Below are 144,179 nucleotides of genomic sequence, written 5' to 3'. Positions count from 1 at the left end.
GAGTCACAGAGGTTGGCATCAGCACCTGTTTGTCCTCTGTTGGGCAACGGTCCATGGTGCTGGACGTGGAGACATTTGTGGCATCATCCAGCACCTTTCTTAATTTGCTTTCGTATGGCTTCATTGCAGGGGATGTGGCATGCAAATGGTGGATGGAGCTCCAACAAGTTGGAATTGTCTCAGCTACTCACGTCCCCGCAATGCTGCTCCTACTGATTTTACCACATACAAACCCAATGTGGCTTGTTGTATTTCACTGTCCCAGACGTCATTCCCATAGGAGTTATCTTTTCTCCAGTATAAGTTCTCAGTTGGATATCTGCAGGCTTCAGTTCAGTATCTTTGAAATGCCGTTCAAACTCGTTTTGTGGAATGACTGAAACTGCTGAGTCAGTGTCTGATTCCATTTTAATTAATTTGCTGTTCACTTCTGGCGTAAGCCACATTTTTTGTCTATTGCTAACTTGCACACTGTCAATCTCCAGGCTAGCCAGTCCTGTGTCGCTCTCATTGTTATCTGATTTTTCATCATCAATGTGCAGATTAGTGCTCTTTTTGAAACTGCAACCTGCTTTTTCTCTTTCTTGAGCAGTCCATTTATTTTTGTCTGCCCGACATATTCTTGAAGTGCTTTTTCTGCAAGTTTTGCCTTTAAATCTGCATTTGTTTGTATATGTGAGACAACGGTAAAACAACGTGTTTGGCCAGGCCGGTTTCTGTTTAGACAATGCTATTTTGTTCACGTTCATTTTCATTCCTGACTGCAACTCAATTTCATCGCTGTCTGTGGTTTCCAGTGAAACAGCAATTTCAACTGCTCTTTTGAACGTAAGTTGTGCTTCATTTAGGAGCCATTTTTGAATGCTTTCATTTAAGATTCCATAAATAAACGATCTTTAAGCCCATCACTGAACTGACAGTGTTTGGACAATCTCTTCAATTCAGGCATGTATGCTGAAATGGGTTCCCCTTCTTTTTGATTCCCCTTATGAAACCTAAAGCATTCTGCAATCAACTATGGCATGGGTTCAAAATGTTCCTGCATCACTTTTACAATAGCAGCAAAGCTCGTTTCTGCTGGATTAGTTGGAGCAGTTAAATTTTGAAGCAAACTGTGTGCCTTTAAACCGAATGAACTCAGCAAAATTGGCACTCGCTTCTCATTGGTTATTTCATTTGCTTCAAAATACTGCTCCAATAGCTCAGTATACATAAGTTAATTACCCGTTGTCTAATCAAACTCATCAATATTTCCAATGTAGCCAGCCATTTCTGATATTTTAATGATTATTATCATCAGGTACTCACTCTTTATAAGCCCGTGAATTCTTCTGTTTTCTGACTTTTGGAAAAAAAAACCTCGATCGTGCCTTCCCTTCAGAAGAGCAGGTGCTGCTCTGTTCTACCATTCCTCGCTAAGTTTTTTTTTAGTTCAAACATCTCACTCCACATCAACATCATGGCCGGTAGCCATGTCAGGTTCACTTTAAAAATACCTCATCACCAATGTTCCATTTTGTAACTTCAAAGCATTAAATTAATTCAAATGAAGACGCAGAGAGTCCAAAAATACGGGTGCAACTTCAAGTTTACTTCGAGGAAGGTGCACACTTATCACATGATGATGCATGCAATTAACATATTCTTACATATAACCCATAATGAATAATTTAAACAAAAAAGAATGCTCAATCTAACAATATATAAATAAATACAAGATTACTCAAACAGTACTGAAATATTAAATACACAACAGGAAGGACCCAATGTTTGGACAATTTAAGTGACCAGCTAGATTGAAAAGTTCACGGTGTTGGGACAGGAGGCGAGGTTCGGCTCACCACTCCGCGATGTTTACTCGGCTCTGTGCTGAACTGAGGCCGTGGCTTCATGTTTGTGCATGGATTCGCCGTCGTAAACTTCAGTTCTGAATGTTACTGTTTGCATGATTTGTTTCTTTTTCTCTCTGCGCACTGGGTGTTTCTTTTTTTTTAATGGGTTCTTTTGGGTTTCTTTGCTTTGTGGCTGCCTGTAAGGAGACGAATCTCAAGGCTGTATTTAGTATACATACTTGGATAATAAATGTGTTTTGAACTTCCCTATCTGCTCCTCTATCTCCTGCTACCTATTGGGAGGCCAATCGCATAGTCCCATCACAGAGGTTGCTTCTTACTTGTTCCTGAGCCCTACCCGTATTGCCTCAGTGGATGAGCCCTCCAGGAGGTCCTTCCAGAGACTGGCTCCACTGGCTGCAGAATCTGGAACTAAGTCTGAGAGTTTACTAATCACAGTTTATTCACACGCTCCTTTCAAAAATATTAAAGAACCCCTTTGTTGCCTGTCACTGAATGCACAGATAGCTTCCTGGGCAGCAGGTGAACAAATATTGAAAGGGAGGAGGATGTTTGTGTGAGTAATGAAAGGTGTACAGCTGGACTGACGTTTCATCTGCCTGGATTTAACGCTCGCCTGCGTCACTGGCGTCTCGTTGAAGCAGTGATAAGGACCACTTCTCCATCGCTGGTTACGCTGTGTACACTGGGCTTTGTGGATAATCTGCAATTATGACATTTCCAGATACTTAATCAGACAGGGCTGTGATACTACACAATGTGTTGTTGCCATCCGGATGAAGGTTCAGACAAATGAAGGAGTTTGGCCGAAAATATCAATAGTTCATTCCCCTCCATGGATGCTGCCTGTCCCACTGAATCCCTGCAGTCTTCCGTGCGTCGATGCAGGTTTGGTTAGACTTCAGCAGCTTAAAGTCATCAACAACAGTGGGAAAAATGTACATCAGCTTTCATGACTTCAGGACCCACCACATGGCCAGTTAAATATTTGCCCGGTCTCTATGCTTTTGGACCGTAGGAAACATAACACACAATTTGTGTAGGGTCATGTTTCATAAACAGCAAAGAGGTCAGGACAAAATGACCCTTCAAAGGATAAGCTTTGTCAAGACATCAAAGAAAATAACATCACTGTGCTTCAAAAGGGCTCGGTCGGATCTGAGTGAGCAAATATGGCCTCAGACAAAAGAAAGCACCTTTGGATAGTGCACCTCTCCAAAATGTACTTCCAACAGTTCAATGGTTCCATTTAATGTCAGAGAATGTATACAATGTCAGTTAAGTTAATGGCTCCATCTGTCTAAGTAGACAATGGATGCGCCCGGTTCTCCGGGGTGCAGACCTGGGCAATGAATATGGAGATCCTGGGCTGCCCAGACATCAAGATCCCCCTCTCTGCCTCGCGGATGTGGTCCAAAGGAATGCCAAGCAGTACATTTGGCATCAGCTTGGCTGCAGGAGCTGCCGGGAGGTGACGTGATACTCCTTAGCCTTCTCTTCTCCCGAAGGTACCCACAAGGCAGTGGGATTGGTAACCCTGGATAGGGGCCCATACCGGGTACTGTCAGCCGGAGCCAGCTGAGCCCAGGACTCGTGTAAGGCAGGATCATCACGCCCTGTAGTAGTGACATATGGAGCCACTACCCACTACCCAGTAGAACCTGAAATTCTTGCTCTTCACAGACATCCACGAAAACAGGAGGCTGCCCCAAAGAATGAGTGACAGCAAAAATATTAGAAGCCCAAAGCTCCCGCTACTTCCCCTTCCCACGCACAAGCAACGACCCTCTCCTTCCCCAACTTAATTCAGCAAAGATCATCAACACTCTCCACCACCAGGCAAGCAATAGCAAACCGCCCAAGAGAGACCATGGTCTGCAGTACAATAAAAACTCATCGTTCGCCCCAACAATTGGACATACTCTCTCTCTAATAAAGGGACAGAAGGGTGTTGCTCAGCGAGACGGGAGCTTTCGGTGTAAACTTCCGTACTCAAATCCAGGATTTGGTGTGAGCACTGAGACACACCCTTAATGGGAGGCAGGGTAGCCTCGCGGCTAGCATGGCGCTTTACGGTACCAGCGACCCCGGGTTCAATTCTCGCCGCTGCCTCTGAGGAGTTTGTACGTTCTCCCTGCGGCCGCCTGGGTTTCCTCTGGGTGCTCCGGTTTCCTCCCATAGTCCAACCATGTACCGGTTGGAAGGCTAACTGGTCATTGTAAGCTGTCCTGTGATTAGGCGAGGGTTAAATCGGGGGGTTTCTGGCCAGCACGGCTCAAAGGGCCAGAGGGTCCTGTTCCGCGCTGAATCTCAATAAATAAATGGAATACGCAATACACGATTGGGGAATTGAGGCTTCCTGTTCATCAGCAGGTGTAGCCTCGATAATGAGTGTGAGTTTAATTGTTCTCACCCTTCTTTCCCTTTGTTTCCTCACCATCCCATACTTTGTTCCTAGTTTCACCATTCCCCGGTATTATCTTTCATTGCTGGTGTTCTGTGGATGGGGGCCACGAGTCACCTCACAGCGAGGGTGAAGCTTCCTTGAAGCTTATCAAGCACCTCAAGCAATGATTTGAGATGTTGAATTTGTAATCCATGGAGAACCAGTTTAATCTAAACTGAAAGAATATTTAGAATCTTAAAACTGTATCTAGGCTCTTAGTTCTATCAGCAAGCATGCTTTAAGAATCATGGAGCAGATGACTTGGAAACAGATTCTTCAACCTGATGAGACCATCTAATCCAACACTAATCCCAATTTATTCTCCCCAGAATCAGGTTTGTTATCACCGGCATGTGACGTGAAATCTGTTAACTCAGCAGCAGCAGTTCAATGCAATATGTAATCTAGCAGAGAGGAAAATAATAATAATAAATTAATAATAATAAATAAACAAGTAAATCAATTATATATATTGAATAGATTTTTTAAATGTGCAAAAACAGAAATACTATATATTTAAAAAATAAAATAATAAATAAGTAGATCAATTATAGTATATGTATATTGAATAGATTAAAAACCGTACAAAAAAAATAGAAATAATATATATTTAAAAAAGTGAGGTAGTGTCCAACGGTTCAATGTCCATTTAGGAATCAGATGGCAGAGGGGAAGAAGCTGTTCCTGAATCACTGAATGTGTGCCTTCAGGCTTCTGTACCTCCTACCTGATGGTAACAGTGAGAAAAGGGCATGCCCTGGGTGCTGGGGGTCCTTAATAATGGACACTGCCTTTCTGAGACACCACTCCCTGAAGATGTCCTGGATACTTTGTAGGCTAGCGCCCGAGATGGAGCTGACTAGATTTACAACCCTCTGCAGCTTCATTCGTTCCTGTGCAGTAGCCCCTCCAAACCAGACAGTGATGCAGCCTGTCAGAATGCTCTCCATGGTACAACTATAGAAGCTTTTGAGTGTATTTGTTGACATGCCAAATCTCTTCAAACTCCTAATGAAGAATAGCCGCTGTCTTGGCTTCTTTATCACTACATCGATATGTTGGGAGCAGGTTAGATCCTCAGAGACCTTGACACCCAGGAACTTGAAGCTGCTCACTCTCTCCACTTCTGATCCCTCTATGAGGATTGGTATGTGTTCCTTCATCGTACCCTTCCTGAAGTCCACAATCAGCTCTTTCATCTTACTGACGTTGAGTGCCAGGTTGTTGCTGCGGCACCATTCCACTAGTTGGCATATCTCACTCCTGTACGCCCTCTCGTCACCACCTGAGATTCTACCACCAATGGTTGTATCCTTAGTAAATTTATAGATGGTACTTGAGCTATGCCTAGCCACCCATAGTCCCAGATTGTACCACTCTTCCACATTCACGAGAGGAGTTACTGTGGCCAATTACAAGGTTAAAGGTTCATTTTATTGTCAAAGTATGCATATACAATCAGCTCTGATACTTGTCTTCTCCAGATAGCCATGAAATACAGAAAAACTATGGTTGTAGAAAGAAAATACATCAAAACTCACAAACCCTGGAAAAACTCCCCCTCCCTCACAGAGGGAAAAAAACAGCAACAATAACATCAAATCCCAACCCCTCCCTCTCACGCAAAAACACCAACAAGAACGTTAGACCCCAAAAACATCCCCAAACCCTCCCTCACACAAAAACTAACATATCGCCCACCCGCCAATCGACCAACCCATGGGTGTTTGGAATTAAAACAACCACCCCATACATGTTTGGAACATGGGAGGAGATGCAAGTGCGTAGAAGGTCTCTGGAACTGTGAAGTAGAGGTGCTGCTAATTGTGCCCACTACACTTTGCTGAGATACAGGAGGAAAGGAAATGCTTGTGCAGGGGGGGTCCGGTAACAAGTTCTGTGCCTGTGACAAAATGATTCTCTCAAAGCAGCTCCAGCACCGAGGACACCTTCGAGGAACGATGCCTCACAAAGGCCGCATCCACCTTTAAAGATGCCCATCACCCAGGACATGCCCCTTTCTCATTGTTACATCAAGGAGGGGGAACAGGAGCCTAAAGACACACACTCAATGATTTAGGAACAGCTTCTTCCCCACCGCCATCAGATTTCTGAATGGACAATGAAACACTACCTCACTATTTTTTTCTCGCTCTCTTTTCGCACTGTTATTTAATTTATTAAATATTTCTTGTTTGATCGATAGTTATTTTTATGATGTATTTCAATGAACTGCTGCCACAAAACAACAAATTTCACAACATATGCCAGAGATATACTTGATTCCGATTCTGAGGATCTACTAAGCAGAGGAGTTGGCAGACACTGCCATCTAGTGGTGAGCATAGTGGTGAACACTTAGGTTCGGAGCACGAGTCTTGACTGTAAGTGACATTCCTGTCTCGGTAACAGCCAGATGAAGTAGAGTGAGGTGTCTGAGGATGCCCAGGATCTATACACTGAAAATGAGTCAGTCCCAACTGGTGCTACGGGGAAAGGGAGGAAAAGGATATATCTAAACAAACTTCTTTCCTTTCTGACAGAAGCTGGCAACCAAACTGAATCCACCTCGTTTTAGAGTAAATTTTGTAACAGATCTAATCAGCCCCATCATCCAATGAGACCTTTCTCATCTCTGTGTTCTCCCTCTTGGTTCCATTTGATACCTTCCCTATCATAGACCATCAGACCGTATGGCACAGAAGCAGAATTAGGCCATTCAGCCCATCGAGTCTGATCAGGCCATTCCATCATGGCTGATGTATTAACCCTCTCAACCCCATTCCACTGCCTTCTCCCCATAATCTTTGATGACCTGACTAATCAACAACATGTCAAACTCCACTCTAAATATACCCGATGGTTTTGCCTCCACAGCTGTCTGTGGCAATGAATTCCATAGTGGCACCACCCTCTGACTAAAAAAATTCCTCCTCATCCTTCTATCCCGAGTGCCCGCTGATCCTAGACTCCCCCACTACTGGAAGCATCCCCTCCATGTCTACTCTAACTAAGTCTTCCAATATTAGATGGGTTCCAATGACATTCCCCCCTCCTCATTCTTCTAAGCTCCAGCGAGTACAGACCCAGTGCCATCAAATGCTCCTCATATGTTAACCCTTTCATTCCCAGGATCATTCTCGTGAACCTCCTCTGGATCCTCTTCAATCCCAGCACATCCTTTCTCAGACAAGAGACCCAAAACTGCACACAATTCTCCAAGAGTGGTCTGGCCAATGCCTTGGACAGCTTTTATATTCTAGTCCTCTTAAAATAAAGGTTTGCATTGTATTTGCCTTCCTTACCACCGACTCAACCTTCAGGGAATCTTCCACAAGAACTCCCAAATAATCTACGCCTTTATTCCTTCGACCAAAGTGCATGACCATACACTTTCCTACTCTATGTTTCATCTGGGACTTCTCTGCCCATTCTCCTAATCTGCCCACGTCCTTCTGCAGACTCCCTGCTTCCTCAATACTGCCTCACCCTCCACCTATCTTCGTATCATCCTCAAACTGAACCACAAAGCCATCACTTCCATCTTCCAGATCATTGACATACAATGAGCAAAGAAGCGGTCCCAACACCAACCCCCTGTGGAACTTCACTAGTCAACCGGCAGCCAAACAGAAACGGCCCCTTTGATTCCCACTCCTCGCCTCCTGCCAGTCAGCCAGTCTTCTACTCATGTTAGTACTTTTCCTGTAATGCCATGGGCTAACATAGATCAATCCAAGTTATGACTCGGCCTTTGGAGGTGAAAACTTCAGATTTGCATTGACCTTTGACTGAAAAAAGGATGTGCAAGAGTTTCGGTCAAGACGGCACCTGCGTACAACGTTCCTTCGGTCGACATCTTCTGGATGGATCTCAAAGCCAGATATTTCACTTCTTTTATGTCTTTTACGTTTGCTTTCTGTCTTGGATGTGATTCTGGAACTGCTGGAGCTTGTGATTTGCTGCTTGGGCATCATTTGGGTGTGCCAGCGTTCAGCAGTCTCTGAGAGGATTCTGGGAATCTGAGGCAGCGTGTGAAAACCTCGTGGTGTGCAGGCTATGGGACAGGGCACAAGCTAAGGTTTGACTCCATTTCACCAATAAAAGCTTCTATTATAACAACGAGGGAGATTGAAACATCGAGGGGAATGCAGAAACTGAGAACCGGCTACCTGCCTTTTGATCACTGAGGATGTCCCTGCTGCGCTAACAGAAATGGGAAAGCCTGCCACTGTGCCTGGAGAATGTTGCCCAGGTCTTCTGCGTTTTGGATGTGGACTTGGGACTATAGACTTTTTTTGATCTTATAGTTTTTCTAGCATTCTGTGTTTTTGCTCGATCTTTTTGTGCTGAATAGGAGGATTTAGGGGTTGTAGTGCCTGTTCCGGGTTTTTGTGCGGGGACGAGGGATTTTGGGGTTGATGGTCATGCTGCCATTCTCTTCTTTCTTGGTTTCATGGCTATCTGGAGAAGAAGAATTTCAGAGTTGTATAATTTTTTTTCATATATAATTTTTATTAAGCTTTCACACTGATTACATGGAATAACAATATCTACCCACCCCCCTCCCCTTAACCCCTCCCCCCGATATATACCCCTACCTAAAAGAAAGAAAGAAAGATTGCCTGGATATTGGAAGGTCTCCACATGCTCCATGGGATTCAAAATAAATTTAATATATTTATTTGTTACTTTCCCCAAAAGACCAACATCTTTATCATCAGAGCACCTAAATATGCCAACCTATCTTTTATAAATAAGGGCACCAAATATTCAAAAATGTATCATATTTATCTCTTAAATTATAAGTAATTTTTTCGAGTGGAATACAACTAAAAATTTCATTATTCCAACGATCCATACTTAAATATGAATCCGATTTCCACGTAACTGCTATAGCCTTCTTGGCTACTGCCAATGCAATTTTTATAAATACTTTCTGGTAATTATTCAATTTAAGTTTCGATTTTATCCCTTCAATGTCACCTAATAAAAGTAATATAGTGTTATGTGGAAGTTGAGTTCCAGTAATTTTTTCCAATAAAACTCTTAAATTTATCCAAAAAGGTTGAATTTTGGAACAGGACCAAGTAGAATGTAAAAAAGTACCAATTTCTTGATTACACCGAAAGCATTGATCAGATAAGTTTGAATTTAATCTATTTATTTTTTGCGGTGTAATATATAATTGGTGTAAAAAATTATATTGTACTAATCTAAGTCGAACATTTATTGTATTTGTCATACTGTCAAGACATAGTCTTGACCAATTTGTTTCATCAATATTAATACCCAAATCCGTTTCCCATTTTTGTCTTGACTTGTGAGTTCCTTGTTTAAGTGTCTGTTTTTGAATCAAATTATACATAAAAGAAATAATTTTTAAAATTTTTCCTTTTTGAATTAAAATTTCAATTTCATTAGGTTTCAGCAAAAACATTGTTTGACCCAGTTTGTCTCTTAAATAAGCCGTTAATTGAAGGTAACAAAAGAAAGTGTTATTTGATATTTTATATTTATTCTTTAATTGTTCAAATGACATCAATATACCTCGTTCACAACAGTCTCCTATAGATCTAATCCCTTTTTGGTACCAATTATATAAAAGTTGATTATCCATTGTAAAAGGAATAAGTCTGTTTTGGAACAAAGGTCTCCTTACTAATAAAGATTTCTTTATTTCATCATCAACATTTATCTTATTCCATAGATCAATCAAATGTTTTAATATAGGAGATTCTTTCCTTTTCTGTAGACATTAGATTCCTATTTATATATAAAATCTTCGGGTGTATTTCCTCCTATCTTATCTAATTCTATTTTTCTTTCTTTCTTCAAAAAAAGATGCAATAAATCCAAGTTGATTTGCTTTATAATTATTCTTAAAATTTGGAAGTTGTAACCCTCCTAACTCAAATTTCCATGTCAATTTTTCCAGTGATATTCTTGATATCTTACCTTTCCAAAGAAATATCCTCACACATTTATTTAACTCTTGAAAAAATTTCTGTGGCAGTTGTATTGGTAGTGTTTGAAATAAATACTGTAATCTAGGAAATACATTCATTTTTACAGCATTCACTCTACCCACTAATGTTATTGGTAATATCATCCATTTGTCAAGATTTTCTTGCATTTTTTTCAATAGTGGTAAATAATTAAGTTTACATAAATTCTTTATATCATTATCAAGTCTTATACCTAAATACTTTATACCATTTATTGGCCATTTAAATTGGGTTGCTAATCGACATTAACTATAGTCCCCTTTAGTAAGAAGTAAGATTTCACTTTTATCCCAATTTATTTTATACCCTGATACTTTTCCATATTCATCCAGTCTAGAAGATAGTTTACGTAACGAACACAGTGGGTTTGTTAAGTAAATTAAAACATCATCAGCAAAAAGATTAATTTTATATTCCTCCTGATTAACTCTAAAACCCTTAATATCTGAATCAATTCTAATTAGTTCTGCTAATGGCTCTATCGCCAGTACAAATAAAGCAGGTGATAATGGGCAACCTTGTCTAGTTGACCTTTTTAACTGGAATGGTGCTGAAATTTGACTACTTGTCACTACTTTAGCGTTAGGATTAGTGTTTAAAGTTTTAATCCAGTTTATAAAAGGTACTCCTAACTCATATTTTTCTAATACTTTAAATAAAAAATCCCATTCCAATCTATCAAATGCTTTTTCTGCATCCAAGGCTACTACTATACTCATCTTCTTCCTTTTGTGTGCCAAATGAATTATACTGAGTAACCGAGTTACATTATCTGCCAATTGTCTATTTTTAATAAATCCTGTTTGATCCATATGTATTAATTTTGGTAAATATTTAGATAATCTACTTGATAAAATTTTTGCTATTATTTTATAATCCGTGCACAACAAAGAAATAGGCCTGTATGATGCTGGTTTTAAAGGATCTCTATCTTTTTTTGGCAATACTACTACAATCGCTTTCAAGAACGATTCTGGAAGTTTATGTGTGTTTTCCGCTTGACGTATTAACTCCATAAAAGGAGAAATTAATAAATCTTTAAATTTTTTATAAAATTCAGGCGGAAAACCATCCTCTCCTGGAGATTTATTACTTTGATGTGATCCTAAAGCTTCTTCAACCTCTTTTAATGTAAAAGGCATATCTAATCCCTTCTGTTCTTCCAAATTCAATTTTGGAAGAGTTATTTGTGATAAAAATCTTTCTGTCTCATTAACATTGTTTTGTGATTCCGATTGATATAATTCAGAATAGAAACTTTTGAAAGTTTCATTAATTTCTAAAGGTTTATAAGTAATTTTATTTGCACTTGTTCTAATTGCATTTATCATTTTGGAAGCTTGTTCTGTTTTCAACTGCCAAGCAAGAATTTTGTGTGATCTCTCACCTAACTCATAATACAAACAACAGGAATTCTGCAGATGCTGGAAATTCAAGCAACACACATCAAAGTTGCTGGTGAACGCAGCAGGCCAGGCAGCATCTATAGGAAGAGGCGCAGTCGACGTTTCAGGCCGAGATCCTTCGTCAGGACTAACTGAAGGAAGAGTGAGTAAGGGATTTGAAAGCTGGAGGGGGAGGGGGAGATGCAAAATGATAGGAGAAGACAGGAGGGGGAGGGATAGAGCCGAGAGCTGGACAGGTGATAGGCAAAAGGGGATACGAGAGGATCATGGGACAGGAGGTCCGGGAAGAAAGACAAGGGGGGGGGTGACCCAGAGGATGGGCAAGAGGTATATTCAGAGGGACAGAGGGAGAAAAAGGAGAGTGAGAGAAAGAATGTGTGCATAAAAAGGAGTAACAGATGGGGTACGAGGGAGAGGTGGGGCCTAGCGGAAGTTAGAGAAGTCAATGTTCATGCCATCAGGTTGGAGGCTACCCATACGGAATATAAGGTGTTGTTCCTCCAACCTGAGTGTGGCTTCATCTTTACAGTAGAGGAGGCCGTGGATAGACATGTCAGAATGGGAATGGGATGTGGAATTAAAATGTGTGGCCACTGGGAGATCCTGCTTTCTCTGGCGGACAGAGCGTAGATGTTCAGCGAAGCGGTCTCCCAGTCTGCGTCGGGTCTCACCAATATATAAAAGGCCACATCGGGAGCACCGGACGCAGTATATCACCCCAGTCGACTCACAGGTGAAGTGATGCCTCACCTGGAAGGACTGTTTGGGGCCCTGAATGGTGGTAAGGGAGGAAGTGTAAGGGCATGTGTAGCACTTGTTCCGCTTACACGGATAAGTGCCAGGAGGGAGATCAGTGGGGAGGGATGGGGGGGACGAATGGACAAGGGAGTTGTGTAGGGAGCGATCCCTGCGGAATGCAGAGGGGGGGGAGGGAAAGATATGCTTAGTGGTGGGATCCCGTTGGAGGTGGCGGAAGTTACGGAGAATAATATGTTGGACCCGGAGGCTGGTGGGGTGGTAGGTGAGGACCAGGGGAACCCTATTCCTAGTGGGGTGGTGGGAGGATGGAGTGAGAGCAGATGTACGTGAAATGGGGGAGATGCGTTTAAGAGCAGAGTTGATAGTGGAGGAAGGGAAGCCCCTTTCTTTAAAAAATGAAGACATCTCCCTCGTCCTAGAATGAAAAGCCTCATCCTGAGAGCAGATACGGCGGAGACGGAGGAATTGCGAGAAGGGGATAGCGTTTTTGCAAGAGACAGGGTGAGAAGAGGAATAGTCCAGATAGCTGTGAGAGTCAGTAGGCTTATAGTAGACATCAGTGGATAAGCTGTCTCCAGAGACAGAGACAGAAAGATCTAGAAAGGGGAGGGAGGTGTCGGAAATGGACCAGGTAAACTTGAGGGCAGGGTGAAAGTTGGAGGCAAAGTTAATAAAGTCAACGAGTTCTGCATGCGTGCAGGAAGCAGCGCCAATGCAGTCGTCGATGTAGCGAAGGAAAAGTGGGGGACAGATACCAGAATAGGCACGGAACATAGATTGTTCCACAAACCCAACAAAAAGGCAGGCATAGCTAGGACCCATACGGGTGCCCATAGCTACACCTTTAGTTTGGAGGAAGTGGGAGGAGCAAAAGGAGAAATTATTAAGAGTAAGGACTAATTCCGCTAGACGGAGCAGAGTGGTGGTAGAGGGGAACTGATTAGGTCTGGAATCCAAAAAGAAGCGTAGAGCTTTGAGACCTTCCTGATGGGGGATGGAAGTATATAGGGACTGGACATTCTCTTCGTTTTTCTTCTATCATATGTCTTTGAGATTCTTTTTCTAATTTTGTAATCTTTTTTTCCAATTGATCTATATTCCTTCTTAATTTTAGACATATAGCTTATTATCTGACCCCTCAAATATCCTTTCATCGCATCCCATAATACAAATTTATCATCAACTGAATGAGTTTGTATCAAAAAAAAGATCTGTTTTTTCATAAAATCACAAAAATCTTGACGTTTTAATAATATTGAATTAAATCTCCATCTATAAGTCGCTTCTTCAGAGTTGTATACTTTGATAACAAATGAAACTTTGAATAAGCGTTTGAGAAACTGCTTCTCCGACAGAACTACTAAAGGACAATGTCTAATTTTAAAGTTCTAGTTACTCATCATCGGAGGGAATTTTCTGTACATTTTAAATAACTTGATCAGATTCGCCTCTCAGTGACTCAGGATTGTTTATTGTTATTCATCAGTAATCAAGTGTTTTCATCAAGTGTAAAGGAGGTTGTTACTCCAGATCCAAAGTAGCATAAAAAAATATAATGAACACAATAAATATAAATAAATCGGATTTGTTTATATACAGAGGTGTGCAAGCAGCCTTCAGGAGGATGAATTCGTGAAAAGCATCTGGCCCAGATGGGGTAACTGGCCAAGTACTAAAATCCTGTACTGATCTACTGACAGCCAGATCAGAGGCATTCAAGTCTGCTGACCAAGAAAGTTACAAGAGGTCCAGGTACGATCTCCAGAAAGCTTTCTCACGGGCAAAGTGACAATTCCGTACTAAACTCCAGGCTGTAAAAATAGGGGACAAGCTCTCCTCTACAATCACTCTGAGCACCAGTGCCCCACAAGGCTGTGTACTCAGCCCCCTCCTGTACTCACTGTACACCCATGATTGTGTAGCCAAGTTTCCATCAAACTCAATATATAAGTTTGCTGATGACACAACAATTGTAGGCCATATCTCGGGCAATGATGAGTTTGAGTACAGAGAGGAAATTAAGAACCTGGTGGCATGGTGCAAAGACAATAACCTATCTCTCAATGTCAGCAAGATGAAGGAATTGGTTGTTGACTTCAGAAGGAGTAGTGGACCGCACGACCCAATTTACATTGGTGGTGCGCAAGTGGTCAAAAGCTTTAAGTTCCTCGGGGTCAATATCACAAATGACCTGACTTGGTCCAACCAAGCAGAGTTCACTGCCAAGAAGGCCCACCAGCGCCTTTACTTCCTGAGAAAACTAAAGAAATTTGGCCTGTCCCTAAAACCCCCACTAATTATCATAGATGCACCGTAGAAAGCATTCTTCTAGGGTGCATCACAACCTGGTATGGAAGTTGTCCTGTCCAAGACCAGAAGAAGCTGCAGAAGATCATGAACACAGCGCAGCACATTACACAAACCAATCTTCCGTCCTTGGACTCACTTTACACCACATGCTGTCGGAGCAGCGCTGCCAGGATAATCAAGGACACGACCCACCCAGCCAACACACTTTTCGTTCCTCTTTCCTCCGGGAGAAGGCTCAGGAGCTTGAAGACTCGTACGGCCAGATTTGGGAACAACTTCTTTCCAACTGTGATAAGACTGCTGAATGGATCCTGACCTGGATCTGGGCCGTACCCTCCAAATATCCGGACCTGCCTCTCGGTTTTTTTGCACTACCTTACTTTCCCTTTTCTATTTCTATTTATGACTTATAATTTAAATTTTTAATATTTACTATCGATTTGTAATCCAGGGAGCGCGAAGCGCAGAATCAAATATCGCTGTGATGATTGTACGCTCTAGTATCAATTGTTTGGCGACAATAAAGTAAACATGAATCAATGAAGGATTTCATTGTGCAAGGGCTTGAATGCTGTCTCCCTTTACAAAGTGAAACCAAGCAACATAGGTGACAACAGGCTTTGCTTCCACATGAGCTCAATGCCTTCTATGCTCGCTTTGGCCGTCAAAACGTGGAGAAACCGTCTCGAACTCGCACAGCCCCAGTGACCCTGTGATTTCAGTCTCTGAGGCTGACATGAGAGCATCCCTCAGGAGGGTAAACCCACAGAAAGCATCCAGCCCAGATGGGGTACCCGGCTGACCACCAAAGACCTGTGCTGATCAACTGGCTAGAGTGCTCACCAGTATCTTTAACTTCTCATTTCACAGTCTGAGGTACCCACCTGCTTTAAGCAGGCTTCAGTTATACCGTTGCCTAAGAAGATCGTGCTGATCTACCTCAATGACTATCGCCCAGTGGCACTGACACCCACACTGATGAAGTGTTTTGAGAGGTTGGTGATGAAACATCAACTCCTGCCTGAGAAGCGACTTGGATCCACACCAATTTGCCGACTGGAACAACAGGTCTTCACTCAACCCTGGAAAAACTGGACAGCAAAGATGCATACATCAGGATGCTCTTTATTGACTACAGCTCAGCATTCAATACCATCATCCCCTCAAAACTAATCAATAAGCTTCAAGACCTGGGCCTCACTACCTCCTTGTTCAATTGGATCCTGGATTTCCTCACTTGCTGACCCCAGTCAGTTTGGATTGGCAACAACATCTCCTCCACGATCTCCATCAGCACAGGTGCACCACAAGGCCGTGTGCTCAGTCCCCTGATCTACTCACTTTATGCCTATGACTGTTAGGGTAAGCACAGATCCAATGCCATATCTAAGTTTGTTACAGACATCACTGCTGTAGGCCGAATCAAAGGTGGTGATGAATCAGGGTATCAGAGAGGGATTGTAAATCTGGCTGAGTGGTGTCATAACGACAACTACTCATTCAGCATCAGCAAGACCAAGGAGATGATCATTGAGTTCAGGAGGAGGAAACCAGAGGTCCATGAGCCAGTCCTCATTGGGGGATCAGAGGTGGAGAGGATCAGCAACTATAAATTCCTCGGTGTTATAATTTCAAAGGACTTGTCCTGGGCCCAGCACATAAGTGTGGTTATGAAGAGAGCACAGCAACGCCTTGACTTAGGAGTTTGTGAAGATTCAGCGTGCCATCTAAAACGTTGACGAACTTCTATAGATGTGTGGTGGAGAGTATATTGACTGGCTGCATCACAGTCTGCTATGGAAACACCAATGTCCTTCAGTGGAAAATCCTCCAAAAAGTAGAGAATACGGCCCAGTTCATCACGGGTAAAGCCCTCCCAACCATTGAGCACATCTACACAAAGTACTGTCACAGGAAAGCAGCATCTATCATCAGGGACCCACCACCACCCAGGACATGCTCTCTTCTCACTGCTGCCATCAGGAAGAAGCTGCAGAAGCCTCAGGACTCACCACACCAGGTTCAGGAACTGTTATTACCTCTCAACCATTAGATTCTTAAACCAAAGGGGGTAACTTCATTCAACTTCACTCGCCCCACCACTGAAATGTTCCCACAACCTGTTTCAAGGACCCTTCATCTCATGTTCTCGATATCTATTGCTTATTTATTATCACTGTTTCTTTTTTTTGTATTTGCGCAGTTTGTTGTCTTTTGCACACACTGGTTGAATGCCCAGGTTGGTGTAGTGATTCTGTTATGGTTATTATTCTATGGATTTATTGAGTATGCCCGCAGGAAAATGAATCTCAGGGTTGTATACATATTTCAATAAAGAATTTACTTTGAATTTTGATTACCTGCACACGAGTGTGTGCAGATTCAGAGCTCCACATGCAGAACTATTTACACGTGACTTTAATCTACGTCACCTGAGCCACGGCGCCAGTCAGGTCGGACCCGTACCTCACCGGTTCAGGTCCGGAACTAAAATTCTGCGTCAAATGTGCCCGGACGCCTGAGAGGCGGTGACACGGAGCGCGTTGGCGGGGTTTTACTCCACATCCGGCTGGCGTCGGAGCAGGCCGGCATTTCCGTTGGAGCCGTGTTCTGACCGGAAGTACACTGCGCGCCGCGGGGGAGGAGGTGAGAGGTTGTTTACGTCGGGGGCGGGAGGGCCTCCGCCCGAGAATTCCGGGGCCGGGCGTTCGTCAGCGGGCTCAGGCCGGATCGGCGCCTCCTCAATCCCGGGGGGCGGGGGCGTGGGGGGTGGGGTGCAGAGGTCGGGTCCCGGAGCGGGACACCGGGCTGCCGCCTCCTCGCCCAACCCCGGATCCGGCTCTTCCCAACGAGAGGCTCTGACGGGCCGGGGATGCGGGGGAAGGCGGCCTGTTCCCGCGGTGGCCCACGGCAACCCCCCTGTCTCGCAGCGGGAAGGGGGCCAGTGAGCGGCTGCAGGCAATGCACCGTCCGATAAAGATCCGCAGAGAGAGAACTGGAGAAGATGGCATCGCCGTGCATCCGCGTCCAGAACGGACAGATTGTTCAGTGTCTCTCCAGAGACGATAACTGGAGTTCGTGCATTCATTGAACATAAAACAGAAAACAAATCCAGCACAGTGTGGGCACTTCGGTCCACGATGTTGTACCGACCAATCTCAACCTACTCTATGCTCAGACCATAACACTTATTTTCCTTGCATCTAAATATATAAATGTCTGTATTCTATCAGCCTCCACCAGCGCCGTGGCAGTGTATTCCAGACACCCACTACTCTCTGTGTATAAAGATATATACCTCTGACATCTCCCCTAAACTTTCCTCCACTCATCTTAAACGGATGTCCTCTGGAGTTGGCAATTGTTGCCTGGGGAGGGGGGGGGTGAAGGGCACTGGCTGTTACCTCTGTCCGTGCCCCTCATCATCTTATGCACCCCTATCAAGTCGCCTCTCCTCATCCTTCACCCCAAAGAGAAAAACCCTAGCTCGCTCAACCTTTCCTCCTACATGATGGTCTGTAATCCAGGCAGCAACCTGGTGAATACACTCAGCACTGTTGCTAAACCTTCCACCTGCTTCCAGTGATGAGGATTCAGAGGAGATTTATGACGATTTAAGCTCGAGCATTTCTCTTTAGAAATGAGGTAAGCAGAATTGAACACGATACTCTAATTGTGGTCTGACCAGAACCTTGCAGTTCTCTAACTCAATCCCCCTGACTAATGAGGGCTAACACTCCACAGACTATTCCCAATGTGTTCTGTTTTATTGAATATATCCAGGATGTGTTTAATTTAACACAACAGTACCTTAAAACGGTATGGAGGATGAAAAACAGGAGATGCATTGGGAGAAATATTTTCTAAATGCATCAAGTTCCTTGTCTGCAGTTCTGGAGATCTCACCATACAGTCTGGTCAAATAATATATCAGAAAATGTAGATTATCAACATACGGAAAGTGTGCTTAATGTATTAATTTTCATGTAATGTGACATTTGTAGATTGGTTTATCAGTGTCACTTGCCACAATGGCATTTTAAGTAAAAGTGCTGAGATATGAACATTCTACATTTTATTTTTCTAAACTCTGTTGATTTAAATAAATCAAGACAACTTCTGTTTGTTAAAAAAAACTTTAAACTGGCTTTTTTAAGACCATTCTGTACAGTGGTGAGAACAAATTTCTTCACACAGAGGATGGTGAATCTTTGAAATTCCACGTGACATAGGAGCAGAATTCAGCCCATCGAGTTTGCTGCACCTTTCAATCTTGGCTGATACATTTTCCCTCTCAACCCAATTCTCCTGCCTTCTCTAGAGAGGTAGTTGCACCCAAGGTGCAGCCTGTGGCCATCCCCCTCAACAACAGGTACAGTGTACCACTTTGGGTACTGTTGAGGATGTCTTAGCAGAGGAAAGACACAGCAGTCAGGTCTCTGGCACTGAGTGGCTTAGAAGGGAGGGGTGGGGTTGGGGGAAGCGCTGAGCTGTGGTGATCGGGGATTTGTTAGTTAGGGGAACAGAGAGGAGGTTCTGTGGACGAGAACAAGATATCTGGATGGTGTCCTCAGCATTCTAAAGTGGGAGGGTGAGCAGCCAGAGGTCGTGGTCCATATAGGTACCGATGACATTCATTGGAAGAGTGACGAGGTTCAGCAAAGCGAGTTCAGGGAGTTAGGTGCTGAGTTAAAGGACAGGGGTGTGATCTCAGGATTGCTACCCGTGCCACGTGCCAGTGAAACCAGAACTTGGAAGATCACACAGTTTAACACACGGCTAAGGAGTTGGTACAGGAGGGAGGGTGTCAGATTTTTGGATCATTAAGCTCTGTTCCAGGGGAGCTAGACCCTGTACAGAAGAGATGGTTTGCACATGAGCTGAAGGGGGACTAATATCCTAGCAGGAAGGTTTGATAGTGCTGCTTGTGGGGACTAATGTCCTGAGTTACTTATATTTCAATGCAAGAAGTGTAGAAAAGGTAAATGAGCTCAGGGCATGGATTAGCACTTGGAATTATGACATAGCCATTAGTGAGACTTGGTTGAAGGAGGGACAACTCCAGGGTTCCATTAGTTTAGACATGATAGAGCAAGTGTGATTAAATAGGGAGGGGTGGCATTACTAGTCAGTAAAAAAAGAAGCCATAGCAGTGCTCAGTCAGAACACACTGGAGAACTCATCTAGTGAGGCTTTATGGGTGGAACTGAGGAAGAAGGAAGGTATGACCAAGTTAATGGGGCTGTACTACAGACCAACTAACAGTCCCCTGGATTTAGAGGAACAAGTTTGTAGTTGACAGAGGTATACAAAATTATGAGTGGTATCGATAGGGTAAATGCAAGCAGGCTTTCCCACTGAGGTTGGATGAGCGTGGAACAAGCTGCCAGCGCCAGTGATGGATGCAATTTCATTTCAACTTTTAAGAGAAATTGGATAGCTTGGTGAATGGGAGGGGCATGGAGGGCTATGGTCTGGTGCAGGTCAAGGGGCCTGATTCTGCGCAGTAGTTTTGTATGATTCCCTGTAACCTTTGACTCCCTTGTTAATCAAGATGCTATGAGCCTCCACAGCCATCTGTGACGATGAATCCCACAGATTCACCACCCTCTGGCTAAAGAAATTCCTTCTCCTCTCTATTCTAAAGGGATGTCCTATTCTGAGGTGGTGCCTTCTGGTCATAGACTCGCCCACTAATGAAAACATACACTCTATTTCGACCTTTGAGTATTCGGTACATTTCAATGAGGTTTCCCCTTCATTCTTCTGAACTCCAGCAAGTACAGGCTCAGAGGCAATAAATGTTAACCCTTTCATTTCTGGGATCATTCTTGTAAACCTCTGCTGGGCTCTTTCCAATGTCAGCACATCCTTCCTTGGATATGGGAGGCAAAACTGCTCAGAGTACTCCAAGTGTGGTCTGACCAGTGCCTTATAAAGTCTCAGCATTACATTCTTGCTTTAATGTTCTTGTCCTCTTGAAATGAATACTAACATTGCATTTGCTTTCCTTACTAATGGCTCAACCTGCAAGTTAACCTTTAGGGAATCCTTTACAAGGACTCTCAAGCCCCTTTGTAGCTCCAATTTTTGAATTTGCTCCAGTTTAGAAAATATTCTATGTCTTTATTCCTTGCAAAATGCATGACCAGACATTTACGTACATCTGCCACTTCTTTGCCCATTCGCCTAATCTGTCTAAGTCCTTCTGCAGACTCCCTGCTTCCTCAGCTCTACCTTCCCTTCCACCTGTCTTTGTATCTTCCTCAAACGTGGCCACAAAGCCATCAATTCCATCATCTAAATCAGTAACATATAATATGAAAAGTAGTGGACCCAACACTGACCCCTGTGAAACTCCACTAGTCACCAGTAGCCAACCAGAAAAGGCTCCCTTTATTTCCTCACTTTGCATCGTTCAGTCAGCCAGTCTGTCCATGCTGGTATCTTTCCTGTAATATCAGGGTCTCTTAGCAGTCTTACCTTCTGAAAATACAAGTAAATAGCATCTATTGACTCTCCTTTGTCTATCCTGCCTGCTATTTCCTCAAAGAATTCCAATAGATTTGTGAGGCAATGTTTCCTCTTAAGGAAACTATTGCCAGCTTCAGCCTATTGTATTGTGTGCCTCCAAGTACTCCAAAACCTCATCCTAAATCATGATCTCAAAAATTTTGCCAACCATTAAAGTCAGGTTAATTGGTCTATAATTTCCTGTTTTTTGCCTCCCTCCCTTCTTAAGGAATGGAGCATTTGAAATTTTCCAGTCCTCTGGAACCATTCCAGAATCTAGTGATTCTTGAATGATCACTACTAATGCCTCCACATTGAACTACCTCATTCAGAACTCTTGGTCTATAAAAGAATGCAGGGGGATCTCACTGAAACCTACCGAATGTTATAAGGACTAGATGGTGTGGATGTGGAGAGGATGTTTCCTATGATGGGGGTATCCAAAACTAGAGGGTAGAGCCTCAAAATTGAGGGGCGTCCCTTTAGACCAGAGGTAAGGAGGGTTTTGTTTTAGCCAGAGAGTAGTGAATCTGTGGAATGCTGTACCACAGACTGCAGTGGAGGCCAAGTCCGTGCATATATTTAAGGCAGAAGTTGATAGTTTCCTGATCAGTCAGGGCGTCAAAGGATATGGTGAGAAGGCAGGCTATTCTGGACTGGGTTTTGAGCAATGAGGAAGGGTTAATTAGCGATCTTGTCGTGAGAGGCCCCTTGGGTAAGAGTGACCATAATATGGTGGAATTCTTCATTAAGATGGAGAGTGACATAGTTAATTCAGAAACAAAGGTTCTGAACTTAAAGAGGGGTAACTTTGAAGGTATGACACGTGAATTAGCTAAGATAGACTGGCAAATGACACTTAAAGGATTGACGGTGGATATGCAATGGCAAGCATTTAAAGGTTGCATGGATGAACTACAACAATTGTTCATCCCAGTTTGGCAAAAGAATAAATCAAGGAAGGTAGTGCACCCGTGGCTGACAAGAGAAATTAGGGATAGTATCAATTCCAAAGAAGAAGCATACAAATTAGCCAGAGAAAGTGGCTCACCTGAGGACTGGGAGAAATTCAGAGTTCAGCAGAGGAGGACAAAGGGCTTAATTAGGAAGGGGAAAAAAGATTATGAGAGAAAACTGGCCGGGAACATAAAAACAGACTGTAAAAGCTTTTATAGATATGTAAAAAGGAAAAGACTGGTAAAGACAAATGTAGGTCCCCTGCAGACAGAAACAGGTGAATTGATTATGGGGAGCAAGAACATGGCAGACCAATTGAATAATTACTTTGGTTCTGTCTTCACTAAGGAGGACATAAATAATCTTCCAGAAATAGTAAGGGACAGAGGGTCCAGTGAGATGGAGGAACTGAGTGAAATACATGTTAGTAGGGAAGTGGTGTTAGGTAAATTGAAGGGATTGAAGGCAGATAAATTCCCAGGGCCAGATGGTCTGCATCCCAGAGTGCTTAAGGAAGTAGCCCAAGAAATAGTGGATGCATTAGTGATAATTTTTCAAAACTCGTTAGATTCTGGACTAGTTCCTGAGGATTGGAGGGTGGCTAATGCAACCCCACTTTTTAAAAAAGGAGGGAGAGAGAAACCGGGGAATTATAGACCGGTTAGCCTAACGGTGGTGGGGAAACTGCTGGAGTCAGTTATCGAGGATGTGATAACAGCACATTTGGAAAGCGGTGAAATGATCGGACAAAGTCAGCATGGATTTGTGAAAGGAAAATCATGTCTGACGAATCTCATAGAATTTTTTGAGGATGTAACTAGTAGAGTGCATAGGGGAGAACCAGTGGATGTGGTATATTTGGATTTTGAAAAGGCTTTTGACAAGGTCCCACACAGGAGATTAGTGTGCAAACTTAAAGTACACGGTATTGGGGGTAAGGTATTGGTGTGGGTGGAGAATTGGTTAGCAGACAGGAAGCAAAGAGTGGGAATAAACGGGACCTTTTCAGAATGGCAGGCGGTGACTAGTGGGGTACCGCAAGGCTCAGTGCTGGGACCCCAGTTGTTTACAATATATATTAATGACTTGGATGAGGGAATTAAATGCAGCATCTCCAAGTTTGCGGATGACACGAAGCTGGGTGGCAGTGTTAGCAGTGAGGAGGATGCTAAGAGGATGCAGGGTGACTTGGATAGGTTGGGTGAGTGGGCAAACTCATGGCAGATGCAATTTAATGTGGATAAATGTGAAGTTATCCACTTTGGTGGCAAAAATAGGAAAACAGATTATTATCTGAATGGTGGCCGATTAGGAAAAGGGGAGGTGCAACGAGACCTGGGTGTCATTATACACCAGTCATTGAAAGTGGGCATGCAGGTACAGCAGGCGGTGAAAAAGGCGAACGGTATGCTGGCATTTATAGCGAGAGGATTCGAGTACAGGAGCAGGGAGGTACTACTGCAGTTGTACAAGGCCTTGGTGAGACCACACCTGGAGTATTGTGTGCAGTTTTGGTCCCCTAATCTGAGGAAAGACATCTTTGCCATAGAGGGAGTACAAAGAAGGTTCACCAGATTGATTCCTGGGATGGCAGGACTTTCATATGAAGAAAGACTGGATGAACTGGGCTTGTACTCGTTGGAATTTAGAAGATTGAGGGGGGATCTGATTGAAACGTATAAGATCCTAAAGGGATTGGACAGGCTAGATGCAGGAAGATTGTTCCCGATGTTGGGGAAGTCCAGAACGAGGGGTCACAGTTTGAGGATAGAGGGGAAGCCTTTTAGGACCGAGATTAGGAAAAACTTCTTCACACAGAGAGTGGTGAATCTGTGGAATTCTCTGCCACAGGAAACTGTTGAGGCCAGTTCATTGGCTATGTTTAAGAGGGAGTTAGATATGGCCCTTGTGGCTACAGGGGTCAGGGGGTATGGAGGGAAGGCTGGGGCGGGGTTCTGAGTTGGATGATCAGCCATGATCATAATAAATGGCGGTGCAGGCTCGAAGGGCCGAATGGCCTACTCCTGCACCTATTTTCTATGTTTCTATGTATGGGGTTGAGTGGGATCTGGGATCGGCACTGGTAGAACAGACTCAATGGGCTGAATGGCCTAATTCTGCTCCTATGTTTTATGATCTCTTACCCCATCTGGTCCACATGACTTATCTCCCTTCAGGCAATTTGCTATTCAAAAGGCCTGTTATAATTCGATACACAACAGGGCTGTTGTGGCTTTTTCGCTTAGTATATTGGAGACAGGTGTTTAAATATTAAGGATTTCTAAAGGATATGGGTTATACAGAAAGGTATTCTCAAGGTAGAAGATGAGTCATGAACCTATCCAAAAGTGGAGCAGGGGCCAAATGGTCTCCTAGCTCTATTTGTTTTTCAGTGATCTATTCATCTAAAATAGTGTCTGTAAACACTTTGATAAACCGCTACATTTTGCAGAGTTGTTCAGCTGATAAATTGAGACATTGATGTAATTATATCCTTGTACATTACTGTGTCCTCTACTTGTTACACTGCTTTGGCCACAAAAACAGAATAATGTTTTCTTTTTCCCAGATTAAATATGAGTTTCTGATTCCAACTCAAAAGAAGATATCATGGAAGATCCTTCAGAAATCATCCAGAAACTGCAACTTGCAGGCAAAAACAGGACCGAACAAGAGGAATATTACCAAATTATGAAAGTCCCTATTGGGGAGGTTCTAAAAAAGATTCTGGAGGACTTGTCAACTGAAAATCTAAGGGGTGATAAAGGATTAGTTGTGGATAATGTAAAGGATTTGCTTTTACATGCTGATCCTCTCTGGCTTCTCAACAATTATTGTCAAAGTGAAACTGTGAGTATTGTTCAAATGTACGTGGACCTGGCTGTGGTTTTGACCCAGTACTCAGCATTGCCGCAGTGTGAGTCCGACGTTGGGGAGCTGCCTGACAGTGCCTATTCCACAGTACCTGGGAGGGCCCACAGCGTGGCGGAGGTGTTTCAGATTCTCCTCAGTAAACTGTCAGTAAGGCCGATGCAAGCGACATCCAGCTCTGCTGGAGTTCCGCCCAGCTCTGTTTTGAATGGCATCTCCCCACACCTGGTCATTTTCTGCGCCACACACTGCCAAGAGATGCCATGGACCAACGCAGCGTCTCGGCTGGCTGCAGATGAGCTGCTGGCCGCCACAGTGCAGGCATCCAGCTGCAAGACTCTTGTGGAGCTCCTGTGTGGGTCGCAGGAGGATGGCGGGGGAGCTCTGGGAGCTGTGCTGCATCTGATGAAGCCACAAATGAGCAAGTGAGTCCATTTTACGTACATCATCGAGTGGTCAGCGGTCTCTGATAAACTGTATCTCCTCTCAGCTGGTAGGTAATTCACCCATCTACAGGTAGTTGCCGGCGAGGTGAGAGATTCAGTGTTGTATCTCCATGGCATTATTGCCAGAGCTTGTACTGCTGGCAGGAACTGCACACACCCCTCTTCCCCAGCTGCTGGATCTCACCTACGGGTGTGTCATGTCACTGCACTCTTCTTTGCTTTTTTCATTTTTTTTAAACGGGAGTGCTAGTAACTGTTTTGTGTGTGTGTGCAAATTTCTACAGAAACACCTGGAAGTTGAATCCAGCCACAAAACACGTATTTCGGTGGCTGCTGCAGAGGGTGAGGAGGCCTTGGCTGGCTGAGCACCTGGACACAGTGCTGCCCCCATCCCTCCTCTTCTCAGACGACTACAGGACAGAGAATAAGATTCTGGGTGTGAGGTGTCTCCAGCACGTCATTGACAATGTGGTACGTGGAGGCCAGAGACTGGGGCTCGAATGGGAGTTGCGAGAAGGGGTGGGGGGCGTTGCAGAGGAGTCTGAGAGAAAAGAAATTCTGTGGAAGGTGAGACATGGCAGCATCAAGTGCCACACTGTCTTCCAGGTATTAAACTGAAGCTCCTGTCAGCCTGTGTTCTGCGATCGAATCTGATAATGATTCATACAGCAGAGTTCTACTCGTACTCCTGCCGGGGTTCGTACTCACAGTCTGTGGGACCTTCTGCAAACTCTTTATCTGCAGTGCAGTGACTGCAATTGGATGTGGAGCATTGGATTGTATTAAAATGCTTCACAAATGTGTTATTTTAAACCTAACTGGAGGATTGTCTCTTACTTCAACATTGATACTCAAATCACCTACTTGCTGCCTGACATTAAATGAGAAATGCAGTTGGCTTACACTTGGTTGGATAAGGGTGGCTAGTTGTTCCAATGGACAGTAATCATGAGTTACTACTGGAGAGAGAGGGACGGTGGATTACAATGGACGTTGTTGGGCCCTGTAGCTTTCTTGCTCGTATTTCATTCTATTTTGAAAGTGTGCCTGTACACCTAACAGTTTTTGTGTTCTCTTTCAGCCTGCTGCAGAGCTCTTGCAGTATAACCGAGCGCAGGTGGTGTACCATGCTCTCTTCACTCACCTGTACACTCCCGAAGCCTCTCTCATTCAGGTGAATAAAGTCCCTTCTGAACACTATCCCCCTTGTAATGGCCTGAATAGGACATTCGTTCAACCTGGTCTGTCCTACCTCCCAAGAAAAATGATCGCATCAGACCCTGTAGTCCATCCTCCCTCTTCTGTCTATCATCTCCCAATTTTCTCTCTTGCCACTTAGCTGCACTCGGGAGTAATTTGCAGTGACTGATTAACCTAATGTGGGAGGAAGTAGACCATCCAGGGGGACACGCAGGAGGTCACAAGGAGAACACGCAAGCACCACTTAGGACAGCAGCGTCAGGATCGATTCCAGATCCCTGAGCGTTAATTGTGGCATCACCCTCACATTGACGTGGTAGCCTCATGAATTGCAAACTCCTCTAATATCCAGATACAAAACCGATTTTGGAGGCCGTTTTGCCCATCAAGTCAATGCTAGCTCTCAGAACAATCCAATCAATCTATTACTCCCACTTTTTTTTAAACCTGTCTCGTACCTTTCAAAACTGCTCATCAAGTCTGCCCTATTCTACCACACAGTGGTAATTTATTGTAATTCCCCTACCAGCTAGCAGGTATTTGGGACATAGCAGGAAACACATGCAATCACAGGGCAAACTCACACACTGATCAGGACTGACTGTGTCACTGGAGCTTGGGGCAGTAGCACTGTCTCCTGTATCACTTCACCCCTCATTGTGCCTGCCTACTTACCTACAGTCTTTGTCAGGCAGAGCGACTGAAAGTGGAGTCTTACCTGTTATAGCAGTCCAGTCAGTTGCCACTCTTTTAGGTACATCTGCTCATTAATGTGAGTATCTCATCAGCCAATCATATTCAAAGTAAATTTATTATTGAAGTACGTATAATGTCACTATGTACAAGATTCATTTTCTTGCGGGCATACTCAGTAAATACAAGGAAACACGGTAGAATCAATGGAAAAAAAACAAGACAGACCCTACTGTGCAAAAGCCAAAAAGAGGAAAAAAAAATTAAGTAATATATAGAGAACATGAGATGAGTGCCTGAAAGTGAGTCCGAAGGTTATAGATGAGTGAAGTATAGATAGGCCTGATGGTTGAGGGGTAATAATTGTTCCTGAACCTGGTGGTGTGGGTCCTGAGGCTCCTGTACCTCCTTCTTGATAGCAGCAGCGAGAAGAGAGCATGGCCTGGATGGTGGGAGTCCTTGATGATGGACGCTGTTTTCCTAATGTTGGGAACTATCAGTGAAGATGATCCTGTCTCCACCATTTTCTCCTGCCAGACCTGATAATTGCTGAACTTGTATACAGCCTTGGTGAAAATGCACTTCAAATATGTTCTTCCGTTGAGGATATACCTTCTGTCTATGCAACAAAGATTCGCCAAAATGGGTCCCAGGAGTGCACACTTGACCAATTGGGAGATCAGACTCTTGCAGAACTCAGCAGGGTTTAGAACCAGTGGTCACAATCTCAAAAAGCTCATCATTTTGGACAGATAAGGTTTTTTTTCTAAGGGGTGATGGAAGAAAATGAAGTGCAGGTAAATAGGCAGTTGTCTTGATAAATGGCAGGGTCACTGAGAATGAACTAACAGCTCAGTTGCCAGGAGTAGACTGTAGCTTAGCTGATGGCTCTTAAAATAAACCCAAATCTGATACTGACCTTCCTGTATGCAATGCGTTTGAGCAACATATTCCCCACCTCTTGTCCAAAATCAGACCTCCTGCATGAGAACGTAGCAGCCTGGAACCTTAATTCTGCTTCTCGCAGTCATCGTTGCTGAGCCTTCCAGCGTTTCCTCGTTTTTCATTGGAGCTTGTACATCAACCTCGACAATTCTACCCCCTTCACCCCCACCCAGAGAATATGAGGCGAACCGTAACTAATCCCTTCTCTGTTTTAGACTGTGCTATCCTGTTTACTCGACCTTCTCCCAGTCATAGAGAAACCACACGTCACCCGAGGACAACAGAGGGCAAATCACTATGACAAAGTATTCTGCCTGATACTTACCCATATGGAGGTTGAAGACAAGATCCCTCTTCGAAGAGTATATGCCAAGCACCTGCCTGTCTTCATTGAAAGGTCAGACTGTTGTTTATTGTCAAAATTAGCGTTTGGGTTCAATGTTCCCTCCAATTTGTAATGACCAGTGTGCGCAAAAATCTTGTGCTCTGCGATTTCTTTACCTAGTGACTACAAGATGTGCGTACTGAATCTTTAAATGGAAGCAAACCTGAAGCTGTTCTAAGGATAATAAACTACCAAGTCCAGATTGTTGTTCATTGTTTAAAAGAAATCCAGTTATACAATTAAGGCTATGGTTACCTTATAAGGTAACTGGAGAATACACCCTAACAGGTGTATGTAACAAGTAATGTATTATATGAACTGCAACACACATAAAAGTTGCTGGTGAACGCAGCAGGCCAGGCAGCATCTCTAGGAAGAGGTGCAGTCGACGTTTCAGGCCAAGACCCTTCGTCATGACTAACTGAAGGAAGAGTGAGTAAGGGATTTGAAAGTTGGAGGGGGAGATCCAAAATGATAGGAGAAGTCAGGAGGGAGAGGGATGGAGCCAAGAGCTGGACAGGTGATAGGCAAAAGGGGATACGAGAGGATCATGGGACAGGAGGCCTAGGGAGAAAGACAAGGGGGGGGGACCCAGAGGATGGGCAAGGGGTATATTCAGAGGGACAGAGGGAGAAAAAGGAGAGTGAGAGAAAGAATGTGTGTATAAAAATGAGTAACAGATGGGGTACGAGGGGGAGGTGGGGCATTAGCGGAAGTTAGAGAAGTCGATGTTCATGCCATCAGGTTGGAGGCTACCCAGACGGAATATAAGGTGTTGTTCCTCCAACCTGAGTGTGGCTTCATCTTTACAGTAGAGGAGGCCGTGGATAGACATGTCAGAATGGGAATGGGATGTGGAATTAAAATGTGTGGCCACTGGGAGATCCTGCTTTCTCTGGCGGACAGAGCGTAGGTGTTCAGCAAAACGATCTCCCAGTCTGCGTCGGGTCGCGCCAATATATAAAAGGCCACATCGGGAGCACCGGACGCAGTATATCAGCCCAGCCGACTCACAGGTGAAGTGATGCCTCACCTGGAAGGACTGTTTGGGGCCCTGAATGGTGGTAAGGGAGGAAGTGTAAGGGCATGTGTAGCACTTGTTCCGCTTACACGGATAAGTGCCAGGAGGGAGATCAGTGGGGAGGGATGGAGGGGACGAATGGACAAAGGAGTTGTGTAGGGAGCGATCCCTGCGGAATGCAGAGAGAGGGGGGGAGGGAAAGATGTGCTTAGTGGTGAGATCCCGTTGGAGGTGGCGGAAGTTACGGAGAATAATATGTTGGTGGGATCCCGTTGGAAGTGGCTATTATACGAACTAGTTCTTTTGCGTTTCATGCCCTTTGGTTTCTTGGAATTCAACATAGTGAATCAATGATTTCTTCATCCAATCAGTATAAATAAGCCAGTTCTAAAATCTGCAGAGAAATCATCACAAAGGCTGTGTTGTCAACACCGTCCGCATCCGAAACCGGAAAGGGAAATGTGACTGTTTACAGTTGTGAAATATACTTAATGTACCAGAGGGTGACAACCTTTTGTGCGCAGTTTAAATTCCTTTGTGCGCTAGCAGCAGAAGATGTGTGCATGCGAGAGGGAACATTGTTTGGGTTGCAGACCCTATGGAGTTCACATCCATATGGAAACCCACCTGTCTCCACCCCAAATCCTGATTACCAGAAGCTTCACAGATGATTCTGACCTGTGGACATCAGAGGCTTAATACAACACTTATTACCTGGTGATCTTATTGCAAAATGTAGGCTTTGCTGGTAAGTGGAGAAACTAGAAAGCTGGGCTCATCCCTCAACAAAACAGCCACTACAAAAACTGTTCCAAATAACTCAGGAGAGACCGGGGAAAACCAATAACTCCTTGAAATTCCTCATTACAAAAATCACAGATACCACTAGGAATTTCTTTTCTCCTAATATAACCTAAAGAAACAAATGTGTTGTAGTTTTAAAATCATTACCATGCACTAATAAGCAATGTTTAAATTCCCTAAAAGGAAATGCTAACTAAGCAAACTTAATTGAAAGTTAAAAGCAGCAATCCTGTTTGAAATTGCCACTTGACAGAAGAGGTCTGGAAACCGTTCACATTTTTTATACAATGATTGGTTTTTCATTGTATACTTTTATACAGATATTTTATTTTTAGAAAAATGAGTAATCTGGAGCCAATCTTGTGAATACATGGATCACAAGACAGCAAGTCGCTGTATGAAAAGGGCTGTGTGCATATGGAATGCAGACACCTCTTGCTATCTCCATCACTCTGTGAAGTGAGACCAACAGGATATGCATCACTAAACCCTGATTTGCTTTTGTTGCCAGGCTCGGTATTCTGGTTGTTCGGCACTTGAAACGGTTACAAAGGGTGATTCTTGGATATCTGGAGGTGTACGATGGACCTGAGGAAACAGCGAGGCTCTGTGTTCTGCAGGCATTCCAGAGCATGATCCAACAGGCTTGGCCCAGGTACCACTATAACTAAGGAGAATCCACAACATTAGGGTAGATTCAAGACTGTTAGTTGTTACCAATCTTTCCTTTTTTTTTGATATTCAACAGGATGTCCATGAGGCTGGAGGTTTTGCTTAAATCCTTACTTAAATTCATATATGACGTGGCAACTGATCAGAGCCCAACTCCACCGCGGGTGAGGGAGGAACTGTTACACGATGCCACCCAATGCTTGATTCTGCTCAATCGCTGTTGTGAACGCAAAGTGACGGTAAGGTTGTGCCCACTGATCACCCAGCACTTGGGAGGTGGCAGGGTGGAGTCTTAACTAAAATTTCCTGAACTAATGCTTCAAAACATTTACTGTTATCCCTTCTACACTCATCTGTGCCTCAGTTGGACCATTCTGTCTGATTCAGAAAGTTGCAGTTCAAGTTCTACTCTAAGTCTGGGCACCAAAATTAAGTTAGATACCGCAGCAGAATACCTGGGGGAAGTGCTGTCTTTCAGAATCAGAACTTTGTGAAGTGTATTTTGTAGCAGTACCGTACAAAGGCAAATTACAAAATAGTACAAAAAAAAGGAATAATGAGGTGGTGTTCAGAAATCTTTAAATAATGTCCATCAGCCCCCTCAAGTGAATGTAAAAGAAGTTCATGACATCACAAATGCAGTTTTTTTTAATTACAACACTAATAAAACCACTTCTCATAAATGAAATCTTTTACCAAATACATTTTTATTCAAAGATAATTACTGCATTCTTAGCAAAATACTTTAAAATTGAAATAACTGCATTGGTTTCAGAGCCAGGGATCTAGTTTGCTGACGTGTCTTTATAACAATTACCAACAAAACTCTGCATTCCTTAGTTTCCAGAGGCCAATGAAAACTGTGCTAGAGCTGTCAGTTCCTCCACCATATTCAAAGCAGGTTTCAAGAAAGCTTAGATCAGAGTTCTTACACTCCAAAGGATAGCTAAGATGCTACTTGATTTTACCAGGCAACCTGTACCTGAGCCAGTGCCGCAGGGATAATGGTCCTTTCTCTCGTTTGTGCTCTTCAGGTTCTCCTGGAAGGAGTGCGGCAGAATTGTGAAAATGTGACCGTGCTGGAGTGTCTGCAGCGGGTTCAGCAAGACATGTAACAATTGTTGCAAATGTATCTGTACAGGACTGTAATAAACAGGCAAAACTTTGTGGTCATTGTCCAGCTCATTCAAATACTGGAAATACTCACTTCTGCCTCAGTGTCGGCACTCGTTCTCAAATGACGTAACAGGCTAGCGTACAAAAACTTCCACACTCGGATACTAAAACAGGTGATTACTGCTTGGTCAAACAGGTAAAAGCTTTGACAAGTCATTCCAGAACTTAATTGGGCAGATGAAGGCATAACCAACAAAAGGGTAGAGCAAACAGAACAGGAGTGCAGTGATCTCGGCATTCTGAGGGCTGTGGTTTTCAGGCAGACAAAACAAGCCAGACTGCTGAGAAACTCCAGTGTGAATATTGGTGGAACCATAAGACAGTCTCTTCAGGCCCTGTGCTTGGAAAGCATTGTTAATTCATGGAACTTAACATGGATGCTGAATACTGAAAAAGTTTCCTACCTCCCGATGTAATTGCACTACATAAGAGCTTAAGAAATAGCAGTGGGAGTAGGCCATCTCCACCATTCAATAAGATCATGGCTGATCTGACCATGGACTCGTTTCCACCTACCCATAACCCTTAATTCCCCTACTATTCAAAAATCTATCCCACTTTGCCTGAAATATATTGACTTGAGGTAGACTCCACTGCTTCATTGGGCAAAAAATTCCACAGATGCACCACTCTTTGGGAAAAGCAGTTCTTCCTCATCTCCATCCTAAATTTACTCCCCCCCACCCCAAAGCTTCAGGCTATGTCCCCCATTTTTAGTCTAACCTACATGTGGAAACAACTTTCCTGCCTCTATCTTATCTAATCCTTTCATAATTTTATATGTTTCTATAAGATCTCTTCATCCTTCTGAATTCTAGCAAATACAGTTCCAGACGCCTCAAATCTCTCCTCCGTCTAACCCCCACATCTCTGGAATCAACCTGGTGCACTTCCAAATCATTATATCCTTCCTCAAGTAAGGAGACCAGAACTGTACACAGTACCCCAGATGCAGCCTCACCAGTACCCTGTACAGTTGCAGCATAACCTCCCTGCTCTTAAGTTCAATCCCTCTATCAATGAAAGCCAACATTCCATTTGCCGCCTTGACAGCCTGCTGCACCTGCAAACCAAACTTTTGCAATTCATGCACAAGCACTCCCGAGCATGGTAACTCTGGGGGAAACAGCCTCACAGTTTCCGATATCCAAGTCTATATGTAGATATGAACGCTATTCTGAGAGCATTGGCAGGATAGTCAGAGGGAATGTTCCAACACAACACTTACTGTGCACATGCAAATGTGGTAACTATCCAAACTTCTTAAACATCAATTTAATTGCCATGGTCCATATCATCAACATCTGGCGCAAAAGCTCGACTGGTCAGTATACTGCAGCAGGTAACTCAGCTATCTCTACCATCTGATCACCTTGCCATTAACTATGAGTGAGGAATGTGACAGAATACTCGCTGTGATGAATGCAGTTCCAACTCCCTTACTAACAGCACTGCAGCAGTCTCAGGCTTCACCACAGCCTTCGCTCAAGCAAACAGGGTTGCACAATAAATACTGATCTTGCTAACAACCATACAACAATTACAGGACGGAAACAGGCCATCTTGGCCCTTCTAGTCTGTGTTGAACTCTTACTCTCATCTAGTCCCACTGACCTGCACTCAGCCCACAACCCTCCATTCCTTTCCTGTCCATATAGCTGTCCAATTTAACTTTAAATGACATCAAACCTGCCTCAACCACTTCTGCTGGAAGCTCGTTCCACACAGCTACCACTCTCTGAGTAAAGATGTTCCCCCTCGTGTTACCCCTAAACTTTTGCCCTTTAACTCTCAACTCATGTCCTCTTGTTTGAATCTCCCCCGCTCTCAATGGAAAAAGCCTATCCACGTCAACTCTATCTATCCCCCCTCATAATTTTAAATACGTCTGTCAAGTCCCCCCTCAACCTTCTACGCTCCAAAGAATAAAGATCCAACTTGTTCAACCTTTCTCTGTAACTTAAGTGATGAAACCCAGGCAACATTCTAGTAAATCTTCTCTGTACCCAAATACCCAGATTGTAATGATACCCAGATTCTGAAAACTAAGAAAGAAAAGTTCCTAAGATAAACACACAGAAAGGAATCAACCTGAGGCTGTGCGACAGTGGGGAATCTTTTTTCTAAAGGTCAACAAGGACTGAAGGAACTCTCTAAACAGCCATTTAACTATGCAGTTAAATACCAGCCAAACTTACCTGTCATCGTAGCTGCTGACACTAGCTATCAGTTGAGTACATCAAGATAAGTGTAATAAATACTGATAAATACAAGATAAATACTGTTAATTACTGATAATTGTAGTCTGGAAACTGTATTACAATTAGTGGAAAATAAGAACATAAGAAATAGGAGCCATCTGGTCCATTAAGCCTGCCCGGCCATTCGGCAAGATCCTGGCTGATCTGTCTGTAAACTCAGCTCCATCTACCTGCCTTTTCCCCATAACCCTTAATTCCCTTACTATGTAAAAACCAATCTGTTTCTTAAATATATTTAGTGAAGAAGCCTCAACTGCTTCCCTGGGCAGAGAATTCCACAGATTCACCACTCTCTGGGAAAAACAGTTTCTCCTCATCTCCATCCTAAATCTTCTCCCCTGAATCTTGAGGCAATGTCCCCTAGTTCTAGTCTCACCTACCAATGGAAACAACTTTCCTACTTCTATCTTATCCATCTCTTTCAAAATTTTGTATGTTTCTATAAGATCCCCTCTCATTCTTCTGAACTCCAGAGACTGTTGTCCAAGGCGACTCAATCTCTCCTCATAGGTTAACCCCTTCATCCCAGGAATCAACCTGGTGAACCTCCTCTGCACTGCCTCCAAAGCCAATATATCCTTCCTCAAGTATGGAGACCACAACTGCACACAGTACTCCAGGTGCGGCCTCACCAGTACTCTGTTTAGTTGCAGCATGACCTCCCTACTCTTGAATTCAATCCCTCTAACAATGAAGGCTAACATTCCGTTTGCCTTCTTAATAACCTGTTGTACCTGCAAGCCAACTTTTTGCGATTCATGAACAAGCACTCCCAAGTCCCTCTGCACAACAGCATGCTGCAATCTTCCACTATTTAAATAATAATCTGCTCTTCTATTATTCCTTCCAAAGTGCATCATCTCGCATTTACCAACGTTGTATTCCATCTGCCAGACCTTGGCCTACTCACTTGACCTATCTATATTCCTCTGCAGACTCTCCACATCCTCTGTACAATTGCTTTTCCACTCAGTTTAGTGTCATCAGCAAATTTTGCAATGCTACACTCAGTCCTCTTCCAAATCATTATGTAAATGGTAAACAGCTGCGGGCCCAGCACCGACCCCTGCGGCACCCCACTCACTGCCAACCAGAAAAACACCCATTTATATCAACTCTCCACCTTCTATTGGTTAACCAATCCATTATCCATGCCAATACACTTCCTCCGACTCCATGCATCCGTATCTTATTTATAAGTCTCTTGTGTGACACCTTATCAAACGCCTTCTGGAAATCCAAGTATACAACATCTACCTGTTCCCCTCTATCCACTGCACTCATTATGTCCTCAAAGAATTCCAGTAAGTTTGTCAAACAGGACCTGCCCTTTTCTGAATTCATGCTGCATGTCTAATGGAACCACACCTTTATAAATGTTTCGCTATTTCTTCCTTAATGACAGCTTCAAGCATTTTCCCCGACTACAACTATGTTAAGCTAACTAGCCTATAGTTGCCAGTCTCTTGCCTACATCCTTTTTCAAAAAGTGGCATGACATTTGCTGTCTTCCAATCCACCGTGTCCTGCCCAGAGTCTAGAGAGTTTTGATAAATGATTACCAACACATCTGCTATAACCTCCAATTATTCCCTCAGCACCTTGGGACGCATCCTATCAGGACCAGAGGACTTAATCTACCCTCAGGCCCTCTAGTTTGCACATCACTATCTCTTAGTGAGAGTGATTTTATTGAGGTCCTCACCTCCTATTTCGTCCATAACATCCTTCTTTGGCATATTAGACGTGTCCTCCACCGTGAAGACCGATACAAATCTTTCTACAGTTACGAAGTTCACTCACATTTTTATTCATAATTTTATACAAATGACAAAACAAAAACCAATCCGAGTCACATTGCAAGGAGACTTAAAATAGTTCCAGCTTTCCTTAGCCAAGGCCTGTTGAAGCAGCAATAACGCTGCAGTAATGAGGAGGCCATCCAGTATACTTTGCTTTAAAATATCTGTACATTGTACTTAGCGTCCACATTTCACTAGAAGCAAGACCAGTGCTCCTGATGAGGTTGTCACGTACTCCTGTCTTTGACTGCTGGTTCTGTCTCCTGCTCGTATTCAATTTCTACAAATGGCCGCTTTTTTCGGATAGGACCTTTCACCGGTGCCTTGCCCTTCGATTTGGAGGTTTCTACCTCCATTTCCTGCTCATCACTGGATTGCTCCGATCTCTCCTCTTCTTCGCTGTCCTCTAGTTTGTCCATGGCCTGTAATGCACGAAAGACCAGCTTCAGTTACTCCAGCCAGAAGCAGCACTACCATGTTCTGCACTCAATACTCAACCGAGCCCCAGATCCGAAGTGGTCCAGACCTTAACTGTTTCACTTTTATTTCAAAGGTGCGGCCTCATGTTGGGATACACTTTCATAAGCAGATCTCTCCAGCTCCTTCATACGTATCGACAAAACACGAGGCTACTGAAGCATATAACAGTGGATCATCCTGCCCATTCATCCACTTGTCAATAGGACCCATCAGGTGGGAATCATATGTAGGATGCAGGCAAAGTTAATTATTTAGTTAATGTTGAAGGGAGAACAACTTAGCTAATTATGAACTGCTCTGGAATGGTACAGAGTGCATCCTGCACTTTATTACTTCCTGTCAATATATTTTATGTCAAAATAAATCTGATCAATAAAACATTGAGGGGTAGAAATTGCTATGTTGCACTTAGTGGTAAATTAAACTAGACAACTGCATCTCATTTGGGATACCGGGGAATTAATTCAGAAAGAATGGGCACTCCATTCGTACCCACACCCCAAAATTCAGTTCCACCCAAGATCACCACTAGATCATCACCTCAAAGTCACTCAGGTCACTCTCGTCCAGTTGGTCATCCTCCACATATTCCACCCGGCCAACATCCTGCACAGGAGAGAGAAGAGAAGGCTGAATATTGTCAGTAGTTCCACAAAACCTTCCAATTCCTGATCTGGACAAGTGACTTTTTAAAGCTCTGGATACATCCTCCAGCCACAGGAAGTAACAACAGCAAAATGCAGGTAAATCTACATCCTACGTGTATCTAATTCACATCAACTACCATTAAGTGTAAAATGTTGCAGCCCCCCCTTACCAAATGCTGATATAAATTTTTCTGTGCAAAGTACAGTTTATGTTCAGACTTCATGAACGTGACTGTTCAGATACTGACACCAGCAAGAGCAGTTCCCTCAGTTCTCCCTGCAGACTCGGCCTGCCAACCTCCCTCCAGATGTGTGCCGCATCTCTTACCCACTCTCTACATTGATACCCTTTGCCCCGATGTTCCCTGTTAAGAGTTGTTCACCAGACTTTCACTGGTTTCTCTTGAATCAAAGTTGATAATGGACCTATACTTAAGATGCTGCTGGTGCATCCAAGAGTAGGGTACTTACTCACTCACACAATACACTTTAGCAGAGAAGAAAAAGTTAAAGAGTTAAAGCACTGGGAAAAAGAAACACTAGCTGTCCACTCTACCTACTGTATGCCTCTCATAATCTTACACGCCTCTATCAAGTCGCCTCTCATCCTTCTTAGCTCCAAAGAGAAAAGCCCTAGCTCGCTCAAGCTTTCCTCATAAGACCTGTACTCTAATCCAGGAAGCATCCTGGTAAGTCTCCTCTGTACCCTCCTTAAAGTTTCCACGTCCTTTCAATCATGAGGTTTAACAGGAGTTTTGCCTCACAGCTTTTGAGCTCAATGCTCCGACTTACGAAGGCCAACACCCCATACGCCTTCTTAACCACCCTAATAACTTGCACAGTAACTTTGAGGGACCTGTGGACTTGCACCCCAAGATCCCTCTGTTTCTCCACAATACCAAGAATCCTGGCATTAACCCTGTACTATAACAGATATCATCAGAGCAACCTCCAACTTCTATCCAAGTCGACAGGATTAGATACTAGAATGGAGGAGGTTGTACTCTAGTCAACTAACTCCATACTTACTTCATCATCTTCCTCCGAAGAATCAGTCTCACTTTCTGCATCTTGTTTCTCCAATGCTTTATCAAAAGCATGAACAGGAAAATTGTAGATGTCTTCATACTAATGAGAGAAAAAAGCATTAGCAACTTATCAAATGGGGAGAGAAAACTTCACATGTGGATCCCCAGAATTTCTTTTCCCTCATGGCCCCTGCCCATCCCCCACATGATTCATAGAAACATAGAAAATAGGTGCAGGAGTAGGCCATTCGGCCCTTCGAGCCTGCACCGCCATTTATTATGATCATGGCTGATCATCCAACTCAGAACCCAGCCTTCCCTCCATACCCCCTGACCCCTGTAGCCACAAGGGCCATATCTAACTTCCTTTTAAACATAGCTAATGAACTGGCCTCAACAGTTTGCTGTGGCAGAGAATTCCACAGATTCACCACTCTCTGTGTGAAGAAGTTTTTCCTAACCTCGGTCCTAAAAGGCTTCCCCTCTATCCTCAAACTGTGACCCCTCGTTCTAGACCTCCCCAACATTGGGAACAATCTTCCCGCATCTAGCCTGTCCAATCCCTTTAGGATCTTATACGTTTCAATCAGATCCCCCCTCAATCTTCTAAATTCCAACGAGTACAAGCCCAGTTCATCCAGTCTTTCTTCATATGAAAGACCTGCCATCCCAGGAATCAATCTGGTGAACCTTCTTTGTACTCCCTCTATGGCAAAGATGTCTTTCCTCAGATTAGGGGACCAAAACTGCACACAATACTCCAGGTGTGGTCTCACCAAGGCCTTGTACAACTGCAGTAGTACCTCCCTGCTCCTGTACTCGAATCCTCTCGCTATAAATGCCAGCATACCGTTCGCCTTTTTCACCGCCTGCTGTACCTGCATGCCCACTTTCAATGACTGGTGTATAATAACACCCAGGTCTCGTTGCACCTCCCCTTTTCCTAATCGGCCACCATTCAGATAATAATCTGTTTTCCTATTTTTGCCACCAAAGTGGATAACTTCACATTTATCCACATTAAATTGCATCTGCCATGAGTTTGCCCACTCACCCAACCTATCCAAGTCACCCTGCATCCTCTTAGCATCCTCCTCACTGCTAACACTGCCACCCAGCTTCGTGTCATCCGCAAACTTGGAGATGCTGCATTTAATTCCCTCATCCAAGTCATTAATATATATTGTAAACAACTGGGGTCCCAGCACTGAGCCTTGCGGTACCCCACTAGTCACCGCCTGCCATTCTGAAAAGGTCCCGTTTATTCCCACTCTTTGCTTCCTGTCTGCTAACCAATTCTCCACCCACACCAATACCTTACCCCCAATACCGTGTGCTTTAAGTTTGCACACTAATCTCCTGTGTGGGACCTTGTCAAAAGCCTTTTCAAAATCCAAATATACCACATCCACTGGTTCTCCCCTATGCACTCTACTAGTTACATCCTCAAAAAATTCTATGAGATTCGTCAGACATGATTTTCCTTTCACAAATCCATGCTGACTTTGTCCGATCATTTCACCGCTTTCCAAATGTGCTGTTATCACATCCTTGATAACTGACTCCAGCAGTTTCCCCACCACCGACGTTAGGCTAACCGGCCTATAATTCCCCGGTTTCTCTCTCCCTCCTTTTTTAAAAAGTGGGGTTACATTAGCCCCCAACCAACACATATTCCACTCTCCCCTCCTACCCCTCCTTGCTCTCATGGCTATACCCCTTCCCCACACGAAACCACCACGGTGGGCTTCACAGCTGAACAGGTGAGAAGACAGTTGAAACGTCTCAACCCAAGCAAGGCTGCAGGCCTGGATGGCGTCAGTACCAGGGTGCTCAAAGCCTGTGCCCCTCAGCTATGTGGAGTACTCCTGCATGTCTTCAACCTAAGCCTGAGGCTCCGGAGGGTTCCTGTGCTGTGGAAGATGTCCTGCCTCGTCCCTGTGCCGAAGACGCCGCACCCCAGCGGCCTCAATGACTACAGACCGGTGGCCTCCCACATCATGAAGACCCTGGAGAGACTTGTTCTGGAGCTGCTCCGGCCTATAGTCAGACCACACTTAGATCCCCTCCAGTTTGCCTACCAGCCCCAACTAGGAGTTGAGGATGCCATCGTCTACCTGCTGAACCGTGTCTATGCCCACCTGGACAAGTCAGCGAGCACTGTGAGGGTTATGTTTTTTTACTTCTCCAGTGCGTTCAACACCATCCGCCCTGCTCTGCTGGGGGAGAAGCTGACAGCGATGCAGGTGGATGCTTTCCTGGTGTCATGGATTCTTGATTACCTGACTGGCAGACCACAGTACGTGTGCTTGCAACACTGTGTGTCCGACAGAGTGATCAGCAGCACTGGGGCTCCACAGAGGACTGTCTTGTCTCCCTTTCTCTTCACCATTTACACCTTGGACTTCAACTACTGCACAGAGTCTTGTCATCTTCAGAAGTTTTCGGATGACTCTGCCATAGTTGGATGCATCACCAAGGGAGATGAGGCTGAGTACAGGGCTATGGTAGGAAACTTTGTCACATGGTGTGAGCAGAATTATCTGCAGCTTAATGTAAAAAAGACTAAGGAGCTAGTGGTAGACCTGAGGACAGCTAAGGCACCGGTGACCCCTGATTCCATCCAGGGGATCAGTGTGGACATGGTGGAGGATTACAGATATCTGGGGATACGAATTGACAATAAACTGGACTGGTCAAAGAACACTGAGGCTGTCTACAAGAAGGGTCAGAGCCGCCTCTATTTCCTGAGGAGACTGAGGTCCTTTAACATCTGCCGGACGATGCTGAGGATGTTCTACAAGTCTGTGGTGGCCAGTGCGATCATGTTTGCTGTTGTGTGCTGGGGTAGCAGGCTGAGGGTAGCAGACACCAACAGAATCAACAAACTCATTCGTAAGGCCAGTGATGTTGTGGGGATGGAACTGGACTCTCTCACGGTGGTGTCTGAAAAGAGGAAGCTGTCCAAGTTGCATGCCATCTTGGACAATGTCTCCCATCCACTACACAATGGACTGGTTGGGCACAGGAGTACATTCAGCCAGAGATTCATTCCACCGAGATGCAACACTGAGTGTCATAGGAAGTCATTCCTGCCTGTGGCCATCAAACTTTACAACTCCTCCCTTGGAGGGTCAGACACCCTGAGCCAATAGGCTGGTCCTGGACTTACTTCCTGGCATAACTTACATATTACTATTTAATTATTTATGGTTTTATTACTATTTAATTATTTATGGTGCAACTGTAAGGCAAACCAATTTCCCTCGGGATCAATAAACCATGACTATGACTATACAAATTGTGGCACACTGAGGGAATGAGAAAGAAACCAGCAGATCAATCAATACATTTCCCTAATATTCCATCACAAGGTATAAGCATCCTATCATGTTCCTACTCTAGGTAAAAGGACAATTATCTCGTTGGAATTTAAAAACCAAGAGCTTAAGAGGAGCCACTCACCGTCCCCTGCTTCAGTCGCTCCAGTAGTTCCTTCTCAATGGCATTGTCTAGTTGAGCTGCAATCAGAGCTTTTTCCTGCAAGAAACCAATCAGACTTATTACACTTCAACCTCTAGCAAAGCAACCAGCCACCACAATCAACAACGTGCAATGATAACTGAGAAAGCCGAGCACCCTGACTCAATCCAAACCACGGATGGATGTCGAGGCATTGGCGAAGCCACAGAAGAAAACAGGACATCGCAGGACGGAGGATCTGGAGACTGTTCTCCTTAAAAGGATAGAAATCTAAGGGGAAATGCAATGAATGATTTTCACAAGAGTAAATTAGGAGAGCTCAATTGCAGTGGCAGGTACAGAAATGATCAGGACACAGGTTTAAGACCAGAGTTTATAGGGTTGAGTGCAGAAGATAATCTGTGTTATGATTTGGGTGCCTTAAATTGGTAGAAACAGTCAGAAAAAAAAGTTTGGTAAAGAACTGGAAACTTTAACTTTTTTTAAATCAAGGCTATGAAGAATAATCAAGGGGAAAAGGCATGCGATTAATTTGATGACGTGGTTGATTTGATGTAAAATTCTACATCATGCTGTGCCCGCAATATAACAACAAACATACTTTGGCTCCTTAAGGTTGTTACCATCGGGGATGATAGTGGGGACAAGTTCCCACGACCTATTAAATACTTCCAACGGGAGTCTCAAATAGCCTCTGGTAACCAAGCCCAGCTCCTGACCTTCACAATGTAGCTTAGATACTAGACCTGATGGAACCGTTTCTACTGACAGGAGAAGGGGCAAAGGTGGGTTACTGGCACCTTAAAGCCAGCTGTTCTGGGCAGATGGGGCTCATCAGTCGTAATTAGCAGCTCATCGAGTTAGAAAACTCAGATCTCAAACCTCCACCGTCTTGCGGCTATACCTGTTCACGGGAAAGGCTTCGGGAGTAGACCCCTAGGGAAAAGTCCCTAATGCAGTCCTACGTTGAGTTCAACACTGACTGGCAACTCCTGCAACGTTGATGGTGCCAAACTATATCGGCCCTTGCTGTTCCTTCGGATACATCAGCTGCATGGAGAGGGGGAGCCTGCTAGATGGGCAAGAGCTTGCTCTCCGTATCTTACTGCCCTGGCTTGATATCACGTAGACAGCTGGGATGCAACATCGATAGTCAACCCGACCAACGAATCCTTCTCTTGCTGTGCCATACCAGCGACATTAGTTTTACATTAGATGGAGATTGAAGACCAAGCTGTCAGGCATTAACAGACAAAGATACGACACTATGTTCATCCAGTACACAAGTATTATTACCTCTCTTCGCTTCTCTCGGCGTTCAACTTTCTTGCTTAAAGGTACCAACTTCCTCCTTAAGAAACAAAAGTCTACAGTTAGGTGAAGAGAAGCTTCCTATTAACAGATCCTACCCCATCCTTCAGCGAACTGCATAGTGGAACACCAGCTACTCACCACAGTGTGAACCCCTCCAGGGTCACTCAAACAGTTGCACTTCTGCAGTAATTTTGAAAATATTCTGGGTTTACATCACTGGAGGGATCTTAACCTTTAGACATCAGCTGCACAAACAGTTTGGTTGTACTCAGATTAAAATTAGCTCTAGTAAGCAGAATCCAACGTGGGCTAACTAGTTACAACATCAAGTTCTTCACAAGGTGACAAAATGTGGCAGCAAGCTCAAACAGCCTGACATTGTAGATCCAAGTTCCCATCTCTGATCTTCAATGGACTCCATTGATGATTCTTTCACCCCTGCCCACATTCGACCCACACCCAGAACCACAGCTTGAATTCTGATGAACCAGACACCAGACCTGATTAAGAAGTTACTCACTGCCTCTTGAGAGTCAGCTTGCGGATGCGGATCAAGTACTGGATGATCTTGGTGAAACGCTGCTTGCACTTGTGCCTGATGAAGCGGGGCCAGTAGATGAGGTGCTCATCGATCTGCTCCAGGGCCTTCTCATAATTTTTACTCAGCTTCACCTACAAAATATTCAGCAAGGAACCGGTTAATCTTGTCCGTAAGACAAAGGGCTGCTGTTTATTGACTACAGCTCAGCTTCCAACAGAATCATACCCTCAGTTCTAATCAACAGCCTCCAGCTTCCGTCTCTCTCTCTGTAACCGGATTCTTGACTTCCTCACCGGGAGAACACAGTCTATGCGGGTCAGAAATGGTATCTCCTCTCCTCTTTGCAGACAATCAACACTGCCGCACCTCAAGGATGTGTGCCTAGCCCACTGCTCCAACCTCTACACAACCACGATTGTGTGGCCAGGCACAGCTCAGATGCCAGCTATAAATTTGCCAATGACACAACTATTGTTGGTGACAAGGTGGTGTACAGGAGTCAGGCAGATCATCTGGTTGAGTGGTGTCACAACAACAACCCTGCACTCACTGTCAGTAAGAACAGGGAATTGATTGAGGACTTCAGGAAGGGGAAGTCGAGGGAACACACACCAGTCCTCATCGAGGGATCAGAAGTGGAAAGGGTGAGCAGTTTTTAAGTTCCTGGATGTCAACATCTCTGAGAATAAACTCTTCTTGGGCTTGCAGCCAGGTGCAGGTATCGAAATCTGGACTGCCGGCAGCGATATGCAAGACACTTGCATATGGCACTAATACCAGCAAAACTTAACGGGTTTCCTAAGATTGACAAGGATGTTTCTCCCTGAGGTCAGTGCAATGGATTCTCTGACTTACTAGCTCGCTAAGCATTTAATGACCATGCTGTCTCCTTTTGTCAGGGGCGTGAGCATCACAACATGAACTCGACCGACTTTGTAAAAAATAACCAGGGCCATGATAGTCAGTTGCGATGTACTGTCCCTGTTCATGAGAGTTCCCACTAGGACAGCTTGGTCCTCCTGCAGTCAAGGTTTAATAAGAGTACCATTGACCTTTCTGAACACACCCTTCCTCTGTAAGGGGAACTACTATGAACAAACAGACCAAGTGGCCATGGGGTTGCCCTTGTCGTCAGCTATTGCTAATTTCCACATGGAGGACTTTGGGGAGAGGGCTCGGAGTTCATCACCCTTACGCCCCAAATGCTTCTTCAGGTACGTCGATGGCACTTCGCAGTGTGGCCTCATGGACTCCAGGCACTCCCACAGTTCCATAACCATCTCAACGGCATACATCCAGACATTTAACCTACGACAGAGATGGAGAAGAATGGCTGCCTCCTGTACCTGGACTTTGCAAAGTGTCACTTAGAAGAGAGTGTAAAGATGTGGAAGAAAGTCTTGTGGTTGGATGAAACTAAAGAGGAACTTTTTGGCCTCGACACTAAGCAGCATGAGCAGCGTAAATCTAAGACTGCGTATCAGTCAAGTAACATCATCCCTACTGTAGAGTATAGTGGAAGTAGCATGATATGGTGAGGCTTTTCAGCAACAGGGACTGGATAACTGGTCAAGATTGACGGGAAGATGAATGCTGCTAAATACGAGCGATCCTGGATAATAACCTGCTAACTTCTGCCCCTCTGCATTGCACTTTCTCTGTACACTTTGCTCTGCCTTGTTATTGTTTTCACTTTGTACTACCTCAATGCATTGTGTAATGATTTAATTTCTATGAACAGTTTGCAAGAAAGGCTTTTCATTGTACTTTGATACACATGACAAGAATAAACCAATTCTAATTATACCAATTTTCTAGCCTCCAGCAGTAACTGCACCATGTGCAGAGTGCCTTACTTACAGTTAAGTTGCTGGTTTTCACATGTCATACATGTAATATTCTCCATGTGTATGTACCTCATCCACCGGAGGTATTTACTAACCACGCCACCCCCATCTATGCTCTTTATAACACAAGCATCAGGGTGTTAAGGATTTGTCAGGGTCAGGACAGTGAGCAACAAGTGTTCTGACCAGATGAAACAAGCCAGGATTAATTTTACATCACAATGCATTTCACACACAGATAACCTAATGAGATAGAAGGAACCAGCACTAAATATTCAAAGGAGAAGAAGATTATCTTGCAATCGATTCTCACCCGCTCCCACATCCGAGCTGGAAAGGCTGCTCGCTCTATTGTCTTCATGTACAGGAAACATTGACCTAAAGGACGGAAAACATCAGGTTTAACCTGTAACCAAAGTGCAGACACATTCACACCTCACATTAATCCCGACGAAAGGAGATGGACCACAACCCCAGCAGGAGGAAAAATTCACAATCTGAATTCAGAAATGGACAAGACGATAGGTAAACCCACACAGAAATACCAACTGCACCAAGTTTCTCTTGGCATAGGATACAGCAGCTTCTTTACATTGTGCCATTACACAAAACTGTTCAAGTTACAATTTGACTAGATTTATCGATAATTACATTACTAGCTCATGCTGCTGTTCATCAATAGTTTTGAGCTCTTTATCCTTTATCAATCATATCAATGCAAGTGTTCACATCTGAAGTACAGTGACGGAAATGAAGCTGAGGATTTGCACTACAGAAAAGAGAAGTTTGGTCAAGGGGTCAGGTGTCTTACCTTTCTCTTCCTTGATAGTTGCATACTGACTATTGGCCAGTGGGCAGGATGCACGATTACACAGACCCGTGATATTGTACTCATTGCGACAGAAACTCTGAGTTTTGGCTCTGCAAACAAAATAAGTAAAGTTAGAAGGAACTACAAAGTGCTTAACCTTTGCTTTTATGAATGAGGCAAAACGTGGCAATTGAGTTCAATGTAGATAAATGGGAAGTGAGGCACTCTGGACTATGGAAAGGGAGTACATAATAAATAACAAACAAGAGGACATCTGTAGATGCTGGAAATCCAAGCAACACACACAAGGTGCTGAATGAACTCAGTAGGCCAAGCCACATCCATGGAAAAGAGTGCAATCAATGTTTTGGGGCGAGACCCTTCAGCAGGACCGGAGAAAAAGAAATGAGGAGTCAGAGTTAATAAATAACTTCCACAACGTATTTAAAAGGAGACATCTCACTTTATATACAGGCAAATTCAAATGATAGAATAGATTCACAGAAATGTTATTTTATGTGACAAAGAACATGGAAGCATGAACATGTGGTAAAACACAGTGATTCACTTGTTAAGACAGAGCTGTAGTAACTGTTCACAACTCCGCTCACTGTTCAGGAAATTGAGAAAGACGCTGTAAACATGAGCAGATGTTGAAAAAGTTTGGACTACTCCTGGAGCATGGAAATTTGAAACTGCCTAACAGAAAATGGTGAGTTAACTGGGACCTTTACAGCTCAGTGATCATTTACATGGAATGCCATAGGGATCGATCCTAAGACTTGACCTCCTTACAACACCTAACGGATATAGATCTGCTGCAGTCAAATTTGCCAATGACACAAAGATGAGAGGGTTGGCAAGTTGTGACGACATAGGGAGATGTAAACAGGTTAAGACATTGTTGGATGGAATATAATATGAGGTTAATACAGAAAGGAAGAATGAAAGCAACTTTTATTTAAATAGCATTGTGATACAAAATAAGTTTGAAAGTCCGGGAACATGAAACACAAAAACGTTCCATTAACTTATTACAGCAAATGATAAGTTAACGGAGTACTCCTTTATTGCAAGGAGCACAAAGATGGAGAGTCTTTCATGAAACTTTACAAAACACCAGTGAGGTCGCAACTGAAGTACTGTGGACAATTATCGTCTCCATATTGACGGAATAACATTGGAGATGGTGCACAGTTGAGCAGTTTGAGTCTACACATAATGGACTGCAGAAGAAAGAAGGGTAGCCTTTTGGGAACAAGACCATGAAAAGGAGTGACTGGGTGAATGCTGAGAAAGCGCTTTCACCAGTGGGGTTATCAATACCTTCAGATCAAGGGCTTGCCCATCATGAATTTTTGGAATTTTTTCTTTTTTGAAAGCTGTGGAGGTTGTCATTGGATACATTCAGAGCAAAGAGTCACAGGCATTTAAACAAAGGAGAGCAGGAAAATGGTCGAATCACAAACAAGAGAAAATCTGCAGGTGCTGGAAATCAAAGTAATATACACTAAATGTTGAAGGAACTTAGAAGGCTGGGCAGCACCTATGGAAAAGAGTAAACATGTCAGGCCGAGACCCTTCATCAGGACTGGCAGGAAAGTGATGTTCCGACCAAGATTTGACTGGCCATAACCTTACTTAATGGTGCTGACTGGACTATTCCTGCTCCTATTATTGATACTTCATAGAAGTTTTAAGATATGGAGTTCTAATAAAGGTTTTACTGCTGGGAAACTGACCAATAATAGTGATTACAGATTCAATGGGATACGACTTGGAAAGACAAGAAGAAATCTTTTCACTCAGTTATCTGGATCTAGAACCTAAAAACGTGGTGGGATGTGATCTAAACAGGTAATTGAGGACAAGGAATGCACAGCATTAGAGATGATAAAGCTACGATTAGGGACTAAATCTGACCGCTTCCTCCTACAATCACTTTGGACACATTAAACTGAAATTATCCCTTCCACCAGATCTAATTCCACCTGGCTGTTTTACTGAGGACATGCCATGGCTTACTGAGTACTTCCCCACAATAACTGATCTGATCAACAGTTACATCAATTAAGAGATTAAGAGTAGAGAGGGGCTTGAAACTATGTATCAACAGGCTCAATAAACTGATTAGAAAGGCTGGCTCTGTTATAACTGGAGACACTGGAGGCTGTGATAGAACAAAGGACCCTTCGGAAAATCCTCACAATTCTAGACGTTTCTCACCCTCTGCCTGTCACTCTGGCTGAACAGAGGAGCACTTTTAGTAATAGACAGAGTGCTCGACTCCAAAGAGCACTATATGAGGTCATTCTTACCCTCAGCCATTAGGCTCTATGAGTCATCTATAGCCGGAGAAGTGATGACTCCTCCTGTTAGACTATTTGAGGTAACTTACTTTTTATTTTTTCTTACTTCTAGTATTTGTATATCTGTACACTTGTAATGCTACCATGACACTGTAATTTCCTTTGGGATCACTAAAGTATCTATCTACAGTATAATGAACAAAAATTAGTAGAGATAAGCTACTGTTAAAACACAGAACTGTGCAGTACAACAAAAGGCCCTTTGGCTCACAACGCTGTGTCAAACTTATTAAACTAGTGATTAAATGCCTAACTAAACTAATCTCTTCTGTCCACACAATGTCCAAGCCACTCCATTCTCTGCACTTTTATATCTGCCTCCATTACAACTCCGAGCAGCACATTCCCCAGGTGGCCACCACTCCTTGTGTAAAAGAAACGTGGCCCATGCATCTCCTTTCAACTGACACCCAGTGCCTTAAATACATGCTCTCTAGTATTAAGACATTTCAATCCTGGGAAAAAGATCTTAGCTGGCTCTCCTTTGCCTCTCATCATCTTATAAACTTCCATCAGGTCTTCCCTCAGCACCTGCTGCTCCAGAGAAAACAACACGCTGGCCCAAACTCTCCTTATAGCACATGTCCTCTATTTTGCCTTTATTCCCTGATCAAAATGCTTGGACTGTGGGCACAGTAAAAATGCAGAACTGCTGCTAAATCAATATTAATTCCATCTATCAAAGAACGGTGGCCAATTCCTGCTCAGCGGCTGGGAATTGACACTACCGTCACTTTCATGCCACAATCGTTCATTTTTTTCTGGATTTCCCTACTTACCTGACTTTGTAGGAACAAAACTGTCTGTTTCCAATAACATCCCAAATCACCTGGAAAAGAGAGACTTGTTTATAACCCATTTCACTCCATCTTCAGCTCTCACAAACAAAACAAACATAGAAATAAATATAAAATAAACATAAAATACCAAACAGCAACCACCACTTAAAACACAAACAAGGGAAAATCTGCAGATGCTGGAAATCCAAGCAACGCACACAAAATACTGGAGGAACTCAGCAGGCCTGGCAGCATCTAGGAAAAGAGTACAGTCGACATTTCGGGCTTTTCCTAGATGCTGCCTGGCCTGCTGAATTCCTCCAGCACTTTGTGTGTGTTTATTAAAACAAAAACTCAGTGGATAAATTATTGTAGTTATATCAAGTGATATCCGGAATATTTGTGCCTTCTTGAATGTAGGATTGAGATGATCTGGGGGGCATTATTACTTTAAGACTGTGTTTGAAATTCTATTGGTTAAACAGTTAACATAGGCATTAACATTTTAGTTGGATTCAAATGGTTGTGCTAATGCACCACGGCCTTGGCATGCCGTCATAGAGGGTTAAAATACATTGGTTGTGATCGGTGGGGTGGAGTGTACATTAACTAGGTGATCCAGCTCTGTCAGAACTTGTGCAGCATGATACATGGCCTCATATGGTTTGACACCATGTACAGCCACAACATAAGGGGTACAAGATTGTTGTCTTCTTCTCAGACAGTCCCTCAGGATCGAGCATAATTCGTTTCCACTCCCGTTCTGTGCTGACCAACGAGGCCAATGTGGGACTTGTAGCACAGATGGGGCAAAAGGGTGCTTGCTAAGACAGGTGGATGAGCAGTTTGTCAGGCGGTGCTCTGCTTCTTCTAAGTTTAGCACTGGATTCCGTGTACCCAAAGGTTCTTAGAGCCACCCTAAATGCTCTTTTTCCATCCCTGTAGGTCAGTGGGATTTTACAATTTTTCCAAGACCTTGAGAAAATTCTCGTAAATGCTCTCTTCCTAGAGATGCTGCCTGGCCTGCTGCTTTCACCAGCAACTTTGATGTGTGTTGCTCACAGTAAATACTCAACAGGTCAGGCAGCGTTTGTGGAGAGAGAAACAGTACAGTAATTACTCAACAGGTCAGGCAGCATATGTGGAAAGGCTGGGGGCGTAGGGTGTTGTAGAAGAGGTGGGCTGAATTGGAGAGGATTATTTGTAAGAACGTCACTGTAGTATAGCGGTTAGCGTGATCCTATTACAGCGGGCGAGCGGGCGGGGGGACGTCGGAGTTCAATACCGGCACCCCGTGGAATGCGTGGGTTTTCTCCGAGTCCAAAGATGTACCGGGTAGGCTAAGTTGTCATTGTAAATTGTTCCGTGATTAGGTAGGGTTAAGATCGGGTTGGTCGGGGGTTGCTGGGCAGTACGGCTCGAAGGGGGCTATTCCGCGCTGCATCTCTGAAGAATAAAAAAATGATTAAGTGGTGGTTGGCCTTAGATGGTTTGTCTGGAGTGCCAGAGACTGGGACAACTTAGTATTATATTAAAGGCATAGAGAGGGTAGATAGCTCGTTCTAGAATGGAAATGTTAAACACTAAAAGGATTAGCTTTAAGGTCTGAGGGTGCCTGGAACGTGGTGGAAACAGACACGAAACCAATGTTGAACAGGCAGAGATGGAGGGATATAAACCTTGTGCAGATCAAATTGGCAACGTGGGCCGAAGGGCATGTTTCTGTGCTGTAACCCTCGAGGCCACTGACAGGGAAAACGTGCCAATCCATACAGCCAGCACCCGAGGAACCTGGGTCTCTGGTGGTGAGAGGCTGTGGCTCCACTCGATCTAATGAACGGTTACGACATGAAACACAGTCTGTCTCTTCCCCACGACACAGAACCTGCTGAGATCCTCCCAGCTGCTGGTTTTATTACAATGCCAACGATGGCCGGGGCTGGGCATCCGAGATCCCGGGTCCCTCCGTCTACACCCCTTCACTGTCACCCAACCCTCTCTCCCCCACTCCCCGACCACATACTGTCCTGACCCCGGCTTGCCGAGCTCCTTTCCTCCCACCCGCCGGTCACTCACATCGTCGTGCTGCATCGTCTCTCGTCACCGGGCCCGGGGGCGCTCACACACGTTGTCTCAGACGGCCGCCATCTTCCGCACGCTCAGACCCTCGCGAGAGCCAGGCGCCGCCAGTGCGTCGCACGAGCGTAATGCTAGCCGCTGGGTGGCGCTGCAGTCGGCATGGTGGGGGGGGGGGGCTGAAACTTTCCTGAAGATGTCGGAAACCTGAAACCAAATCAGGAGGCTCATGGATTTAACAGTCTAGTGCCTCTTTCCACAAACTCTGTCTGGTCTTTTCTTTTTCTTTTAACTTTTAATGGCAGTAGGCAGTCCAACGTCCAATACATTACCACCATCAACTGCACTGGGGTGTGGTACAGAGAACTGGGGGAATATCCACTACAACTTCTTTTCTCAAATGAAAGCTAAATTACCCCAAAAAGCCCATTAGATTGTAAGTAGCTCTGGCTGGTCTCCCCACCGTTCCTATCAATTTATATTTGTTTTTTTTTTGTCATTAATGTCTAATTATTTAATAGTTGTGCATTTATATGTGTGTTAAAAATAGTTTTGGTCATGCACAGCAGTTTTATAAACTCAGTTCTGTGGGTGTTGGAAATGCTAGAAAATTCAACACTGGCCAACTATGGAAATAGTAGGGCTGCTAAACCTCATCAAATGCTGCTCATCTGAAAAGCAGCCTATGTTGCTGCTTCAATAACTTTTTCATTACACCTGAGTATACATGTGCTTGTGTAGATGACAATAAAATTGACTTTGACTATTCAGATGCTGACTGACTTGCTTAGTATTTTCAGTTTTATTGACTTGCGTTAATGTAACCACAAGCTTGAGTGACATAGGGATGTGTAGTATGAATTTAACTATGCCACTGTAATAAACACTGCCATCTCAACTCTTTCAGAATCCCTTTATTTTCAGTCTTTGCTTTGCAAATTTCCTGTGCCACAAGTTCTGCTGTTGTAACCGGATACTTTGGCAAGAATACGTTTCACAATTTAACATGCAAAGGGCAGCAAGAGAGTGCAGAAGGAAATCACATTGTCTGCAGACACCAGCATTTGTCTCGCACCTACAATTCGATGAACTGCAATGAGATCCAGTGAGCTTCAAGGCTGCAATCGCATTATCGCATTGCAAACATTCTCCACTGTGACTCCTCCTGTGCCGAAGGATCCAAGAAGCCAATGGAAATGCTGCATTTCTCTAAGAAGCCTTTGAGCACATCCTTGATTTTGTGTGCGTGTGTGTGTGTGTGTGTGTGGGGGGGGGGGTGTTCCCATGACAGAAGCATGTGAGAGGCTGCAAATGTTGGAATACTGAACAACGTGCAGAAGATGCTGATAGGAACTCAATAGGTCAGGCAGCAACTATGGAGTTGCTAAACTGAGCTGAGACCCTTCATCAGAACTAGAAAAGAAGAGAGCAGAAGCCAGAATAAGACGATATGGGGAGAACATAGAAATCTGCAGCACATTATAGGCCCTTCGGCCCACAATGTTGTGCCGACCATGCTCCAGGTACCTATCTATGAGGGTCTTAAAAGACCCTATTGTATCCACCTCCACCACCGTCACCAGCAGAGCATTCCATGCACCCACCACTCTCTGTGTGGAAAAACTTACCTCTGACATCCCCCTTGTACCTATTTGCAAGCACCTCAAAACTGTGCCTCCACGTGTTGGCCATTTCAGACCTGGGGAAAAGCCTCTGGCCATCCACATGATCAGGGAGGTGGGAGGAGTACAAGCTGGCAGGTGACAGGTGAGGGGGAAGTTGGGAAGGGGCGGGATGATGTAAGAAGCTGGGATGTGATAGGTGCAAGAGGTAAAGGACTGAAGAAGAAGGAATCTGATAGGAGAGGACAGTGGAAGGGGTTAAAAGGAAGGAGGCGATGGGCAGGGGAGGAAAAGAGGAGGGATGAGAAGGTAACCTGAACAGAGAATGGAAAAAGAAAAGGGTGGGGGGGAGGGGGAAAGACAGAAGGAAATGATTACAGATATTTGAAAAGTCAATGTTCAGGCAGAATATGAGGTGTTGCTTCTCCAACCTGAGTTTGGTCCCATTGGGGCAGCAGATGAGACCACGCCGGTGTGGAAATCAGAAGCCCAATTGAAATGGGTGCCCTTGCCCTTTCACCTTTCACCTGTCAGCATGTGCTCCTCCCGCTCCCAGCAACACCCCCCCCCCACACCTTCTTATTCTGGCTTCTGACCCCTTCCCTGATGAAGGGCCTCAGCCCAAAATATTGTCTGTTCAATCCTCTCCATAGATGCTGCCCGACCTGCTGAGTTCCTCCAGCACTTCGTGTCTGTTCCCATGACAGAGTTAGGAACAGAGCGTTTGCTTTGGGAGTCTGTTCTGTGTATGAGCACTGAGGCCTGCCCAGTGTAGCTAACCAAGTGAAACTTGGGCCTATGAGTTGTCAATGTTTGGGAAGCTTTTTTTTAATTCAAATTAAACTTTATTTGTAATTTTAAAAATACAAGAATAAACTGCCACACCCTTTCATTCTTACATTTGTAGGCGATGTGTGTAATGTTGAATTAACACACTCAAAATACTGGAGGTGAGGTGAACCTTTACCTATGAGTCTGTTGGGGTCAACATTTGCACCTGGTGCGGCCTCCTGTATATCGGTGAGACCTGTAGATTGGGAGACCGCTTCGCTGGGCACCCACCAGAACAAGCGGGATCTCCCAGTGGCCACCCATTTTAATTCCACTTCCCATTCCCATTCCGACATGTCCATCCATGGCCTCCTCTACTGCGCAATGAGGCCACAGTCAGGTTGGAGGAGCAACACATTTTTCCATCTGGGTAGCCTCCAACTTGATGTCATGAATATCAATTTCTTGAACTTCTGGTTGTGCCCCCCCTTCTCTATTCCCCATCCCCTTTTCCCTCTTTCACCTTATCTCCGTACCTGCCCCTCACCTCCCTCTGGTGCTCCTCCCCTTTTTCTTTCTTCCATGGCCTTCTGTCCTCTCCTATCAGATTTCCCCCTCTCTCTCTTTCACAAATCAACTTCCCAGCTCTTTACTTCACCCATCACCTACCACCTCGTACATCTTCCTCCCCTCTCCTCACTTTCGTACTCTGACTCCTCACCTTTTTCACTCCAGTCCCGCTGAAGCATCGACTGTACTCCATTGCTGCCTGGCCGGCTGAGCTCCTCCAGCACTTCGTGCGCGTTGCTCGAATTTCCAGCATCGGCGGAATATCCCCCGTTAATGTTCACTTACACTGTTTTTAGCCAGTCTGCCGCCACTCAAGTGCCCCCCCCCCCCGCCGAGGTGGTACTCTCCTACCATAATGGAGGGGCCTCCTCACCAACCTGGCCCCTCCTAGTCCGGTAGTGGAAGAACCCCGTACCAGGGTCCTTCCCCACCGAGCCCTTGTGGAGGCTGCCCCGAGCTTCAATGCGTCCCTCAGCACGTCCTCCGACTGAAATGTGCCAGTATGTAGCGTTCTTCCACCGCGGCAGGAGTCCCAGAATTTTCAGGCGGACCCAAGCCATCTTTCACCGAGCTGATGATCTGCCATGACATAGGACCTCGCACCATTCCCCACACCTTCTTTGCAAACCCGCCATCCGCAAAGAAGTGGGCAGCCGTCTCGTACTTACTACAGCCATTGCACGGGCAGCACGAGCTGGGGCTGTTGGTCTGGACAAGCAGGAAGGATCGCACCGGGAGGGCCCCGCTCAGACAGTCCACTCAGGGAATCACCCTCCGGCATCTGTCAAGTCCGTCTGTTGCGCTGTCTGCAGGATTTGTGGTCAAAAGGGCTGGGCTGGAAGTACGTGATCATGAAGGACAGGAATGTAGCAATGTCTGGCTGACTGGGATGCTGTGCAACAACGAGACCAGACCCATCCTTCGCAACACCACAGATGGGTTGAACTTTGACACATGATGGGTCCACACACAACCTGATGTAGCAAGGGTGATCATCAGGGTGAGGGCCGCACTAGGTTCATTTCTGCCGCTGTTGTCCAAGGAAGCATGCACCATGACTCACTTCATCTTGGATCCCCAGACGAGCAGGAGCCCTGAGAGCACCTCACACCTAATGGCCAGCTTCTTCCCCAATCACTGAGAAGGAGAGCCCTCCCCACAGTCCCAAATTCCGTTTTGCCTTTCCGGTCCATTTCAGCTCATTCTTGTTGCCCACCTCAGCCCTTCCTCGAAGTCCAGTGCGGATGCCCCCCGCACGGCTGGCCGGCTCATTACACGCTTCCCATCCATGCTGGGTTGGGCGTCGAGCGTCGAGCTAGCCACTCAGGTTCATCCATAGTGAAAATGAAGCAGACAGGGCCAGGGAATTGAAAGTTACAGAGGAGACTGAGAGCTTGAGAACTGTTGTGGATGTAGGTGGGAAAGGGGATAGAATGGAGTCTAGGAATGGAGACCCCAGTTCTGCGGGGCAGGAGAAGGCAGAGACAAGTCAGGTTTGTGGATCTTGGGTAGGAGGTAGAAGTGAGCAGTGCGGGGTAAGGGTGCTATGAGTTTGGTGGCAGTGGATGGGATTTCACCAGATCTTTATATCCCTTTCCTCAGTCAATTACTATGCCCACCAAATCCCCCAAACTCACTGAAAGGAGAAGTGATTTTTATCGGTGTCCTGGAGTTGTCATCAGTGGTCAGGGTTAACTCCACAAAGAGAGAGGCCGCGCTCTTTGAGAACTAGCCCGACCGATCGAGTGACACCCCTCCCCCTTCACCGCCAGATCTGATCACCTAAAGGTGCTGAGGAGTTGAGGTTGTTTTGGTCCCTCTCTGCGCCTGTGGTCCGTTGGGTGGCACCTTGCCGTTCCTTTAGCATTTATTAAAGGAATGGCAAGGTGCCACCCAACGGACCACAGGCGCAGAGAGGGACCAAAACAACCTCAACTCCTCAGCACCTTTAGGTGATCAGATCTGGCGGTGAAGGGGGAGGGGTGTCACTCGATCGGTCGGGCTAGTTCTCAAAGAGCGCGGCCTCTCTCTTTGTGGAGTTAACCCTGACCACTGATGACAACTCCAGGACACCGATAAAAATCACTTCTCCTTTCAGTGAGTTTGGGGGATTTGGTGGGCATAGTAATTGACTGAGGAAAGGGATATAAAGATCTGGTGAAATCCCATCCACTGCCACCAAACTCATAGCACCCTTACCCCGCACTGCTCACTTCTACCTCCTACCCAAGATCCACAAACCTGACTTGTCTCTGCCTTCTCCTGCCCCGCAGAACTGGGGTCTCCATTCCTAGACTCCATTCTATCCCCTTTCCCACCTACATCCACAACAGTTCTCAAGCTCTCAGTCTCCTCTGTAACTTTCAATTCCCTGGCCCTGTCTGCTTCATTTTCACTATGGATGTCCAGTCCCTATACAGTACACCTCTATCCCCCATTTAAAAGCCTTAAAGCTCCCCGCTTCCTTCTCAACCAAAGGAACCAACCAGTTCCCCCTCCACTACCACCCTCCTCCGTCTGGCAGAACTGGTCCTCACCCTCAACAATTTCTTCTTCGTCTCCTCCCACTTTCTCCAGACTCAAGGATGCTGCCCTCACCCGCAACTCCTCCATTTCCTAGACCATCTTCTCACCGTCTTGAAAGAGACAGATTTCCTCATCCTAACCTATGACCCCAGCTACGCCTGCCTTTTTGTTGGCTATGTAGAACGGTCTATGTTCCAAGCCTTCCCCAGTAACGCTGTCCAACTTTTCCTGCGCTACATTGATGACTGCATTGTTGCTGTTTCATTTTCCTCCAACTTCCACCGTTTCTGACATCTCCTTCCCCTTTCTCGATCTCTCTGTCTCCATCTCCGGAGACAAACTGTCTACTGACGTCTCTATCAATTCCCACAGTTGTCTTGACGATACCTCTTTCCACTCCGACTCCTGTAAAAATGCTATTCCCTTTCTCAGCTCCTTCGTCTTCACTACATTAGTTCCCAGGATGAAGCTTTCTCGTCCAGGGCATCAGAGAAAGGAAAGAATGGAGCTACCCTTCCTCCACCATTGATGCTGCCCTCACACGCATCTCCTCCGTTTCCTGGACGTCTGCTCTCACCGCCTGAGCAGGGATAGTGTTCCTTTTGTCCTCACCTACCACCCCATGAGCCTCTGCATCTTCTGCTGTGGCCACAGGGATCCTACACCCAGACACATCTTTACCCCTGCGTTCTGCAGGGATCGCCCCTCCGTGAATTCCTTGCCCATTCGTCCCCCTCACTAATCTCCCTCTTGGCACGCATGCCTGCGAGCAGCCAAAGTGCTACCCCTGCGTGTTCAGCTCCTCCCTCACCTCCACTGGGGGCCCCGATCAGTCTACCCGCCATGAGGCAACACTTCACCGCAAATCTGCTTGAGCTGTCTATTGTATCCAGTGTTCTCAATGCGGTCTCTTCTACAGTGGTGAGACCCGTCGTAAATCGGGGGCGGGGAGGGGATCGCTTTGTTGAGCTTCTCTGCGCCATCGGCAAGAGAAGAATTTTCCGATGTTCAACCATTTTAATTCCAATTCCCGTTCCCGCTCTGACATGCCAGTCCATGACCTCCTTTTGCAGTTTTGGTCCCCTAATCTGAGGAAAGACATTCTTGCCATAGAGGGGGTACAAAGAAGGTTCACCAGATTGATTCCTGGGATGGCAGGACTGTCATATGATGAAAGGACTGGATCGACTAGGCTTGTAATCGCTGCAATTTAGAAGATTGAAGGGGGGATCTTAATGAAACATATAAAGTTCTAAAGGGATTGGACAGGCGAAATGCAGGAAGATTGTTCCCGATGTTGGGGAAGTCCAAAACGAGGGGTCAGAGTTTATGGATAAAGGGAAAGCCTGTTAGGACCGAGATTAGGAAAAACTTCTTCACAAAGAGAGTGGTGAATCTGTGGAAATTCTCTGTCACAGGAAACAGTTAAGGCCAATTCATTGACTATATCTAAGAGGGACTTAGATATGGCCCTTGTGGCTAAAGGGATCAGGGGGTATGGAGGGAAGGCTGGTACAGGGTTCTGAGTTGGATGATCAGCTATGAACAGGCTCGAAGGGCCGAATGGCCTACTCCTGCACCTATTTTCTATGTGTTGCGCCACGATGAAGCTACCCTTAGGGCGGAGGATCAAGATCATATATTCCATCTGGGTAGCCTCCAACCTGATGGCATGAATACCGATTTCTATTTCCAGTCAAACATTCCCTTCTTCTCTTACCCACTCTGTACTCTTACCTTTTCACACCTGCCCATCATCACCCCCTGGGTTCCCTCCTCTCTCCCTTCCACCCACCTGGCTTCACCTATCACCTTCCAACTAGCCTCCTTCTCCCCCGCCCCTTCCCTACCTCTTTATTCTGGCACCTTTCAGCTTCCTTCTAAATCCTGAAGTAGGGTCTCGAGGGGCCGGAAACTGTCTATTCATTTCCATACACGAGGAAATCTGCAGATGCTGGAATTTCAAGCAACACACATAAAAAAAAGTTGCTGGTGAACGCAGCAGGCCAGGCAGGGTCACAAAGGGTCTCGGCCCGAAACGTCGACTGTACCTCTTCCTATAGATGCTGCCTGGCCTGCTGCGTTCACCAGCAACTTTTATGTGTGTTGCTATTCATTTCCATAGAAGCTGTCTGGTCTCCAGCATTTTTTTTTTGTGTGTTACTGAATATCAAAAACTGAATCTGACCTTAAAACTTAGGTACGTATCCTCCTTGCAATAAAACGAGAGCCATCTACAGCAAGCAGTAGCAACTACCAAAGTTCAGTACGATACACAACCGCTTAATGCGGAACTTAAGGCTAAAACTGTAGCAGGATATGTAGAAATAAAAATAGAAAAATAAGAGGGCTTATGGGTAAGCCGAGTTAATTTCTAAAGTACATGTTCGGCACAGCAACGTGCGCCGAAGATTGTATTGAGCTGGAAGTTTCCTGAGTTTGTAAGAACAGTAACAAAAGATAAACAGAAACCACTAGACATAAACCGAGGCCGCCGGACAGCGCTCGGAAATAACTAATTAAATTTGAAATGCGAGTCTGTCTGTTCCTTCAGTTAGTCCTGAGGAAGGGTCTCGGCCTGAAACGTCGACTGCACCTCTTCCTATAGATGCTGCCTGGCCTGCTGCGTTCACCAGTAACTTTGATGTGTGTTCCCTCTGGAGCAGTTTGAAGTCAGAAGGGTAATGTGCCAACGCGTAACAAGTATTTCGGGCGGCACAGCTCACGCATGCGCATGAAGACCCCAATCATCATTTTTCTGAACCAGAAGGATCAACGAGCATGACCGCGGAGATGGAACGTGCTCGGACACGAACCCGTTTACGGTTAGGGTGACACGACCAGTTTCAACCGTGAGGACGTGTATTTTCGTAAATTATTAACTTCCAAGGGCAGTGCGGGCGCTGTTCTGGCAGTTTCTATTCTTTGTAGCTCGGTTAAAGGAAAGTCAGTTGTTAAGTATGCAAATATAAGATTGCGCTATATCGAGTGGTCCAATGACAAGCGTCTTACGGAGGAGTACGAGCACTGCGCAACAGATGCCAGGCAATTCAAAACACAGCAGTGTTGATCCATCGGTATATTAAAGAAATTTTATTATGATATGTTAACCATTTCTACAGATGGGTGAAAAGATAATCTAAGTGGGAACCTTGGCGTGGCTGTTTTTGTGCCTGAACTACTGGTTAACAATAAAAGAAACATTTCGCTAACCATTTGTCAGAATTGGTTGCCTCGTTTGCGGCTTACAGTGGGTGCAGGAAAATTTATCCTTGCAAAGTTGTAATTTGTTCAGATTCCTTTTCAGTTTTGATTTGTCTTAAACCAGGTCATGCTAGCGGTCGGTCAGATTTACTGCCGGAAGCTCATCAGACATTATTGCACGTTCTAAGTATTGGGTTAGGTGTCTCTTCCTGCGGGTTCCTGCACACAGAGGTGTTGCGGAGAGTGAGCGGGACGATTGTTTAGCTTAAAAAAAGCTGTTCAAAGTTCAACAGTGAACATAGACCTTGCACTTAGCACATCAGAAGCTAAGATTAAGAACTTGCAGGTTATGGCAAGATTTGTGGGCATAAGGGGAGACACCTTTACTGAATACATAAACATGTTGGGTTTATAAAAGAAGGGGGTAAAACAAGAAGGCAAGGAATTATATTGACACGACTTAGAATTGGGCATACTATGCTTAATTATTCCTTGTATCTTGTTGGAAAATGTTCTGGGTCATGTCAGGTAGGTTTTGTGAAATGGATGAACATACATTATTACAGTGTGAAGCATATATAATCTCATTACAATTTTGGGGGTTGATAGTTTTCATTTAAAATCTTTATTAAGTTATGGGAATGACTTAAATTTAATTCCTGGTATTGTCTTTCAGTATTTACAAGTTATAGGACATTGGGGTAATTTAGCTTTCATTTGAAAAGGATGTAGTCGGGGTTTTATTTCTCAATTCTCCACACCACACTCCAGTCCAGATGGTGGCAGTAATGCACCAACTGCCATTAAAAGTCTAAAGAAGAAGAGAAATGTTAATATTAGAAGGAAGAAGAGGGGAGACAACATATATTTTTAAAAGATCGTCTTAAATAAGGGGATTAGAGCCCTTTGGCCGCCAAATTTGAACAGATTGGAAGCATTACACCAGCTCTGGGTTTGAAGAGGTGGATGTTTGACAGACTGTGGAGGGAATGGGCATGAGTAGGTGAGAATATTGGCTTTCAGCTAGTGGTATTCCAGAAGTTAAGAAGAGGAGATGCTGAAATTATTCAGCAGCAGAGTGGAGTTTGAACTGTGACAATGTGGTTCCCCTCTGGTGGTCTGGGTTCTTCCCATATCTCAATACGCAGGTACATTGGGACAATCCGGTTGGTCCTGGATCCCAAGAGTGGGGAATTTCTAGAAAGCCTATGAGATGGCTTTTTAGGAAAGTTCACGGTTGAACCCACTAAGGGATCAGCTGTTCTGTATTGGGTGTTGTGCAATGAATCGGAATTGATTAGCGAGCTTAAGGTCAAGGAACTCTTAGGGACAGGTGATCATAATATAATAGAACTTACCCTACAATATGAGAGGGAGAAGTTAAAGTCAGATTTATCAGTATTACAGTGGAGTAAAGGGAATTACAGAGGTATGAGAGAGGAGATGGCCAAAATTGGTCGGAAAAGAACACTGGCAGGGATGATGGCAGAGCAACAATGACGGGTATTTCAAGAAGCAACTCAGAAGGCACAGGATATATATATCACAAAGAGGAAGAAGTATTCTAAAGGAAAGATGACACAACCATGACTAAAAAGAGAAGTCAAAGCCAACATAAAAGCCAAAGAGAGAGCATATAATAGAGCAAAGATTAGTGGGAAGCTTTTAAAAAACAACAGAAGGCAACAAAAAAGTCATAAAGAAGGAAAAGGTGGAATATGAAGGTAAGCTAGCCAATTATATTAAAGAAGATACCAAAACTTTCTTCAGATTAATAAAGTGTAAAAGAGAGGCAAGAGTGGTTATCGGACCACTAGAAAATTATGCTGGACAGGTAGTAATGGGGGCAAGGAGGGCAGACAAACTGATTAAGTATTTTGCATCAGTCTTTACTGTGGAAAACACTAGCAGCATGGTGGAAGTTCCAGGTGTCAGAGGTCATGAAGTTTGTGAAGTTAACATTACTAGAGAGAAGGTTCTTGGGAAACTGAAAGGTCTGAAGGTAGATAAGTCACCTTAACCAGCAGGAGAGACAAAGAAAAATCAGTGGAAGTTTTGTGCTTGGATTTTCAGAAGGCCTTTGACAATGTGCCACACATGAGGCCGCTTAACAAGTTAAAAGCCCATGGTATTACAGGAAAGATACTAGCATGGTAAAATAGTGGCTGATTGGCAGGAGGCAAAGAATGGGAATAAAAGGAGCCTGGTTGGCTGTCGGTGACTAGTGGTGTTCCACAGGGGTCTGTGTTGGGGCCACTTCTTTTTATGTTATATGTCAATGCCTTGGGTGATGGAATTGATGGCTTTGTGGCCAAGTTTGTGGAAGATACAAAGATAGTTGGAGGGGCAGGTAGTTTTGAGGAAGTAGAGAGGCTACAAAAGGATTTAGACAGATTAGAAAAATGGGCAAAGAAGTGGCAGGTGTCGGGAAGTGTATGGTCATGCACTTTGGTAGAAGAATTAAAAAGGTTGACTATTTTCTAAGTGGAGAGAAAATTCAAAAATCTGAGGAGCAAAAAGGGACTTGGGAGTCCTTGTACAGGATTCCCTAAATGTTAATTTTCAGGTTGAGTCGGTGGTGAGGAAGGCAAATGCAATGTTTGCATTCATATCAGGAGGACTAGAATATAAAAGCAAGGACGTAATGTTGAAACTTTATAAAGCACTGGTGAGGCCTCACTTGCAGTACTGTAAGCAGTGTTGGGCCCCTTATCTAAAAAAGAATATGCTGACATTGGAAAGAGTTCAAAGCAATTTCACAAAAATAATTCTGGGATTGAAAGGCTTGTCATATGAAGAGCTCTTGATGGCTCTGGGCCTGTACTCACTGGAATTCAGGAGAATGAGGGTGACCTCATTGAAACCTATGAAATGTTGATAGAGAAGATGTGGAGATGATGTTTCCTAAGGTGGGAGAGTCTGAGACCGGAGGAATAGAGGGGTATTCTTTTAGAAAGGAGATGAGGGATTTCTTTAGCCAGAGAGTGGTGAATCTGTGGAATTCATCGCTGTGGAGGCCAAGTCATTGGGTATATTTAAGGCAGAGGTTGGTAGATTCTTGATCTCTTACCTTCTAATGGTCAGAGCATGAAGGGATACGGGGAGAAGGCAAGAGGTTGGGACTGAGAGGGAAAATGGTAGGCCATAATGAAATGGCAGAGCAGACCCAATGGGCCAAATGGCCCAATTCTGCTCCTAAATTTTATGGTCTTATATCTCAAAGACATATATGTAAACAAGGTTGAAAGAGTACAAAGAAAACTTACAAGGATGTTGCTGGGTCTAGATGTAGAGGACCTGAGCTATAAGGAAAGATTGAATAGGTTAGGACTTTATTCCTTGGAATGTAGAAGATTGAGAGGAGATTTGATGGAGGTATACAAAATTATGAGGGGTATTGACAGGGTAAATGCAAGCAGGCTTTTTTCCACTGAGGTTGGATGGGACTACAACCAGAAGTCATGGGTTAAGGGTGAAAGATGAAAAGTTTAAGGGGAACATGAGGGAAACTTCTTCACTCAGAGGGTCATGAGAGTGTGGAATGAGCTGCCAGCACAAGTGGTGCATGCGAGTTTGATTTCAATTTTTAAGATAAGTTTGGATAGGTACATGGGTGGTAAGGGTGTGGAGGGCTATGGTCCCAGTGCAGGTCGAGGGGAGTGTACAGTTTAAATGGTCCAGCATGAACTGGATGGGTTGAAGGGCCTGTTTCTGTGTTTTACCTCTCTATGACTCTATTAGAGAAATAGATGGAGTCTTTTTCCCAGGGTGGATTTGTCAAAAACTAGGAAGGATCACTTTATGATGAGAGGGGGGCAAATTTAAAGGAGATGTGCACATCAAGATTTAAGTGCCCAGGACACACTGCCAGGTGAAATGGTGACATCAGGTACATTTTAGAAGCTGTCAAACAGACATGCAGGGAATGGAGGGATGTAGACCATGTGCAGGCAGCTGTCCAGTTTAAATTAGTATTTAAACTGTTCCCGTTCTCTACCGTTCTATGTTCTATTTGTCAAAGATAACCTTGGTAGAAGTAGTTCCCATGCAGATGAAGGTCCATCTTCACACCCTCCGAAGCGGTGCACGGCTATGTGTGATCAGCTCAAAACTAGGCACCTGTAAGGTGCTGTGGACCAGCAGAAAGAGTGGAAATGTGTACTACTGTACTCTGCAACCTCACTCTCCCAAACAACCAACCTTGGTTCATTGAGGGTTACAGAAGGTCATGGCAAGACCAGAAATAGACACATGTGAAAAACAATGACATGCGGGCCAAGCAGAGCTGCAACACGGGGCTCCATGCAAGCTAAAAACCAGATAAAAAATGTGCAATCGACAGTGTTAAATATCTCAAAACCAACAGATCATATCAAGACTCTACATTTGTATTGCTTCTAGGAACAGAAGGAGGTAGACAATCATTCAACCTACAAGAGTAGGAGCCCAGCACGGGAATTGTAAAGTCGGCCCTAAAGCACCTCCTGTCGTGTTCTGACAAATGGGTGACCCACCTTGGCTTCCTCCTGAGATCTTCATCACCTCTGAAGCCAGTCTTTAGTGAACTTGATTCACTCCACATGGTTTCCAGAATTGGCTGAGGGCACTGGATACACAAAGGCTGCAGGACCTGGTGGCATCTCAGCCGTAGCGCAAAAGACCTGGGCTCCGGAACTAGCTGCACATCTGGTCAGGCAGCTCTAGTAGTTACAACACTGGCATCTACACAATATGGAAAATTGCCCAGATATGGCCTATTACATAGAGAAGGACACAGCCAATATGGCTAATTACCACCCACTCAGAAGGTTCGCAAACATCAGTAAAACAAATCTAAATGCCTTCAACAGTGCTATCAAATATTCTCCAATAATCTCTTACCCATGGCCAGTAGCTTTAAATTCCTTGTTGTTAACATACCAGAGCACCTGTCCCGGGACCAGCATTTAAGTGTCACCACTAATTTGTTAGAAATTTGCAAAGATTTGGCATGTCACCAAAAACTTAGAGGAACTTCTATAACTGCACTGTGGAGAGTATCCTAACTGGTTGCATCATAGCCTGGTATGGAAATGTCAATGCCCAGGAGTGGAAAAAAGACTACAGAAAGTGGTAGGTATAGTACATTCATCACAGACAAAAAACTTGCCCACCATTGAGTAACTTACATGGAGCTCTGCCACAAGAAAGTAGCATCCACCATTAAAGACCCTTGCCATCCAGGCAGTGCTCTCTTCTCACTGCTATCAAAGGGAATGATGTAGAGGACAGAGGAGCCTCGGGTCACATAGGTTCAGGAACAATTACCCTGCAACCATCAGGCTCCCGAACCAGAGTGGATAACTTCTATCACCACTACTCTGAGCTGATCCCATGACCTACAGACTCACTTTCATGGACTCTTTACAACTTCCAGTATGTTTTTTTTAAAATTTTCAGTTTTCCTTTTGCACATTGGTTGTTTGGTCATTTTTAATTGGTGCATGTATAGTTTTTCATGAAAATCTATTGTATTCATTTTTTTCCCGCAAATGCCTGCAAGAAAACGAGTCTGAAGGTTGCATATGGTGAAATACGTACTTTGATACTGAATTTACTTTGAACGTTGAACTTTGAAATATAGACCAAAGAACTGAACTGCAGAGTGGTCCATTGAAATTATGGAAGGACTGTTGGTAAAATTGGAAGTCAATGGGCGTCAAAGGAAAAACACCCCAAATGGTGGAGTTATATCTCACATAAAGAATGGTTATGGCTGCTGGAGGTCAGTTGTCCCTCTCTCAGGATATTGCGGCAGAAGTCCTCCGGGGAAGATCCTCAGCCCAACTAGTTTTCACCTGCTTCATAAAGACCTTTCTGCTATAAATTCAGAAATGGGACTGTTAGCTCATGACTGCACCCTGTTCGATTCTAGTCCCAACTCTGCACACCAGCTGCATGCAGCAAGATCTAGGTATTTGTGCCAGACACTCTCCATCTCTAAAGAGAGAGAGTCTGACCACTTATCCTTGACACCCAGTGCCTTTACCAACATTAAATCCCTCACTATCAACATCTTGGGTGGTGGGCAGTGTCAGCTGGTCACCTGATAAGAAACTCCACAGGACAAGCCTAACCCAACACCAGAGCAGATCAGAAGCAGAGAATCTTGAGGTGAGCGACACGCCTTCAGAGGCCCAAGCCTTTCCATCATCTTCTGACAGCCACAAGTCTCCAAGGCACAAGACAGTATTACTCTCTACTCACCAACTCCTCCAACTTTTGAGAAGCTTGACATTACCCCAGACAGAGCAGCTCATTTAATGACTACCGCATCCATTGCTGGCAACATTCCCTGCAGAAGCTGTGTGCCACCGACACAACCTGTACCATTTACAGAATGCACCAGTTGCTTTTCTAGGCTACTGCAATAGTTGCCCCTAAACCCACCACCTCTACCAGCAAGAACAAAGGCAGTAGAAATGCGGGGACACCAACTCTTGCAGTTTCTCTCCAAGCTGCACACCATCCCGACTGACTTGGCAACGTAATCACTGGTTTTTTATTGTTTTTGGGTGTAAATGCTCACCCGCTCCCACCCAACAGCACTGTGGTTGTATCTTTGCACTTGGCATTCAGCAGTGGTTCAAAGCTATGGCTCGTGACCACCATAGTGTCAATGGGAGGAGGGGATGGGGTTGCAGAGTAAACACTGGCCAAGCTGTTGACACCCAGATCCTGAAAACAAAAGAATAAAATTGCCTCACCATAATCTTGTTCAAAGGTTCAAGGGTTAATTTATTATCAAAGTATACAACTCTGAAATTCTTCTTCTCCAGACAGCCATGAAACCAGGAAAGAAAAGAAAGGCAGCACGACCATCAACCCCTAAATGCCTCCACCCGACACACAAAAAAAAAACGAGGAAGATCAGGCAAACAACACAGAATACAGAAAAAAACGTAAGACTGAAAAAAAAATCCACAGTCCAAGTCCACATCCAAAACACAGAAAACCTGGGCAACATTCTCCCCCTCCGTAGCAGATTGTTCTGCGTACTGCAGCTGTGATGGAATGATAGAGCAGGCTTAATGGGCCGAATGGTCTACTTCTGGTCCTATGTCCTATTACAATGTTCAAGCTATACTTGGTATTCTAGTAGCTTTGATATTAATGAAAGACACAGTCTCTTTCACTTTGCTTTCGGAATACTCCAAAGCACTTTTGGATATAAATATCTTTACACGTGATGTGGGCACTGCACACAAGTAAGGACGCACTTTGTAACCCCATTTCCAAATACACTCACAGATTTAAGGTACACTGGAAGCAAGTATTTATTAAATTATTTTACAATGAAAGAAAATCCTTCATAAAAGGAAAAGATTGTAAGCACTTATTTAAAATATTTACAAAACAGTCGTGCCAGTAAGTTACAAAAAGACACGTAATGTCCAGCACAGTTACAGGAGAGCCCGCGCAGCAGATAACCGCAGGGCAAGCTCTGCTCTAGTCTATCAATGACCCTTACTACTGAGCTCTGTGTGACAACCTGAAACTGATTCCACAATTGCTCTGACTCACACCTTTCACTTTGTGCCGAAAGAGATATTTTAAACCTGGTCGGGAGAGAAGCCTCCTTCAGGCGGCGGATGGCTAATTGTTTAGTAATGTTTACACATGCATTTCTACAATTAACATTCCAACTCATCAACGGCGCCGATGATGAAAGAACGAAAATCTTGGATAAATGACAGTGAACTCATTTCACTCTCGTCTGTTATGGCCAATAGCTGTACACACTGCCGCTCGTTCCACTTGCACGGGTCGAAGCGAAGGTGGACGGGGTTAACAGTGTGATCTCTGCTCCCTGTGACATGAATGTATGGGCATGAGATGCTCAACGGCGCGTACAGCAACGTGCAGGAAGCACCATCAGATCTCCGCGCTGGGCGTAGGGCAGAGGTCATGGACGTGAGGTGCGACCCTGTTCCTCGCCTATGTACCACCACTTTGATCTCAGTCAGTTTGTTCCCGCATGTGTCTTGCCCAGTAGGCCAATCTGTCTGTATGAATATAGACACACACACACACACACACACCTCTGGGAGCAACGTGAGCAGTGATCAGAATGGGGCTGGGGTTTCTCTCTCTGCCTAGGGTGTTGTTAGTCGCCTGGTCACAGCTCCTCTGACTACTGCATCAACTGCGATCAACAGAGCCGGCGCGGTGCAGGAACCTGAGCTGAGGCCCTTTGGCACGTGTAGATCAGCAACTCACCACGAGGTTCCCTGGTGGTCATAATTAAGGAGCTTGGTCAGAAACTGACCGGCTGAATGAGTTTGGTTCCTCAGCAGAAGTTTTGTGTTTTTTTTTGGAGATTTCCCAATTACTCTGTTGCTTGGCATCATTCTGTCCCAAGTACTGTGGTACACACTGTGGGTTAGATCCTTCCGCACTCCCAACGCTCCAACCAAAAGTCAAGTAACAAAAAAGAATCAGAAAGCTCTCTCGATTCCCGAATGTTCCAGTGTCCATTCCAGTTGGAGCACTCGATCACACAAGCTCGTCCAGGAGAGTGCCGATCGCTTGCTGCTGTTCCGGCGCCCCGGAAATTGGTTTGTTGCACATTGGACAGACACAACGGATCTCCAGCCACTTCACCAAGCACCTGCAGAAGGTCACAGGTCATCAGAAACCAAGAACAAGCAGCGTATATTGCAAACCAAGTTCAGTCGCGTATAACCGTGTGAACACCATGATTTAATACCGTGCTGTTGTATGCTATGAAGTAAAGATAAAGTTTGGCTTTATCTCTCACACGTATATATCAAAACCATGGAAAGCGCCACTTGTGTCAATGGCCAACACAGTCCAGGGATGTGCTGGAGGCAACGCGCAAGTGTCGCCACGCGTCCGGCAGCAAGCCCACAAGTTAATAACTCTAACCCATACGACTTTGGAATGTGGGAGGAAACATTCCTGTAGGGGAGGTGTACAAACTCCCTACAGACTGCGGCAGAGTTAAGCCGGGATCGCCGTGCAGTCGTATGCGGGCAGAGCATAAACAAAATACCGTGCAGATGCTGAAAATTTCTTTAAAAATCTAGGCATGCTCTGAAAATCAGGTTGTAGTCATACAGAGACAAGCAGAATTAAGATTTCAAGTCTAAAGCCCGAGGATGGCACAACATAGAACATAGAAATCTACAGCACATTACAGGCCCTTCGGCCCACAATGTTGTGCCAATCATGTAACCTACTCTAGAAACTGCCTAGAATTTCCCTACAGCATAGCCCTCTGTTTAAGAGTCTCTTAAAAGTCCCTATTGTATCCGCCTCCATCACCGTCGCTGGCTGCCCATTCTCCGCACCCACCACTCTCTGTGTGAAAATCTTACCCCTGACATCTCCTCTGTACCTACTTCCAAGCACCTTAAAACTATGCCCCATCATGTTAGCCATTTCAGCCCTGGGGAAAAGCCTCTGACTATGCTCACGATCAATACCTCTCATCATCTTATACACCTCTATCAGGTCACCTCTCATCCTCCGTCGCTCCAAGCCCACTCAACCTATTCTCATAAGGCATGCCCTCCAATCCAGGCAACATCCTTGTAAATCTCCTCCGCATTCTCTTTATAGAATCCACATCCTTCCTGTAGTGAGGTGACCAGAACTGAACACAGTACTCCAAGTGGGATCTAACTAAGGTTTTATATAGCTGTAACATTAACTCACAGCTCTTGAACTCAATCCCACGGTGGATGAATGCCAACACATCATATGTCTTCTTAGCAACACTGTCAACCTGTGCAGCAACTTTGAGTGTCATATGGACATGGACCCCAAGATCTCTCAGATCCTCCACAGTGTCAATACCATTAATATTATATTCTGCCTTCAAATTTGACCTACTGAAATGAATCACTTCACACTTATCTGGGTTGAACTCCATCTGCCACTTCTCAGCCCAGTTCTGCACCCTGTCGCTGTCCCACTGTAACCTCTGACACCCCTCCAGACTATCCACTACACCCCCAACCTTTGTGTCATCAGCAAACTTACTAACCAACCCTTCTATTTCTTCATCCAGGTCATCTATAAAAATCACAAGGAGGAGAGGTCCCTGCGGAACACCACAATAGACGACTACCTCACAGCTCTTGTGGCCAGGTTCAACCCTGACTTTCAGTGCTGACAAACTTAATGAGTATTTTGCATCAGTCTTCACTGTGGAAGACACCAGCAGTATGTCAGACCCCATGGTTATAGAGTCATACTGTCATACAGCCCTACAGCACAGAAATAGGCCCTTCAGCCCATCTAGTCTGTGCCCAACTATTAATCTGCCTAGCCCATCAACCTGCACACCCAGACCATAGCCCTTCATCCATGTACTTATCCAAATTTCTCTTAAGTGTTGAAATCAAACCTTCATGCACCTCTTCCACTGGCAGCTCTTTCCACACCTTCACCATCCTCTGAATGAAGAGGTTTCTCCACATGTCCCCCTTAGACATTCACCTTTCACCCTTAATCCATGACCTTTAGTTCTAATATCATCCAACCTCAGTTTATGAAGGATCTCAGCCCGAAACGTCGAATGTACTCTTTCCCATAGATGCTTCCAGGCCTGTTGAGTTCCTCCAACATTTTGTGTGTGTTGACACAATATTCCAACAACATTTTATACAATTTTAACATAACATCCCAATTCCTGAACTCAATATATTGATTGGTGAAGGCCAATGTGCCAAAAGCTCTCTTCAGGACCCCATCTACCTGTGACACCACTTTCAAAGAACCATGGATTTCTATTCCCAGATCCCTCTGTTCTACCGCACTGAGTAAGTCCTATACCCGTTTGTCCTCTCAAAGTGCAACTCTCACATTTGTCTGCATTAAATTCCATCTGACATTTTTCAGCCCATTTTTCCGGCAGGTCCAGATCCCTCTGCAAGCCATGATAGTCTTCCACCCTTCCTCCTCTGTAATCTATAAATGGTCCATAAACTTGCTGCTGCTTTGCCTCACTTCAATTGACCCTGTGTCCATCTCCCAAGTAAACACAGATACAAAAAATCCATTTAAAATCTTCCCTATCCCTCTTGGCTCCATGCATAGATGGCCGCTGTGCTCTTTCAGAGGACAAATTTTGTCCCTTGTTTTTTTTTGCTTTTACTATATCTCCAGAAGCCCTTGGGATTCTCCCTCATCTTGTCTTCCTGGAGCAACCTCATGCCTGATGCATCTGACTTTATCTCCTCCCTTTCAAGCTGCAGGGTGAAATCTATCATATTATGATCACTGCCTCCTAAGGGTTCCTTTACCTTAAGATCCCTAATCAAATCTGGTTCTACAACACACAATCCAGAATTGCCTCTCCCTTAGCGAGCTCAACCACAAACTGTTCTCATAGGCATTCTACAAATTCCCTCTCTTGGAATCCAGCACCAATCTGATTTTCCCTATCTATCTGCACATTGAAATCCCCCATGACCAATATAACATTGCCATTTTACATGCCTTTTCTATGTCCCACTGTAATTTGTATCCCACATCCTGGCTACTATTTGGAGGCCTGTATATAACTCCCATCAGGGTCTTTTTGCAGTTGTAGTTTCTTAGCTCTACCCACAACACATCTACACCTTCTTCTTTCCAAGGACTTGATTTCATTTTTTAATCAACTGAGCCACCCTACCCCCTCTGCCTACCCGCCCGTCCTTTTGATACAAGGTGTATCCTTGGATGTTTAGCTCCCAATATGATCTTCTTGCAGCCACAACTCAGTGAGGCTCACAGCATCGTAGCTGACAATCTCTAACTGGGCAACAAGATCAGTTCCTTATTCCATGTACTGTGTGCATTCAAACACAACACCTTCACTCCTGTATTCATCAACCTTTTTGATCTTTCTCCCCTGTTACAGTTCAACTCATCCCACTGACTGCAATGTTGCCCTATAATCTGCCTGTCCTTCCTCACAGTCTCACTACACAATGCATTGACTTGTTCACCAACTGTCCCATCACCAGCCCTTTCACTCCGGTTCCCACTTCCCCATCCCACCAAATTAGTTTAAACCCAACCCAAAAGCTCTAGCAAACCTACCCATAAGGATGTTGGTCCCCGTCAGTTTCAGGAATAAACTGTCCTATTTGAACCGGTCATACCTTCCCCGGAAGAGATCTCCATGATCCAGAAATCTGAAACCTTGCACTACTTCCTCAACCACTTGTTCATCTGTACTATCATCCTATTCCTGTTCTGACTAGCACGTGGTACTGGGAGTAATCCAGAGATGACCACCTCGGACGTTCCGCTCCTCAGCCTCTTCCCTAACTCCCTATACTCACTGCGCAGGACCTCCTCCCGCTTTCGACCTACGTGCACCACAACTTCTATGTGCTCAAGCAACACACATCAAAGTTGCTGGTGAACGCAGCAGGCCAGGCAGCAACTCTAGGAAGAGGTAGTTGACATTTTGGGCCGAGACCCTTGTTTGCACTCTATGTGCCCACCCTGCTTCTTGAGAACCTTCAGCAGCTACTCTGAGACATCCTGGACTCTAGCACCCGAGAGGTAATACACCATCCTAGCTTCTCTTCTGCGACCACAGAATCTGCTGTCCTTCCCCCAAAATATTGAGTCTCGTATCACTATCATTCTACCTGCCTTTACCCTTCCCTGCTGAGCCTCGGAGCCAGCCACAACGCCACTGGCCTGGCTCTGCGCCTGTGCCCTGACAGGTCATCATCCCCAGCAGTATCTAAAGGTGTATACTTGTTGCTGAGAGGCATGGACACAGGGGAACCCTGCACTGACAACTTACTCCCTTTACTTCTCCTGGTGGTCACCCATCTACTGTCTGAAGCCTGCACTCTAAGTGTGACCCCCTTAATAAAAGTCTGAGGTTTTTAACCACTTGGATGGACCTGGGCACATCCAGCTCCAGCTCCTTCACCTTGTCGGTCAGGAGCTGAAGTTGGGTGTACTCACCAGGGAGACCGTTAGGCATCCTGAAATCCCACATCTCACAGGAAGAGCATCCCACCACCAGAAATACCCTGCCTACAGTTGTTATACTTCTAACTTCTCAAGCTTAAGTTCCAGCCTGTGCCTGTTCTCACCCAAGCCTGTTGAGACAAAGCCTGGCCACTCTAACACTACCCACTCCAACAATGGCCGCTTTGCTTATACCTCACTTCTTTTTATTGGCCTTGGTGGATGCCTAAAAGATCGTGATGACTTCAGCCTGCTAAAAAATTCTGATAGGTCCTGAGATGCTTTTAAACCTCATACTGCCTTACCAATGGATGACCTGAACCCCACCAATAAGTTTCAAAAGGCCCCAATCTCTTTTTAAACCTCACACTGCCTCACCAGTGAATGACCTATTGCAAAGACTGCAGCCTGCTATTGGTAGTTACCTTTCAAGAATTACTAGATTCTGGAATGATTCTGGGGGACTGGAAAATCCCAAATGTCATTCCACTCTTTCAAAAGGGAGGGAGGCAGAAGAAAGGAAATCAGAGGCTGGGAAAATGTTGGAGACCATTATTATGAATGAGGTTTCGGGGCCCTTGGAGGCACATGATAAATAAAGCAGGCCAAAGTCAGCATAGTTTCCTTAAGGAAAATCTTGCCTGACAGATCTGTTGGAATTCTTTGAGAAAATAACAGGCAGGATAGACAAAGGAGAGTTAGTGAATGATATTTACTTGTATTTTCAGAAGGCCTTTGCCAAGGTGCCACACATGTGGCTGCTAAACAAAATTAAAGCCCAGGGTGTTACAGTAAATATACAAACGTGGATAGAAAATTGGCTGATTAGCAGGAGCCAATGCATAGGAATAAAGGGTTAACATTCCTGATGAAGGGGCTCGGCCAGAAACCTTGACTGTTTACTCTTTTCCATAGATGCTGCCTGGCCTACAGAATTCCTCCAACATTTTGTGTGTGTGTGTGTTGTAGGAATAAAGGAGTCCTTTTCTGGTTGTTTGCCAGTGACTGGTGGTTTTCTGCAGGGCTTGGTGTTGGGACCATGTGTTTTCACATTAGACGTGAATGATTTGGATGGCGGAATTGATGGCTTTCTGGTGAAGCTCATGTATGATACAAAGATAGGTGGAAGGGCAGGGAGTCTATGGAAGGACATACTGGGAAAGTGGGCAGAGAAGTAACAGATGGAATGGGATGTACGGTTATGCACTTTGATAGAAGGAATAAAGGCGTCGACTATTTTCTGAATGGAGAAAGCTCAAAAATCAGATTTACAAAGGGGCTTGGGAGATTCTGCGCAGGATTCCCTAAAGGCTAACTTGCATGCTGAGTCAGTGGTATGGAAGGCAAATGGAATTTGAGCATGTATTTCGAGGACAAGAATGTAAAAGTAAGGATTTAATGCTGAAGCTTTATAAGGCATTGTTCAGACCACACGGAGTACTGTGAGCAGTTTCATCTAAGAAAGAATGTGCTGGCGTTGGAGAGGATCTACAGGATGTTTACGAGAATGACAAGTTTAACTTATGAGGTGCACTTGATGGCTGCAGTCTCTGGAGTTTAAAGAATGAAGGGAGATCTCATTGAAACCTATCGAATATTGGAAGGCCTAGGTAGAGAGGATGTGCGGAGGATGTCTCCTAAAGTGGGGGAGTCTAGGACCAGAAGGCACAGCCTCAGAATAGAGGGATGTCCATTTAGAATGGAGATGAGGAGGAATTTCTTTAGCCAGAGGGTGATGATTCTGTAGAATTCATTGCCACAACGGCTGTGGAGACTAAGTCAGTTGAGTCCATTTAAAGCGGAGATTGACAAGTTCTTGATTAGTGAGGGTGTCAAAGGTTATGGGGAGAAGGCAGGAGAATGGAGGTGAGAGAGAAAATAAATTAGTCACGATCGAATGATGGACCGGACTTGATGGGCTGAATGCCCTAATTTTCCTCCGTGACTTGTGGTCTTATGAATGCTGGTCTTTAGGTAAAAGGACTTGAGTCCCAGTCCCAGCAGCCTGAGCAGCAGAGGAGAGAAACCATGAGCGTTTTAAAGGTTATAAAAGAGAAGCAAGCTCTGGTAGAGCGGCCATTTTGGAGAACGGTTGTGTTTGAGATGTAAGCGCCGCGACTGAGTACAAGTGCTGAGGCTTTGGTGAGGGGAAGCTGAACAACAAGTACAGGTGACGTTGGAAGCACTCTCCCTACTGGAGTGGCTGGGATAGCAGCTGGAGCAGAGGCGGTCTCCTTCTGCAGGACGTGGGAGATCAGGGAGACAGCCAGCGTCCCTGGTGACCTCGCCTGCAGGAGGTGCACCCAGCTGCAGGTCCTATCCGGCCGCGTAAGGGAACCGGAGCCAGAGCTGGGTGTTCTCAGGATCATCTGGAATGCCGAGAGCATCGTGGATGTACCTTAGCGAGGAGCTAAGGCGCAGGCAGCAGAGAGTTGGGCGACCACCAGGAAAGGTGGCGTGAACGGGCAGACACTGCAAGATTCTCCTACGGCCGTACTCCTTAGCAACAAGTGTACCCTTTTGGATACTCCTGGAAGAGGTTAAAGTAGCAGCAGCCAGGTCAGTGGAAATTCTGATTGGCTCCGGGGCTCAGCAGGGAAGGTTAACGCCAGGCACACCAGGAGTAACAGGACACTCGATTGTTATGGAGACAGACACGAGATCATATTGCTGTAAAACAGTGGTCTGTTGCCTCCTGGGTTGAGGATGCTTTGGACTGGTCACAGAACATTCACAAAGGGGAGAGTGAGACCATGGGGCACCAAACACATCAGTTGAAACAGGTAAGGGACCCTGTACAGTGTGTATAGGGGGTGAGGATAGATTACTCCCAGTACTAGTCAGGGCAGGAATAAAAAGCCAGAACAGATGACTGCATGGCTAAGGAATTACTGCAGAAGACAGGGCTTCAGATTCTTGGATCGTTGCAAACTCTCCTGGGGCAGGGATAACGTGCACAAGGGGGACAGATTGCACCTTAACTGGAGGAGGAGCAGGGGGTCCACTCGTGATCTTGGCAAACTAGTTTACAGGTGGATGGGAACCTCAGTGCCGGGACAGAAAACGATGGGATGGAAAGGAAGGTAGATGTCATGACAAGAAGGTCTGTAAGGAGGAACAGGTAGGAATAAAGCACTAAAATAAAACAGATGGGTTAAGTATTTTTTTTAAAGCTACAAGTGTAACAGGTAAGGGTGATGAAGTTAAGAGCATGGATCAGTACTGGATCTATAATGTGGCCACTGCAGAGACATGATTGAGAGAAACGGGATAATTTTATCCCTCCTCCTCCCCTCTTCTTCAGTTCCCCTCTCTTACCTCTTCTTTTCTCCTCGGCTGTCTATCACCTCCCCCCTTGTGCCCCTCCTCCTTCCCTTTCTCCCGTGGCCTACTCTCCTCTCCTAGACTCGTTCCCCTGCAGGCCTTTGCCTTTTCCACTTATCACCTGGCAGCTTCTCACAACCAAGAGAAAATCTGCAGACACTGGAAATCCGAGCAACACACACAAAATGCTGGAGGAACTCAGCAGGCCAGGCAGCGTCTATGGACGTTTCGGGCCGAGACCCTCCATCAGGACTGGAGGGAAAAGATGAGGAGTCTGAGTTAGAAGGTGGGGGGAGGGGGAGGAAGAAACACAAGGTGAAAGGTGAAACAGTGAGAGAGGGAGGGGTGAAGTACAGAGCTGGGAAGCCGATTGGTGGAAGAGATACAGGGCGGGAGAAGGGAGATTCTGATAGGAGAGGACAGAAGGCCATGGATGAAAGAAAAGGGGAGGAGCACCAGAGGGAGGTGATGGGCAGGGAAGGAGATAAGGTGAGAGAGGGGAAAGGGAGGCATTAACAGAAGTTCAAGAAATCGATGTTCATGCCATCAGGTTGGAGGCTACCCAGATAGAATATAAGGTGTTGCTCCTCCAACCTGAGTGTGGCCTCATCAAACAGTAGAGGAGGCCATGGACTGACATGTCGGAACGGGAAGTGGAATTAAAATGGGTGGCCACTGGGAGATCCTGTTTTTTCTGGCGGACGGAGCGTAGGTCCGGCTTCTCACTTAAATCTCCCCTCCCCCACCCACCTGGCTTCACCCATCACCCTCCAGCTTGTCCTCCTTCCCCTCCCTCCGCCTACTTATTCTGGCCTCTCCCTTTTCAGAAAGTGGTTGGGCTGAAACGTTGACTGTTTATTCATTTCCACAGGTGCTGCCTGACCTGCTGAGCTCCTCCAGCACTTTGCGTGTATTGCTCAGGAATTCCAGGATCTGCAGAATCTCTTGTGTTTAGGATTGGACGCTTTAATGTTTCAGGTTTTCAATGTTTTAGAAAGGATGTAGAGGGAGGTAAACTGGAGAGCGAGAAGTTGTACTATTGACCAGGGAGAATATCACAGCTGTACACAGAGGGGACATAATGGAGGACTTGTCCACTGAGTCTACATGGTAGAACTCAAAAATAAGAAGGGTGTAATCACTCTGATGGCATTGTACCAGAGACCTCCCAATAGCCACCAGGACGCTGAGGAACAGATATGCAGGTAGATTGGGGAAAAGTGTAAAGCAATCAAGGTTGTTGTTGTGGGTGACTTCAACTTGCCTGATACAGACTGGGACCTCCTAGTACAAGAGTTTTAGATGGGGCAGAATTTGTTAGCTGCATCCGGGAGGGTTTCTCAAAACAATGTGTAGATAGTCCAACAAGAGGAGGGGCTGTACTGGATATGCTGCTGCAAAACTAGCCCAGCCAGGCGACTGACCTTTCAGTGGGGAAGCATGGTCATAACTCCTTATGATTTACATTAGCTATAGACATTGGAGGAGAGTATCAGATTGAAGTAGGGCAAATTATGAGAGTATTGGGCAGGGGCCAGAATGAGTTAATTGGGAACAACTGTTAATGGGCATGTAAAGTATATTTCACAATTGTACACAATCACATTTCCTTTTCTGGTTTCTGATGCGGACAGTGTTGACAATGTGGAGTTTGTGATGATTTGCCCGCAGATTTTAGAACTGGTTTTTTTTAATAGTTTTTATTGATTCCCTATGTCAAATTCCAAAGAAGCACAGGGCATGAAGTGCAAAGGAACTGCTAGTTCATTTAAAGCAGAATGGCTTAATGAAACAGTAGAAACTGCTACACCAAAAGTTCATGAGGCCAAGAATGTGCAGCTATAAGAAATATTTCTGTACAATACAGAAACTGGTGTTACCAGCGTGTATTGTCACGATGCAAAAGTTGCTAGAGAACTTGCAAGTGGGAAGAGGTGGAGGGGTATTTGGAAACTTAACTTCTTAAAGCGTCATTTAGCAGGCAAATCACATATGGACGGTGAGCAAAAACCCCAACAAGAAAATCCTTCATTATCCAAGAGTGCAGATGAATGAGAGCGAAAACAATCAAACCCAGAGGAGATCGAAGTTCTTATTGGCAGTGTTTTGCAAGCTGTTATAATGAATACCTCTATATATAAAATTCAGTGCACACATGTTGTTGTCACTGGGCAAAAAATTGTACAGTACAAGATTTTTGCGCACACTGGTCATTACAAATTAGAGGGAACATTGTTGATCAGACTTACTGCTTGGGGAAAGTAACTGTTTTTGAGTTTGATGGTTTGCCACATAGCCTCTTCCCTGATGGGAGTGGGACAAACAGTCCATGAGCAGGGTGTGTGGGATCCTTCATGATGTTACTGGCCCTTTTCCGGCACCTTTTCGTTTGTATGTCTTTGATGATGGGTAGGCTAGTGCAAGTGATGTGTTGGGCAGTTTTGACTACCTGTTGTAGAGCCTTCTTGTATGACACAGTGCAGTTTCCGTACCACACAGTGATGCAGCTTGTTTGGATGCTCTCTACTGCACATCTGTAGAATGATGTGAGTATGGATGTGCAAAGTCCAGCTCTCTTCACCCTTCTCTGAAAGTAGAGGTGTTGGTGAGCTTTCTGGGCAAGATGTACTCTAGGATCTGCAAACCCAGGAGATTGAAACTGTTTGCATTTGCCACTGCTGTTGCACTAACGTAGAGAGGAGAGTGAGTGATGCAAATTCTCCCGAAGTCCATAACTATCTCCTTTATCTAGCTGACATTAAGGAAGAAGTTATTTGCCTGGCATCTGACCTCAGGCTCTTCCACCTCCTCTCCGTAGGCTGTCTCGTTGTTGTTGGTGATGAGCCCCACCACTGTCATGTCATCAGCGAACTTGACAATGCGGTTACTCATGTGGTCATATGTGAGCAGAGTGCAGCAATAGGCTCAGCTCACAGCCCTTGGGGGGGGGGGGCACCTGTACTGAGGACATTGGGGAGGGAAGAGTGATTGTGCATCCTGACTATCTGAGGTTCTGTTGGTTAGGAAGTCAAACACCCAGTTGCACGACAGTGTACTTAGACCGAGGCGTAGGAGCTTGTTCACCAAGGACTGTCAGACAATGGTGTTGAATGCCAAACCGAAACCCAGAAGCAGCATTCTGACGTGTGTTCTTGTTTTTTGGGTGTGTCAGGGCCAGGTGCATGACATCTGTCGCAGAACGATTCTATCGGTAAGCTTATTGGTGAGCGTCCAGTGTGGCAGGAATAGAGATTTTGATTTGAGCCATTCAAAGCATTTATGATGATTGGTGTCAACGCTACTGGGTGGTGGTCACTTAGTTCCGAACAAGTAGAGTTCTTTGGAGCAGGGACGTTGGTGGCTGATTTGAAACATGTGGGGACAGCAGCCTGGATGAGTGAAGCGCTGAAGATGTCAGTGAGCTGGTACGCACACCCCCCGAATACTTGGCCCTAGTCGCTGCCCAGCCCAGCTGCCTTACAGAGGTCGACTTTCTGCAGAATCCTTCTGCTCACCCGGGAGGGGGTAGATTTCATGGCCAGCGTTGTGTGGCATGCCTCAAAGTTGTTTAGGTCGATGGGACATACTCCAGTTGAAGGTCTGTGACAAGTGGTATTCCACAGGGATCTATTCTGGGCCCTCTGCTGTATATAAATATATATGTTTGACCAAGACGAAATTCCAATGGGTTAGTAAGTTAGTAGATGATGTACTGATTGGTCATGTTGTGGATGGTGTAGAAGGGATACAGCAGGATATAGATCAGTGGTAGATATGGGTGGAGAAATGCCCAAGGAAGTTTAATTTGGCCAAAAGTGAAGTATCGCTTTGGGAGATCAAATATAACGGAAGAGTACTCGAACTCCATAGCTTCCTGAAAGTGGCTGTACAAGTTGATGGGGTGGTAAAGAGAGCAAATGGCATGTTTGCCTTCATTAGGCATGGAACTGAGTTCAAGAGTCAAGTTGCAGGTTTCTCAGACTCTAGTTGTGGAGTATTGCAGTCAGGGAGAATGCAAAGACTTTGCAGCGTGTGTCGAGATTTACCAGGATGCTGTTGGATTGCAGGGCATGTGCAACGAGGAAAGTTAAGGCAAACTTGGATTGTCTTCTCTTGATGAGCAGAGCTTGAGGGAAGTTTATAAGATTATAAGAGGTGCATAATTAGAGAGTCAGCATCTTTTTCTTAAGAGTCAAAATGTCTAATGCATTTAAGTTTGACAGAGATGCAAAGGGCAAGATTTTCCTGGACTGTGCTATCAGGGGTGGTACTGGAGGCAATTACAATGGAGGTCTTTGTAGGAGCCTCTTAGATAGGCACTGGGTGCTGACACTCTGTTGAAACGGGCAGGCGGGGGGGGAGGGGACTTTGGGGGTTCTAATGTTTTTCCGCCAATCGTTCTTTTGGGGTTCTTCAGTTTTTCATGGGTGTCTGCAAAGACAAGTATCTCAGGTTGTATACCGTGTGCAATTCCCCAATAATAACTGGCACCGTTTGGATGTGCAGACGATGGAGGGCTGTGGGGGAACGCTGTGCAGGCAGAAGGGACTAGTTTGGTTAGGCACACAATCACCAGTTTAATCAGTTCAGCACAAGACTGTGGGCCAAAGGCCCCATTCCTGTGCTCTACTGTTGTATGTTCAGAACACGGCAACATACATGGAGGTAATACACAGCACGTCATTGAGAACAGAATGGGGAGACTGCAGAAATAAAAACCCTAATGAACTCCACAGATCCAGCACCCTCGGACTAAAGATACTGTAATTCGTGTAACACACACAAAATGCTGGGGGAACTCAGCAGGCCAGGCAGCATCTGTGGAAAAGAGTACAGTGGACGTCGTGGGCTGAGACCCTTCAGCAGGACTGGGGGAAAGAAGATGAGTCAGAGTTAGAGGGCAGGGGAGAAGGGGAGGGAGAAACACAAGATGATAGGTGAAACTGGGTGGGGGGAGGAGTGAAGTAAAGAGCTGGGAAGTTGATTGGTGAAAGAGATATGGGAATGGAGAAAGGGGAAGTTGATTGGTGAAAGAGATACAGGGATGGAGAAGGGGGAAGTTGGTTGGTGAAAGAGATACAGGGCTGGAGAAGGGGGAAGTTGATTGGTGAAAGAGATACAGGGATGGAGAAGGGGGAAGTTGATTGGTGAAAGAGATACAGGGCTGGAGAAGGGGGAAGTTGATTGGTGAAAGAGATACAGGGATGGAGAAGGGGGAAGTTGATTGGTGAAAGAGATACAGGGATGGAGAAGGAGGAAGTTGATTGGTGAAAGAGATACAGGGCTGGAGAAGGGGGAAGCTGATTGGTGAAAGAGATACAGGGATGGAGAAGGGGGAAGCTGATTGGTGAAAGAGATACAGGGATGGAGAAGGAGGAAGTTGATTGGTGAAAGAGATACAGGGCTGGAGAAGGGGGAAGCTGATTGGTGAAAGAGATACAGGGCTGGAGAAGGGGGAAGCTGATTGGTGAAAGAGATACAGGGCTGGAGAAGGGGGAATCTGAAAGGAGAGGACAGAAGGCCGTGGAAGAAAGAAAAGACAGGAGAAGCACCAGAGGGAGGCGATGGGCAGGTAAGGAGATAAGGTGAGAGAGGGAAAAGGGGTGGGGAATAGAGAAGTGGGGGGCATTACTAGAAGTCTGAGGAATCACTGTTCATACCATCAGATTGGAGGCTACCCAGACGGAATACAAGGTCTTGTTCGTGGCACAGTAATTCTTCCTCATCTCTGTTCTAAAGATATGTTCCCCTGTTCTGAGGCTGTCCCCTCTGGTCCTACACTCCCACCCTCCCCCATACCTAGTGTGCCAGATGCTGTAACTACAATCTAGCCCTCCCTGACCAAGGCATTTCCATACCTCACCAATCAGCTGTCTGTACAAACTTCTGCTTACTAGACTGGCTAACTCTTAATCATGGTAACTGCTAATGGAGACACTGACTCGCAGAAAACCAATGTCACACTTTCGCATTCTTGCAAGTAGGAGAATAGCTGTTTTCGGTAGTAGCAGATTCGGTGCAGATACAAGGCTTCGAAGCTGACCACAAGCCAGCTCTGGGGCATAGTATAGCAGTTTGATGTAATGATGACTCACTTCCTGTGGAAAGCATGTTGACATGGTAACACTCCCAGTTCTTCTTTAATCTTGAAATCCTCCAAGCAAACGGCACATGTGTGCTGCAGAAGAAACAAAAACAGAAATTCTTATGCAACATTCATTCCTCCTTGTGCAAACTCGAACTTAATTCTTCAGTGAGGTTCCACCTAACATCAAAGTTCAAAGTAAATTTATTTTTGAAATACATGTATGTTACCAGACAGTATACTATCTTGAAATTCATTTTCTTGCAGGAACTCAAAGTAGAACAGAGAAATTATACAGAATCAATGAAAAACTACACACACTGACTGACAATGAACCAATGTGCAAAAGAAGACAAACCAGGTAAATAAAAAACATATAAATTCTGAAGAATGAGGGGCGATCCCATTGAAACCTATCAAATGGTGAAAGGCCCCGGTAGAGTGGATGTGGAGAGGATGTTTTCTATGGTGGGGAAGTTAAAGACCAGAGGGCACAGCCTCAGAATAGAGGGGCGTCCTTTTAAAACAGAGATGAGGAGGAATTTCTTGACTGGTGAATCTGTGGAATTTGTTGCTACAGGAGGCTGTGGAGGCCAAGTCATTAGGTATATTTAAGGCACAGGATGATAGATTCCTGAAGGGATACAGGGAGAAGGCAGGAGATGGGGGCTGAAGGGAAAAATGGGACAGTCATGCTGAAATGATTGCGCAGACTCGATGGGCCAAATGGCCTAATTCTGCTCCTATATCTTATGGTAAATAAATCTTATGGTAAATACTCCTATATCTTATGGTAATTAAGTAAATAAATACTGAGACCACCAGCGTTCTCTTTTGTGATTCTATTGCAGAAAGTTGACCCAAATTTCCTCGCCTTACAATAACATTGATAATGACTTACCCCATGTAAATTTAGCTTTTTTGCATCTCCCCTTGTTATAACCTGGAGAGAGAAAGTAAGTCAGAATGGCGTCTCAGAGAGCAGGTTATAGTTATCCACACACATCCCATGATACCAGTATGCAGACATTTAGTTATCTGGTGACAAGCCATAGATGTATGGGCAGTGTCATCACACCACAGATATCGATACTGTTGCAGTATATGGATACATGAATCTTCCCAAGTACAAGTCTGTAGGACTCCCCACATTCCCAGCCACAAGGTTATAAATTAAGGCAGGGGAAAAAAAAAGTATCTCATCTGTGGTTGAAAATGAAATTAAAGATAGAATGAAATCTCTACCTACAGAGAAATGGGATAAAATTTTTCAATTAGTTAGTACTTCTTCTATATGTGCTAAACATACTTTAGTATAATTTAAAGTAGTACACAGAGCTCATATGTCCAAAGATAAACTAGCTCATTTTTATTCCCATATAAACCCTACTTGTGATAGATGTCACTCTGAGGTGGCTCCTTTAACTCATATGTTTTGGTCCTGTCCTCTTTTGGAAAAATATTGGAAAGACATTTTTGATATTATTTCAACAGTTCCATGTTTTGATTTAAAACCCCATCCTATTACGACAATCTTTGGATTGCCAATGGTAGAACATAGATCTTTATCTTCTTTCAGCCTCTCGAATGATAGCTTTTGTTACTTTAATGGCGAGAAGATCTATTATGTTGAACTGGAAGGAAATTAATCCTCCAACCACATTCCAATGGTTTTCTCAAACCATATTAAGTTTAAATTTAGAAAAAATTAGAAGTGATATTTTTGACCCTTCAGTTAAATTTGAAGATACCTGGAAACCATTTATGCAACATTTTCATATGATGTAATCTGACCTTTCCGAATCTTTTTTCTAAAATTATATGATGAGAGGAGCGGAGTTAGCGACATTATGGATCATGTCTGATACAAGTTGTTGGTCTAGCCCTGTTTTGCCTTTTTTTTTGGGGGGGGGTTTCTCTTTTTCTTTTGGGGATTTTTTTGTTTATATACTTCTTTTCTTCTTTTTATTTCTTTGTTAATGTTTAATCTCATTATGAGTTTGGAAGTCTTTTATTTCTATGTTATGTAAAATTCATTTTATACATACTGATGAACAATTTTCCAAACTCTTTGTACCAACTTTGTTATTGAGTTTATAATTTTGAAAAATTAATAAAAAGATTTAAAAAGAAAGAATGAAATCTAAGGAACATGTTTATAACATGCCAGAAACATCAGCGGGCCTAAGGACTGAGAGCATTTTGTAACTAAGCAAAGGAAGAGTAAGGAATTGATAAAGGAAATCAAGATAGAGTATAGAAGTGGACTAGAGAAAAGCATTACAACAGGTTCTGTAACTTCAATCTGCCAATCACCTAGTGTAGCACTGTAGATTATGGAGAGCCACCATGGCTTTGTGTAGAGCAAGTCACACCTTGTTCACTGAGTTTTTTTTTGACAAGGTGATGCGGGTGATGAAGGTAGAGCTGTGAATGTTGTCTACGTAGATTTTAGTGAAGCATCTGACAAAGTCCCTCATGGGAGGCTCATCCAGATTAGGGTGCATGGGATCAATAGTGAATTGGTCACTTTGTTTCAAACTTGTCTTACCCGTGGAAGACAAGAGGGTAGTGATCGAAAGGACTTACTCTAGGTGGATGTCTGTGATTACTGCTGTTCCACAGGGATCTGTATAGGACCCCTGCGGTTTGTGATGTATGTAAAAGACCTGGATGAAAACATAGATGGGTGGGTAAGTTTGCATATGATGTGAAGATTGGTGGTGTTGTGGATAGCACAGATGGATGAACAGGAATACAATGGGATATTGATATGGACAGAGAAATGGCAGATGGAGTTTAACTCAGCCAAATGTGAAGTTTTGCACCTTGGTAGGGCAAATGTAAAGAGACAGTGCACTGTTATGGGCAAGACCCTTAAAAGTGTTGATGAGCAAAGGGATCTTGGGGTTCAAGTTCATAGCTCATTGAAAGTGGCTACACAGGTTGATAGGGTGGTTGAAGGCATATTGCATGCTTGCCTTTGCTAGTTGAGGCACTGAATTCAAAACTCAAGAAATTATACTGCAGCTTTACAAAACTCTAGTTAGGCCGCAACTGGAGTATTGTGAACTGTTCGAGCCAACCATTATAGGAATATATTGAGGCTTTGGAGAGCGTGCAGAAGAGGTTACCAGGATGCTGCCAGGATTAGAGAGCATGCGCTATAAGGAGAAGTTGGACAAACTTGGGTTATTTTCTCTGGAGTGGTTGAGGCTAAGGGGAGATCTGATACAGGTTTACAAGGTTATGAGAGGCACAGACAGAGTAGACTGAGAGTATCTTTTTTTCCAGGGTTAGAATATCTAATACCAGAGGGCATGCATTTAAGGTGAGATGGGGTAGCCTCAAAGGAGATGAGAGAGGCAAGTTGATTTTTTTTTACACACAAGAGAGTGGTGGGTATCTGGAATGTGCTGCCTGGGGTGGTGGTAGAGGCAGATACATTCGGGACTTTGAAGAGACAGTCAGATAGGCACATGAATGGGAGGACGTTGGAAGGATGCGGACATTGTGTAGGCATAAAGGATTAGTTTAGTTGGGCATTTGATGATTATTTTATTTGGCTCGGCACAACATTGTGGGCCGAAGAGGCTGTCCCAGTGATGTACTGCTGTGTGTTCACTCTGCATCTACAAGCTACCACTCGCCTAGTGTGCCAGACACTGTAACTACTCCCTGTGACCAAAAACAAATGTCATTGGTACGGTTTTGTTCTAATTGGCTCTTGCCAATCAGTCTTTCTCTCTGGCCTTCCCTGGGGAATGTTTACAAAGGTTGGGGGGGAGGGGTTAGGTTTCACCATTTGCCAGTGATGGGAAAACAGAAGAGGGTCATTTTAAGGGAATGGATTCAGTGGGAGAGCATTATCCACATTTCCTTGAATCTTCACTCCAGGGTCGACATCCTTCAGGTAGTGCTGTACACTGAGCATCCCAACTGGACCCAAGGCTTGGCGTAGTAAAACAGCAGTGTGATCAGTAAATTTGGTTACAGACTGGAGTCTGCACCTATTCACTTTACCTCTTTGTATCCATATCTCTCATTCTGTGCCTGATGACGGAGTTTACTGAAAGGGAACAGGCAGATGGTTAGGTGACAAAAAGCTGGAATCACCCATTTTAAACCAATCCAGTTGTACAGTTTGAGTGAAGGCATTTCTGTGTGCAAGCGACATTCAAAAGCAGGTACAGCTCTAGGGTAGAACCGCAGAATTCTGTGTCCTGCACGGTGCATTCCAAATTTTCAACCATCAGAAATACACCCACTTGGTCAGGGTGGAAAGTTGCATCTTAAAGAGACGCACAGCAGCTTGAAAAAGCAACTTCTTTTTGGCAGAGCTACAAATCCTGATGTGTAGGTAGTGCCGTGGGAGGCCAGGGATAGGTCTGCACTGTTTGGGGTAGGGAAAGGGTGAGCGTGAAAGGATACCAGTCAGGGCTCATTGTAGGATGTAGTCAAGAAAGTTGTGCCAAAGCACTGCATAAATAAAACTTCCGGTAATTCCCTCTTTCACCATTCCCATTCCCGTTTCCTTCTCTGAGCTCATCTCCTAACTTGCCCATCACCTCCCTCTGGTGCTCCTCCCCCTTCCCCTTCTTCCATGGCCTTCTATCCTCTTCTATCAGAACACTCCTTTCCCATCCCTTTATCTCTTTCAACTTCCCAGCTCTTTACTTTACCCCTCTCCCTCCCCCAGTTCCACCCATCACCTACCGCCTTGTACTTCTTCCTCCCCTCCCCCCACCTTCTTGCTCAGATGTCTCATCTTTGTTTTTTCCAGTCCCGATGAAGAGTCTCGGCCCAAAACGTCAACTGTTTTACTCTTTCCCATAGAAGCTGCCTGGCCTGCCGAGGTCCTCCAGCATTCTGTGTAAGCAGCTAAAGGGTTAATGACTTTACCAGGGCAGGATAGCTGTGGGGATTCAGGCACTCAACGGTGTATTATGTTTCAGATTGGCCTCTTTCTCACACTGTGATGAAGTACTTCAATGACTCATTACCTCAACCCAGAAGATAACACAATCACTTCCTCCAGAGACACAAGAGAAACTGCAGAGGCTGGAAATGTGAAGCAGCACACAAAATGCTGGAGGAAGCCAGCAGGTTAGGCAGCATCTGTGGAGACAAAATGGACAGATGACATTGTGGGACGAGCTGAAACGTCGACTGTTCATTCCCTTCCACAGATGCTGCCTGATGCATTGAGTTTCTCCAGAATTCAGTGTGCAGCTCCCTTCATCGAGAAATGTTCCTTCCCATTTATATTTTGAAAACCTCACAGAGAATCTAATTCCTTGTGCAGTCATTTCTCACTCAGCGTTACAATCGGCCGACACAGTTACTGAGCTCCGTGGTACCCAACACTAATCCTCACATTTTGATCCTCCCCAGAAATGAAAGCAGGTCCGACAGCCTGCAGGAGTGAAAACAAGCAGAAGCATTTACAGAATGTCTTTAACATACAGGAAACATTAAATGGTGTGGAAGGAGCAAAGGCTTGATCAGGTAGGTGAGTTTAAAACGTAAAGAGGCAGAGAGAACAAAGAATTGAACTGCACGATGTGTAACCAGACTGCTGAAAGTGTGGACAGTGAAGGTGATGGACAAGAAGCCAGTTAGTTAAATGGACTATCTGAGGTGAGAGTGTGGGTGAAAGTCACAGACTGGGAGGAACAGAACCATCAATGTTTTGAAAAAGGTGGTTCTGGTACTGGGGAGCCTATGAGGTTAGTGAGGACGAGCGAGCAGGACTTGGGAAAGTGGGAGAAGAATTTTGGCGGTCAGAAGTGCCAAGTGCAAATTAGAATATAACTGGTGTTTTATAAAAGCACCAACAATGGGGGGGTTCGGCATAAAAACCGAAACCACTCAATGTGGTAAACCGCGAGCTTGAAGTCACTTTGATAGAACAAGAACAGAGGCTCCAAACTCTTTCAGAAAGAAGGACGAGATTCAGTCCACGGCCTCCTCCACTGCCACGATGAGGCCACTCTTGGGTTGGAGGAGCAGCACCTTATCTTCCGTCTGGGTAGCCTCCAACCTGATGGTATGAACATCGATTTCTCGAACTTCCAGTGATTCCACCCTCCCCCTTTCTCCATTCCCATTCCCGTCTCTCTCCCTCACCTCTTTACCTGCCCATCATCCCCATCTGGTGTTCCCCCCCTTCTCTTTCATCCATGTTCTTCTACCCTCTCCAATCAGATTCCAACCCCACCTCCAGCCCTCTATCTCTTTCACCTATCAGCTCTTTAGCACCCTCCCCTTCCCCGCTGCACCTATCACCTACCACCTTGTACGTCTTCCTGCCCTCCCCCCACCACCTTCTTGCCTTAACTTCTCATCCTTTCTCCAGGACCAATGAAGGGTCTCAGACCAAAGCGTTTGCTGTTTACTCTTTTCCACAGACGCTGCCTGGCCTGCTGGGTTCCTCCAGCATCTTGTGTCTGTTACTTTCAGGAAGAAGAGTAGCCGCTCTTGGGGAGACATGACTGAGTGCACTAGGCAGGGAGCAGTAAGAGGAAACACCCTCGTTGGCAGTGTTCTGTTTCCCATTCGTGCTGACACACAATTTAAACACTGACTGATGGAGTCGACGTGACAGGGTGCAGTACATAAAGGTCAAGTTTATTGTCATCTTATATACAGCCAAATGAATCAACGTCCCTCTACACCACAGCGTGTCCACAAAACACATCACACACAGCACATAAAACGAAACATTACCACAAGTAAATTAATAAAATATCATTAAAAATGCAAACAGCACACAGCGCAGATACACAGTAGACAGCTCACTACTACGGTGACGAGACCTCAGTGGTGGCAAGGTATACATTCGTCCCCGGTAAGAAGTTGTTACCCAGTCTGGCTGTGTTGAAACTCCTGTACCTCCTTCCCGACGGGAGTGGGTCAAAGAGCTTGTGGGACCCTCCACAACAGTGAGCCTATGGAACACACTTCGGCGCTGGCTGGTCAAATGTATTGGCGCACTCTCCCCACCATGCTCCGTGTGCTTACCGACCCCACTGAATCATAAAGTACGCATAAAAGCTATTTGATCTAAAGGAGTTTCAAATTAGTTCCGTGCCTCCGCTTTTGCCTCCTAGCCCCAACGACTTCCCTTCGCACTTACTGCTTTGCCTGATGTTACACTTCAACCACCTTCTGGAAGACGGTCTCCATCCTCTAGCTACCCCCACCCTTGTGAGTAATTTGACCCGAAATCCTGCAATCCTCGCAGTCGCTATAAACGTTAGACTGTGGCACAGTCTATGCTTCTTAGATTTTGGAGGCAAACTGCACATCGCCACTCTACCACTATCAAATGAAAAATCCAGACAACCCCCATCACCAGCATCTCCGCTCTCCACTGTTACCAACTTACACTTGGTCCACGAGTGTGTAAAGATGTTGTTGTTTTATCCATGCACTTACAAACACTATTTCTATTTATCTTGCAGGCTTCAATTTACTTTTGTTCAAGTGCTAAATAAACCCTTTACAGCCTCCCGCCGAAGGCAGCCAAAAATAGCCTTGAATATTTGATAGCAGTCTGCTGCCTCTGGTCCAATTGTTTGTGTCAGGAAGTTGACTTCCTTGACAAGCCTGCACATCATGTTCCCAGGCGAGACACCGGAAACACAATGATCTGGGTAGAGAAGAGATTGGAAACGACTGTTTATGCAAGAGTCAGGTAATGGCAGCTTTATTGCTAAAAATAAGGGGCTGGCTTCGAAAAGAGATGCGTAGATATTTCTCCTACCTTGTGTCTCTGGAATTCTCTGCCCCCAAGACTGACAGAGGCCAGGTGATTAAGGTGGAGATAGATAAATATTGAGAAGATCTAGGAATTGTGGGTTACAGGGAACTGGCACAAAAGGGAAGACCAGCCATGATTATATTGATGGGGTTTCATGGGTCTGGCGGTCTACTCTTGCTCTGATTTCCCCGTGTTCTCAGGCATTTAGCCATGTGTACCCGAGCTGTAGCAGAAATGGCAGCACAGTGCAACTTGTGAGATTCTACGAATCCTTGTTGACCCTGATGTCTGACCCGGAACACACTCACTGATGCCCTCTTGTGTTCCGATCTTACACACACAAACACACACACACACACACACACACACACACACACACACACACACACAGGGTCTAACTAATTTGACATGGACACCAGGACCAAATCTCAACCTTCAGAAAAGTCAGAAAAAAAATCAAGTCAAACCTCTCCCTTTCTGTAACTTCCTTCATCTCTACAAGCCTCGGAGGATTTCTGTTCCCCCAACTCTAGCCTCTTAAAACATCGCCAGCTTGATCACTCAGTTGCTGGCTACTGAGCCATCAGCTGCCCAAGCTCTACACAATTCCCTGCTTAAGAGTTTGCTGCTGCTGTTTGCCCAGGACTCTGACTATCTGCCCAATATTTCCTGATCTGGATTTGTATCAAATTTTGCATGCGTTCTGTGTAGCAGCCAAGAAATGTTACTAAATTAAAGGCACTATGCTGATGTGAGCAGTTCTACTCAGTATTTGGTGCCCTGTGGATGGAGACTATTCAGATCACCTCTCTCGAATGAACTCCCCACCCTCTTCCATTTTCTCTCTTCAGTTATCCACATTTCTAATCACTACTTTGGACTATTTCCAACACATTACCTGATGGGAATTCCATCTTTATCAACCATACAAATAAAAATGTTCTTCATTCTTTTGGTGGCTACCAGTCTGTGATTACTAACTAAACACCCACTTACTTACTTCCCGCCTGTTAAGCCGCTGGCGTTTAGGGCAACAATGAAGGTCCTCCATCTTTGGCTGTGTTCAGGGCTTCCTTCATCGTGTCAGTAGCTGCCTCTCGTTTTTCACTACTGTCAGACACACAAGTCCCGTGTGGAGACTCAGGACAACCATCACACTCAGATGTTTCCCTAACAATTTTCTTTTGACCAGTCAGGGTTGTTCACCCTGAGCCAAACCCCCAAACCTGGAGAACCAGTGGACCACTCTTAGTCTGGCCTCTACACTTTGACCTGTTTGGCATGGGTGACCCTACCAAGAGCCAAAGCCCAAGGCCCTGACTCCATCCAACACTGTTCTCCGGGTCATTGTGGCACGCAAGCCTCCAAACCCAACAATAAGTTTGTGGTCATCTTTGGGGAACTAAAAGTGCCACAGGAAATCACTTCTTTATGAAAACACATCAGATTATGGTTATATGGTTATGGTTATTTCCTCTACATTCCTGGTTTTCTGCAGTAACCAGTGCTAAAGGCTTGGTACCCTACAACTATGAAAACTTCGAGAGTAAAACCTGCACACTAAAAGAGGAAGTTTCTGCATAGCAAGATATTACGAGGCAAGTGTGTGATTTTTCTATCTGTTTTTTTCCAAAGCAAATTAAGTCCCATAAAATTCTAACTCTGGATAAAAGTAAACAAGTTATGGCAATGTCCAGAAACATGTGACTCTCCAAAATGAACAGTCGATTAAGCACTTCTTTGAAGCATAATCACTGTTGTAACATTGGAAGCACAGCAGTTAATGTGCACTACAGCAAACTGCCCAGAAAGACAATCAGATGAGCGGCCCAGTAGTTGATGATAATTTTGTCTGTTGAGGGATAATTATTAGCCCAAACACCCAGGATATTTCTTTGAAGTCGTTCCAATCCTTATGCCGGTACTGCATTGGAGTATTGGCTTAACACTTGGAATATTGCATTCAGTTCTGGTGATCTCATTATAGGAAGAATGTGGGAGTTTTATAGAGAGTGAAGAGGAGATTTACCAGGATACTGCCTGGCTACAGGGCTTATCTTATAGGTCAAAATTGAGCTGGGCCTTTTCTCTTTGGAACAAAGGAGGATGAGAGGAGACTTGATAGAGGAGTACAAAGGGCAAGAGCCAGAGACTTTTTCCCAGGTTGGAAATGGCTAATACCAGGGGGCATAATTTTGAGGTGATTGGTCGAGAGTGTAGGGGGGGGATGTCAGAGGTACGTTCTTTACACGAAGAGTGCATGGAACGCCCTGCCAGGGGCAATGGTAGGGGCAGGCACACTAGCGGCACTTAAGGGACTCTTAGACAGACACATGGACGATAGAGAAATATGGAGGGCTATGAAGGAGAGAGGGGTTAGATTGAACTTAGAGTAGATTAAAAAGTTGGCACATCATTGTCCAAGGCGCCTGTGCTGTTCTTAAACTTAGGATTGGATCTCTGGAATGAATCTTGAATCCACAAGTTCTGACGGGAGTTGGGGGGCAAGATTGCTGGCTCCTGGCCATGGGTAATATATTATAATTTAGTGAAATTACCTTTTTTTGCAACTGTAACATAGAACAGTACAGCACGGGAACAGACCCTTTGGCCTGTGACTGCCGGGATTTAAGTCCCACTACAGAAGCTAGAATGCAACCTCTTTCCACTTCTGAAGCATTATCATCCTGTCCTCCCCGATTTAACCGACGGAAGAAACTATTTAATCCTTTAGCAATGCCACTCAGTCCCAGGACAAGCACTATGCTTTCGGATCACTGAAGTCACGAACAGGAGTGATACAAAGTTCAAGTTCAAAGGTGACGCTTCCCCCCGCCCCCATCATTTCCACGGGCATGCCACCTCCTCCAGGTTTCACACAGCCTTAAGCCAGTGAACAGCAGCTTGTCAGCACAACTCTTATAAACACAATGCTGGTTTCCTGTCCATCCTGCTCAGCATTTCTGCTTTAGCTGCCTGCTGGATATAAATATCACCTGCATTGTTGTTTGACTACATGGAGTCGGAAATGGCACTTTGCGAAGCAGTGAGAGTAGCCTGTCTTTAGGAGCATGCACGGATAATACCAGAGAGAGGAGCAAGGAAAGGCCTTGAAAGGGAAGCAATTTGAGTCATGGCTTGAGTGTAACGTCTCCTCCAAGTTCCTCACAACATCCAGCAGGTCAGCAGCACTGTCAATACGGCCAAGTGCTGAGTATTTCTGCCTTGTCTGCCTATCAAGGAACCTCATGGGGTCGGAGCGACTCTTGCAGACGCAGTCGGAGCCGTGACGGGCTCCCACGGACGGTGCTCAGGGACGCCGTGGACTCCTGCAGAGCGAGCAAATGGAAGCAACGCGCAAGCTAGCGGCAGGACACTGGCTTCTCACCACGGGAACCTGGGTTCTAAACCAGCCAGCGGTGATTCCTGTAAGGTAGCGTGAACAGTGCGCACGACGCATCTTATAGCACTTTCCAATTTGGCCTTCCTGACTGGTGGCTAACAGACACCAGTGCTAGTCAGAGACTAGTCTATGGTACACTACTGAGTGTAACTATGGTGCGGTGTAATGGTGACAGCACAAACACAGCACGCTTTCATCATCTACCATAAACGCTGCCTGGGCAGGGCGAAAAGCATTATCAAGGATGCATCTCACCCTAACCATGGACTTTTTACTCTCCTCCCATCCAGCAGGCACAGGAAGAGCTTCTTCCCTGAGGCAGTGACCCTGCTGAACCTCACATCACAGCGCTAAGCAATATTGCATCCATATTGTACTGTCTCAGTACTTCTATATTTGTGTGCTTTAGCACTTACTTTTTATACGCAGTTATTTTGTAAATAACACTATTCTTTGCATTTCTGGTCAGATGTTAACCGCATTTCATTGGCTTTGTATCTGTAATTGGCACAATGACAATACAGTTGAATCTAATCTAATCTAATCATTAGCACAGAAACACACGATACAGGAAGATCGGGCAAACGCCCACTGACAAGCTGACTACAGATTACCTGATAAAGTAACAGCAGAATATCAGGCTCAGCACAAAGACAAAGATCCCGGTGCCGAATATCACCATGTAGATATTTAACGGAAGATCCTGGAAGGTTATCGGAGGCATTGTGCACGACTTATTTGAGTAGATCAACCCCAAACCACAGAAACATCCTAGAAAATGGGAGAAAGCAAAGACGTTAATGGCTAACACAGCACAAGTGTAAGAAGGCTTTCACTGCCCTCTCCTATTTCTAACTGATATCCCATTGCAAATTTACTCTGCCACTATGCTGATCCCAAAAGCATCACTCATGCCTGTGCCTAGGAGTATTTAGTTAAAAGCTATTCCACTACAGGAAGAATCATGGCCAGGTGCCTTCACCAATTTTGTTTTTCAATACAGAATAACGGTTTTTATTCCACTCTTGCAAAAGATACCATGCCAGAAATGTGGCAATTTCATAACAACATAGCAATATGAATGACCCACAGCCTCATTACAGCTTGTACAAGGTTGGAGAGTAGAACCGATTCATGACAGTATGAGCTTAGGCCTTCGTTGTAGTTATCCAGGAACTTTAAAAGAGGAAGAGCTGATAATCATTTATTGATCATCAGCTCTTTGATCAGAACATCCAATGTCATTGGGAATTGGCCAAGTGATCACATTATTGTTGGTAGAATCTCAGATGGTGACGAGGACGATATATCAGCTAGTTGAGTGATGTTGCAGCAACAACCCTGCACTCAACGTCAGTAAGTTGTGGATTTCAGAAAGGGTAAAGTGAGGGAACACACACCAGTCTTCAGAGAGGGATCAGAAGTGGAGGGAGTGAGCAATTTCAAGTTCCTGGGTGTTAATATCTCTGTGGATCTATCCTGGGCCCAGCATATCAATGCAGCTTCAAACAAGGCAAGACAGCGGCTCTATTAGGAGTTTGAGGAGACATGGTATGTCACTAAAGACCCTCGAAAATTTCTGGAGATGTACCTTGGAGAGCATTTTAACAGGTTCATCACTGTCTGGTATTGGGGGGAGGGGATTGCTACTGCACAAGATCAAAATAAGCTGCAGAGAGTTGTAAATTTAGTCATCTCCATCATCCCATCAAGGGCACTAGCCACCGTAGTATCCAAGACATCTTCAAGTAGCGATGCCTCAGAAAGGTGGCATCCATCATTAAGGATCCCCATCACCCAGGTCATGCTCTCTTCTCATTGTTACTGTGATGAAGGAGGTACAGAAGCCTGAAGACACACACTCAGTGATTCAGGAACAGCTTCTTCCCCTCTGCCATCCGATTCCTGAATGGACATTGACCCCAAGAAAACAACCTCACTTTTTTTCTCTTCCCATTTTTGCACTATGTATTATATATATATGTATGACTCTTGCGGGCTGCCCTCAGCACACCCCCTGTGTTGGCCGTTGACACAAATGACGTATTTCCCTCTGGGAGAAGGCTCAGGAGACTGAAGACTCGAACGGCCAGATTTGGGAACAGCTTCTTTCCAACTGTGATAAGACTGCTGAACGGATCCCGACCCGGATCTGGGCCGTATCCTCCAAATATCCAGACCTGCATCTCGGTTTTTTTGCACTACCTTACCTTCCCTTCTCTGTTTTCTATTTATGATTTATAATTTAAATTTTTACTATTTACTATCGATTTGTACCCCAGGGAGCGCAAAGCACAGAATCAAATTTTGCAGTGACGATTGTACGCTCTAGTATCAATTGTTTGGCGAGAATAAAGTATTTCACTGTACCTTTTGATGCACGTGTGACAAATAAAACTCATCCTAGCTTATAAATTGGACAATTGTTCCACAATTCTTTGAAATGTAACCTGAGTTGCCAAACAGATGCTTAAAAGATTTTATTATATAATCATATTTTAAACAGATGCATATACTGTAAATCAATATAGTAAAAAAAAGTAGAAGGCAAAAAATCTGTAGGTGAACAGAGAAATTTGTAAATACTGAAATATTAACAAAATCACAAAGTATATACAGAATAAGGATTTTCTAGAGGAACAGATTATCTTAACCTAAAGGTATTAAACTCTGCAGTGATATTTGGCTGGAGTACCATGATGAATCATGGTATCATGATTATCCCTATTTGATGAATCATCCCTATTTGTAGCAGGGCAGGTAGACGAGGTGGGAAAGAAAGTAAAAGACGGAAGTTCATGCAGAAAATGTAAAAAACCACTCATTAGGCCACAACTGGTACAATTTTAAAGCTGGAGATGGATTAGGAGAACAAGTATATTACCAGAGCTCAGGTATGGCAAGGCTGGAGATAGTTCAAAAGAAGCTAAGAGGAGGTGTAATCAAGGTTGATAGAATTGTGGGGCTTTAATGAGCAGAAGAGGAAGTCATAACCCAAGGGGAAAGACCTACTGTCCATTTCCTGCCGCAGATGCTTCCTGAACTCTGAGTTCTTCCTGAGTGTGTTGGTCAAGACCAAGGTAAGGCTTGAAGGAGAGATGAAGAAAAATACTTTCAGCCGAAGCGTTTGGGACCTGCAAGTCTGCCAGCAAGATTGGTGCGGGCAGACACTTTGTCGCATCTGATCCGCTAGGGTCAGCACTCGATATACTGTAATCTATAGGCACGGAACAGGAATGTGACCAACGTGGGCACGGCTCGATGGCCAGATTGATTCTGTCCGGCTGATTTCCCCGATTCTATCACACCGCGCTGCCTTATTTGTTGTGGCGCCCTTGCCACAAATCGATCACGGAGAGAAGATTTCCAAGGTTACTGGGTTACTGGATTTAAGTGAGTGCAGCTACCGGGGGGAGGGGGGGATTGACCGGGTCTGAGTCTCAGCAAGAAAATGTGACCAATCTTTCGAGAGGCACTTCAATCGCCGTAGACATACAAATGTGCAGCCGCTGGAAATCCAAGGAATTTGCTTCAATCGCGGTAGAAACCGATTGTGAAGAGCCGTCTCCGAAACAAAGGGGCATCGAGGTAAAGTGGTCACTTACAACAGGACAAACCAACATTTCAGGGCGGATCTCGCTACCCAGTGATGGCGGTGTGGACCTCCCCGTTAAATGGAGTGGCTCGAGAAGATTGTGCAGAGACGTTTACTGGGAGCCTTGATATTTTTGTGAGGGAAAGGGATTTGATAAAGACAGACTGAAAGGGGTAGAAGAACTGCATCGGGTCTAAGCACTGCGACCTGTTGGGCCAGAAACCCCTTATCTATCAGGATGAATCTATGCGCATCTATTTCTTCATTGCAAAAGGAGTGATATTGTCAGTACAATGGGACTTAGACCGGTGCTCAGCTGGAGTCTGAATTTACTTCTGGGCTGTACTGCACCTTTCCTGTTGATAGGCCGCTCACACACTAGCTATAATGTATGTTTACACAGATAGTTTATCATTAAGCAAGGGCAGAACGCACCAATCCTTACAAGTATTGTCGACTAATCTCTGCCGCTCTGCTGTCTTAGAGCAGTGACCCCCCTCTGCTCCGCTACCTTCCAGCCGCCTCCACGCAACCCCCTACACCACGACCCCTCCTACTTCCCCGCACTGAACCCCCCCCCCACCCACCACCACCACCCCCGGCACTGCCCGACCCTTCTCGTTATCGCAAGGCTTCAAACCTCGGTGCTCTCCCGCTCCAGAACCGGGTCGTCGGCACTCCCTGCGACGCCGCGGCCGCTGACTATGTGAGGGGGGGGGGGGGGGGGCGCATCCAGCCTGCGGTGCGGCGGCGGGGACAAAGCCAGCCGGCTCGCCGCCGAGCCATGCGAGGGACATCAGTCCCCATTGTTCGCAGATCTGGCCTTCATCCTTCCCTCTCACACAAAAAAAACACACACACAGACAAAGACGCAACGAAACGAGCCGCCCAGACCAGCGAGACAATAGGAGAATGAAATGGCCTCACCGTTACACCACTGGAACGGGTGCATCAATAGTGCTGGGTACTGAGCTCACCCACGGGACTGGTGATAGGGGAACCGTGCACGCTCCGGGGTCCGTCCCTCCCGAGAACAGCGCCAGGACTCCTGCGTTACACCGACAGGGATAAAGCCCCAGGGAATCCCGCCGTCTATCCCGAACAGCCGCTCAAAATAAGAGCTCAAGGAGCTGAACCCTCTTCCTCTTCCTCTTCAACCCAAGGCCAAGTGTGCCTGTGTGCCGCAGAGCTGAGCAGGAGGCGCCGTCCGTTCTCGCCCTCCACGCCCCCTTCCACCCCCTGGCTGTCAGCACGGCCCCCCGGAGGGGGTTTGCAAACAGCCGAGGCGGTTGTAAACGGGCGGATTAGCGAAAAAAATGAATGTAAGACGCTGTCAGGCCGCAGAAGAAAGCTCGTGTTTGTTTATGGGGAACAGTTTGTGGCAGAAGGCGAGCTGAAAGCTTTCACTCGCGGGCTGGCGTGTTCGGCGCCGCCCGTGCTTCATCCAGGCTCAGGTACGCGCACACGGGAAGCGTGTCCGCAGTTCCCAGCCCCGTCCCGTCGCTTCGGGATCCGCACCTAATTTCGGCTCGAGCGGCGAAAGAAACAGGGGCTGGAAAGCTCCAGCCGGTCCAGCGAAGTGGCCGGCGCGGGATCTGCAATCTGGAGCGAGGGGTGATCCGGCATCTGCAGATCTCCTCATGTCTGCGGGAGGTACCCGGCGGGTCGGGCAGTCGACGATTCGGGTCGAGATCCTTCATCCGGGGCTGCTGCTGCGGAGAATCTTCCAACAGATCAAACCCGTACAGAGTGCTGGAGGACCAGGCGGTATCTATGAAAATCGATCAACAGTCGACGTTTTTGGACCGAGCCCCTTCATCGGGACTGGAAAGGAAGGGGGAAGGCGCCAGAATAAAAAGGCGGGGGAGGGGAGGGGAGGGGGGAAGGAGGACCAGGTGGGTGGAGAAGGTAAAGGAGTGAAGAAAAATGTTTGACAGAGTGGTAAAGAAGGCACGTGGCTTACTTGCCTGCATTAGGCAAAGCATTAAGTTCAAAGTTGCAGCTTTACCAGGATGGAGATTTACAAGGATGTTGCCTGGATTGGACGGTGTACCTTATGAGAATAGGTTGAGTGAACTCGGCCTTTTCTCCTTGGAGTGACGGAGGATGAGAGGTAATCTCACAGAGGTGTACAAGGTGATGAGAGGCATTGATCGTGTGGATAGTCAGAGGCTTTTTCCCAGGGCTGAAATGGCTAACACGACAGGGCATAGTTTTAAGGTGCTTGGAAGTAGGTACAGAGGAGAAGTCTGGGGTAGGATTTTCACACAGAGAGTGGTAGATGCATGGAATGCACTGCCAGTGAAGATGGTAGAGGCGGATGCAATAGGGTCTTTGAGAGACAGACTGGTACATGGAGCCTAGAAAAATACGGGGCTCAGCAGTAGGGAAATTCTAGGCAGTTTCTAGAGTAGGTTACATGGTCGGCACAACATTGTGGGCCGAAGGGCCTGTAATGTGCTGTAAATTTCTACGTTCTATGTTTATAAAACTCTGGTTAGGCTTCATCTGGAGTGCTGTTTACATTTCTGGTTGCCCCATTATAGGAAGGATGACAAAGTCAAACCTACACACCTACGCTCTGTCTGCCAGAGAAAGCAGGATCTCCCAGTGGCCACACATTTTAATTCCACATCCCATTCCCATTCTGATATGTCTATCCACGGCCTCCTCTACTGTAAAAATGAAGCCACACTCAAGTTGGAGGAACAACACCTTATATTCCGTCTGGGTAGCCTCCAACCTGATGGCATGAACATCGACTTTCTAACTTCCGCTAATGCCCCACCTCCCCCTCGTACCCCATCCGTTATTTATTTATATACACACTTTCTTTTTCTCTCTCTCCTTTTTCTCCCTCTGTCCCTCTCACTATACCCCTTGCCCATCCTCTGGGTTTTCCCCCCCTCCCCTTTTTCCTTCTCTCTGGGCCTCCTGTCCCATGATCCTCTCATATCCCTTTTGCCAATCACCTGTCCAGCTCTTGGCTCCATCTCTCCCCCTCCTGTCTTCTCCTATCATTTTGGATCTCCCCCTCCCCCTCCAACTTTCAAATCCCTTACTCACTCTTCCTTCAGTTAGTCCTGACGAAGGGTCTCGGCCTGAAACGTCGACTGTACCTCTTCCTAGAGATGCTGCCTGGCCTGCTGCGTTCACCAGCAACTTTGATGTGTGTTTTTAGGAAGGATGAGGAGGCTTTGGAGAGGGTGCAGGACAGGTTACCGGGGGGGGGGGGGTGCTGCCGGTTTGGAGGACGTGTGCTATGGTTTGACAGGGACAAAGGGGAGCGGCACAGATAAGAGTGGACACCTGGTGTCTTTCTTTCCAAGATTGAAATGTCTAGTATTAAAGGGCATGGGTTTAAGGTGAAAGGAGAAAAGTACAAAGGAGATGTGTGAGGCTAGTTTTTTAAATTAAAATACAGAGAATGGTGGGTGCCTGGAATTCACCGCTAAGGGTGATGGCGGCGGATAGGAGTAATTCAGAGGGTAATGCAGAAAACGGATTGAGATGGTCTAATGTGTGAGGAAGAGGGATTAGATTAATCGGAAGTCATTGGTTTCAGCACAATATGGTGAGCCAAAGTGCCTGTCCTCATCTACCTCCCATGTCAACGCATTCTCTGCTGGGTGGCAGTAGATGCCAGTACAATTGGCCCTCAGACCATGTGTTAGGAGAAAATAATCTTCCAGGGTTCGTGTTTGTAATTATTCTCCCTGACTAAAAATTACAGTTGCAAAGACTGGATCAAGCTTGCTGTATTCCATGGTCAAACAGCGCCTGTGTACTGGGGAACAACAACTGTCGTGGTTTCTCGTTTCTCACAAACGACAAGGGGACACAGAAAACTCGTCAAGACGTTTTAAACTTTAATTTGCAAATCAAAGCTGAGACAATCAGAAAGCTAGTAGCTGACTGCCCGTCGAGGCTTGTATACAACATTTTTTATAGCAATTTCCTATCTTAGCTACATTATCATATCCAGTCAGCCTGTGATTACATATCATCAATATATCCACTCTCGACTTTCCACTATTGTTTTACTCCCCAACTTAATTATGTCCTAGTTTACATTTTAGACCATATGTCCTCTCATCCCTAACCACAGTTATTTCTTAATTAGTCTTGCGTTGACATACTACCACATATTTCATCACCTTACTCGCTACCGTTATCTTTCTACTTGGTTTCATTCTACTTCTCTTCATGAATTAATAGTGAACAGGTCAAAAGTCATGGCTACATAGTGAATACCTTTTACTGAGCTAGCAGTGGTTACATAGTAAATATAGAAAATACGACCCCACAGGGTCTCATACAGAGAGAGAGAGGACTGAGAGTCTATGCACAAAAGCTCAAATAAAACCCCGCATTTACTCCCAAATTTGGGTTAAACTATAGTTTCCTGCGCTTAAGACTCAAAGTGTTCTCTCCCTACCTCCCTAGGCCGCTGAGCCAAAAACCCGTCCCTTCATATCTGAGAAAGGGAAAAAGACTCAGGAGCCTTCACAGTCTAATCCCCACATATTTCATCTCTCTCCTGTTCGTCTTGCGTGTCTCGTAGACTGTACGAATACATCATCGGTGTCTCCTTCTCCATAGGGCTCGACCCAACAATTTCCAGGAGCATCGGAAACCGTTTCATTGCAGCACGCACTACAAGCGACTTGAGGCGTGGAAGAAAACAGCACAGAATGACCGCACAGCTTAGCAATACAATACCGATGGTTACTGCAATCTTGGTCAGCCATGCTCCCCATCCTCCTAGTTTACTACTTAACTAGTCAAAGAACTGGTGTCCAAACCCTGCATTTTGTTCAACTTCCTTTCTTAGATTTTTCAGTTTATTCATTGCTCTGGTAAACGATCCCTCCGGATTAGTGTTATTCGGTATAGAAGTACAGCACTGTTCCCCAAACATTACACAAACCCCTCCTTTCTCTGCCAATAGCCAGTCTAGTACCTGTCTATTTTGCCACGCCACTCTACTGGTTGCATCTAGCTGCTGTCCCAAAGCCTCTAGTGCACCATCGGTGTAGTTAATGAATCTCTGTTGATTATAATATATATAATTTATCCATTCAACATTTTTGCTAACCCCTATTACAGGTATAATCGCTTCCCAGCCCGCAGCAATCTCATTCCTTGCCTTAAACTCATTAGGTATACCCCTCGGTTGTCCTATACTATCGTTCCGAATCGTCAGGTCGGGCTCATATTTTCTCTTCCTCCGTTTTAGTGTTTGTTACCTCGAGGTGTCAAACTGTATTTCAGGGGATACTACAACTTCTTGAATCAGCATAACACGCGTACATGTACCCGCCCAATTAAGGGGAAGCGTGGATCTCAGACCCCACTCCTGTCCACACAGCCACCAGGTATCTGCTAACGGGATGGTCTGGGAGTTCAGTGCACCCTCGGGCAGAGGGGTACCTGTCTGGTATCTTCAGCCTGGGGTTGCATCCCAAATCTTAACACAGTTGCCGCTGAAATGCCCAACCGAGAGATCACCCGTCGGCGTGAAACATTCATAACTCAAATGTTCCTGCATTTTAAGCTTTCCCAATGTGGGTGCCTGGCTTCTTTTATTTATAGCCCACGGTCTGCTGTAATTACAGTTAGAGGTAAGCTTGTTTTGATCAAACTGCGAGGAAGCCTGGTATAACATACACCAATAAGGGCACATTGGTGTGTTATCAATACATTTCTGATAACAAGGATCCATCCCGCTACAAATTCCCATACTGCAGGTCTTGACCACACTTGGACACTGCCGCGCACACTGCCCCCTCCGCTCCTTTCGCCATTGCGTGCAGGTGGAGTAGTTATAAGGCATGGGGGCTACGTGTTGCACCGGACTTGCCCTTGAGCATAGATAAGAATTCTGTCTCTTCATCCCTGCTGTATAATTTGCCCACTGGTATCACATGTTCTGGTACCATGGTACGGAGGTAACTGTTGTGCTCCTCTTACTCCTTTCTTTCAGGCTTTGTGGGATCCTAACAGTCCCACGCCACATCTGCCAAGTTAATGGTCTCCAAATCTGCACAAGAGTATCTGAGTGTATCATTCCGGGGGGCGGGACTGGTCGCCCCCAAGTCGTCCCCATTATCTGAAAGAGTACTAACATCCATAACCCCATCCTTAGGGTCTTCGGGCCTGTCCTCAGGACCAAAAATTTCCCTTATTACTTGGTCAAGTTCCTGCGGTTCAGTATCAGCTTCTTGTTGCTCTTGTCTGCCCCCTACTGTTTAGAAACATAGAAACATAGAAAATAGGTGCAGGAGTAGGCCATTCGGCCCTTCGAGCCTGCACCGCCATTTATTATGATCATGGCTGATCATCCAACTCAGAACCCAGCCTTCCCTCCATACCCCCTGACCCCTGTAGCCACAAGGGCCATATCTAACTTCCTTTTAAACATAGCTAATGAACTGGCCTCAACAGTTTGCTGTGGCAGAGAATTCCACAGATTCACCACTCTCTGTGTGAAGAAGTTTTTCCTAACCTCGGTCCTAAAAGGCTTCCCCTCTATCCTCAAACTGTGACCCCTCGTTCTAGACCTCCCCAACATCGGGAACAATCTTCCTGCATCTAGCCTGTCCAATCCCTTTAGGATCTTATACGTTTCAATCAGATCCCCCCTCAATCTTCTAAATTCCAACGAGTACAAGCCCAGTTCATCCAGTCTTTCTTCATATGAAAGACCTGCCATCCCAGGAATCAATCTGGTGAACCTTCTTTGTACTCCCTCTATGGCAAAGATGTCTTTCCTCAGATTAGGGGACCAAAACTGCACACAATACTCCAGGTGTGGTCTCACCAAGGCCTTGTACAACTGCAGTAGTACCTCCCTGCTCCTGTACTCGAATCCTCTCGCTATAAATGCCAGCATACCGTTCGCCTTTTTCACCGCCTGCTGTACCTGCATGCCCACTTTCAATGACTGGTGTATAATGACACCCAGGTCTCGTTGCACCTCCCCTTTTCCTAATCGGCCACCATTCAGATAATAATCTGTTTTCCTATTTTTGCCACCAAAGTGGATAACTTCACATTTATCCACATTAAATTGCATCTGCCATGAGTTTGCCCACTCACCCAACCTATCCAAGTCACCCTGCATCCTCTTAGCATCCTCCTCACTGCTAACACTGCCACCCAGCTTCGTGTCATCCGCAAACTTGGAGATGCTGCATTTAATTCCCTCATCCAAGTCATTAATATATATTGTAAACAACTGGGGTCCCAGCACTGAGCCTTGCGGTACCCCACTAGTCACCGCCTGCCATTCTGAAAAGGTCCCGTTTATTCCCACTCTTTGCTTCCTGTCTGCTAACCAATTCTCCACCCACACCAATACCTTACCCCCAATACCGTGTGCTTTAAGTTTGCACACTAATCTCCTATGTGGGACCTTGTCAAAAGCCTTTTGAAAATCCAAATATACCACATCCACTGGTTCTCCCCTATCCACTCTACTAGTTACATCCTCAAAAAATTCTATGAGATTCGTCAGACATGATTTTCCTTTCACAAATCCATGCTGACTTTGTCCGATCATTTCACCGCTTTCCAAATGTGCTGTTATCACATCCTTGATAACTGACTCCAGCAGTTTCCCCACCACCGACGTTAGGCTAACCGGCCTATAATTCCCCGGTTTCTCTCTCCCTCCTTTTTTAAAAAGTGGGGTTACATTAGCCACCCTCCAATCCTCAGGAACTAGTCCAGAATCTAACGAGTTTTGAAAAATTATCACTAATGCATCCACTATTTCTTGGGCCACTTCCTTAAGCACTCTGGGATGCAGACCATCTGGCCCTGGGGATTTATCTGCCTTCAATCCCTTCAATTTACCTAACACCACTTCCCTACTAACATGTATTTCGCTCAGTTCCTCCATCTCACTGGACCCTCTGTCCCTTACTATTTCTGGAAGATTATTTATGTCCTCCTTAGTGAAGACAGAACCAAAGTAATTATTCAATTGGTCTGCCATGTCCTTGCTCCCCATAATCAATTCACCTGTTTCTGTTTGCAAGGGACCTACATTTGTCTTTATCAGTCTTTTCCTTTTTACATATCTATAAAAGCCACTTACCTCGGGCGGCGCACCTGACTGTACCTGCGGGATTGCTCTAGTGCAGTGATTGAGATGATACCGGGTGGAGCGTCCTTCCACTTGAACTGCGGTGGGTGATGCTTTGGTCACTGTAAAGGGCCCTTCCCTTCTGGGTTCGTTCCACTTTCTTCGAAACACTCGCACGTAGACCTGATCGCCTGGCTTGATTGGTCCTTCCCCTTGATCGATCTCTGGCTCTTTCTGTTTTTCCTGTGCATAAATAGACTTATGTATCATAGTTAATTGCCGCATGTATTGTTTTAATTCCAATTCCAGTTGTTCCAAACTAGGCCCTTTATATGATCCTCTCCACTGGGGCACTGGCATGGGCCTTCTGGTTAGCATTTCATGCGGTGTTAGACACGTCATCCGATTAGTCTGCATGCGGTAACTCATTAATGCTAACGGTAGTGCATCGACCCAGTTGAGTTTAGTATCTGCACAGATTTTGTTTAGTTTGGTTTTTAAGGTCCCGTTAATTCTTTCCACCATACCCTGCGACTGAGGGTGATACACACATCCAAATCTCTGCTTTATTCTCAGTGCTCGCAGTATTAACTTGACCACTTTTTGGATGAAAGCTGAACCATTGTCTGAGCTAATTTCTGTTGGTATCCCAAACCTTGGGATCACTTCGTTTGTCAGGAATTTCACCACTGTTCCTGCCCCTTGATCTTTCGAGGGTACTGCCTCTACCCATCTGCTGAATCTATCGATTACCACCAACGTGTATCTTTTTCCTCTTACTGTTTTTATCGTGTTTACATAGTCAATCACTAGGTGTTTAAATGGCCCTTCAGGTACGGGTATATGACCTATTGGGGTTGTAATTCCTTTCTGAACATTATTCTGCGCGCATACCTCGCACTGTGACAACACATGGTCTACTGAGGCCTGTAAATAAGGTGACCAAAATCCATCCTTTTTTATTTTCCTTATTACTTCCCCCCTTGCACAATGATCCATCTCATGTGCTTCTGAGATCAGGATAGTCAGTAAAGGGATGGGAGCTACCAGTAGGCCATCTTCCGTGGTCCATAGGCCTGAGTTCTGCTTGGCCCCCCTTCGTCTCCACAGTGTTTGTTCTGCCAGAGTTGCCTTTCCCTGTATTTCAATTAGGTCCTCTACCATGGTTCCGGCTCTAGACTTACCTGGGGTGCAATAACAGCGGATGTACACCAGATGCTGTCCTGGCTGCTTCATCTGCAGCTTGATTTCCCTTTGTTACTGCATTGTTTCCTTTTTTATGTGCCTGGCATTTTACTATAGCCAGTGCTTTAGGTTTCATCAGTGCTTTTATTAGATCTAAAATCTGCTCTCAGTGCTGTATGGGATCTCCACTGCTCTTTTTAAAACCTCTCTGTTTCCACACTGCCCCAAACAAATGACACACTCCATGAGCATATGCTGAATCTGTATAGATATCTACTTTCTCTCCTTCCATCATTTCACACGCGGCCATTAAAGCTCTGATTTCCGCTAGCTGGGCGGAGCACGGTTGGGGACGTACCTCTATTCTGATGACCTTGAAGTCTGCCTGATCCTGTTGCACTACTGAGAACCCTGCGTGATTCCCATCGTGATCCCTGTAACAAGAGCCATCCACGAACAGGACCTTTTTATCTTCGTCCTCTAATGGTTCTGATCGTAAATCTGCTCTCAATTTAGCGAATGCCATTGTTTTCCCTACACAATCATGGGGTTCTCCCTCATACCCTAAAGGGGCATAATCAGCTATGTTACTGGTGGTGCATCTCTGTATAGTTATATGTGGAAATGTCAGTAGCATCTGATATGCTGCTATCCTGGCTGGTGTCAACACGAATTTCCCTCTTTCCAGTAATTCCGCTACCTTGTGGTGTGTGTACAGAATCACAGGATAGCCCATGGTTACGGATGATGCCTTTTCATATGCATAGTATAGTGCCGCCAATCCCTGGTAACAAGGTGGGTACCCCTGAGCCACCTCATCCAGTTTTGCACTGTAGTATGCTATCGGTTGCTTTGCTTTACCTGTGCCAGTCTCCTGCATTAGAACTGCAGCGGCATAACCTTCCTCTCGATTGGATACGTACAGGTGAAAGGCGTTCTCGTAGTCAGGCAAAGCTAATGCTGGGGCTGACTGCAATTCCTGCTTTATAGTATTGAAAGCCACTTCCGCCTCCTCATTCCACTGTAGATCATTCCTCAAGCTTGTATGTCCAGCTTCCTTCATTAGTTTCCTTAGTGGCGTTACAATTTCAATCCAATCTGAACTATATCCTGTCAGTCCCAGAAACGTCATCATCTGTCTCACTGTCTGGGGCTTAGGAGCTTTATTTATAGCCTCAATTTGATCCGGCGCTATCGCCTTCGCTCCCTTGGATATCACTCTACCTAGGTATTCTACCTGTTGCTTGCAAAATTGCAGCTTCTTTCTAGATACCTTATGCCCTCCATGCGCCAGTCTCTCTAAAAGGGTTATGGTATCCTGTTCACACTGTCCCTCAGTTTCGGAGCAAATCAACAAATCGTCCACATACTGTATCAATGTACTTTCCAACGATATGCCCTCTAGGTCCGCCTTTAACACTTGATTAAATACGTGTGGTGAATGTTTAAACCCTTGAGGCATTCTAGTGTAGGTATACTGGTTGTTTCTGTATGTAAATGCAAATAGGTACTGACACTGATCTGCCAGGGTAACGCTGAAAAAAGCCGAACACAAATCAATCACTGAAAAATAGTCTGCCTCTGGTGGAACGTTAGTCAAGAGCATGTGTGGGTTGGGAACTACAGCTGGCCAGTCCTCCACTACCTCATTCACCGCTCGCAAGTCATGCACCAGTCTCCATTTAGATTTATCCGCTTTAAGGACAGGTAACAGCGGGGTATTACATGGGCTGTCTGTCCTTTTGAGTACTCCTGCCTCCAGTAGCCCCGGTATCGTTGGCGCTATTCCCCCTTCTGCCTCTGGTTTCAAAGGATATTGTGGTCTCCTGGGTGGAACTGCTCCCTTTTTCAGCTTTATTTCTACCGGACTGGCTGTTCTTATTCTCCCTACATCCGTGTCATGTTGTGACCACAGAATAGATGGTAACCTATTCAGCCTGTTATCTCTCTTCTGGCCTTCCTCCTTTCCCAATAACGTCAGGTGTGGATGGGGAGTTACTTCGACCTCCTTTGTTGTTCCTACTATATCTATATCTACCTCTATTTTAAAATAGTCATTGTCTCCCGCTACCCACACCTGTGGCATAATTTTCCTCCACACTGCTACGGTTCCAGCGTGCTTTACTAAGGGTCCTAGGTCTTTAGACTGATGTCCCTCATTTACCAGCAGCGCTATGTGGGGCTCAGCTTCCAGTATCCTGTACCATTTCTCCAAGAAAGTATTCCACCTGACTTGCAGGGCTGCCCCTTGTCTCCCAATTATTATAGCTTTTCCTGTTAGGCGCTGCCGGTTGCCTGCCTCCTTGTGCCATCTCTCCTCTAGCCCTTTGTTCTGAGTTTCGTCAAAAATCACTGTGCAATGTAACTCGGATTTGGGCGCTACAGCCTGGGGCAATATAGCCTGGGGCAATATAGCCTGCACGCCTTTTTTCCATTTTTCCCAGCTTTCCCAGATCTGATCTTGTATGTCTCCTATCCAAAAGACATTAGCTTTCTTGACTTCCCGCACTAGTAATTGAGCATTTACTCTTTCCACACTCAACCCACTTCTGGTACGTTCTAATTTTAATTCTAGTTTTAATAGGGCATCTCTGCCTAGCAAATTCATTGGAGTTCCTTTGGACACTAATATCGGCAAAACTATTCCTTTGCTGCCCATCCTTAATCTCACTGGAGCTGTACATTGTGTCAACTGTGTTTCTCCCGAGAACCCTACAGTCTTAATAAATTTTCCTGACATGGGAAGGTGAAGGGCATACTGCGGCTGTACGCAAGTATACGTGGCTCCAGTATCTATCATCATTGGTGTCAGCTGCCTTTCTAACACAACCTGAACAATCGGTTCCTCCTCTGCCTCCCTTGTTATCACTGGGTAGTGTCCCTTCCCACCTGGGTTCTCTGGGCACCCCTAATATCTTGCATAGGGGTTCACGGGTCCATTCGACCCTGCGGGGTCTGGTCCTTGGCTAGACTGTGGTTTCCCTCTCATTGATTCCCGCTGGTATGTGACGGCCCATGGCTTACATGGGCACTCCCTTCTTATGTGTCCTGGCTGGTTACATCCCCAGCACCGTCTCTGTATCTCTCTTTCCCCTTGTTTCCTTACTGGTCCTTCCTGGCCATAACCTCTCTGCCCCCCTCCTTGGGATTTTCAGTCCTGTCTGGGCTGCTGTTTAAATTTATCCTGTCCCTGATAGGGCATTTGTGGAAAAGCTCCCCCAAAGACGTTTATTATTGGCATCGGGTTTTCTAGGCTCTGTCTTACGGCACGACCGGTCCCTTCATATAATGGCCTTTCATTCATTTCAACCGCTGTGCTTAAATCGGTCATTGCTGGCTGCATCTTCTTGCCTTTTTCTTTTTCCTTTTTAAGTTCTTCAAGCTGCATTTGTATCAGCTTTCTTTGCACTTCTTCTTGCTGCTCAGTCAACTTTCGTTTGTCTTTTCGATATTTTTCCACTGCATGGACTACGTGGTCCCTGAATTCCTGTGGGGTCATTGACATCAGTCCAACCACTTCCTCAAGTTTAGACTTAACTTGGGAAGGCATCGCATCCAAAACGATATTTCGGAACATCACGGTCATAAATGGGTTGCCTTCCACCTCTTGTTCAGTTTCCAGTCTCCACCTTTTCAACTGATTTTCTATATAGGCTGCTGGATTTTCAGTGTCTCCCAGTGGATCCCCTTTCATGGTTTTGGGGTCCATTTTGGGTGGATAGAGCTCCCTGAGGGCTCCCCATACCCTCTGCCTCATTGTGTCAAATCTGGCCCCGTCAAACAGTGTGCTGTCCGCATTCTGTATGCCAGCTACTTCCATCAGCTCTTGTAGTTTGGAGGTTCCCATCAGCCTTATCAGCAGCGCCTTCAAATCTCCCATAGCCAACATTCGTCCCGTGGATTCTTCCTCAAAGGCCCTAATCCACTTCCCTGCACCCTCATGTAGGCTGGGCAGGGTGTTTTTCAGCCCTTCCAGGTCCTGGGATCCCCAAGGAATATACTGTACTTGTCCCAATCCTTTTACTAACAACGGCATCATTCTTCCTTTCCTTTCCCACATATCCCGACTCTCCTCCTCGCCTGACTCCCCATCTGTTTCTGAGCACGTTTTCACTAGCTGCCACATGATTCTTTCCGGGGTTTACTTTCTCCCTTGGCCTCCTCGTGCAGTTCTTTCTTTCTGCCTTGAGCTAGCATTTGCTTTGGCCCATGCGAAATCCTCAAACTCCCCTTGGAAATTCAGTCTCCGCTGTAATTTCCTAATCTCTCCCTCTGTTTCTAATATCTGCCTTTTCACTCTCTCTTTTTCCCCTTCAAGGCTCCTGTCTCCTATCCTCTGCCTACATTCTCTCGTACCCTCTCCTTCGCTACTTAGCCCTTGCTCTCCCGACAAGTTACCTTCTGCTCTGGCCTGTTCAGTTCCGTGCCCATATAGCAAAGATTTCTCTTCATCCCTTTTCGCTTTTAATTCCTGTAACCCTTTGATCTCCTCTTCTGTTTCCCTTTTCTCCTGTTCTATCTTCGCCCTGTCTTCTTCTATTACCTTCCGTAGTTCCTCCTGCTGCTTTTCGTGATTCTTTCTTTCCTGCTTGGTATCCCAGACTTTAATTTCTCCATTTAGATCCACTCTTCCTGTTATCATCGGACACTGCTTAAGGGTTTCTTTCTCATAATAGGGAGGAGGTTTTACTACGTCTTTCAGGTCTGGGTATAGAGCCGAAGCCGGCTCCCTGTTATGCTTTTCCTTTTCTTTATCAGACTGCTCGTTTCGTTTCTCAATGTCTTTTTAACTTACTATTAATATACCTCCCGTCTTTCTTAATCTTTCTCCCTCCATCCTAAAGAGTTTTAACACTTCCATTTCTTGTTCCCTTTTTCCTTCTCTTAGATTTATCTTTGGGTTTGTGATTTTTAATTAGCGCTTTCATTTCCTCACATGAACTTAGATCAAACGTTCCTTCTCTTGGTCATTTCGTGACCAGCTTTTTAGTTCTTTTTTCCCATTTTTTTCTGAAATTTCCACGATCTTACCTTGACACACCGGGAATTTCCTGCTCAATATTTCTACTGCTGCTCCTGTCTCTGTCATGTTGTTCTCTTTTTCCTTTTCCTATTATGGTATTTTTTAGAATCTCACGACTTGCCTATTTAATAATACTATTTCTCTAACTCTATTTCTATGCCTAGCCTTATGGTTTATCTCACAAGCGTCTGAATTATCTATTAAACTATTTTTATCTCTTATTGCGTTCTGCCCGTGCAGACCCCTACTTAGGGCGGTATCCACAGAACCTTTTCCTTTTACACCTCGCCTATGCAGGCCCTTACACTTCTTAAGGCAATATTCACGAGGATTTTTAATTCTCTTTCCCTGCCCGTTCAGACCTTCGTTTTGTGCGAAGCGGTATCCACAGGGACTTACCAACACCACGTGGAATTTTCTTACTTAACTTATTATTACTTTATTCGTACTTACCCCCAGGGCCGTGCTCTTGATTAACGCTCTGAGCCTCCTTTTATCCCCAATTCTGCCAGATTCTTTGGATCGGAGAGACCCTTCGGCAGTTGCTTCACACTTCTGAGTCCACGAGACCCCCTAAAACCAACAGAATTCTCAGTCCAAATTATCGCAAAACGCGCTCAGCGTTTTTCTTTGGGTGCACCCTTAATTCTGTTAGCCCCGTGAGGGTCCCCGAGGGACCGGGAAGCGTCCCAATCTGCCGTTCCCTTCCTCGCGGGTCTCTATCCGATCCCGTTCGTGACGCCAATTTTGTCGTGGTTTCTCGTTTCTCACAAACAACAAGGAGACACAGAAAACTCGTCAAGACGTTTTAAACATTAATTTGCAAATCAAAGCTGAGACAATCAGAAAGATAGTAGCTGACTGCCCATCGAGGCTTATATACAACATTTTTTATGGCAATTTTCCTATCTCAACTACATTATCATATCCAGTCGGCCTGTGATTACATATCATCAATATTCAATGGTGAAACAGCGCCTGTGTACTAGGGAACACGAACCAGTATTTCATGGTCAAACACCGACTGTGTACTGGGGAACGAAAACCAGTATTCCCTGGTCAAACAGCGCCTGTGTACTGGGGAACATAAACCAGTATTCATGGCCAAACAGCGCCTGTATACTGGGGAACAAAAACAAGTATTCCCTGGTCAAACAGCGCCTGTGTACTGAGGAACACAGACCAGTATTCCATGGTCAAACAGCGCCTGTATACTGGGGAACAAGAACCAGTATTCCATGGTCAAACACCAGCTGTGTACTGGGGAATAAAAACCAGTATTCCATGGCCAAACAGCGCCTGTGTACTGGGGAACACAAACCAGTATTCCCTGGTCAAACAGCGCCTGTGTACTGAGGAACACAGACCAGTATTCCATGGTCAAACAGCGCCTGTATACTGGGGAACAAGAACCAGTATTCCATGGTCAAACACCAGCTGTGTACTGGGGAACACAAACCAGTATTCCATGGTCAAACAGCGCCTGTGTACTGGGGAACACAAACCAGTATTCCCTGGTCAAACAGCGCCTGTGTACTGAGGAACACAGACCAGTATTCCATGGTCAAACAGCGCCTGTATACTGGGGAACAAGAACCAGTATTCCATGGTCAAACACCAGCTGTGTACTGGGGAACACAAACCAGTATTCCATGGTCAAACAGCGCCTGTGTACTGGGGAACACAAACCAGGATTCCATGGTCAAGCAGCGCCTGTATACTGGGGAACACAAACCAGTATTCCATGGTCAAACAGAGCGTGTGTACTGGGGAACACAAACCAGTATTCCATGGCGAAACAGCGCCTGTGTACTGGGGAACACAAACCAGTATTCCAAGGTCAAACAGCGACGGTGTACTGGGGAACACAAACCAGTATTCCATGGTCAAATTCCGCCTGTATACTGGGGAATGAAAACCAGTATTCCATTGTCAAACAGCGCCTGTGTACTGGGGAACACAAACCAGTATTCCATGGTCAAACAGTGCCCGTGTACTGGGGAACAACAAACCAGCTTTCAATGGTCAAACAGCGCCTGTGTACTGGGAAACACAAACCAGTAATCCGTGGTCAAACAAAGCCTGTGTACTGGGGAACACAAACCAGTATTCCATGGTCAAACAGCGCCTGTGTACTGGGGAATGAAAACCAGTATTCCATGGTCAAACAGAGCCTGTGTACTGGGGTATGAAAACCAGTATTCCATGGTCAAACACTGCCTGTGTACTGGGGAACACAAACCAGTATTCCATGGTGAAACAGCGCCTGTGTACTGGGGAACACAAACCAGTATTCCATGGTCAAACACTGCCTGTCTACTGGGGAACACAAACCAGTATTCCATGGTCAAACAGCGCCTGTGTACTGGGGAACACAAACCAGTATTCCATGGTCAAACAGCGCCTGTGTACTGGGGAACACAAACCAGTATTCCATGGTCAAACACTGCCTGTGTACTGGGCAATGAAAACCAGTATTCCATGGTCAAACAGTGCCCGTGTACTGGGGAATGAAAACCAGTATTCCATGATCAAACATTGCCTGTGTACTAGGGAACACAAACCAGTATTCCATGGTCAAACAGCGCCTGTGTACTGCGAAACAGAAACCAGTACTCCATGTTCAAGCACCACCTGTGTACTGGGGAATGAAAACCAGTATTCCATGGTCAAACGTGCCCGTGTACAGGGGAATGAAAACCAGTATTCCATGGTCAAAGAGCGCCTGGGCACTGGGGAACACAAACTAGTATTCCATGGTCAAGCAGTGCCTGTCTACTGGGGAACACAAACCAGTATTCCATGGTCAAACACTGCCTGTGTACTGCAGAACAAAAACCAGTATTCCATGTTCAAACACCACCTGTGTACTGGGGAATGAAAACCAGTATTCCATGGTCAAACACTGCCTGTGTACTGGGGAACACAAACCAGTATTCCATGGTGAAACAACGCCTGTGTACTGCAGAACACAAACCAGTATTCCATGGTCAAACACTGCCTGTGTACTGGGGAATGAAAAACAGTATTCGATGTTCAAACAGCGCCTGCGTACTGGGGAACGAAAGCCAGTATTCCATAGTCAAACTCCGCCTGGGTACAGGGGAATGAAAACCAGTATTCCATTGTCAAACAGCGCCTGTGTACTGGGAAATGAAAACCTGTATTCCATGGTCAAACAGTGCCTGTGTACAGGGGAATGAAAACCAGTATTCCATGGTCAAACAGTGCCCGTGTACTGGGGAACACAAAGCAGTATTCCATGGTCAACCACCGCCTGTGTACTGGGGAATGAACACCAGTATTCCATGGTCAAACAGTGCCCGTGTACTGGGGAACACAAAGCAGTATTCCATGGTCAACCACCGCCTGTGTACTGGGGAATGAAAACCAGTATTCCATAGTCAAACAGCATCTGTGTACTGGGGAACACAAACCAGTATTCCATGGTCAAACACTGCCTGTGTACTGGGGAATGAAAACCAGTATTCCATGGTCAAACACTGCCTGTGTACTGGGGAACACAAACCAGTATTCCATGGTCAAACAGCGCCTGTGTACTGCAGCACACAAACCAGTATTCCATGGTCAAACACTGCCTGTGTAATGGGGAATGAAAAACAGTATTCGATGGTCAAACAGTGCACGTGTACTGGGGAATGAAAGCCAGTATTCCATGGACAAACAGTGCCCGTATACTGGGGAACGAAAACCAGTATTCCATGGTCAAACAGCGCCTGTGCACTGGGGAACACAAACTAGTATTCCATGGTCAAACACCGCCTGTGTACTGGGGAACACAAACCAGTATTACATGGTCAAACAACGCCTGTGTACTGGGGAACAAAAACCATTATTCCATGGTCAAACTGCGCCTGTGTACTGGGGAATGCAAACCAGTATTCCATGGTCAAACAGTGCCTGTAAACTGGGGAGCACAAACCAGTATTCCATGGTCAAACACAGCCTGTATACTGGGGAACACAAACCAGTATTCCATGGTCAAACAGCGCCTGTGTACTGGGGAACAAAAACCAGTATTCCATGGTCAAACAGCGCCTCTGTACTGGGGAACACAAACCAGTATTCCATGGTCAAACAGCGCCTGTGTACTGGGGAACACAAACCAGTATTCCATGGTCAAACAGTGCCCGTGTACTGGGGAATGAAAACCAGTATTCCATGGTCAAACAGTGCCTGTGTACTGGGGAACACAAACCAGTATTCCATGGTCAAACAGTGCCCGTGTACTGGGGAATGAAAACCAGTATTCCATGCTCAAACACCGCCTGCGTACAGGTGAATACAAACCAGTATTCCATGGTCAAACAGCGCCTGTGTACTGGGGAATGTAAACCAGTATTCCATGGTCAAACACTGCCCGTGTACAGGGTATGAAAACCAGTATTCCATGGTCAAACAGCACCTGTGTACTGGGGAACACAAACCAGTATTCCAAGGTCAAACAGCGACCGTGTGCTGGGGAACACAAACCAGTATTCCATGGTCAAGCAGTGCCTGTCTACTGGGGAACACAAACCAGTATTCCATGGTCAAATACCGCCTGTGTACTGGGGAACAAAAACCAGTATTCCATGGTCAAACACTGTCTGTGTACTGAGGAACACAAACCAGTATTCCATGGTCAAACAGTGCCTGTCTACTGGGGAACGAAAACCAGTATTCCATGGTCAAACACTGCCTGTGTACTGGGGAACACAAACTAGTATTCCATGGTCAAACAGCGCCTGTGTATTGCAGAACACAAACCAGTATTCCATGTTCAAACACCACCTGTGTACTGGGGAATGAAAACCAGTATTCCATGGTCAAACGTGCCCGTGTACAGGGGAATGAAAACCAGTATTCCATGGTCAAAGAGCGCCTGGGCACTGGGGAACACAAACCAGTATTCCATGGTCAAACAGCACCTGTGTACTGGGGAACACAAACCAGTATTCCATGGTCAAACACTGCCTGTGTACTGGGGAATGAAAAACGGTATTCGATGGTCAAACAGTGCACGTGTACTGGGGAATGAAAACCAGTATTCCATGGTCAAACAGTGCCTGTCTACTGGGGAACAAAAACCAGTATTCCATGGTCAAATACCGCCTGTGTACTGGGGAACACAAACCAGTATTCCATGGTCAAACACTGCCTGTGTACTGGGGAACACAAACCTGTATTCCATGGTCAAACAGTGCCTGTCTACTGGGGAACGAAAACCAGTATTCCATGGTCAAACACTGCCTGTGTACTGGGGAACACAAACCAGTATTCCATGGTCAAACAGCGCCTGTGTACTTCAGAACACAAACCAGTATTCCATGTTCAAACACCACCTGTGTACTGGGGAATGAAAACCAGTATTCCATGGTCAAACGTGCCCGTGTACAGTGGAATTAAAACCAGTATTCCATGGTCAAAGAGCGCCTGGGCACTGGGGAACACAAACCAGTATTCCATGGTCAAACAGCACCTGTGTACTGCAGAACACAAACCAGTATTCCATGGTCAAACACTGCCTGTGTACTGGGGAATGAAAAACAGTATTCGATGGTCAAACAGTGCAGGTGTACTGGGGAATGAAAGCCAGTATTCCATGGATAAACAGTGCGCGTCTACTGGGGAACGAAAACCAGTATTCCATGGTCAAACAGCGCTTGTGCACTGGGGAACACAAACTAGTATTCCATGGTCAAACACCGCCTGTGTACTGGGGAACACAAACCAGTATTCCATGGTCAAACAGCGCCTGTGTACTGGGGAACAAAAACCAGTATTCCATGGTCAAACAGCGCCTCTGTACTGGGGAACACAAACCAGTATTCCATGCTGAAACAGCGCCTGTGTACTGGAGAACACAAACCATTATCCCATGGTCAAACAACGCCAGTGTACTGCAGAACACAAACCAGTATTCCATGTTCAAACACCACCTGTGTACTGGGGAATGAAAACCAGTATTCCATGGTCGAAGAGCGCCTGGGCACTGGGGAACACAAACCAGTATTCCATGGTCAAACAGCACCTGTGTACTGGGGAACAGAAACCACTATTCCATGGTGAAACAGCGCCCGTGTACTGGGGAACACAAACCAGTATTCCATGGTCAAACAGCGCCTCTGTACTGGCGAACACAAACCAGTATTCCATGGTCAAACAGCGCCTGTGTACTGGGGAACGAAAGCCAGTATTCCATAGTCAAACTCCGCCTGGGTACTGGGGAATGAAAACCAGTATTCCATTGTCAAACAGCGCCTGTGTACAGGGAAATGAAAACCTGTATTCCATGGTCAAACAGTGCCCGTGTACTGGGGAATGAAAACCAGTATTCCATGGTCAACCACCGCCTGTGTACTGGGGAATGAACGCCTGTATTCCATGGTCAAACACCGCCTGCGTACAGGTGAACACAAACCAGTATTCCATGGTCAAACAGCGCCTGTGTACTGGGGAATGAAAACCAGTATCCCATAGTCAAACAGTGCCCGTGTACTGGGGAATGAAAACCAGTATTCCATGGTCAAGCAGTGCCTGTCTACTGGGGAACACAAACCAGTATTCCATGGTCAAATACAGCCTGTGTACTGGGGAACAAAAAACAGTATTCCATGGTCAAACACTGCCTGTGTACTGAGGAACACAAACCATTATTCCATGGTCAAACAGTGCCTGTCTACTGGGGAACGAAAACCAGTATTCCATGGTCAAACACTGCCTGTGTACTGGGGAACACAAACTAGTATTCCATGGTCAAACAGCGCCCGTGTATTGCAGAACACAAACCAGTATTCCATGTTCAAACACCACCTGTGTACTGGGGAATGAAAACCAGTAGTCCATGATCAAACGTGCCCGTGTACAGGGGAATGAAAACCAGTATTCCATGGTCAAAGAGCGCCTGGGCACTGGGGAACAGAAACCAGTTATCCATGGTCAAACAGTACCTGTGTACTGGGGAACACAAACCAGTATTCCATGGTCAAACACTGCCAGTGTACTGGGGAATGAAAAACAGTATTCCATGGTCAAACAGTGCACGTGTACTGGGGAATGAAAACCAGTATTCCATGGTCAAACAGTGCCCGTGTACTGGGGAATGAAAACCAGTATTGCATGGTCAAACAGCGCCTGTGTACAGGGGAACACAAACCAGTATTCCATGGTCAACCAACGCCTGTGTACTGGGGAATGAAAACCAGTATTCCATGGTCAAACACCGCCTGCGTACAGGTGAACACAAACCAGTATTCCATGGTCAAACAGAGCCTGTGTACTGGGGAATGAAAACCAGTATTCCATGGTCAAACAGCGCCTGTGTACTGGGGAACACAAACCAGTATTCCATGGTCAAACAGTGCCCGCGTACTGGGGAATGGAAACCAGTATTCCATGCTCAAACAGTGCCTGTGTACTGGGGAATACAAACCAGTATTCCATCGTCAAACAGCGCCTGTGTACATGGGAATGTAAGCCAGTATTCCATGGTCAAACACTGCCCGTGTACAGGGTATGAAAACCAGTATTCCATGGTCAAACAGCACCTGTGTACTGGGGAACACAAACCAGTATTCCAAGGTCAAACAGCGACCGTGTGCTGGGGAACACAAACCAGTATTCCATGGTCAAATACCGCCTGTGTACTGGGGAACAAAAACCAGTATTCCATGGTCAAACAGTGCCTGTCTACTGGGGAACGAAAACCAGTATTCCATGGTCAAACACTGCCTGTGTACTGGGGAACACAAACTGGTATTCCATGGTCAAACAGCGCCTGTGTATTGCAGAACACAAACCAGTATTCCATGTTCAAACACCACCTGTGTACTGGGGAATGAAAACCAGTATTCCATGGTCAAACGTGCCCGTGTACAGGGGAATGAAAACCAGTATTCCATGGTCAAACACTGCCTGTGTACTGGGGAATGAAAAACAGTATTCGATGGTCAAACAGTGCACGTGTACTGGGGAATGAAAACCAGTATTCCATGGTCAAACACTGCCTGTGTACTGGGGAACACAAACCAGTATTCCATGGTCAAACAGCGCCTGTGTACTGCAGAACACAAACCAGTATTCCATGGTCAAACACTGCCTGTGTACTGGGGAATGAAAAACAGTATTCGATGGTCAAACAGTGCACGTGTACTGGGGAATGAAAGCCAGTATTCCATGGACAAACAGTGCCCGTCTACTGGGGAACGAAAACCAGTATTCCATGGTCAAACAGCGCCTGTGCACTGGGGAACACAAACTAGTATTCCATGGTCAAGCAGTGCCTGTCTACTGGGGAACACAAACCAGTATTCCATGGTCAAATACCGCCTGTGTACTGGGGAACACAAACCAGTATTCCATGGTCAAACACTGCCTGTGTACTGGGGAACACAAACCTGTATTCCATGGTCAAACAGTGCCTGTCTACTGGGGAACGAAAACCAGTATTCCATGGTCAAACACTGCCTGTGTACTGGGGATCACAAACCAGTATTCCATGGTCAAACAGCGCCTGTGTACTGCAGAACACAAACTGGTATTCCATGTTCAAACACCACCTGTGTACTGGGGAATGAAAACCAGTATTCCATGGTGAAACTTCCCCGTGTACAGGGGAACACAAACCAGTATTCCATGGTCAAACAGCACCTGTGTACTGTGGAACACAGACCAGTATTCCATGGTTAAACAGTGCCTGTGTACTGGGGAACACAAACCAGTATTCCATGGTCAAACAGCGCCTGTGTACTGGGGAATGTAAACCAGTATTCCATGGTCAAACACTGCCCGTGTACAGGGTATGAAAACCAGTATTCCATGGTCAAACAGCACCTGTGTACTGGGGAACACAAACCAGTATTCCAAGGTCAAACAGCGACCGTGTACTGGGGAACACAAACCAGTATTCCATGGTCAAACAGTGCCTGTGTACTGGGGAACACAAACCAGTATTCCATGGTCAAACACCGCCTGTGTACTGGGGAACACAAACCAGTATTCCATGGTCAAACACTGCCTGTGTACTGGGGAACACAAACCAGTATTCCATGGTCAAACAGCGCCTGCGTACTGGGGAACGAAAACCAGTATTCCATGGTCAAACACTGCCTGTGTACTGGGGAACACAAACCAGTATTCCATGGTCAAACAGCGCCTGTGTACTGGGGAACACAAACCAGTATTCCATGGTCAAACACCGCCTGTGTACTGGGGAATGAAAACCAGTATTCCATGGTCAAACAGTGCCTGTCTACTGGGGAAAGAAAACCAGTATTCCATGGTCAAAAAGCGCCCGCGTACTGGGGAAGGAAAACCAGTATTCCATGCTCAAACACTGCCTGTGTACTGGGGAACAGAAACCAGTATTCCATGGTCAAACAGCGCCTCTGTACTGCAGAACACAAACCAGTATTCCATGTTCAAACACCACCTGTGTACTGGGGAATGAAAACCAGTATTCCATGGTCAAACTTGCCCGTGTACAGGGGAATGAAAACCAGTATTCCATGGTCAAAGAGCGCCTGTGTACTGGGGAACACAAACCAGTATTCCATGGTCAAACAGCGCCTGTGTACTGGGGAACACAAACCAGTATTCCATGCTCAAACACCGCCTGCGTACAGGTGAACACAAACCAGTATTCCATGGTCAAACAGCGCCTGTGTACTGGGGAATGTAAACCAGTATTCCATGGTCAAACACTGCCCGTATACTGGGTATGAAAACCAGTATTCCATGGTCAAACAGCACCTGTGTACTGGGGAACACAAACCAGTATTCCAAGGTCAAACAGCGACCGTGTGCTGGGGAACACAAACCAGTATTCCATGGTCAAACAGAGCCCCTGTACTGGGGAACACAAATCAGTATTCCATGGTCAAACACAGCCTGTGTACTGGGGAACGAAAACCAGTATTCCATGGTCAAACACTGCCTGTGTACTGGGGAACACAAACCAGTATTCCATGGTCAAACAGTGCCTGTCTACTGGGGAACGAAAACCAGTATTCCATGATCAAACATTGCCTGTGTACTAGGGAACACAAACCAGTATTCCATGGTCAAACAGCGCCTGTGTACTGCGGAACAGAAACCAGTATTCCATGTTCAAGCCCCACCTGTGCACTGGGGAATGAAAACCAGTATTCCATGGTCAAACCTGCCCGTGTACAGGGGAATGAAAACCAGTATTCCATGGTCAAAGAGCGCCTGGGCACTGGGAAACACAAACCAGTATTCCATGGTCAAACAGCACCTGTGTACTGGGGAACACAAACCAGTATTCCATGGTCAAACACTGCCTGTGTACTGGGGAATGAAAAACAGTATTCGATGGTCAAACAGTGCACGTGTACTGGGGAATGAAAACCAGTATTCCATGGTCAAACACTGCCTGTGTACTGGGGAACACAAACCAGTATTCCATGGTCAAACACCGCCTGTGTACTGGGGAACACAAACCAGTATTCCATGGTCAAACACTGCCTGTGTACTGGGGAACACAAACCAGTATTCCATGGTCAAACAGTGCCTGTCTACTGGGGAACGAAAACCAGTATTCCATGGTCAAACACTGCCTGTGTACTGGGGAACACAAACCAGTATTCCATGGTCAAACAGCGCCTGTGTACTGCAGAACACAAACCAGTATTCCATGTTCAAACACCACCTGTGTACTGGGGAATGAAAACCAGTATTCCATGGTCAAACGTGCCCGTGTACAGTGGAATTAAAACCAGTATTCCATGGTCAAAGAGCGCCTGGGCACTGGGGAACACAAACCAGTATTCCATGGTCAAACAGCACCTGTGTACTGCAGAACACAAACCAGTATTCCATGGTCAAACACTGCCTGTGTACTGGGGAATGAAAACCAGTATTCCATGGTCAAACAGTGCAGGTGTACTGTGGAATGAAAGCCAGTATTCCATGGATAAACAGTGCGCGTCTACTGGGGAACGAAAACCAGTATTCCATGGTCAAACAGCGCCTGTGTACTGGGGAACACAAACCAGTATTCCATGGTCAAACACCGCCTGTGTACTGGGGAACACAAACCAGTATTCCATGGTCAAACAGCGCCTGTGTACTGGGGAACAAAAACCAGTATTCCATGGTCAAACAGCGCCTCTGTACTGGGGAACACAAACCAGTATTCCATGCTGAAACAGCGCCTGTGTACTGGAGAACACAAACCATTATCCCATGGTCAAACAGCGCCTGTGTACTGGGGAACACAAACCAGTATTCCATGGTCAAACACCACCTGTGTACTGGGGAATGAAAACCAGTATTCCATGGTCAAACAGCGCCTGTGTACTGGGGAACACAAACCAGTATTCCATGGTCAAACAGCGCCTGTGTACTGGGGAACACAAACCAGTATTCCATGGTCAAACAGCGCCTGTGTACTGGGGAACACAAACCAGTATTCCATGGTCAAACAGCGCCTCTGTACTGGCGAACACAAACCAGTATTCCATGGTCAAACAGCGCCTGTGTACTGGGGAACGAAAGCCAGTATTCCATAGTCAAACTCCGCCTGGGTACTGGGGAATGAAAACCAGTATTCCATTGTCAAACAGCGCCTGTGTACAGGGAAATGAAAACCTGTATTCCATGGTCAAACAGTGCCCGTGTACTGGGGAATGAAAACCAGTATTCCATGGTCAAACTCCGCCTGTGTACTGGGGAATGAAAACCAGTATTCCATGGTCAAACACCGCCTGCGTACAGGTGAACACAAACCAGTATTCCATGGTCAAACAGCGCCTGTGTACTGGGGAATGAAAACCAGTATTCCATGGTCAAACAGTGCCCGTGTACTGGGGAATGAAAACCAGTATTCCATGGTCAAGCAGTGCCTGTCTACTGGGGAACACAAACCAGTATTCCATGGTCAAATACAGCCTGTGTACTGGGGAACACAAACCAGTATTCCATGGTCAAACACTGCCTGTGTACTGAGGAACAAAAACCAGTATTCCATGGTCAAACAGTGCCTGTCTACTGGGGAACGAAAACCAGTATTCCATGGTCAAACACTGCCTGTGTACTGGGGAACACAAACCAGTATTCCATGGTCAAACAGCGCCTGTGTACTGCAGAACACAAACCAGTATTCCATGTTCAAGCACCACCTGTGTACTGGGGAATGAAAACCAGTAGTCCATGATCAAACGTGCCCGTGTACAGGGGAATGAAAACCAGTATTCCATGGTCAAAGAGCGCCTGGGCACTGGGGAACAGAAACCAGTTATCCATGGTCAAACAGTACCTGTGTACTGGGGAACACAAACCAGTATTCCATGGTCAAACACTGCCAGTGTACTGGGGAATGAAAAACAGTATTCGTTGGTCAAACAGTGCACGTGTACTGGGGAATGAAAACCAGTATTCCATGGTCAAACAGTGCCCGTGTACTGGGGAATGAAAACCAGTATTGCATGGTCAAACAGCGCCTGTGTACAGGGGAACACAAACCTGTATTCCATGGTCAACCAACGCCTGTGTACTGGGGAATGAAAACCAGTATTCTATGGTCAAACACCGCCTGCGTACAGGTGAACACAAACCAGTATTCCATGGTCAAACAGAGCCTGTGTACTGGGGAATGAAAACCAGTATTCCATGGTCAAACAGCGCCTGTGTACTGGGGAACACAAACCAGTATTCCATGGTCAAACAGTGCCCGCGTACTGGGGAATGAAAACCAGTATTCCATGCTCAAACAGTGCCTGTGTACTGGGGAATACAAACCAGTATTCCATCGTCAAACAGCGCCTGTGTACATAGGAATGTAAGCCAGTATTCCATGGTCAAACACTGCCCGTGTACAGGGTATGAAAACCAGTATTCCATGGTCAAACAGCACCTGTGTACTGGGGAACACAAACCAGTATTCCAAGGTCAAACAGCGACCGTGTGCTGGGGAACACAAACCAGTATTCCATGGTCAAATACCGCCTGTGTACTGGGGAACAAAAACCAGTATTCCATGGTCAAACAGTGCCTGTGTACTGGGGAATGAAAACCAGTAGTCCATGATCAAACGTGCCCGTGTACAGGGGAATGAAAACCAGTATTCCATGGTCAAAGAGCGCCTGGGCACTGGGGAACAGAAACCAGTTATCCATGGTCAAACAGCACCTGTGTACTGGGGAACATAAACCAGTATTCCATGGTCAAACACTGCCAGTGTACTGGGGAATGAAAAACAGTATTCGTTGGTCAAACAGTGCACGTGTACTGGGGAATGAAAACCAGTATTCCATGGTCAAACAGTGCCCGTTTACTGGGGAATGAAAACCAGTATTCCATGGTCAAACAGCGCCTGTGTACTGGGGAACACAAACCAGTATTCCATGGTCAAACAGTGCCTGTGTACTGGGGAATGAAAACCAGTATTCCATGGTCAAACACCGCCTGTGTACTGGGGAACACAAACCAGTATTCCATGGTCAAACAGCGCCTGTGTACTGGGGAACACAAACCAGTATTCCATGGTCAAACAGCGCCTGTGTACTGGGGAACACAAACCAGTATTCCATGGTCAAACAGTGCCTGTGTACTGGGGAATGAAAACCAGTATTCCATGGTCAAACAGTGCCTGTGTACTGGGGAACACAAACCAGTATTCCATGGTCAAACAGTGCCTGTGTACTGGGGAACACAAACCAGTATTCCATGGTCAAACAGTGCCCGTGTACTGGGGAATGAAAACCAGTATTCCATGGTCAAACAGCGCCTGTGTACTGGGGAACACAAACCAGTATTCCATGGTCAAACAGCGCCCGCGTACTGGGGAACGAAAACCAGTATTCCATGGTCAAACACTGCCTGTGTACTGGGGAACAAAACCAGTATTCCATGGTCAAACAGCGCCTGTGTACTGCAGAACACAAACAGTATTCCATGTTCAAACACCACCTGTGTACAGGGGAATGAAAACCAGTATTCCATGGTCAAACTTCCCCGTGTACAGGGGAATGAAAACCAGTATTCCATGGTCAAAGAGCGCCTGGGCACAGGGAAACACAAACCAGTATTCCATGGTCAAACAGCACCTGTGTACTGGGGAACACAAACTAGTATTCCATGGTCAAACAGTGCCTGTGTACTGGGGAACACAAACCAGTATTCCATGGTCAAACAGCGCCTGTGTACTGGGGAATGAAAACCAGTATTCCATGGTCAAACAGTGCCCGTGTACGGGGAATGAAAACCAGTATTCCATGGTCAAACACTGCCTGTGTACTGGGGAACACAAACCAGTATTCCATGGTCAAACAGCGCCTGTGTACTGGGGAACACAAACCAGTATTCCATGGTCAAACAGCGCCTGTGTACTGGGGAACACAAACCAGTATTCCATGGTCAAACAGCGCCCGTGTACTGGGGAACACAAACCAGTATTCCATGGTCAAACACTGCCTGTGTACTGGGGAACACAAACCAGTATTCCATGGTCAAACAGTGCCTGTGTACTGGGGAACGAAAACCAGTATTCCATGGTCAAACACTGCCTGTGTACTGGGGAACACAAACCAGTATTCCATGGTCAAACAGCGCCTGTGTACTGCAGAACACAAACCAGTATTCCATGGTCAAACACAGCCTGTGTACTGGGGAATGAAAACCAGTATTCCATGGTCAAACAGTGCCGTGTACAGGGGAATGAAAACCAGTATTCCATGGTCAAACAGCGCCTGTGTACTGGGGAACACAAACCAGTATTCCATGGTCAAACAGCGCCTGTGTACTGGGGAACACAAACCAGTATTCCATGGTCAAACACTGCCTGTGTACTGGGGAATGAAAAACAGTATTCGATGGTCAAACAGTGCACGTGTACTGGGGAATGAAAACCAGTATTCCATGGTCAAACAGTGCCTGTGTACTGGGGAACACAAACCAGTATTCCATGGTCAAACAGTGCCTGTGTACTGGGGAACACAAACCAGTATTCCATGGTCAAACAGTGCCTGTGAACTGGGGAACAGAAACCAGTATTCCATGGTCAAACAGTGCCTGTCTACTGGGGAACGAAAACCAGTATTCCATGGTCAAACACTGCCTGTGTACTGGGGAACACAAACCAGTATTCCATGGTCAAACACAGCCTGTGTACTGGGGAACACAAACCAGTATTCCATGTTCAAACACCACCTGTGTACTGGGGAATGAAAACCAGTATTCCATGGTCAAACTTGCCCGTGTACAGGGGAATGAAAACCAGTATTCCATGGTCAAAGAGCGCCTGGGCACTGGGAAACACAAACCAGTATTCCATGGTCAAACAGCACCTGTGTACTGGGGAACACAAACCAGTATTCCATGGTCAAACACTGCCTGTGTACTGGGGAATGAAAAACAGTATTCGATGGTCAAACAGTGCACGTGTACTGGGGAATGAAAACCAGTATTCCATGGACAAACAGTGCCCGTCTACTGGGGAACGAAAACCAGTATTCCATGGTCAAACAGCGCCTGTGTACTGGGGAACACAAACCAGTATTCCATGGTCAAACAGTGCCTGTGTACTGGGGAACACAAACCAGTATTCCATGGTCAAACAGCGCCTGTGTACTGGGGAACACAAACCAGTATTCCATGGTCAAACAGCGCCTGTGTACTGGGGAACACAAACCAGTATTCCATGGTCAAACAGCGCCTGTGTACTGGGGAACACAAACCATTATTCCATGGTCAAACAGCGCCTGTGTACTGGGGAACACAAACCAGTATTCCATGGTCAAACAGCGCCTGTGTACTGGGGAATGAAAACCAGTATTCCATGGTCAAACAGCGCCTGTGTACTGGGGAACACAAACCAGTATTCCATGGTCAAACAGCGCCTGTGTACTGGGGAACACAAACCAGTATTCCATGGTCAAACAGCGCCTGTGTACTGGGGAACACAAACCAGTATTCCATGGTCAAACAGCGCCTGTGTACTGGGGAACACAAACCAGTATTCCATGGTCAAACAGCGCCCGCGTACTGGGGAACGAAAACCAGTATTCCATGGTCAAACTCCGCCTGTGTACTGGGGAATGAAAACCAGTATTCCATGGTCAAACAGCGCCTGTGTACTGGGGAATGAAAACCAGTATTCCATGGTCAAACAGTGCCCGTGTACTGGGGAATGAAAACCAGTATTCCATGGTCAACCACCGCCTGTGTACTGGGGAATGAACACCAGTATTCCATGGTCAAACACCGCCTGCGTACAGGTGAACACAAACCAGTATTCCATGGTCAAACAGCGCCTGTGTACTGGGGAAAGAAATCCAGTATTCCATGGTCAAAAAGCGCCCGCGTACTGGGGAAGGAAAACCAGTATTCCATGGTCAAACACTGCCTGTGTACTGGGGAACACAGACGAGTATTCCATGGTCAAACACAGCCTGTGTACTGGGGAACACAAACCAGTATTCCATGGTCAAACACTGCCTGTGTACTGGGGAACACAAACCAGTATTCCATGGTCAAACAGTGCCTGTGTACTGGGGAACGAAAACCAGTATTCCATGGTCAAACACTGCCTGTGTACTGGGGAACACAAACCAGTATTCCATGGTCAAACAGCGCCTGTGTACTGCAGAACACAAACCAGTATTCCATGTTCAAACACCACCTGTGTACTGGGGAATGAAAACCAGTATTCCATGGTCAAACGTGCCCGTGTACAGGGGAATGAAAACCAGTATTCCATGGTCAAAGAGCGCCTGGGCACTGGGGAACACAAACCAGTATTCCATGGTCAAACAGCGCCTGTGTACTGGGGAACACAAACCAGTATTCCATGGTCAAACACTGCCTGTGTACTGGGGAATGAAAAACAGTATTCGATGGTCAAACAGTGCACGTGTACTGGGGAATGAAAACCAGTATTCCATGGTCAAACAGTGCCCGTGTACTGGGGAATGAAAACCAGTATTCCATGGTCAAACAGCGCCTGTGTACTGGGGAACACAAACTAGTATTCCATGGTCAAACAGCGCCTGTGTACTGGGGAACACAAACCAGTATTCCATGGTCAAACACCGCCTGTGTACTGGGGAACACAAACCAGTATTCCATGGTCAAACAGTGCCTGTGTACTGGGGAACACAAACCAGTATTCCATGGTCAAACAGCGCCTGTGTACTGGGGAACACAAACCAGTATTCCATGGTCAAACAGTGCCCGTGTACTGGGGAATGAAAACCAGTATTCCATGGTCAAACAGCCGCTGTGTACTGGGGAACACAAACCAGTATTCCATGGTCAAACAGCACCTGTGTACTGGGGAACACAGACCAGTATTCCATGGTCAAACACGCCTGTGTACTGGGGAACACAAACCAGTATTCCATGGTCAAACAGCGCCTGTGTACTGGGGAACACAAACCAGTATTCCATGGTCAAACAGCGCCTGTGTACTGGGGAACACAAACCAGTATTCCATGGTCAAACAGCGCCTGTGTACTGGGGAACACAAACCAGTATTCCATGGTCAAACAGTGCCCGTGTACTGGGGAATGAAAACCAGTATTCCATGGTCAAACAGCGCCTGTGTACTGGGGAACACAAACCAGTATTCCATGGTCAAACAGGCCTGTGTACTGGGGAACACAAACCAGTATTCCATGGTCAAACAGCGCCTGGTACTGGGGAACACAAACCAGTATTCCATGGTCAAACAGCGCCTGTGTACGGGGAACGAAACCAGTATTCCATGTCAAACAGCGCCTGTGTACTGGGGAATGAAAACCAGTATTCCATGGTCAAACAGTGCCCGTGTACTGGGGAATGAAAACCAGTATTCCATGGTCAAACAGCGCCTGTGTACTGGGGAACACAAACCAGTATTCCATGGTCAAACAGCGCCTGTGTACTGGGGAACACAAACCAGTATTCCATGGTCAAACACCGCCTGTGTACTGGGGAACACAAACCAGTATTCCATGGTCAAACAGCGCCTCTGTACTGGCGAACACAAACCAGTATTCCATGGTCAAACAGCGCCTGTGTACTGGGGAACACAAACCAGTATTCCATGGTCAAACAGTGCCTGTGTACTGGGGAACACAAACCAGTATTCCATGGTCAAACAGCGCCTGTGTACTGGGGAACACAAACCAGTATTCCATGGTCAAACAGCGCCTGTGTACTGGGGAATGAAAACCAGTATTCCATGGTCAAACACTGCCCGTATACTGGGTATGAAAACCAGTATTCCATGGTCAAACAGCACCTGTGTACTGGGGAACACAAACCAGTATTCCATGGTCAAACAGCGCCTGTGTACTGGGGAACACAAACCAGTATTCCATGGTCAAACACCGCCTGTGTACTGGGGAACACAAACCAGTATTCCATGGTCAAACAGTGCCTGTGTACTGGGGAACGAAAACCAGTATTCCATGATCAAACATTGCCTGTGTACTAGGGAACACAAACCAGTATTCCATGGTCAAACAGCGCCTGTGTACTGCAGAACACAAACCAGTATTCCATGGTCAAACACCACCTGTGTACTGGGGAATGAAAACCAGTATTCCATGGTCAAACAGTGCCCGTGTACAGGGGAATGAAAACCAGTATTCCATGGTCAAACACTGCCTGTGTACTGGGGAATGAAAAACAGTATTCCATGGTCAAACAGTGCCCGTCTACTGGGGAACACAAACCAGTATTCCATGGTCAAACACTGCCTGTGTACTGGGGAACACAAACCAGTATTCCATGGTCAAACAGCGCCTGTGTACTGCAGAACACAAACCAGTATTCCATGGTCAAACACTGCCTGTGTACTGGGGAATGAAAAACAGTATTCGATGGTCAAACAGTGCACGTGTACTGGGGAATGAAAGCCAGTATTCCATGGACAAACAGTGCCCGTCTACTGGGGAACGAAAACCAGTATTCCATGGTCAAACAGCGCCTGTGCACTGGGGAACACAAACTAGTATTCCATGGTCAAGCAGTGCCTGTCTACTGGGGAACACAAACCAGTATTCCATGGTCAAATACCGCCTGTGTACTGGGGAACACAAACCAGTATTCCATGGTCAAACACTGCCTGTGTACTGGGGAACACAAACCTGTATTCCATGGTCAAACAGTGCCTGTCTACTGGGGAACGAAAACCAGTATTCCATGGTCAAACACTGCCTGTGTACTGGGGATCACAAACCAGTATTCCATGGTCAAACAGCGCCTGTGTACTGCAGAACACAAACTAGTATTCCATGTTCAAACACCACCTGTGTACTGGGGAATGAAAACCAGTATTCCATGGTCAAACTTGCCCGTGTACAGGGGAATGAAAACCAGTATTCCATGGTCAAAGAGCGCCTGGGCACTGGGGAACACAAACCAGTATTCCATGGTCAAACAGCACCTGTGTACTGTGGAACACAGACCAGTATTCCATGGTTAAACAGTGCCTGTGTACTGGGGAACACAAACCAGTATTCCATGGTCAAACAGCGCCTGTGTACTGGGGAACACAAACCAGTATTCCATGGTCAAACAGCGCCTGTGAACTGGGGAACACAAACCGGTATTCCACGGTCAAACAGCGCCTATGAACTGGGGAACACTAACCGGTATTCCACGGTCAAACAGCGCCTGTGTACTGAGGAACACAAACCAGTATTCCATGGTCAAACACCGCCTGTGTACTGGGGAACACAAACCAGTATTCCATGGTCAAACAGTGCCTGTCTACTGGGGAACACATACCACTATTCCATGGTGAAACAGCGCCCGTGTACTGGGGAACACAAACCAGTATTCCATGGTCAAACAGCGCCTCTGTACTGGCGAACACAAACCAGTATTCCATGGTCAAACAGCGCCTGTGTACTGGGGAACACAAACCAGTATTCCATGGTCAAACAGCGCCTGTGTACTGGGGAATGAAAACCAGTATTCCATGGTCAAACAGTGCCCGTGTACTGGGGAATGAAAACCAGTATTGCATGGTCAAACAGCGCCTGTGTACTGGGGAACACAAACCAGTATTCCATGGTCAACCACCGCCTGTGTACTGGGGAATGAACACCAGTATTCCATGGTCAAACACCGCCTGCGTACAGGTGAATACAAACCAGTATTCCATGGTCAAACAGCGCCTGTGTACTGGGGAATGTAAACCAGTATTCCATGGTCAAACACTGCCCGTGTACTGGGTATGAAAACCAGTATTCCATGGTCAAACAGCACCTGTGTACTGGGGAACACAAACCAGTATTCCAAGGTCAAACAGCGACCGTGTGCTGGGGAACACAAACCAGTATTCCATGGTCAAGCAGTGCCTGTGTACTGGGGAACACAAACCAGTATTCCATGGTCAAACACCGCCTGTGTACTGGGGAACAAAAACCAGTATTCCATGGTCAAACACTGTCTGTGTACTGAGGAACACAAACCAGTATTCCATGGTCAAACAGTGCCTGTGTACTGGGGAACGAAAACCAGTATTCCATGATCAAACATTGCCTGTGTACTAGGGAACACAAACCAGTATTCCATGGTCAAACAGCGCCTGTGTACTGCAGAACACAAACCAGTATTCCATGTTCAAACACCACCTGTGTACTGGGGAATGAAAACCAGTATTCCATGGTCAAACAGTGCCCGTGTACAGGGGAATGAAAACCAGTATTCCATGGTCAAACAGCGCCTGTGTACTGGGGAACACAAACCAGTATTCCATGGTCAAACAGCGCCTGTGTACTGGGGAACACAAACCAGTATTCCATGGTCAAACAGCGCCTGTGTACTGGGGAACACAAACCAGTATTCCATGGTCAAACACTGCCTGTGAACTGGGGAACAGAAACCAGTATTCCATGGTCAAACAGTGCCTGTGTACTGCGGAACGAAAACCAGTATTCCATGGTCAAACACTGCCTGTGTACTGGGGAACACAAACCAGTATTCCATGGTCAAACAGCGCCTGTGTACTGGGGAACACAAACCAGTATTCCATGGTCAAACACCACCTGTGTACTGGGGAATGAAAACCAGTATTCCATGGTCAAACTTGCCCGTGTACAGGGGAATGAAAACCAGTATTCCATGGTCAAACAGCGCCTGTGTACTGGGGAACACAAACCAGTATTCCATGGTCAAACAGCACCTGTGTACTGTGGAACACAGACCAGTATTCCATGGTTAAACAGTGCCTGTGTACTGGGGAACACAAACCAGTATTCCATGGTCAAACAGCGCCTGTGTACTGGGGAACACAAACCAGTATTCCATGGTCAAACAGCGCCTGTGTACTGGGGAACACAAACCAGTATTCCACGGTCAAACAGCGCCTGTGAACTGGGGAACACTAACCGGTATTCCACGGTCAAACAGCGCCTGTGTACTGAGGAACACAAACCAGTATTCCATGGTCAAACACCGCCTGTGTACTGGGGAACACAAACCAGTATTCCATGGTCAAACAGCGCCTGTCTACTGGGGAACACATACCACTATTCCATGGTGAAACAGCGCCCGTGTACTGGGGAACACAAACCAGTATTCCATGGTCAAACAGCGCCTCTGTACTGGCGAACACAAACCAGTATTCCATGGTCAAACAGCGCCTGTGTACAGGGGAACGAAAGCCAGTATTCCATAGTCAAACAGCGCCTGTGTACTGGGAAATGAAAACCTGTATTCCATGGTCAAACAGTGCCCGTGTACTGGGGAATGAAAACCAGTATTGCATGGTCAAACAGCGCCTGTGTACTGGGGAACACAAACCAGTATTCCATGGTCAACCACCGCCTGTGTACTGGGGAATGAACACCAGTATTCCATGGTCAAACACCGCCTGCGTACAGGTGAATACAAACCAGTATTCCATGGTCAAACAGCGCCTGTGTACTGGGGAATGAAAACCAGTATTCCACGGTCAAACAGTGCCCGTGTACTGGGGAATGAAAACCAGTATTCCATGGTCAAACACTGCCTGTGTACTGGGGAATGAAAACCAGTATTCCATGGTCAAACAGTGCACGTGTACTGGGGAACGACAAACCAGTATTCCATGGTCAAACAGTGCCCGTGTACTGGGGAATGAAAACCAGTATTCCATGGTCAAACAGTGCCTGTCGTACTGGGGAACACAAACCAGTATTCCATGGTCAAACAGCGCCTGTGTACTGGGGAACACAAACCAGTATTCCATGGTCAAACAGCGCCTGTGTACTGCGGAACAGAAACCAGTATTCCATGTTCAAGCCCCACCTGTGCACTGGGGAATGAAAACCAGTATTCCATGGTCAAACCTGCCCGTGTACAGGGGAATGAAAACCAGTATTCCATGGTCAAAGAGCGCCTGGGCACTGGGAAACACAAACCAGTATTCCATGGTCAAACAGCACCTGTGTACTGGGGAACACAAACCAGTATTCCATGGTCAAACACTGCCTGTGTACTGGGGAATGAAAAACAGTATTCGATGGTCAAACAGTGCACGTGTACTGGGGAATGAAAACCAGTATTCCATGGTCAAACAGTGCCCGTCTACTGGGGAATGAAAACCAGTATTCCATGGTCAAACAGCGCCTTTGTACAGGGGAACACAAACTAGTATTCCATGGTCAAGCAGTGCCTGTCTACTGGGGAACACAAACCAGTATTCCATGGTCAAATACCGCCTGTGTACTGGGGAACACAAACCAGTATTCCATGGTCAACACCGCCTGTGTACTGGAGAATGAAAACCAGTATTCCATTGTCAAACAACGCCTGTGTCTGGGGAATGAAAATCAGTATTCCGTGGTCAAACAGTACCCGTGTACTGGGGTATGAAAACCAGTATTCCATGGTCAAACAGCACCTGTGTACTGGGGAACACAAACCAGTATTCCATGGTTAAACAGTGCCTGTGTACTGGGGAACACAAACCAGTATTCCATGGTCAAACAGCGCCTGTGTACTGGGGAACACAAACCAGTATTCCATGGTCAAACAGCGCCGCGTACTGGGGAACACAAACCAGTATTCCATGGTCAAACACTGCCTGTGTACTGGGGTATAAAAACCAGTATTCCATGGTCAAACAGTGCCTGTCTACTGGGGAAAGAAAACCAGTATTCCATGGTCAAAAAGCGCCCGCGTACTGGGGAACACAAACCAGTATTCCATGGTCAAACAGCACCTGTGTACTGGGCAACACAAACCAGTATTCCATGGTCAAACACTGCCTGTGTACTGGGGAATGAAAAACAGTATTCGATGGTCAAACAGTGCACGTGTACTGGGGAATGAAAACCAGTATTCCATGGTCAAACAGTGCCCGTCTACTGGGGAACGAAAACCAGTATTCCATGGTCAAACACCGCCTGTGTACTGGGGAACAGAAACCAGTATTCCATGGTCAAACAGCGCCTGTGTACTGGGGAACAAAAACCAGTATTCCATGGTCAAACAGCGCCTCTGTACTGGGGAACACAAACCAGTATTCCATGCTGAAACAGCGCCTGTGTACTGGAGAACACAAACCAGTATTCCATGGTCAAACAGTGCCTGTCTACTGGGGAACGAAAACCAGTATTCCATGGTCAAACACTGCCTGTGTACTGGGGAACAGAAACCAGTATTCCATGGTCAAACAGCGCCTCTGTACTGCAGAACACAAACCAGTATTCCATGTTCAAACACCACCTGTGTACTGGGGAATGAAAACCAGTATTCCATGGTCAAAAGTGCCCGTGTACAGGAGAATGAAAACCAGTATTCCATGGTCAAAGAGCGCCTGGGCACTGGGGAACACAAACCAGTATTCCATGGTCAAACAGCGTCTGTGTACTGGGGAACACAAACCAGTATTCCATGGTCAAACACTGCCTGTGTACTGGGGAATGAAAAACAGTATTCGATGGTCAAACAGTGCACGTGTACTGGGGAATGAAAACCAGTATTCCATGGACAAACAGTGCCCGTCTACTGGGGAACGAAAACCAGTATTCCATGGTCAAACAGCGCCTGTGCACTGGGGAACACAAACCAGTATTCCATGGTCAAACAGTGCCTGTCTACTGGGGAACACAAACCAGTATTCCATGGTCAAATACAGCCTGTGTACTGGGGAACACAAACCAGTATTCCATGGTCAACACCACCTGTGTACTGGAGAATCAAAACCAGTATTCCATGGCCAAACGGTGCCCGTGTACTGGGGAGTGAAAACCAGTATTCCATTGTCAAACAACGCCTGTGTCTGGGGAATGAAAAACAGTATTCCGTGGTCAAACAGTACCCGTGTACTGGGGTATGAAAACCAGTATTCCATGGTCAAACAGCACCTGTGTACTGGGGAACACAGACCAGTATTCCATGGTTAAACAGTGCCTGTGTACTGGGGAACACAAACCAGTATTCCATGGTCAAACAGCGCCTGTGTACTTGGGAACACAAACCAGTATTCCATGGTCAAACAGCGCCTGGGTACTTGGGAACGAAAACCAGTATTCCATGGTGAAACTCCCCCTGTGTACTGTGGAATGAAAACCTGTATTCCATGGTCAAACAGTGCCCGTGTACTGGGGAATGAAAACCAGTATTCCATGGTCAAACAGCCGCTGTGTACTGGGGAACACAAACCAGTATTCCATGGTCAAACAGAGTCTGTGTACTGGGGAACACAAACCAGTATTCCAAGGTCAAACAGCGACCGGGTACTGGGGAACACAAACCAGTATTCCATGGTCAAACACCGCCTGTGTACTGGGGAACACAAACCAGTATTCCATGGTCAAACAGCGCCTGTGTACTGGGGAACACAAACCAGTATTCCATGCTGAAACAGCGCCTGTGTACTGGAGAACACAAACCATTATCCCATGGTCAAACAGCGCCTGTGTACTGGGGAACACAAACCAGTATTCCATGGTCAAACAGCGCCTGTGTACTGGGGAACACAAACCAGTATTCCATGGTCAAACAGCGCCTGTGTACTGGGGAACACAAACCAGTATTCCATGGTCAAACAGCGCCTGTGTACTGGGGAACAACAACCAGTATTCCATGGTCAAACAGCGCCTGTGTACTGGGGAACACAAACCAGTATTCCATGGTCAAACAGCGCCTGTGTACTGGGGAACACAAACCAGTATTCCATGGTCAAACAGCGCCCGCGTACTGGGGAACGAAAACCAGTATTCCATGGTCAAACACTGCCTGTGTACTGGGGAAAGAAAACCAGTATTCCATGGTCAAACACTGCCTGTGTACTGGGGAATGAAAACCAGTATTCCATGGTCAAACACTGCCTGTGTACTGGGGAATGAAAACCAGTATTCCATGGTCAAACAGTGCCTGTGTACTGGGGAACACAAACCAGTATTCCATGGTCAAACAGTGCCTGTGTACTGGGGAACACAAACCAGTATTCCATGGTCAAACAGCGCCTGTGTACTGGGGAACACAAACCAGTATTCCATGGTCAAATAGCGACTGTGTACTGCAGAACACAAACTAGTATTCCATGTTCAAACACCACCTGTGTACTGGGGAATGAAAACCAGTATTCCATGGTCAAACTTGCCCGTGTACTGGGGAATGAAAACCAGTATTCCATGGTCAAACAGCGCCTGTGTACTGGGGAACACAAACCAGTATTCCATGGTCAAACAGCACCTGTGTACTGGGGAACACAAACCAGTATTCCATGGTCAAACACTGCCTGTGTACTGGGGAATGAAAACCAGTATTCCATGGTCAAACAGTGCCCGTGTACTGGGGAATGAAAACCAGTATTCCATGGTCAAACAGTGCCTGTGTACTGGGGAACACAAACCAGTATTCCATGGTCAAACAGCGCCTGTGTACTGGGGAACACAAACCAGTATTCCATGGTCAAACAGCGCCTGTGTACTGGGGAACACAAACCAGTATTCCATGGTCAAACAGCGCCTGTGTACTGGGGAATGAAAACCAGTATTCCATTGTCAAACAACGCCTGTGTCTGGGGAATGAAAAACAGTATTCCGTGGTCAAACAGCACCCGTGTACTGGTGTATGAAAACCAGTATTCCATGGTCAAACAGCACCTGTGTACTGGGGAACACAGACCAGTATTCCATGGTTAAACAGTGCCTGTGTACTGGGGAACACAAACCAGTATTCCATGGTCAAACAGCGCCTGTGTACTGGGGAACACAAACCAGTATTCCATGGTCAAAAAGCGCCTGTGTACTTGGGAACGAAAACCAGTATTCCATGGTCAAACTCCGCCTGTGTACTGTGGAATGAAAACCTGTATTCCATGGTCAAACAGTGCCCGTGTACTGGGGAATGAAAACCAGTATTCCATGGTCAAACAGCCGCTGTGTACTGGGGAACACAAACTAGTATTCCATGGTCAAACAGAGTCTGTGTACTGGGGAACACAAACCAGTATTCCAAGGTCAAACAGCGACCGGGTACTGGGGAACACAAACCAGTATTCCATGGTCAAACACCGCCTGTGTACTGGGGAACACAAACCAGTATTCCATGGTCAAACAGCGCCTGTGTACTGGGGAACACAAACCAGTATTCCATGGTCAAACAGCGCCTGTGTACTGGGGAACACAAACCAGTATTCCATGGTCAAACAGCGCCTGTGTACTGGGGAACACAAACCAGTATTCCATGGTCAAACAGCGCCTGTGTACTGGGGAACACAAACCAGTATTCCATGGTCAAACTGCGCCTGTGTACTGGGGAACAACAACCAGTATTCCATGGTCAAACAGCGCCTGTGTACTGGGGAACACAAACCAGTATTCCATGGTCAAACAGCGCCTGTGTACTGGGGAACACAAACCAGTATTCCATGGTCAAACAGCGCCTGTGTACTGGGGAATAAAAACCAGTATTCCATAGTCAAACAGTGCCTGTGTACTGGGGAAAGAAAACCAGTATTCCATGGTCAAACACTGCCTGTGTACTGGGGAATGAAAACCAGTATTCCATGGTCAAACAGTGCCTGTGTACTGGGGAATGAAAACCAGTATTCCATGGTCAAACAGTGCCTGTGTACTGGGGAATGAAAACCAGTATTCCATGGTCAAACAGTGCCTGTGTACTGGGGAACACAAACCAGTATTCCATGGTCAAACAGCGCCTGTGTACTGGGGAACACAAACCAGTATTCCATGGTCAAACAGCGCCTGTGTACTGGGGAACACAAAACAGTATTCCATGGCCAAACAGTGCCCGTGTATTGGGGAATGAAAACCAGTATTCCATGGTCAAACTTGCCCGTGTACAGGGGAATGAAAACCAGTATTCCATGGTCAAACAGCGCCTGGGCACTGGGGAACACAAACCAGTATTCCATGGTCAAACAGCACCTGTGTACTGGGGAACACAAACCAGTATTCCATGGTCAAACACTGCCTGTGTACTGGGGAATGAAAAACAGTATTCGATGGTCAAACAGTGCACGTGTACTGGGGAATGAAAACCAGTATTCCATGGACAAACAGTGCCCGTCTACTGGGGAACGAAAACCAGTATTCCATGGTCAAACAGCGCCTGTGCACTGGGGAACACAAACTAGTATTCCATGGTCAAGCAGTGCCTGTCTACTGGGGAACACAAACCAGTATTCCATGGTCAAATACCGCCTGTGTACTGGGGAACACAAACCAGTATTCCATGGTCAACACCGCCTGTGTACTGGAGAATGAAAACCAGTATTCCATTGTCAAACAACGCCTGTGTCTGGGGAATGAAAATCAGTATTCCGTGGTCAAACAGTACCCGTGTACTGGGGTATGAAAACCAGTATTCCATGGTCAAACAGCACCTGTGTACTGGGGAACACAAACCAGTATTCCATGGTCAAACAGTGCCTGTGTACTGGGGAACACAAACCAGTATTCCATGGTCAAACAGCGCCTGTGTACTGGGGAACACAAACCAGTATTCCATGGTCAAACAGCGCCTGTGTACTGGGGAACACAAACCAGTATTCCATGGTCAAACACTGCCTGTGTACTGGGGAACACAAGACCAGTATTCCATGGTCAAACAGTGCCTGTGTACTGGGGAACACAAACCAGTATTCCATGGTTAAACAGTGCCTGTGTACTGGGGAACACAAACCAGTATTCCATGGTCAAACAGCACCTGTGTACTGGGCAACACAAACCAGTATTCCATGGTCAAACACTGCCTGTGTACTGGGGAATGAAAAACAGTATTCGATGGTCAAACAGTGCACGTGTACTGGGGAATGAAAACCAGTATTCCATGGACAAACAGTGCCCGTCTACTGGGGAACGAAAACCAGTATTCCATGGTCAAACAGCGCCTGTGCACTGGGGAACACAAACCAGTATTCCACGGTAAAACAGCGCCTGTGTACTGGGGAACACAAACCAGTATTCCATGGTCAAACAGCGCCTGTGTACTGGGGAACACAAACCAGTATTCCATGGTCAAACAGCGCCTGTGTACTGGGGAACACAAACCAGTATTCCATGGTCAAACAGTGCCTGTCTACTGGGGAACGAAAACCAGTATTCCATGGTCAAACACTGCCTGTGTACTGGGGAACACGAACCAGTATTCCATGGTCAAACAGCGCCTGTGTACTGCAGAACACAAACTAGTATTCCATGTTCAAACACCACCTGTGTACTGGGGAATGAAAACCAGTATTCCATGGTCAAACTTGCCCGTGTACAGGCGAATGAAAACCAGTATTCCATGGTCAAAGAGCGCCTGGGCACTGGGGAACACAAACCAGTATTCCATGGTCAAACAGCGTCTGTGTACTGGGGAACACAAACCAGTATTCCATGGTCAAACACTGCCTGTGTACTGGGGAATGAAAAACAGTATTCGATGGTCAAACAGTGCACGTGTACTGGGGAATGAAAACCAGTATTCCATGGACAAACAGTGCCCGTCTACTGGGGAACGAAAACCAGTATTCCATGGTCAAACAGCGCCTGTGCACTGGGGAACACAAACAAGTATTCCATGGTCAAGCAGTGCCTGTCTACTGGGGAACACAAAACATTATTCCATGGTCAAATACCGCCTGTGTACTGGGGAACACAAACCAGTATTCCATGGTCAACACCACCTGTGTACTGGAGAATCAAAACCAGTATTCCATGGCCAAACGGTGCCCGTGTACTGGGGAGTGAAAACCAGTATTCCATTGTCAAACAACGCCTGTGTCTGGGGAATGAAAAACAGTATTCCGTGGTCAAACAGCACCCGTGTACTGGTGTATGAAAACCAGTATTCCATGGTCAAACAGCACCTGTGTACTGGGGAACACAGACCAGTATTCCATGGTTAAACAGTGCCTGTGTACTGGGGAACACAAACCAGTATTCCATGGTCAAACAGCGCCTGTGTACTTGGGAACACAAACCAGTATTCCATGGTCAAACAGCGCCTGGGTACTTGGGAACGAAAACCAGTATTCCATGGTGAAACTCCCCCTGTGTACTGGGGAATGAAAACCTGTATTCCATGGTCAAACAGTGCCCGTGTACTGGGGAATGAAAACCAGTATTCCATGGTCAAACAGCCGCTGTGTACTGGGGAACACAAACTAGTATTCCATGGTCAAACAGAGTCTGTGTACTGGGGAACACAAACCAGTATTCCAAGGTCAAACAGCGACCGGGTACTGGGGAACACAAACCAGTATTCCATGGTCAAACACCGCCTGTGTACTGGGGAACACAAACCAGTATTCCATGGTCAAACAGCGCCTGTGTACTGGGGAACACAAACCAGTATTCCATGGTCAAACAGCGCCTGTGTACTGGAGAACACAAACCATTATCCCATGGTCAAACAGCGCCTGTGTACTGGGGAACACAAACCAGTATTCCATGGTCAAACAGCGCCTGTGTACTGGGGAACACAAACCTGTATTCCACGGTCAAACAGCGCCTGTGTACTGAGGAACACAAACCAGTATTCCATGGTCAAACTCCGCCTGTGTACTGGGGAACAACAACCAGTATTCCATAGTCAAACAGCGCCTGTGTACTGGGGAACACAAACCAGTATTCCATGGTCAAACAGCGCCTGTGTACTGGGGAATGAAAACCAGTATTCCATGGTCAAACACCGCCTGTGTACTGGGGAACACAAACCAGTATTCCATGGTCAAACAGCGCCTGTGTACTGGGGAACACAAAACAGTATTCCATGGTCAAACAGTGCCCGTGTACTGGGGAATGAAAACCAGTATTCCATGGTCAAACACCACCTGTGTACTGGGGAATGAAAACCAGTATTCCATGGTCAAACGTGCCCGTGTACAGGGGAATGAAAACCAGTATTCCATGGTCAAAGAGCGCCTGGGCACTGGGGAACAGAAACCAGTATTCCATGGTCAAACAGCACCTGTGTACTGGGGAACACAAACCAGTATTCCATGGTCAAACACTGCCTGTGTACTGGGGAATGAAAAACAGTATTCGATGGTCAAACAGTGCACGTGTACTGGGGAATGAAAACCAGTATTCCATGGACAAACAGTGCCCGTCTACTGGGGAACGAAAACCAGTATTCCATGGTCAAACAGCGCCTGTGCACTGGGGAACACAAACTAGTATTCCATGGTCAAACAGTGCCTGTCTACTGGGGAACACAAACCAGTATTCCATGGTCAAATACAGCCTGTGTACTGGGGAACACAAACCAGTATTCCATGGTCATCACCGCCTGTGTACTGGAGAATGAAAACCAGTATTCCATTGTCAAACAACGCCTGTGTCTGGGGAATGAAAATCAGTATTCCGTGGTCAAACAGTACCCGTGGACTGGGGTATGAAAACCAGTATTCCATGGTCAAACAGCACCTGTGTACTGGGGAACACAGACCAGTATTCCATGGTTAAACAGTGCCTGTGTACTGGGGAACACAAACCAGTATTCCATGGTCAAACAGCGCCTGTGTACTGGGGAACACAAACCAGTATTCCATGGTCAAACAGCGCCTGTGTACTGGGGAACACAAACCAGTATTCCATGGTCAAACAGTGCCTGTGTACTGGGGAACGAAAACCAGTATTCCATGGTCAAACAGCGCCTGTGCACTGGGGAACACAAACTAGTATTCCATGGTCAAGCAGTGCCTGTCTACTGGGGAACACAAACCAGTATTCCATGGTCAAGCACCGCCTGTGTACTGGGGAACACAAACCAGTATTCCATTGTCAAACGGTGCCCGTGTACTGGGGAGTGAAAACCAGTATTCCATTGTGAAACAACGACTGTGTCTGGGGAATGAAAAACAGTATTCCGTGGTCAAACAGCACCCGTGTACTGGTGTATGAAAACCAGTATTCCATGGTCAAACAGCACCTGTGTACTGGGGAACACAGACCAGTATTCCATGGTTAAACAGTGCCTGTGTACTGGGGAACACAAACCAGTATTCCATGGTCAAATAGCGCCTGTGTACTGGGGAACACAAACCAGTATTCCATGGTCAAAAAGCGCCTGTGTACTTGGGAACGAAAACCAGTATTCCATGGTCAAACTCCGCCTGTGTACTGTGGAATGAAAACCTGTATTCCATGGTCAAACAGTGCCCGTGTACTGGGGAATGAAAACCAGTATTCCATGGTCAAACAGCCGCTGTGTACTGGGGAACACAAACTAGTATTCCATGGTCAAACAGAGTCTGTGTACTGGGGAACACAAACCAGTATTCCAAGGTCAAACAGCGCCTGTGTACTGGGGAACAAAAACCAGTATTCCATGGTCAAACAGCGCCTCTGTACTGGGGAACACAAACCAGTATTCCATGCTGAAACAGCGCCTGTGTACTGGAGAACACAAACCATTATCCCATGGTCAAACAGCGCCTGTGTACTGGGGAACACAAACCAGTATTCCATGGTCAAACAGCGCCTGTGAACTGGGGAACACAAACCTGTATTCCACGGTCAAACAGCGCCTGTGTACTGAGGAACACAAACTAGTATTCCATGGTCAAACTCCGCCTGTGTACTGGGGAACAACAACCAGTTATTCCATAGTCAAACAGCACCTTTGAACTGGGGAACACAAACCACTATTCCATGGTGAAACAGCGCCCGTGTACTGGGGAACACAAACCAGTATTCCATGGTCAAACAGCGCCTG

The 144,179-nt window shown here is 45.8% G+C and overlaps 3 protein-coding genes and 1 non-coding gene across 6 annotated transcripts; 1 reads left to right on the top strand and 3 right to left on the bottom strand.

Moving 5' to 3' along the window:
• Positions 1-17,278: 17,278 nt before the first annotated feature.
• Positions 17,279-32,537, top strand: tti2 (TELO2 interacting protein 2). Of its 2 annotated transcripts, none has more exons than XM_063056821.1 (8): positions 17,279-17,428; positions 24,822-25,548; positions 25,854-26,040; positions 26,651-26,743; positions 28,623-28,804; positions 31,129-31,272; positions 31,366-31,528; positions 32,324-32,537. In XM_063056821.1, the coding sequence occupies exons 2-8, from the start codon at positions 24,863-24,865 to the stop codon at positions 32,402-32,404; spliced, it is 1,536 nt and encodes a 511-aa protein (XP_062912891.1). In that variant the 5' UTR covers positions 17,279-17,428; positions 24,822-24,862; the 3' UTR covers positions 32,405-32,537. The 2 variants fall into 2 exon arrangements, with proteins under 2 accessions (XP_062912891.1, XP_062912890.1); XM_063056820.1 differs by lacking the exon at positions 17,279-17,428 and adding an exon at positions 17,564-18,427.
• A 755-nt stretch (positions 32,538-33,292) lies between these two features.
• Positions 33,293-52,008, bottom strand: mak16 (MAK16 homolog (S. cerevisiae)). Its single transcript, XM_063056822.1, has 10 exons — positions 51,904-52,008; positions 49,828-49,877; positions 46,680-46,789; positions 46,182-46,246; positions 44,001-44,152; positions 43,463-43,517; positions 42,149-42,223; positions 38,685-38,783; positions 37,549-37,614; positions 33,293-36,950 (listed from the first exon to the last, which is right to left on the bottom strand). Exons 1-10 carry the CDS (start codon positions 51,916-51,918, stop codon positions 36,756-36,758), a joined length of 882 nt encoding a protein of 293 aa, XP_062912892.1. The 5' UTR covers positions 51,919-52,008; the 3' UTR covers positions 33,293-36,755.
• An 8,055-nt stretch (positions 52,009-60,063) lies between these two features.
• On the bottom strand, positions 60,064-60,165 carry LOC134351262 (small nucleolar RNA U13). The gene has a single exon (XR_010019108.1). It is a non-coding gene; the product is annotated as a small nucleolar RNA U13 (small nucleolar RNA).
• A 7,184-nt stretch (positions 60,166-67,349) lies between these two features.
• On the bottom strand, positions 67,350-98,964 carry rnf122 (ring finger protein 122). 2 transcript variants are annotated; one of them, XM_063056818.1, is made up of 6 exons: positions 98,686-98,964; positions 94,778-94,934; positions 87,019-87,064; positions 83,897-83,938; positions 83,006-83,088; positions 67,350-69,246 (listed from the first exon to the last, which is right to left on the bottom strand). In XM_063056818.1, the coding sequence occupies exons 1-6, from the start codon at positions 98,708-98,710 to the stop codon at positions 69,132-69,134; spliced, it is 468 nt and encodes a 155-aa protein (XP_062912888.1). In that variant the 5' UTR covers positions 98,711-98,964; the 3' UTR covers positions 67,350-69,131. The 2 variants fall into 2 exon arrangements, with proteins under 2 accessions (XP_062912888.1, XP_062912889.1); XM_063056819.1 differs by lacking the exon at positions 98,686-98,964 and adding an exon at positions 98,399-98,440.
• Positions 98,965-144,179: the final 45,215 nt, after the last annotated feature.

The sequence above is a fragment of the Mobula hypostoma genome, chromosome 8 (genome assembly GCF_963921235.1).
Source record: "Mobula hypostoma chromosome 8, sMobHyp1.1, whole genome shotgun sequence".
NCBI classification, from domain to species: Eukaryota; Metazoa; Chordata; class Chondrichthyes; order Myliobatiformes; family Myliobatidae; genus Mobula; species Mobula hypostoma.
This window is presented reverse-complemented; position numbering and strand designations above follow the sequence as displayed.

What these genes read in the sequence shown, in the direction of transcription:
- tti2 (XM_063056821.1), top strand. Translation starts at nt 24,863, where the DNA reads ATGGAAGATCCTTCAGAAATCATCCAGAAACTGCAACTTGCAGGCAAA. An exon ending in AGCACGTCATTGACAATGTG is followed by an intron (nt 26,041 to 26,650) that starts GTACGTGGAGGC and finishes GTTCTCTTTCAG; the next exon opens with CCTGCTGCAGAGCTCTTGCA. An exon ending in ATCCAACAGGCTTGGCCCAG is followed by an intron (nt 31,273 to 31,365) that starts GTACCACTATAA and finishes GATATTCAACAG; the next exon opens with GATGTCCATGAGGCTGGAGG.
- mak16 (XM_063056822.1), bottom strand. An exon ending in AACTATCAAGGAAGAGAAAG is followed by an intron (nt 46,247 to 46,679) that starts GTAAGACACCTG and finishes TCCGTCCTTTAG; the next exon opens with GTCAATGTTTCCTGTACATG. An exon ending in AAGCTGACTCTCAAGAGGCA is followed by an intron (nt 43,518 to 44,000) that starts GTGAGTAACTTC and finishes TTGTTTCTTAAG; the next exon opens with GAGGAAGTTGGTACCTTTAA.
- rnf122 (XM_063056818.1), bottom strand. Translation starts at nt 98,710, where the DNA reads ATGCACCCGTTCCAGTGGTGTAACG. An exon ending in CCCGTTCCAGTGGTGTAACG is followed by an intron (nt 94,935 to 98,685) that starts GTGAGGCCATTT and finishes CCCATTTTCTAG; the next exon opens with GATGTTTCTGTGGTTTGGGG. An exon ending in CAACATGCTTTCCACAGGAA is followed by an intron (nt 69,247 to 83,005) that starts GTGAGTCATCAT and finishes GACCTTCTGCAG; the next exon opens with GTGCTTGGTGAAGTGGCTGG.